At 39.6% G+C, this 121,896-nt stretch overlaps 1 protein-coding gene and 1 long non-coding RNA gene across 2 annotated transcripts; both read left to right on the top strand.

Moving 5' to 3' along the window:
• The first annotated feature begins 791 nt into the window (after nt 1-791).
• N4BP2 (NEDD4 binding protein 2) lies at nt 792-74,429 on the top strand. Its single transcript, XM_054729399.1, has 20 exons — nt 792-847; nt 6,143-6,172; nt 10,536-10,630; nt 19,884-20,223; nt 24,251-25,385; nt 27,273-27,397; nt 32,832-32,920; nt 34,119-34,195; nt 38,910-39,065; nt 42,103-44,456; nt 45,280-45,365; nt 47,105-47,150; nt 48,444-48,640; nt 52,179-52,297; nt 54,985-55,123; nt 61,627-61,815; nt 63,312-63,480; nt 70,986-71,109; nt 73,057-73,132; nt 73,703-74,429. The coding sequence occupies exons 4-19, from the start codon at nt 19,998-20,000 to the stop codon at nt 73,100-73,102; spliced, it is 5,277 nt and encodes a 1,758-aa protein (XP_054585374.1). The 5' UTR covers nt 792-847; nt 6,143-6,172; nt 10,536-10,630; nt 19,884-19,997; the 3' UTR covers nt 73,103-73,132; nt 73,703-74,429.
• A 25,739-nt stretch (nt 74,430-100,168) lies between these two features.
• Nucleotides 100,169-103,999, top strand: LOC129150869 (uncharacterized). The gene is made up of 3 exons (XR_008557639.1): nt 100,169-100,244; nt 100,573-100,627; nt 103,693-103,999. It is a non-coding gene; the product is annotated as an uncharacterized LOC129150869 (long non-coding RNA).
• Nucleotides 104,000-121,896: the final 17,897 nt, after the last annotated feature.

Below are 121,896 nucleotides of genomic sequence, written 5' to 3'. Positions count from 1 at the left end.
CACGCCGGGGCCGCGACGTTCGGCCCGTGGTCCCTCCCAGCTTGTGGCCCGGGAGTCCGCCCCGGCGCCCGTGTCCTCCCCGCCTCCCCCCAGCGGGTACGACCTTGTGCCTCCGTGGTGCCTGTGGGGCTTGGGGGGGAGAGAGGGAAGGGCTGGAAACGGCGGTGGCTCACGGCGCCGCTGACTTGGACACACATTTCGGGCTCCTTTATTGTCTCAAACCCGACACATTGCAAAGGGCTTGCTCCTCCATGTGACCCCCCGCCCCTCCCCAACCCTGGCCCCCAAGGGAAGAGGGAAACTAGTCAGGCTTTTCGGGCGAGGTTTTTAGGAAGAAGGAGGAACGGGTCCCACGAGGCAGGGGCTGCCAGGCCGGACTCGCTGTCCAGCGCAGGCGGAGGGGGCGGGAGCGCCCGGGGGCCCGGGTCCCCGAGGCCTGCCCCGGGGGCGGGCCCACGCGCTTGGCGGAGCCCGGGACGAACCAGAGGTCGCGGCCGGGAACGGGCGGCCGACAGGGAGGGAGGGGGGAGGGCGGCGATCCACCTGGGCGACGTGGCAGCCATTCCCCGCTCCCGGAGACCCCTCCCCATTCGGACGCCCACCCGCCCTCTCGCGGCGCGCTGCGGCGCGGCTGCTCTTCCCCGGCCGGGCGGAGAGCGGCAGTGTCTCCCCGCCGGGCGTCCGTCGCTCAGCTCCCCATCCGCGCCTGCCGCTCGGCAGCCCCGCGCCGCGCCAGAGAGCGCAGTGGCGGCGGCGGCGGGAAAGGGCTGCGGACCCGCGTCCGCCGTGTTGCGCACCCGACGACGCGGCCCCCGGTCTCGACGCCCTTCGCGGGCTCCAGGAGCAGGTAACGTGGCGGGTGGGAGGTGGGGCGGCGGGTCCCCGGCGAGGGTCCCGCCGGGAAGGCGTCCGCGGGCGCCGAGCCGTAGCGGAGGACCGGCGGGCAGGGGCGTGCGGCGCTGCGACCGGAACCCAAGAGTTGCCAATGCGGGAGTCCGGTGCCGGCCGCCTCCAGCCCGGCCCGCGGGCCCGGGCGGGCGCCCGGACGGAAGGGAAGTGCGGCGTCGGCGGGAGGCGGGCCCTGGCGCGCCGCCCGAGGCCGGGCGCGGGCGGGGGCCGCGGTGTGTCCCCGGCCTCCGGGTTCCTGGCGGGCCTCCAGGCCCCAGCGCAGCCCTCCCCCCGCCCGGGCTCTCTGGGTTCCCGCCTGGGCTGGACCTGGCGCGCCTCCCCGGGTGTCTTCGCCGCTCCAGGCAGAGCCTTCTTGGAACTTGGGGACCACCCGAGTACCTAGTCGTTAGCAAAGCTGTGTCTGGACTCACTTCTTCACACGTTTTGATTCTGAATACCGCGGGGGGGGGGGGGGGACCTTCGCCACCCGGGTCCCCACTCCCCACCGCAAGCTTGATCCTCACCGGGACCCTGCTTGAACCCCCTCCTGTCCTCCGGACCCTCTCTCCGAGGTGTCCGTTTGCAAATCGGTTTTCAACTTATTCTCTTTAGGTTAACACACTTCCTTCCCCACAGAAATAACGCTAAAGTAAGGGAAAAAAAGAAAAGAAAAAGTGTTGGTGCCAGATCACGATCGGTATTGCCTGTAAAGAACCTTCTTTTAGGCAACAGTGTGGGGAACGGGGAGCGGGTGTTGGCGGCGCGGACGGGTTTGTGTACATTCTCGCCATGCAGTGGTTGTAGCGCCGCCCTAGCGCAGTTCCGGCCGGAAGGCAGGATTGGCTGGTTTTTCTACTCGACGCGGCTCAGCCAATCAGGAGGCGCTTCTTGCCCGGAGACTGGTTCACTCCGAGGAGGTGCGGATTGGTTGAGCTCCGAGGAGAAAATCCTGGCGCTCTACCTGGCCTGGCACAAAACAGCGATCCGCAGCTGTCTGCTCCCGCTCCTTAAAAAACAAAAAAAAAATGCCGTCTTTTCATCCCAACACCAGCCTTTTCGTTCTGCTTCTATTCACTGTTTTTCCAAACCTCTCTTTTTGTAACTCGTTTTAACCCTCCTCCTTCACTGGTCAATGAAAGAAGTCTTACTCACTTGAAATGTAAACATCATGTGTTTTGTGTTTTGGTCATCAGTGTGGCTCGATTTTTTTTTTTTCCTTACGTTTTTAAAGATCAGAAATGACGACAGTTTTTATTCTTATGCCAGAACCTTTTTATTGTTTAAGTGGTTGTGCTAGGATGGGGCCTGCAGTGGTGGAGATGGTGCGAATTAGGAAAGGAATGGCTGCTTTTTTTTTTTTTTCTACAAGGAGGCTACAAATGATTTCATGAAAAATATTAACATATAAAAACAAACAAAAAAAACCCAACCTCCAGTACAAGTCAGCATACAGTTTGCGTACCTGTTGTTGCCTTTAGTTGCTTTGAGAACAGTAAAGAGGATGGGAGGATTGTACTTCATAGAAAAAGTTGATTTAAGTTACAGTACAGAATACTTTTTCTTTTAAGTAGGCGTAGTATCTTGTACACGATAGAGGCTAAGTAAATATTTTCAGTGTAGGTGCATTTTTTAATACTGAGGATTTTTCTTTTAAAAATCTCATGATTATTTGTAGTTATGTATGTCTTTTGATAAGCAAACAGTAAACACATGAGTTAGATAATACCTCTACCATCTTTGTTTTTCTTGCTTTCAGCCTTTTATATGCAAATTCACATTGTAAGTCTTAGGGTAGAATCTCAATTTGTGAGGTTATGCATTAATCTTAGATCATTGTTAAATGCCTTTAGAAGTAGTGTGTTTGAATTAAAGAAGAGATTGAACTTTTTTTTATAATTACCATGCCAAGGCAATGCGTAAGCCAGGTGTCATTACATACTCATCACTTTGATCCTCATAATAATAAAAATGGCTACCATTTAATATATATATAGTATTTCCTCCTCCCCCCCCCCCCCCCCGCCCTTATCCCAAGCTTTGCTTTTGTGGTTCAGTTACTCATGGTCAACCATGGTCCAAAAACATTAATTGGAAAATTCCAGAAATAAACAATTCATGTTTTAAATTGTGTGTGGTTCTGAGTACCTCATTTCATCTCATCACATAGGCATTGTCATCTTATATCACTAGAGATATGACTACAGTACAGTAAGATATTTTGAGAGACCATATTCACATGACTTAATACAATACTAGAGGCCCGGTGCACGAGATTGGTGCTCTGGGGTGGGAGGGGGGGAGGGGTGTCCCACAGCCTGGCCTGCGGCCTCTCAAAGTCCGGGACCCCTAGGGGGGTGTCTGCCTTGTCTGATTGGGCCTAAGCTGGCAGTCAGTCAGACATCCCTCTTACAGTCTGGGGCTCTCACTCCTTACCGCCTGCCACTGCCACTTTGCTCGCCAGCCGTGCGCCCGGCTTCTGGCTTAGCTTGCTCCCCCTGTGGGAGCGCACTGATCACCAGGGGGCAGCTCCTGCGTTGACTGTCTGCTCCCTGGTGGTCAGTGCGTGTCATAGTGACCAGTCGTTCTGCTGTTTGGTTGATTTGCATATTAGGCTTTTATTATATAGAATATTGTTATAATTGTTCTATGTTGTTATTGTTAATATCTTACTGTGTCTAATTTATAAATTACTGTGTCTAATTTATAATTTATCATAGGCATGTATGTGTAGAAAAAAACATAGCATATATAGGGTTCGGTACTATTTGCAATTTGAGGTATCCACTGGAATCTTGGAATGAATCCCCCCTCAGCTAAGAGGGGACTGCTGTATTCTTTTGTGGCCTGAACATTTCTCCCTCTACTTTATAATGAGTAATTCAATTTGCTTATATAAAACCATATGTAGATTTTAACATTACTCTGAATTTTGGCATATTGAATTTACTTTTAAGCACCTTTCTATCCACTGTACTAATGTCTTTATTTATTTATTTATTTATTTTTATTTTTGGTTTTGAACCTTTAATAGGTGTACTAATGTCTTTAAAATATGGTTAGATGGAAGGTTGGCAGGCTGTTGGAAGAATCTCAGCATTGTCCTCCAGAAATTATTTTATTAGTATTTCTAGATTTAGGTTAATCAGTTTGTGCTACCCAGACTCACATAATTTCAAAAATGAATAGAGCATTTCATTAATTTCCATGGGGGAATAAACTGGCCAAGTAAGCTAGAATTTTATGGCTTTTAGTCACTGGAATTACTGGGTTAAAGAACCCACATGTTGCACTTGCCTGAGCAGTGGGTGTACCAATTTCACTAAACCTTACTGACTGATGGTGGACACTATTTTTCTAAATATGTATTGTCTGTTCAGATCCTTTGATCATCTATTGGGTCTGTATCTCTTAAAGCTTCGAGCAACACCCAAACCTATGGTTATAGTTTTTTCTTGAAAATATATTTCTCTAGTTTGCTCTTTTACTTTTTGGTTACTTTTAATTGTCAGAAATTTAAAATGTTCATACATGAATCTATTTTGCTTTGTCAATGCTACATACTTCCAAATTAAGAAATTCCATTGTTCCACAGATGTGGTAATCAATTTTTCCTAATATTTAAAAAATTTACTCTATAATCGGAATTTATTTTAGTATAAAGTGTCACATTACTTTAACTGTCTTACAAATTGCTGTTAAGTCATTTTGACACTATTAAATATTTTCTCTTACCCTCCTGTTTTAGAAAGCCTATCTTATTACACATAAATTTTGAGATGTAATTAGGACTATTTCTGGACTCATAATAGTTTTTGATCTTTCATTTGATTTTTGTAGTTGTACCACTTTTACTATGTTTTATAGTATGCTCTGGTATTTATTAAGATGAATTTCCTGTCTTTTCTTTGTAAACATTTTTATATATCCTTTCTAGTCATTAAATTTAAGAATTAGTTTTGCCCTATTCGGTTTGGCTCTGTGGATAGAGTGTTGCCTTGTGGACTGAAAGGTCCAGGGTTCAATTTCGGTTAAGGGCACATGTCTGGGTTGTGGGCTCAGACCTCAGTAAGGGGTATGCAGGAGGCAGCCGATCAACGATTCTCTCTCATCATTGATGTTTCTCTCTCTCTTTCTCTCTCTCTCTCTCCCTTCCTCTCTGAAATAAATAAAAACATATTTTAAAAAAGAATTAGTTTGGGATAATATTTAATTTTTCTGTTCTGAAGCAGGGCATCTATTTTTCTTTTTAAAATTCATTTCTGCCCCTGAATTTATTGTTTCTCCTGTCTGGAGTATATTTTTATGGTTCTCCTTGTCTTCCTCCCCTTAAACTCTATGCTAACCTACTTCAAGAATTAAGTGGTTAGTCTTCCTTTCTTTCCCCAGCAAAGATAATCACTTATGATGTATTTCCATTATGCACTTATTGCTATTATGGGGAAAGGGAAAAATTCCCCCTTTCCTCCTCTGGGTCTTTTGGCTGATTGAATAATCAAATTGACATGAGACAGATTGATGAGAAACTAAATTTCATTTGCATGGGAACTCCACATACATGAGAGGTTCAAAGACAGAAAGGGAAAATGAGGTATATTTGATATTTTGAGCTAAGGATGCGGTAAGGCACCTTGTAGTTTCTTCAGTGTCATTTGCAGGATGATAAGAACAAATGTTGGATAATTAGTAGTTTGCCCAGCCATATAGATAGGTCAGAAGAGGTTATTTCTGATCTATTATCATGGGCAGGGACCCTAATTAAAATTCTTTTAGGTAGTTAAGGGGGCTGGGGCTGAAGTTTCTCTTGAGCCAAAGGGACTTGGTTGCCTTTAGCTCAAAATAATCTGCATACCACAGAAGCACGTCTTGGGGTGACTTGTTCTGAACTCTTTACACTACATTTTGAGTTACCTCCTCTCTCTAGTAATTGTGAGCTTCACTGAATCTTACCCACTGTTTTTTTTTCTTCACTCATCCCAACACTGTAGGTATGTAGATATTAAATAAATATTGGCATAAAGGAGATGTTTTACTTTTAAAAATATTTCTCTCTATGCTGTTAATTCTCTAATCTCCAGCCCAAAGCTCTTTCCTGATAACTGCCTTATATATCATCTATGTTCATGATCTGTCCATTTGTATGCTCCTACACATACCTCAAACTTGGCGTGTCCAAAACTGTAATCATCAACCTTTCCTCTCCCATCCTCAAATCAAAAATAGGAAACAAACTGACTGTTTTCTGTCTTTTTTCTAGGGGAAGATTAAATGAGATACTGCATGAGTGGTAAGAATTCAGTAAATAGTAGACTCAGCTAATAATAACTTGGCAGAAATATGGGCTATTTATTGTCTTTTTCCCCCCTTTTATATTCTGATTGATCACTAAGCACAGTTGGATTATTTTTTCTTAATGTCTCTTGAATCTTTGCCTTTTTTTTTATCCCCAAGGCTACCATCTTAGTCCATGGTTAGCATCATCTCTTATCTGGATTGCTGCAATAGCCTCCTGAATGTTTACCCTCTTCCAGTCTTACTGTCCAACCTGGTTTTCCCACAGTAATTTGTCTAATACATTTGAGCATGTAATTCCTCTGCTAAAAACCCTTATTTGTGATTTTTTTTTATTGCCTTCAAGAAAAGTCTGAACTTCACTTGGCTTTCAGGATTTTCATGATCTGGCTTATTTATCTTTTCATCCTTTTTCACTTTGCCCCCAATGCTTAGTTGTATTCAGTTACTTGCATTTCTCCCTTAAGATTCAAAGTTACTTAAATTTGGCCTGAGTACTGAAGCTACCCCTGTCTGGAATGCCTTCCCTAGTCCCTGTTTTTCTCCCTTTGGTTTTGTTAACTCGTACTCGTCTTTCAGGTCTCAGTCAGATGGTATCTCTATGGGATATCTTTGATACCCACGACTTTGAGTTGTTTCTCTACAAATCTGTGTTCTGTTATTATACTGTAATTGCTTGCTTATTTGTCATCTTACCAGGTACTTGTTAGGGTGAAATGAAAGAAAGGTAGAGTGATTATCTTAAAAAAATGATGTGATTTGCACAGAATATAAGGGAATTAAATAGTAACTTGGGGGTTTACCTAGTAGGAAAAGGAATGACACATATCTGATGGATGAAAATTTTCTAAGTTAGGAAAGGCATATTAGGTAGGCCCTTTTACAGCTTCAGTGAAATATATCTTTTGACATATAATTTTCATCTAATTAGTTTCTCTGTTTATTAGTTAGGACTTGTTGGATGCAAGTAACAGATACAGTTTGAAATAATCTATGGAGAAAAAAGTTACTGGTTCAGTAACCATACAGGGTGGGGTAAAAGTAGGTTTACAGTTGTGAGTATACAAACAGTTTATTATTGTATTATTATTTATCAATTGTATTATCTTTCATATGAACAAATGTAAACCTACTTTTGCCCCACCCTGTATAACAGAAATTGTATGGGTAGAGATGGCCAATAACTGATAAGGTGGGAACTTGCCCATAATGAAATTTTCTATACTTACAGTATGTGCATACTGGCGTCATTTCTACTGCTAATACGCTTCTTTACATGGTGGGACCGTGTTTCTGGCAGCACAGGCTTATTTACTTAGAGTCATATGTCAGTGGCTCTAGATAGATTTGGTCACATGCCCATCCCTTGACCAATTACTACAACTGAAGGCAGGACGTATTATGCTTAGTTCAGCCTAGGTCATGTGATGTGCCCACGTATGTGACCTAGGGTCTGTTAGCAGAAAATAGACGTCTAGGGGAGGGAAAGAGAAGGAGTTCTGGGAAGATAAAAAATTTCCATTATAACTCCCCACCCCCGTTATAATTCGTAACCCAGTGAACTGTGCCCAGCACGGTCAGTGGTGAACCTGAGGGGGTGGGGGGCAGTGAAGGTTTAAAGAAAACAGACAATAGAATATAGCTGGGGCTAGGTGGGACACTGTTCTTGGATGGAGAGACAGTGACACAGCCTGTAAGCCGACTCTTTATTTTACTAGTATGGTCAAATCCCACGAGGCAAAGCAAAGGCGTGGTCAAGATGTGTACAATATTCTCTTGAGTTTCAAATCTACTTAATTACGTGCACCTGAGAACTCTATCAAGCTTTGTTTTGGCAGCACTTGCTGCACCTCCCACAGCCTACATCACTCAGCCACCTGTCACCACAGGTTTGGACCATAAGGTCAAGCTTACAAACATAGCCTTTGGCTATGATTGTGCTGGGAGGGCTTTGCCCTCCAAGCTGGGGCCTGCACGTGGCTTTGCCACGACAGGACCGTGCCCTCTCATTAGTCCGAGGCTTGAACCTGTCCAAATGCTGTAGCCACTCTCCACAAACCAGCCTTCTGATTATAAATTTACTAGTGGCCCGGTGCACGAAATTCATGCACACTAAAAGGGAATTAATTAGAGGAAATATTTTAATATTGCTATTTGCCCTTTCTCTATAATAGAGAAGTGTCAGAGATGAAAGAAAATTAGTAAAATGTATATGAAAATCTTCTTGTCAGAGTCTGGGGCGCGTCGTGGGACCTGGAGTCAAGTCCCTGCCCACCACACGCATGTGCTTAAAAAATGCAGGAGACTCAGACCCGGCCGGCCCCACCCCCATTGGGTGAGACCCAGACCTGGCCGGCCCCACCCCCATTGGGTGAGACCCAGACCTGGCCGGCCCCACCCCCATTGGGTGAGACCCAGACCTGGCCGGCCCCATCCCCGTCAAGCCCCTCTGAGCAGGAGGCGCAGCCTCAGGTCCCCCGGCCCAGTGCTGGGTGGGGAGTGCAGTCTCAGGTCCCCCGTCAAGCCCTGCTGGGTGGGGAGCGCAGCCTCAGGTCCCCCGTCAAGCCCCGCGGGGCGGGGGGTGCAGCCTGAGGTCCCTCGCGCCCCCCCCCCCCCCAGGTGCCATGCAGCCTCAGGTCCCAGCTAATTTGCATATTCCTCTATTATATAGATAGATTTTCCTAGGTACTTTATTTGTGGGAAAGAGATGCCCTGTACTCTGGATCTGAGTATTCCAGGTACTGTAATGATAAGTCCAATATTTTAAAGAACTAAATTGGTTTGTGCTGGATTATAACAAATACTTGAGCTGTTTGCTAAACAAGACATCTATGAGATGCTAATGCTTATAAGCTAGTAGTCTAAACAAATATATGCAAAGGTGCTAAGGTAGAGGTGTATCTAGGGTGTAGTGGGAGCTGTGTCTAAATCAGACTTGGGGATAATGGAAAACTTTCCTGAAGGGAAGTTAATAGAGCGAAGAAATATGGGTTGGGTGGGATGGGGTAGAAGGACTTAGGGCAGAACCTGTGTAAGGCACAGAGATGTAAAATAAGTAATGTCTGTGGCATGGTACTTTGGCAATGGCTATATCACTTATCAACCTTTCACCTGATGACTGACATTCTCACTTAACTTTAGATTTCATTGCTAACTGTTGATTCTTTTTTTTTGTTGTTTGTTAATCCTCACCCGAGGATATTTTTCCATTTGTTTTTAAGGAGAGTAGAATATAGAGGGGAAGACGAGAGAAACCTCGATGTGAGAGAAACACATTGATTGGTTGCCTCCTGTGATTGGTTGCCTCCTGCGTGAGCCCCACTAGGGCCCTGGGCTGGGGAGGAGCCTGCAACCAAAGTATGTGCCCTTGGCTGGAATCAAACCTAGGACCCTTTGGTCCACAGGCTGACACTCTATCCACTGAGCCAAACAGGCTAGGGCAGTAACTGTTGATTCTTGATCAGCTCTTTAGTTATGGGTTATAAAATGGTAATCAGTTTTGGATTTCATTGTTCCTTTTAATTAGTCTTTTTAAAAAAAATGTTTTTATTGATTTTTAGAGAGAGAGTAAGGGAGAGGGGTAGAGAGATAGAAACATCGATGAGACAGAAACATTATCCATAGGCTGCCTCCTGCGTATCCTCTACTGGGGATTGAGCCAAGCCACCAACTGGGGCATATGCGCTGACCAGGAATTGGACCTGCAATTTCTTGGGTCCATGCAACAACTGCTAAGCCACACCAGCCAGGCCATAGTCTTCTTTTATAGAGAGATTTCCTTCATTAAATAGGACTGTTTTATTACCTTGAAGTAACATTTTACTTAAAAGCAGAATAAATGCTTAGTTTTTCCCCCTTATATAATCATTTCCAAACTGTAATAGTCGCCTCCACTGATGGCAAATGAGGTTGGTCTTTTTTCTTTTTCTTTACTTTTGTGGCTTTCGCTTTGGAATATCATATATATTTATATTATAAATACTAGAGGCCTGGTGCATGAAATTCGTGTATGGGGGGTGGGATCCCTCAGCCTGGCATGCACCCTCTCCATTTGGACATCCCTCTCATAATCTGGGACCGCTGGCTCCTAACCACTCGCCTGCCTGCCGGCCTGGCCGCCCCCTAACTGTTCCCCTGCCAGCCTGATCGCCCCTAACTGCCTCTGCCTTGGCCTCGGCAGCTTTGTCCAGAAGGAAGTCGGACATCTGAAAGATGTCTGGTTGACCCGGTCTAGTTAGCATCTTACCTTTTTATTAGTATAGATTATATACTTTTGGACCTCTTTTCATTTAAGATTATAGTTTGACATAAACTTTCCTTTATTTATATATTATAATTTTTATGTATGTTTTTTATAGTAAGAAGACATTATTTTGGATAATAGGAAGAGCTGTAGAGTTTACAGATATCAACTGTGGCCTTAATGAGCACATTGATAGCATCCAGACAGACAGTAAGTATTATTAAAGTCATAGAGTATGACTTTATGCATAGGTTTTCAAGCTTTTAACAGATTTTGTTACTAGACTTTCTCAAAGAGCTTGTGGTTTATGCAATTTCTCATTGCATAAAACATGTTGACCCAAAAAGCCTTTAGAACTACATTGTGGTCCTGGTTTTAATATGTGTTTTAGTTTCTCTGCTACTAAAATGCCCCTTCTTCCTCCTTCATATTTTATATGTTGTTAGCCATTCACAAATATTATTATGCACCTGTATTTGTGCCTAAGTCCCAGGAGTCTATGTCATAATCCATGTCCTCAGGGAACATGGCCAATTTGGGAAATATGCTCATACAGATGAAAATTTGTCAGTAAAACCAACACTGTGAGGCTTTAAAATAACTAAGCAAAACTAATACTGGCAGTAAGTAATGAAGGATTATAGAAAATGTTGAAGAATAATAGAGAAATACACCTTCCTACCATTCTTTGGCCAAAAGCTGTATATTGTTCAGCAACTGACTTTTTCCCCTTAAGAATGTGTTTCACATCTTTCTGGTTTTTATATACATCTGTATTTGCATTCCACCTTAAACTTTTTAATAGCTGCATAGTATTCCAGAAGGTATTTTTCCATAATTTATTTAATCATGCTCTTATCCATCAGTATTTAGGATGTTTTTAATGGTCTATAATAATAGTTCTTATGATAGATAAATTCTCTTTTTCAGTGACGTACTATTTATGCCTTGATGAGATTTAGTATCTACCTTACCCTTTTCACAGCACACTTAAAATCATGTAGTAGGTAAATTAATTTCCAGGAAAGATTGTTTTGGTTCTTGGTAGCATTTGTTTCTGAGGGAGTTGCTTTTGATCTTGTCTGGGATCATGTCATGTTTGGGTCCCGTAACTTCCCTATGTATTCCTTATAGAGTGATTTTTTTTTTAATTCTTTATTGTTAATGTTCTTTTTCTTATGGTTTTAAATAGCGAAAGTATTATTATATTTTATTGATGATAGTATCATTCTTCATAGGCCCATTCTTCCTAGATGGTTGATATTGAATATTAAATAGAATCTTTCTTGGTCATTATAGAAATTTATTATTTTTTAAATTTTTCCCCATAAAAGAGAGTTATTTAAAATTACTATTCCTTATATACATATAACAGACTTATTCATAAAATGATAAGCTAAATCCTTTTAGTGTTGTGTTGATATGAAAAGTTCTTTTTTTTAGTGGAAAGTTGTTATTTTTTAAAGTGGTATTTATTGGTATATCTACTTTAATGACAGTACTGACCATTGCTGGACCACTGTTAGAGTTTGTGTTCACTCTACTGCTAATTATAGATTTTTTTTGTTCACCATGAATTTCTCTTTTTATGGTTAAAAGAACATGTCCTTATCTGTTAAAAAACCCCAACAAACTAGGGATGATAAAATCTCTGTTCACTGTGCTATAACATTTTTTTTTTAAAATTTCTTTATTGATTAAGGTATTACATATGTGTCCTTATTCCCCCGGAACCCCCCACCTTCCATTCATGCCCCCACCCCCTTGTTGTCTGTGTCCATTGATTAGGCTTATATGCATGCCTAATAAGCTCTCCCTGTGCTATAACATTTTGATGATGATCAGTAAGCAAGTATGTATTGGTTAGGTTCTCTGTCAGGTTAAAATTTAATTATAGAGGTGGAAGAGCTTGAGAACTGTGTACATGAAATGTCTATGTTCATTGTATCATTGTTAATAAAAATATATATTGTAGGTTTTTCATTTGAGCTAGTCCTTTTGTATTTCTCTATAATATATCACACTTTACTTAACCATCCTTTTTTTCCCATATCCTTTTAGAATACACTCTCAATTTAGGTCAGGTATAATATATCTGAAGAAGCTACACAAGCTTGTTTAAACTATTGTATTAATAAGGCTCTCTTTTTGGAAAAAGAAAGATACATAAGGTCAGGTAATAAAAGAATTAAACATTACTTAAGTGAATAAATGGGTTTGAAATAAACTAGATTTATAAAGTAAAATTGGTAATTGGAAGGTAATGTCAGCTATGTATGTTTTTATACATATGAGTTTCTTCAGCATACTAAATATTGGTTGGAACTCAGACTACCTCACATATAGTAGATACAAAGAAAAAAGGGGGTGGGAGGGATATATAGTTTATGAGCTGCAGGTAGGGAAGGGAAGGGAAGTCCAAGATTCAGCTTTAATTGATAATAGTAATTGTTTTTTTCCTGATTATTAAAGAATATATACATAATAGATTATTTAAAAAATATAAAAGTAGTACATAAAAATATAGTGTGTTAAAAATAGTTACTTTTAATCACATTTTTCACATATTTTCTTTCTAGTCTAATTAATCCAGTTCCATTTGTTTTTTGTTTTTTTTATATATTTTATTGATTTATTACAGTGAGGAAGAGAGAGGGATAGAGAGTCAGAAACATCGATGAGAGAGAAACATCGACCAGCTGCCTCTTGCACACCCCCTACTGGGGATGTGCCCGCAACCAAGGTACATGCCCTTGACCGGAATCGAACCCGGGACCTTTCAGTCCGAAGGCCGACGCTCTATCCACTGAGCCAAACCGGTTTCGGCATCCAGTTCCATTTGGGTGTCTGTATAAATTACATAAGTTTTGTGTCTTGCTTTGTTTTATAGCACTTTATAAAACTCCAATTAGATAATATCTAAAATGTATTTTTTAATTATTTATTTTTTTTAATTAAATCATTGTTGTTGAAAGTATTACATATGTCCCCTTTTTCTCCCATTTACCCCTTTTTAGCCTGCCCCACCCCCTGCCTCAGACCTTCACCACCCTATTGTCTGTGTCCATGGGTTATACATGTATATCTATATAGATATACATAGATATAGATATACTAGAGACCCGATGCATGAAATTCGTGCAAGGGGCTCGGCCCTTGCAGCCGCTGCTTCGTCCAGAAGGTCATCTGGACGGTCATTCTACTATTCGGCTGTCTGGTCTAATTAGCATATTCTTTTATTATTATAGATTATAGATATGCATACAAGTTCTTTGGTTGATTACTTCCCACCCAACCTCCCCTGCCTTCCCTGGTGTTAGGCAAAATTTTTTTTTCTTAAATTTTATTTTTACTGATTTCAGAGAAGAAGGGAGAGGGAGAGAGATAGATAGAAACATCAATGATGAGAGAGAATCATTGATCGGCTGGCTACCTCCTGCATACCCCACACTGGGGATTGAGCCTGCAACCTGGGCATGTGCCCTGACCCGGAATCAAACCATGAACTTCTGGTTCTTAGGTCGATGATCAACCATTGAGCCATGCCAGCCGGGTGGGATAGGCAAAGGTTTCTTAGGACAGTAAAAGTATAAGTGACAATAGAAAACAAATAGGTAAATTCATCAAGATAAAAATTATTTGTGCTTCAAAGAACACTATCAAGAAAGTGTAAAGACAACTGACAGATGGAAGAAATTATTTGATAAGGGAGTTGTATCCAGAATGTATACTAGTAAATAACTATTGCAGCTCAGTTATATAGGTGTCAACCTTAAATTTGAAAATGGACAAAGGGTCTAAATAGGCATTTCTTCAAATGTCAATAAGCACATGTAATGATCGTCAACAACAGTTATTAGGGAAATACAAGTCAAAACCACAAGGATAGCATTAGGGGGGCCATAATAAAAAAAGATAGACAATAACATGTTTGGTGAGGATATAGAGAAATGGGAGCCTGCATGCGTTGTTGGAACTTGAAAATGGTGCAGCCTCTTTGGAAAACAGTTCCTCAGAAGGTTCAACATAGAGTTACCATATGACCTGAATATATTTTGAATTTAGAACTTGCAAGATTTGCTGAATGATAAGTGTGAGGGAAAGAGGAGGCAAAAAAGACTCTTAGCTGCATGGAAGAACATATTTGCCAATGATACATCTGATAATACTTGCAGCAATAAAGATTAAAAAAAAAAAAGACTTAGTTTTTTAATCTTAGCAACCGAACATTGCTGTTAGCTGAAATTGAAAGGACTCTAGTTAGGGCAGGTCTGCAGTGGAGTATCGTAACACTTTTAGACATACCTGGTGTGAGATGTCTATTACACAAAGTGGAGGTATTCAGTGGGTAGTTTACTGTGGTTGTGGGGTTAGGGAAAAGAGGTGCAGTTAGAGATTTAAATTTGTTAGCATTTTGTTTTAGTATCAAAGCCCGCCATGAGACTGGGTGAGTTCACTAAAGGAGTGGTTTAAGGAGGGAAAAGAAGAGATCCTAGAACTAAGCCTTTTTTAAAATATGATTTTATTTCAGAGAGGAAGGGAGGGAGAGAGAGAGAGAGAGAGAGAGAGAAACATCAATGATTAGAATCATTGATCGGCTGCCTTCTGCATGCCTACACTGGGCTTCGAGCCTGCAATCCCGCCCGTATTCCCTGACAGGGAATCGAACCGTGACCTTCTGGTTCACTGCAAACTAAACTTTTGATCACTTACTTCACTGTTTCCAAGTTGAATGATGTGAAAATTCTGAGAGTGGCACTGTCCTCAGAAGATAAATGTACTTTGGATTTATCAGCTGTATAAATGTTGCTGATAACTGTAAGTCTGGCTGTTAGATTTACTTTTATTTTTCTATTAGAGGCCCAGTGCATGAAAATTCATGCACTGGAGTGGGGGGTCCCTCAGCCCTGCCTGCCCCCTCTCACAGTCCGGGAGCCCTCAGGGGCGGGAGGCGACCCTGGCAGTCAGGGGAAGGCAACGCCCCATCACACCTCTGAGCCTGGGACTTCTATTTTGGGAGTTTTAACCTTTTGCACTCGGATGTCGAGTGTGACTCAACATGGTTAGCATCGGTAGCAGCTCTTTTTATACTCTTTGAATGTATCAATAATTTGAAATATAAAAAAATCCAAATAAATAAGTTTGTATGAAAAGAAACTCCAGTTTTTTATTCTACTGCTGCGCTTTGTAAAATCTGGGGTATTTAAAAAATTAAATCCCGAGTAGAATAAAGGAATCGAGAAAAAAGCAAGCGAGTGCAAAGGGTTAAAATTGTGAATTAAATCTCATTAAAAGTCATAGGGCTTTTATTTATTTACTAGAGGCCCGGTGCACGGATTCGCGCACTGGTGGGGTACCTTGGCCTGACCTGCACCCTCTCGCAATCCGGGACCCTTTGGGGGATGTCGGAGAGCTGGTTTTGGCCTGATCCCCGCAGGCCAGGCCGAGGGACTCCACCGGTGCACAAATCCATGTACTGGGCCTCTAGTATGCATATAAGATCCTTGGTTAATCTCTTTCCACCCTCCCTGCCCCTCCCTTCCCTCTGAGATTCATCAGTCTGTTCCATGTTTCCTGTGGTTTCTGCTCCTGCATTGAGCATCTGCCCCCTGTTGGTCAGTGCACGTCATAGCTACCGACAGGTCAGGCGGTTGCTTGGGCTTTTATATATATAAAAATCTGTGCGCCAGTAGCTCTCTGCGGGGCCTGGCCGCTCCACGCCCGCTGCCCAGAGGCTCTCATCAGCCCAGAGGCCCATCCGTGGCTGGGCATGGAACGCTTGCCTTGTCGCTGGGTCAACGCAAGTGTTCCGCACCCCAGCCTGGCCAGAGGCCCATCAGCGGCCAGAGGCCCATCAGCAGCCAGATGCGGAACACTTGCCTCGTTGCTGTGGCGACAAAACAAGCATTCCGCCAGGTTGCTCATGCTGCCCGCTTTCAGTGGCTGCCTCTCCCACCCCGGGACTGGGGGACTTCAGCGTGGCTGAGAAGACTGGGCACTGCCATCTTGTGGCTATGGGCGCCGCCATCTTTGTGACAGTGGCGGTTAATTTGCATATTACCCTTTTATTAGAGAGGATTGTTGGGTAAGTTGTGGTAGTTTGTGTAGATTTTGAGAAATGAGTCCATTCATACCTGTTGTCAAACTTTTGTATATACAGTTGTTTATAGGATTCCCTTGTTAGTTTTTTTTTATTTTTTTAGTTTTAATGATTTAGTGTCTGTAAAAAGGATTCCTTAGGTGCCTGTAGGGTCTGTAGTAATATCTCTTGTTTTATTCCTGATATTGGTAATTTGTGTGTTACTCTTTTTTTTTTTTCTTTCTCAGTTTTGCCTAGAGATTTGTCAATTTTACTGATGTTTTCAAAGAACCATCAATTTATTTCATTGGTCTTTTTTCTTTACTTTTGTTTTCAACTTCATTTATTTCTGGTCTTATCTTTATTCCCTTCCTTCTACTGGCTTTGGGTTTATTTTGCTCTTCTTTTTCTAGGTTCTTGAGGGGGGGGGGTGTTGATTATTGATTTGAGACTTTTCCTCTTTTCTAATGTATGCATTTAGTGCTGTAAATTTCTGTCATTGCTGTTTTAGCTGTGTCTACAAATTTTGATATGATGTATTTCCATTTCCATTTACTTCAATGCATTTTAAAATTTTCCTTGCGACTTTCTATTTGACATGGATTATTTAGTATATTGCTTAGGTCCCAGGTGTTTAGAGATTTTCTTGTTATCTTCTGTTATTAATTTCTAATTTGATTTTGTTGTGGTCAGAGAACATACTTTGTATAATTTCAGTTCTCTTAAATTTTTTGAGGAGTTTTTTTAGTCTAACATACGGTCTATATATTATATTCTGTGGGCACTTGAAAAGAATGTATATTCTCCTGTTACTGGGTGGTGTGTTCTGCAAATGTTGATTAGATCATTGTAATGGTATTATTGAATTCTATATCCTTGCAGATCTTCTGTCTAGTTGTTCTGTAAATTGTTGAGAGAGGTTATTGGAGTCTCTTAACTATAATTGTGAACTTGTCTATTTCTTTAAATTCTGTCAGTGTTTGCTTCACTTCTTTAGTGGCTTGGTTGTTTGGTGCATACACATTGAGGGTTGCTATATCTTTTTGGTGGACAGATTTTTTTATGTACGTCTTTTATATAATGTACTCCTGTGGTAATTTTATTTGCTTTAAATTCTACTTTACCTGATATTAATATGTAAAAAATGTCATTTTAATTTAAATAGGCAAATGTTGTTGGTGACTGCCATAATAACAGTGCAGTTCTGGAAGATGGAGAGAGCTATGACACAATACATTTAATTAAAAGCTAAAATTTGTTGTATGTTAGAAAGTGTTAAGGGAAGAGGGAATGTGAGGTATTATTTTATTTTTATTATTATTTTTTAATCTTCACTTTAGATCATGCTGTGAGAGAGAGAGAGAGAGAGAGAGAGAGAGAGAGAGAGAGTGAGTTAGAGGTTGAGAAAGAGAGAAACATTAATGTGAGAGAAGCATTGATTAGTTACCTTCCTTACGTACCTCAAATGGGGTTTGAAGCTGCAACCCAAGTATGTGCCCTGACCAGGAATCGAACTGGCAACCATTTGGTGCACAGGACAACACTCAAGCAACTGAGCCACTCTAGCTGGGCTATGATTTAATTAAATTAATTAATTAATTAATTATTATTTTTAAAAAAATACTTTTTTATTGATATCACAGAGAGGAAGGGAGAGGGAGAAAGGGATAGAAGCAGCAGTGATGAGAAAGAATTGATGGGCTGCCTTCTGCATGCCCCCTACTGGGGATCGAGCTTGCAACCCGGGCATGTGCTCTGACTGGGAATTGAACCATGACCACCTGGTTCATAGGTAGGTTGATACTCAACCATTGAGTCACACTGGCCAGGCTGGACTATGATTTTAAATTGTGTAATCAAGAAGAAATTATTGAATGTGACACTTGACCAAAGATTTGAAGGAGTGAGAAAGCAATGCAAATACCTTGGGGAAGAGTACGTCTGAAAGGCCAGCAGGGAGGTAGGCCATTGCAAAAATGTTAGGTTTTACTCTGGGTGACATGGGGAACCAATTGAAGATTTAGAGCAGATCCTGATTCATTCTGACTCATGTTGTATGAAGATCATTCTGGCTGGTAAGTTGAAAATAAACTATAGGGGTCAAGGGTTAGAAGCAGGGAGACCATTTAAGAGACAAGAGTACAGGTGATGGCAGCCAACTAAATGGTTAGAGCAGATTTTCGGGATAATATCAGACATTTAGTTTTAGATATGTTAAGTTTGAAATGTTTATTAGACAGGCAGAGAAAGCAAGTAGACTGCCTGGAGTTCTCCAGATATATGAGTCCCTGTCCTTACAGAGCTTACACTTGACTGGAATATGGGTAGTAAATACAATAAATAAGTAAAACAAATAAAATAATATACTATGTTAGAAGATAATTAAGTCTTATAGGGAAGAAGGATTAAGTAGTGTTCGGGGACTGACTTCCTGAGAAGGTAACATTTAAGTAATGATAGGAAGGCAGTGAGGAAATACTACATGTGAGAATAGTAATTCAGATAGACTAGAGGAATCAAGATATAAAGAGGCTCCCAGGTGGGCGCATGGCTAGTGTGTTTGAAGAAGAGCAATGAGGGGAAGTGTGGCTGGAGTGACATGAGTGATGAAAAAGGATTAGGGATGACATCGTTGAAGTAACAAGTGCCTGGGATATAGGCCATTGTAAGGGCTCTGGCTTTTACCCTGACTGAGGTAGGAAGCTAGTGGATAGTTCAGCAGAAGAGAGGCATGATCCTACCCTACAGTTTAATCAAGTCACTCTTGATTGCTGTGCTAAGTAGACGGAAGGGGCAAGGGTGGAAGCAGAAAGATTGATGGGACTGTTGCAGTAATCTAGGCAAGAGGCTGTGGTAGCAGTGGAGAAGGTGAGGAATGTTCATATTCTGGATACATTTTAAGGGTTGTACTGACAAAATTGGCTTACTGATTGGATGTGGGCTGAACGGAGTCAAGAGCTATTCCAGGATTTTGACCTGAGCAGTTGGAAGAAGAGAGTTGCATTGAGATGGGAAGGTCTGGGAAGAGCAGGTTTGGAGGAGATGATCAGTAGCTCAGTTTTGGATATGTTAAGTTTGTGATTCTGTAGACCTCCAAATGTGGGTGTTCAGTCTTGTTTTATGGTTTTTCTTAATAGAAATAATGATATTAAAACAGTGTATTCACTGTTCTGAAAATGTTACATTTGTTAAGATCCTAATTTTTAACATGTTCAATCCTGGGAAAACTTGAATATTTTGGAGAGGGAGAAATGTTTGACTGCTTTTTGGCTTTGCTCCCAGAGATGATAGTATTTTCTTAGAGTTAAATAAGATATTATTCCAATATTAGAAATGGAAATATAACTATATAGTCTGAGTGTTTCTACTTGCTTTTTATTTTAGGTCCTATTACTGCTGGATTGTGCAAGATAAGTTAACCCTGTTTTCTTTGAGGTATGACTTAAATATTAAACATCTTACATAATAAAGGGAAATATTTTAGTTTTGGAAGTCAGAATGCCAAGGAGAAGGAAAAATCTTGGGGGAAATCCTTTTCGGAAGACTGCAAACTTTAAGGAAGTTGTCGTATCCAGTGTTGCTAGTCATGAGGAGCCAACTACTCTTCCTTCCATGTGTGAAACAAAAGTTGATCAGGAAGAACTCTTCACCAATATCTCAGAGATGTTTTCTGATCTGGATCCTGATGTAGTGTATTTGATGCTTTCTGAATGTGATTTCAAAGGTGAGAAAAAGTTTAGTTTGAACCCTTTGTATCTTATAAGAAGACTTCATGTACTATGCAATGACCGTAGTAATATAGAAAAATGACTGCCTTATTTCTATTTTGTTTATCACTTATTGAGCATCTACTGGGGGAAAGATTCTAAGTTTGGTATACTGAGGGATGTGAAGAATAAAGCATAGTTTCTGCTTTCAAGAAATGTACAGTTCTTGATGTAAAATGTATGTCTATGTTTATTTACTTTTTTTTAAAAATATATTTTATTGATTTTTACAGAGAGGGAAGGAGAGGGATAGAGAGATAGAAACATCGATGAGAGAGAAACATCGACCAGCTGCCTCCTGCACACCCCCTACTGGGGATGTGCCTGCAACCAATGTACATGCCCTGGACCGGAATCGAACCTGGGACCTTTCAGTCCGCAGACCGACGCTCTATCCACTGAGCCAAACCGGTTTCGGCTATTTACTTTTTTACCTCCCTGCTAGACCAGGTTGGCACTATTGACATTTTGGACTGGATAATTCTTTCCTGTGAGTGGCTTTCTTTGCATTGTAGGATATTCAGCAGCATCCCTGGCCTGTACCCCCTAGATGCCAGTAACACCTCCTCCCCCATCCCCAGTTGTGACAATTAAAAATGCCTCCACATATTGTCATTGTTCCCTAGGTGTTAGAATCATCCCAATTGAGAATCACTGTCCTAGACTGTAAGCTCCATAAAGACAGATTTTAAAAACTGTTTTGTTTACTGCTGTATCCCCAACCCTTAAAATAGCAAATGACTCATGGTAGGACCTCAGTAAATATTTATTGAGGGAAAAGGTAACTATAATTGTGAAAATGAGAGCTGATAAGGGTTGAGCTATTTTCAAAACATTGGATTTGGAGTCAAGAAACCTGGGTTGTATTTCCAGCTCTGCCACTAAACCTCTGTGGGTCTCAGTTTTCTTATCTGTTAATGAGAAAAATAATAGTATGCACCCCAAATTAGTTATTTGGTCAGGATCAAGGGATGTGTGTGTGTGTATGTGTGTGTGTTGGTAAAACCTTCAGTATAGTAAGTTATTAATGACTTGTAATAAATTATTTAGAAGTATTTGCTTCAGAGGGGAAAGTCTTAAAGTTGACTGGATGAATAAATTACATGTTGATTCTTAGTATTGCAATTGACCATGATAAGTAGAAGAAAATTATTCTATATTTGGGAAGTTTTGGTAATGCGTGATAAACTTCCATTTTTATTCATTACATGGTCTGTGATGTGAGTGTATCTATCCTGTTATGATATATATGCAGAAAACCAGTTTTTAGCAGTCCACATGATGCCCAGAAATGATGGTGTGTAGAATTTTTAAGTGTGACTTTAGTATTTATCTCCTGATTTTGATGTCTTTAAAATTTATTTGTTGCACATAAACTAACATAGCAATGAGGAATTAGAAGAAAAATATATTACCATCAATCCTAACAAAAACATATTTATCTTTTCTAGGATCTTTTCTACACTTTGTTCATAAATACTGATATTTTGAGTATGAATAGTAGCATTGATGAAATTGTATATTATGCTTTTTAAATTTAAACTAACATAAGCATTTTTTTTCAGTGTTGCTGGAATCTAAATTTATTTTGATCAGCTTTCTAATAGCCCAATGAGTTGTTGTGCTTTGTTACTTAATTATATCTTAAGTTTTTCATGAATAATTAATATTTCAGAGACCATCGTGGTACAAATTGCTTTTTCTTTCTTTTGGCTTTTTTTCTTAGACCCAGAGTTTTATTTCTTACGTTATGGGTAAGAACAGTTTTCAACTCTTGGAAACACTGTTACATTGCCTACTAAGGAGGTGTGCCAGTTTGTAATATCACAAGCACTGTATAATTATAGTGATTTCACCACAGGCTTTTCAGAATTGTGTAGTATTATTTTAATAGGAATAAAATTACTTTTCTCAATTTGTGTTTTTTCTGTTTTTATTTACTTTTTTAAGTAAAGAGGAATGTTGGACATTTTGTATATAAATTGTTCATCAATTCTTGTGTGAATTGCTTATGTGTTTTTGTTGTGTGTTTTTTTTTTACCATTGTTTTAATTTTTTTTAACAATTTGTGTGAGGACTTTTCATTTATTTGTGTGATCTATATCTTGACCTTTTATTTATTTTAATATTGCTTTTCCTTTTATACACATTACTTTTTTTTGGTTCATCTTTTCCTTTGTTGTTTTTCTATCACATATATTTTCTTTCATAGAAATACCGCTTGTATTTTCTTTCATTTTCTTAAACTTCTTTGTTCTTGTTTAGGGCTTCTAGCTTTGGTAGTAGTATTTTTGTAATCTCCTAACTGGTCTCTGTCAGGCTTGTCCCCTCCAATCCATCTTTGTTTTTCTTCTTAAGGGAACATTAATTGGGTGCTTACTAGGTGCCAGTCCTTGTGCACAGCAATTTTTCATGGATTATCTCATTTAATCCTCACAGCAACCCTATGAGGTAGGTACTTTTATTATCCCCATGTCGCAAACGAGAAAACCAGGCTTAGGGAAGTTAAGCAACATATTCAAAGTGTCATAGCCGGCAAGTAGGATTTAAATGCTGGTGTTCTGACTCCAGACGAGAGGTGTTACCGTGCTGTGTTGTTTCCATGTTTATCTTCCTTAAAAGAACAAAAGATAAAAATCTCACATTTCAAATGCTTAATTCTAATGGCTCCCTGTTTGTGTTATAACAGAAAGAGCTCACCATTGGAGTCAGATTTACCGATCATGAGTCTGTCACTTATTATCTGTGTGACTTGGGCCAAGTTAATGTACTTTTTGAACTTCATTTTCTTTATCTATTTGCTAAGAATACTATACTTAATAGTTTTATTTGAGGATTCAGTGAGGTGATACATATAAAACTTCTAGCCCAAATGCTATGATAGGTCATTTCCCTTCCAGTTCCCTTAGAAATAAAATTGATATTTCTTACCATGACATACAGGACACCTGAGCTCCCTTTCCAGTTTTATCTCCTCTTATCCTCTATGCTATTGTGTGCCCACCAACTTCTCTTAATATCTTAAACATGCTTTATGTTTTCAGGACTGGCTTTGCCTTTCCCTTTTGTATCTGACAAGTTTCTTTTTATTCTTCAAGTCCTAGTTCACATATCACCTTATGTGATGTCTTTTCTTATCCTCCTATAAGGCTGCTATGGCATTTATATATTATTCAAAGTGTGCATTATTTAATCTGTAATGTAATTGTCCTCTAATATAATTATCTTTAATTGCCTCCATTAGACTGTAAAAAGTCCTTAAATTTTTTGTTAAATTATTTTTCAATTCCAGTTGATATACAATATTATATTAGTTTCAGATGTACAACATAGCGATTAGACATTTACATATGTTACAAAGTGATCACCCCCACAAGTCTAGTACCCATCTGGCATCATACATAATTATTATAGTGTTATTGACTGTATTCCCTATGCTGTACTTTATATCCCAGTGACTGTCTTTATAACTTGGCAATTCGTTTTTCTTAATTTGCAAAGTTCCTTTAAGTGTAGTAAAACAATGTCTTACTCATCTTTGTACAAAGTATGTCTGATATGTAGATAGTGCCTGCTCTTACATATTTTTTTATTAAGTGAAATTCATGGCATGGATCACATATTCAAATTAGATTTACTAGAAGAGTACCTTAAATACTTACTATTTAAAAGGCCATGCAGTAGGTAAGTATTTTTGAATAGATCAACTGGTTTTAGGATTTTTAGAAATAACCCTGGTACATACAATTATAGATCTTTTTACATTTACTCAGTAAATTCATCAGAGAATATCTACTTGATGGCAGTTTATTAACCTAATTATTACTGTTTGTAAGTAACAACATTGCATATCTCCACCATTCTTTATATTCCATAATGCAAAATCCAGTATAATTATTTGTAAGTTTTAATCATTATATTTTAATATTTTCAGTACATGTATGTATATATTTTATTGCTGTTATTGTTCTTATTGTTGTGCAGTTGATAATGCCATGGATTGTCTATTAGAATTATCTGCCACTGATACCAAGATAGAAGAATCGTCTTCAAAAAGCATCATTGCTTCTGAGAACCAAGTAAGTGCAGCAGTAAATGAAATAATGGAAAAGTGTCCGCCGGAAGAAGAAAGTGAAGATTCAAAAATGGATTCATTCTTCGACATGCAGTTAACAGAAGACTTGGATTCCTTGATACAGAATGCTTTTGAGAAATTAAACTCTTCTCCTGAAGACCAAGTATGCTCATTTTTGCCTTTGGAAGATGTTAATAGTTTTAGTGACCCACGTGCATTCATAAATTCAGATTCAAGTAGTGTGACTCCCATTCTTTCTACACAAAATATGGATTTGAACAGTGAAAATGTAGAGACTTCTGCCTCTACTTTAAGTTCAAACACCTTAACTTCACAGTCAGTTTCAAATGAGCCCGGAAGTTTTATAAAGCATGACACATTGGAAGATTCTCTTCTCAGTAGTTCTTTAAATGTAGCAGATGACACTGCGGTGGGTTGTAGCAGCAGCAATCAAAGAGAGAATGATCTTTTAGAATCTGAGTGTGTTGAGACTCAGTTCTCTCAAGCCCATGTAGATTTGGATGCCAATGAACCTCAGGCTCCTTTAAACTCTACTGTGCAAAATCCAGGGCTTGGTTTACTGGGTCCCGGTGGGAATCAGAAATCTACTTCTATCCCGGATGTGTTTGTACCTTCTGAAGAATTCAATTTCAAGCCGCACAAGCATAATGAATTGCCACCAAAGGGGAAGGATGTAAATTACTGTCCAATGCTTGCCCCTCTTCCTCTGTTGCTGCCTCCTCCACCTCCACCAATGTGGAATCCAATGATTCCTGCTTTTGACCTCTTTCAAGCAAACCATGGCTTTGTAGCTCCTGTTGTTACCACAGCTGCACACTGGAGACCTGTCAACTATACGTTTCCATCCCCAATTATTTCTCACCCTTCTCCAACAAAGATATGGAGAAATAAAGAGGGAACAAGTGCTTATCAAGTGCAAGAAACTCCAGTTTCTCAGGTTGTAAGAAAGAAGACATCTTATGTTGGACTGGTTCTTGTTCTTCTCAGAGGGCTTCCGGGATCAGGAAAATCTTTTTTGGCAAGGTATGAGGCTTAATTGAATTTTAAGAACTCTAGTGCATGAACCTGAAGATTTGTTAATTGAGTATGAACATGTGCTTTTGCTTAATAGAGATGTTTTGTAACTCCTAAAATGTTTCTTTTTTTACTGATTTTTTTCTGACTTTTTAGCTGATTCTACTGTTTTCACCAGAATAGAAAAAAAAAGTGATTCCAAGATTGTGAGTTTGTGAAATCAATAGAAATAACTTTATGTGAAAGAAAACTAATTTGAGTGGGAGAAGGATGAGTTCATCTTCGATTAGAGAATTAAAGAGCCATAATTTATTTGAATTCAAGGAAGTATTGAGTACAAGAATTCTACTGGTAATTGGAAATTTGGAATTGTAGCATTTTTCTAAATAATGCTTTTAGAAATGTGTGATTTGAAGGAAGAGAGCATAGGATGAGTCACTGATTTAATGACAACAATAAAACATTTTAAGCTAACATTAAGGATATTGAAATTAATTTTGATATTACATTTTATGAAAGAGATTGGAATGAAAGATGGTAACTTAAAAGGTAATAGAACTACCCTGGCCGGGTGGCTCAGTTGGAGTGTCGTCCCTATACACCAAAAAGGTTCGATTCCTGCTCAGGGCACATACCCAGGTTATGGGTTCGATTCCTTGTCAGGGCGTGTGCAGGAGGCACCCTATCTATGTTTCTCGCTCACATCTATTTTTCTCACTTTCTCTTTCCTCTCTCTGAAATCAATAAAAACATATCCTTCTGTGAATATTTAAAAACAATGGTAATAGAACTATGACACAGGTTAGATTTCAGGGGCCTTGGAGCAAGAGGCAGCTGCAGTTAGGAAATGGAGAGAGAAAGAAGCACTTTTCACAAAGTAGGAACTTACTGATATTCTTTTGCCTTTTAAAAAAGTTTTTATTTATTGATTTTTAGAGAGAGAGAGAGAGAAAGAGAAATGTTGATTTGTTGTTCCATTTATTTATGCATTCATTGGTTGAATCTTGTATGTTCCCTAAACTGGGGATCGAACTGCAACCGTGGTACATTGGGATGATGCCCTAACCAAATAAGCTATGTGGCCAGGGCCTCAGATTTTTTTGAATGAGGAGAGAGTAATAACGGGGAAGTGCAGAGACATAGAGCGGAGTTTTCTCAGAGAAAATGGTCTACAGTATTAAATTAGTGTGTAAGCCCAAGGAAATAAGGGATAAAAAAGGCTTTTGGATTTATTGGAAAGAAGCTCATGAATTGCTCTCTTAAAAACAATTTTGTTTCACTGTGAAGGTAGAGGACAAAAGGGTTAAGGAAGCATTGATGATAAAGCAGTTAAGGAAAGGAAAGAAGTTGGGTAATAGTTGAATGGGGTCCTTAAAGTGTGGTGAAAAATTTTAAAGATAGCTGAAATTTATGCATGTATAAAGGGAAAGAAGTATTAGAGAAGGGGAAGACTTAAGAGATAAAAGAAGAGGATAAATGTCTCAGAAGGTGGTGAGATCAAGTGAGCATTCACTATCATGAAAGTTCCATATGTTTTTATCTTTTTTTTCACTTATGTATGCTTAGCACTTAGTAGATGCTAATTAAAATTAAATTCAAAAGACATTTTGGCTTTACATATACTGTACTTACACATATTTTAGAGGAGAGAATAGTGATATTTTCAGTGGATTTTATTTGTTTAGTTTTTGCATGTATTTAAATTATGTAGAAGATAAATTCCAAAATCTGGGAATAGAGATGTCAGAAACCCCTCCCAAATTTTTTTAGCTTTCTACAATTGAACAGATTAAATTAGTTACCTATTAATGTTATATTTTTGGATGTTTTTGGCACACTGAATTTATAGAGATAATTTAGAAGAAAAATTAATGAAAATCCATTTATCATTTACAGGACTATGCAAGAAGATAATCCGAGTGGAGTCATTCTTAGTACTGATGATTATTTTTACATAAATGGACAGTACCAGTTTGATGTAAAGTACTTAGGAGAAGCACATGAATGGAACCAGAATCGTGGTAAGAATAGACATCAGAATCCAGATAATATTTAGAGTAGAAAAAATTCTCTTAGTATTTATATTTTGAGAGACATCCCACTTTTAAAAAGTTGTTTAACTTTAATTTATAACTAGATATATAACAAATATTCCTAGTTATAACTGTCACTATTTTTGTGTTCCATAAGAGGTAAAAGAGGTAGTCTTATCTCAAAACTTATGAAGATTAAATGAGTTAATTTTTATAAAATGCATAGAACATTGCATGGTATGTTTGTTTAATTTATTCAATGGGAATCTTGTCAGAAGTCAGATTTTCTGCTTGGGTCTCAGAATAGCTCAAGATGGTTACAGTTGTCTGCTATGCTCTGGTTCCTGTTTCCTAAAATGGAATTTGCATTGTAAACCACCAGTCTTTCCTAGGTTGGTTTAATTTTTATGGAGGATAGTGTAAGAGAAAAATGTCTATCCTCAAAAAAGATTCAAAATCTGTAGGGAGATTATAGGTAAAACTTTCATTTCTTTCTTAGTGCAGTGCAACTATCTATTCACTGAATATGGTTTATCATGAAATGGTTAGTTACATGATAGTTTAAATTTCATGTAGGAAATTCATATTAAATAATATAAACAACCCTGTTGGGTGACTTGGTTGATTAGAGCATTGTCCAATACACCAGAAAAGTGGGTTTGATTCCTGATTGGGGCACACACCTAGGTTGTGGCTTCGATCCCTGGTTGGGGTGCGTATGGGAGGCAACCGATGGATGTTTGTCTCTCACATTGATGTTTCTCTTTCTCCCTTCCTTTCTCTCTAAAATCAAATATATCCTTGAGTGAGGATAAAAAAAAAAAGACAGACAATATTTTACTTAGATTTTCTTTTATGATAAATGCACTATGAAGGAGATACTTGAGTTTACTATCTTCAGATGTTGTTAAATTTTTCTGTGCTTCTTGAACTAAATACAGGGATGGGCAAAAATAGTTTTACAGTTGTGAGTACACAGAACACAGTTTATTTTTGTATTATTATTAATATTGTATTATTTTCCATACAAACAACCGTAACCCTCATTTTGCTCCACCCTTTATTAAAGTGAGAATTTAGGAATATGAAAATGCCAACATAACTAGAAGTAAAGGAAACAGTATGATGTGGTGAAGAGCAGCCTTGGATTTGGCAGTTACTAGTGCGATATTGTGGAAGTTATTTATGCTAAGTCCCACCTGTGTCTTCACTGGTAAATACCCAGGATTGTTGTAAAGGTTAGATGAGAATGAAAAATGCTTAATTTAATAGGCAGGACTCCTTTTTAAACAACTTTATTGAGATATAATTCACATGGTTTTTAGTGTAGTCAGAGTTATACAGCCCTCACCACAATCAATTTTAGAACATTTTATCACTTTAAGAAGATCCTGTACCCATTGGCAGCCACTGCTCTTTTCTTTCTTTTTTAAAAAAAATATATTTTATTGATTTTTTACAGAGAGGAAGGGAGAGAGATAGAGAGCTTGAAACAGTGATGAGAGAGAAACATCAATCAGCTGCCTCCTACACCCCCCCCACCCACTGGGGATGTGCCCGCAACCAAGGTACATGCCCTTGACCGGAATAGAATCTGGGACCCTTGAGTCTGCAGACCAATGCTCTATCCACTGAGCCAAACCGGTTAGGGCATGCTCTTTTCTTTCCAACCTCTCACAGCTGTTTCTATAGGTTTGCTTATTCAGGACATTTCATATAAATGAAATCATATGACATGTGGTCTTTTGGGTCTGGCTTCTTTCAGTTAGCACAATTTGTTGTTGTTGTTAATCCTAACTGGAGGATATTTTATCCATTTTAGAGAGAGTAGAAGGGAGGGGAGATAAGAGAAAGGGAGAGGAAGAGAGAAAATGAGAGAAATATTCATGTGAGAGAGACACATTGATTGTTTGCCTCCTGCACAAGTCCCATCTGGACTGGGGATCCAATCTATCATCCAGGTAGGTATCCTTGTCTGGGAATGGAACCCACAACCCTTCAGTGTGCAGGCTGACATTCTAACCACTGAGCACACTATGAGGTCCAGTATAATGTTTTCAAGGTTCATTCCTTCTTATGGCTGAATAATATTCCATTGTATAATAGATATGGTACATTTTATTTATTTATTCGTCAGTTGTTGAACATTTGGGTTGTTTCCACCTTTTGGCTATTATGAGTAATGTTACTGTAAACTTACATGTGTATACCTAACATTTTTAGGAACTGCCAAGCTGTTTTCCAAAGCAACTGCACAATTTTACATTCCCACTGTAGTAGTTTGTGAGGGTTCCAAATTTCCGCATCAACACCAACACATTATTATCTTCTTTTTGATTATAGCTATCCTGGTGGCTATGAAGTGTTTTGTCATTGTGGTTTTGATTTGCATTTCCCCAGTGGCTGATGATGTGCTTATTGGCCATTTGTTTATCTGCTTTGAAGAGCTGTCTGTTCAAGTCTTTTGCATTTTTAAATTGGATTATCTGTCTTTTCATTATTGAGTTGTAAGAAAGTATACAGAACTTTTTAACTTTGCAAATAATTTCCTTAAAAGGCTTATTTATTATGGTTCATTATTAATTTCCTGAGTCATGTAATTTCTTGGGGAAAAAAGTTGTTTTATAAGAAAATCATTTATACAACAGTGTATGATAATGTTTATTTCAAAGCTTTACATCTTAGATTGTGTTTGTTTATATTTTTTGTTTTAAAACTTTGTTTTGGAATAATTTTAGATTTATGGAAAGATTGCAAAGGCAGTATATAGTTCCTATATGCATACCATTCACCCATTTTCTCCTAACGTTAACATCTTCTATAACCATGGTACCTTTCTCAAGACTAAGAAATTAACAGTAGTACTAAAAAGGGTTCCTGAACTCACTTGCAACGTGTGCGTGTGTGTGTGTATGTATGTATGTGTATGTGTGTAGGCTTCCCTATACCAATAAGCAATTGTTGGATTCATCAGGATGTCCAAGAATTCATCTCAATTCTGACACTATTTACCCAGAGATAGACTCACATTCCATACGTACAAGACTGCCCTTCATTTTAAATGCCAGTTGAAAGCTTGGGTTGTTACCTGTGCGTCTGACCCATGGGCTACAAATTGGAAGTTCCAGTGATCCCATCCTTAGGTTTGATTAATTTGCAAGAGTGTCTCACAGAACTCAGGAAAACCTGTTTGCTCACAGGTATATCAATTTATTAAAAAAGGATATAACTCAGGAATAGCCAGGTGAAGAGATCCACTGAGCAAGGTATGGGGAAAAGGCATGGAGTGTCTGTGCCGTGGAGTCCAGGCTCACCACTCTCCCAGTACCATTAGGTGCTCACCAAGCTGGAAGTTCTACGAACAGCCCTTTTGGATTTTTATGGAGGCTTCGTTACATAGGCATGATTGATTAAATCATTGGCCACAGGTGGTTGAACTCAGTCTTCATCTTCTCTCTCCAACCCCAAGGCTGTAAGTTCCAACCTTCTAAACACCTATTAGCTCCACTGAAAACCAGCCCCCATCCTTAGGTGTTTTTCAAAGTCACTGTATTAACATAACGTAAGAAACATCTTTAAGCTTTCATCACTTAGGAAATTCCAACAGTTTTGGGAGGTCTGTGCCAGAAACAGGATGAAGACCAAATATCTATTATATCATAATATCACAGGTACATTACTATTAAATAAAATCCATACTTTATTTGTACAAAAGTCTTTTTGTTTGAGAATCTTATCCAGGATACATTGTTGCTTTTAGTGTATTTTTTTTTTTTTAGTTTCATTTAAAAAAAATAAATCTTTATTGTTCAGATTATTACAATTGTTCCTCTTTTTTTCCCCCATAGCTCCCCTCCACCAGGTTCCTACCCCACCCTCTGCCCTTACCCCCCCCCCACTGTCCTCATCCATAGGTGTACGCTTTTTGTTCAGTCTATTCCCGCACCCCTACTCCCCTTTTCCCCTGAGAATTGTCAGTCCACTCCCTTTCCATGCCCCTGATTCTATTATATTCACCAGTTAATACTGTTCATCAGATTTTTTATTCCCTTGGTTTTTAGATTCACTTATTGATAGATACGTATTTGTTGTTCATACTTTTTATCTTTATCTTTTTCTTCTTCCTCTTCTTAAAGAATACCTCTCAGCATTTCATATAATTCTGGTTTGGCGGTGATGAACTCCTTTAGCTTTTTCTTATCTGTGAAGCTCTTTATCTGACCTTCAATTCTGAATGATAGCTTTGCTGGATAGAGTAATCTTGGTTGTAGATTCTTGCTGTTCATCACTTTGAATATTTCTTGCCACTCCCTTCTGGCCTGCATAGTTTCTGTTGAGAAATCAGCTGACAATCGTATGGGTGCTCCCTTGTAGGTAACTAACTGTTTTTCTCTTGCTGCTTTTAATATTCTCTCTTTGTCTTTTGCTCTTGGCATTTTAATTATGATGTGTCTTGGTGTGGTCCTCTTTGGATTCCTTTTGTTTGGGGTTCTGTGTGCTTCCTGGACTTGTAAGTCTATTTCTTTCACCAGGTGGGGGAAGTTTTCTGTCACTATTTCTTCAAATAGGTTTTCAGTATCTTGCTCTCTCTCTTCTTCTGGGACCCCCATAATTCTGCTGTTGGTACGCTTGAAGTTGTCCCAGAGGCTTCTTACACTATCTTCAACTTTTTGGATTCTTTTTTCTTTTTTCTTTTCCGGAGGAGTGTTTTTTGCTTCTTGGTATTCCAAATCTTTGACTTGATTCTTGCGATCCTCTAGTCTGCTTTTAGGTCTCTGTATAATATATATATATATATATATATATATTTTTTTTTTTTAAATACATTTTATTGATTTTTTTACAGAGAGGAAGGGATAGAGAGAGAGAGATAGAAACATCGATGAGAGAGAAACATTGATCAGCTGCCTCCTGCACAACCCTACTGGGGATGTGCCTCCAACCAAGGTACATGCTCTTGACTGGAATCGAACCCGGGACCCTTCAGTCCACAGGCTGACGCTCTGTCCACTGAGCCAAACCGGTTTTGGCTGTATAATATTTTTTATTTCAGTCAGTGTATGCTTAATTTCTAGTTGATCCTTTTTCATATCCTCGAGGGTCTTGTTAAATGCTTTTAGTGTATTTTTAATGATAGCTTTTTAATTATGCTGCTAATACATGTGACACATGTAAAACTTAGATCATATAGTTTTTATTTAATAATTTTCTCTGATTATAACATTAGTGTTTATTATTCGATGTTTACCTGTATTTTAATTTTTTGTACATTCAAAAGTGATATTTAGAAGAAGAGTTATGAGTAAAATTAGCACATATCTGTGACTTTCAAATTATGAAAGCAAGATCAGATTTTTAAAATACCAAGTTCATACTTGATATTGTTATTAAAAATGATTTTCTGTTTATTTGTGTTTTTCAGCAAAAGAAGCATTTGAAAAGAAGGTGTCTCCTATAATAATAGATAATACAAACCTACAGGCATGGGAAATGAAGCCATATGTTACTTTGGTTTGTACCTTATATTGTCATAAGTTTATAATAGTGGGTTTGAAATTATTGGGGATGTCACTTACATAAGTGAATCTTAAATAAAGCAGTCCATGGACTGTCTGTAACTAAGGTTTCTCTGGTCTTTAGCAAAATGAGGAAAACAGGAATTGTTTTTTTCATAAAGCTAAATTTTTTCCATTTTCAACTTCTGAGATTCAATTTTTATTAAATATATTTTTATTGATTTCAGAGAGGAAGGAAGAGAGTGAGAGAGATAGAAACATCAATGATGAGAGAATCATTGATTGGCTGGGCTAAAAATTCTGTATCTTAACATTTATATTAAGGACCTTTCTCATTAATACATATGGAATTTAAAAAATTGTAAATTTTCATTGTATGGTTATACACTCAGTTATTTAGCTAGTTCCATAAGCTACTGATATATATATATATATATATGAATTTAATTTCATATATGTTTTTTATTTTTACTTTTTGCTATTACAAATAATGGTGAACGGGATACCCTGTTGTATACATATCTTTACACTCTTATATAACTATCAATAGCATAAATTTCTGGAAGTTAATTGCTGGGTCAAAGAGATTGTGCATTTTACAATTTAACATGCTCATCAAGTGGGTTTGGCTCAGAGCGTTGGCCCCAGGACTGAAGAGTCCCAGGTTTGATTCTGGTCAAGGGCACATTCTTTGGTTGTAGGCTTGTTCCCTGGTCCTGGAGGCAACCAATTGACGTGTCTTTCTAACAGTGATGTTTTTCTCTCTGTCTCTTCCCCCTCCCTTCCACTCTCTAAAATTAATGGAGCCCTGTCCGGTTTGGATCAGTGGATAGAGTGTCGGCCTGTGGACTGAAAGGTCCCCAGTTGATTCTGGTCAGGGGCACATGCCCGGGTTGTGGACTCAATCCCTAGTAGGGGGGTGTGCAGGAGGCAGCCAATCAATGATTCTCTCTCATCATTGATATTTCTATCTCTCTTTCCTCTCCCTTTCTCTCTGAAATCAATACAAATATATTTTTAAAAAACCAATGAAAAACTATCCTCAGGTGAGGATTAACAAGCCCCCCCCCCCCCCGCAAGATTAGATAAGCTTTTGGGTTCTTTCAGTTTTAACATGCTATGAATTGGATACAATGAATTTAATTTCATAAATGTAATTATTTATAAAAGCTTTTTATCTTTTTTGTTTTCAGTCTCAAAAGCATAAATATAAAGTCCTTTTCCGGGAACCAGACACATGGTGGAAGTTTAGACCAAAGGAACTTGCAAGGTAAAACTTGGAGACTACTTAATATACTTTTTATTTCATGACATTGATAGAAAATCTATTGAGATTTTTCTCCCTTATGAATAATGAATGAAACAAAATGGATTAGATTGCAGCTTAGCCATTTAAAAATTGATAACAAATTTTGTATAACAAAAAGCATATAGGCTTTTTATTCAGTTTATGAAGAGTTTGCATCTTTTTGTTCCTACAATTGAGTTAATTAATAGAAAAATTCCAGTTGTCCGTATATAGGCAATACTTTAATACTTACTAATAATATGATGTCATTATCTGAAACTAGAACAGATGCTAAGGTTTGGCATATTGAACCTTGTGCTACTGGGGGGAACAAATTATTGTAGCTGCCTAGTGACTTAGAATACTGCAAGGAAGTGAGGAGACATAGATGAAAAGGTAGCAAATGCCCAGCTGTTCAGTTGTGCAGGTATTTCACCTCCTCCCTTCTTTGTTTGGTTGTTTGACTTGAATAAAAATGTTACTCAGGACAAGGACAGACAATGTATTTTTCTTTGTGCTCTATACTTCCTCAGATAGCCCTAACTTAATTTGGTCAGGCTCTCTTGGCAATTTTAACTAATTCCGATACTAACTAAAGGACAACCTAATTTTAGTGTATTCACAATGTTGAGCAACTATTCAAAAAGAAACCCTGAACCTGCTATCAGTCACTTCCAATTCCCTCCTCCCTTTGGTAGCCACTAATCGGTTTTTCTTTCTCTGTGGATTTGTCTATTCTGGGTTTTGCATATAAATGGAATCCTACAATATGTGGCCTTTTGTATCTGGCATCTTTCACTTAGTTTAATGGTTCAAGGTTCATCCATGTAGAATGGACCAGTACTTTATTTCTTTTTATTCTTTTGATACATTATCTGTATAAGTGAGCGAGATTAACCTACAGATTTTTCTTCCTTGCCCTTCCTTGCCTGGCTTTGGTATCATAATTTTAGGTTCATAAAATTAGTTGGGAAGTATTTCTTCTTTTTCTCTTTTATGAGTTTATGTAAGTTTGAATATTTGATAGAATTTACTTACGAAACTATCTGGATCTGGTGTTTTCTTTCTGAGAAGGTTCAGTTGAAATTTTTCCATTACACCAAAGTTTTCAAATTTATTAAGACTTTATTAAAATAATTACCTTACCATTTAATCTCTGCTGTATCTATACTTAAGTTCCCCTTTTCATCATAATATGTTTATGTGTATCTTCCTTCATTTTTCTTGATTATTCTCACCAGAGATCAGACTTTATTAGCCTTTTCAAATAACTCTGCTTGATTGATCTATTATGAGTTGTTTTATATTTAATTTTTTATATTTCTGCTTCTCTTTTATTCTGTCTTTGCTTTTTAAAAAATTTATTTTGCTTTGTGTATTCTTTTATTTTAAAAAATCTTTACTTTAAAGTTTAGGTCACTTTGTAATATAATTTGGTGCTATAAATTTCACTGGGTACTATGTTAGCTGCTCCCAGAATTTTAATATATAATACATTCTTTTTATCATTTGTTTTGTAATTTGCATTATGACTAATTTTATTCTTTAGCCCCTGGGTTATTTAGAACTATGCTTTTAAATTTCTGAACAGATGGTTTTTAAATTTATCTTTAAAAAAAATTGGTTTTTAACTTCAGTAGGTAAGATTATGCAGTTTGTGTGATACCAATTACCTGATATTTTAAAAAATGTATTTATGGTCTAGTTCATTGTCAGTTTTTAAATAAATGTTTCATATTTGCTTGATAAGAATGTATACTGGTTATGGTGTGTTAATATCTTATTATTCTGTTGTTCACATCTCCCATAGCTTTATTTTTATTTTTAAAAATTTTGCTTGATGGATTAATGTGAGGAAATCTCTGTGAGAGAGGTGTGTTGAAATCTCTCTGTATTGTGTTGAATATGTTAGTTTCTCCTTATAACTTTGCCTATTTTCACTCTATATATTCTGAGGATGTATTTTGAAGTGTATAGAAGCTTAAGATTTTTATATACCTCTGATTCATTGAATATTTTATCTTTGTCTAGCGATTTTCTCTTTTTCTTAATATTAATTTTTGTTACAAAATCTAATTTGTCTTAAGAATTTCACCAGCTTCCTTTTTGTTATATTTGAGTGTTATTTCTTTTTCTATACTTTCATTTTCAACCTTTCAGTATCTTTGTGTTTAGGTGTATTTCTTGGAACCAGTATGGTTGGGTTTTTAATAAATTCACTCTGTTTAGCTTTGGCTTTTAATTGATTAAGCTTAGTTCTTTTATGGTTATTTTGGTTTTTCATATAATTGGTCTTGCTTCTTACTGTCTCTGCTTTCTACTTACCTCACCTTTTCTGTGATTGTTTTATCTTCTATCACAGAAAATTATATATTTGAAAAAATTTTCCTATCATGCTTATTTTTTTATTGAATGCAAATTTTCTTATGCAGTTTTTTCTTGTATGCTAATTTGGAAATTTCATATACTTTTTTATTTTTCTAGTGTTACATTAAAAATTTTATCATGCAAATTTTGAAGTTGAAGCATTTCCTTAGCTTTACTCCTCTAAATATTTTAACTCTAATACACTTACATGCTGTGAATACCTCTCTTCCAACTTACATGCTGAGATTATCCAGAATGTACAGATACTGTTTGTTTTTACTCATGGAGTTATCACTTTGTGCTTAATTTTTCTTTCACTATAGATCTTTCATCTGGGAATTTCCTTTTGCCTGACATTGATCTTTTAGGATTTTCTTTACACTATAGGCCTGCTTTATGTCACACTTTTTTTTTTTTAATAATCTGAAAATTCTATTATTGTCTTCATTCTTTTAAAGTACTTTTGCTAAGTATAAATTCTAGATGGACAGTTTCTGTTATTGAAGATAACATTTAACTCTCTGACTTCTATTTTTGTTGTAAAGTTAGTTGTAATTTTAATTTCTTTGTAGGTGACTTTTTTGTTTTTAATTTCTGGTTGCTTTCGATATCATCTCTTTATCTTTGAATGACCATTTCGGTACTCTGTTTCTAGTTGTGGATTTCTTATTATTTATCTTTTATGGGATTTGTTGGGCTTCTGAGATCACAGGCTTGATTTTTTTCATCAGTTCTGGAAAATTCGAAGCCATTTTTCTTTAAATCGCTTCTGTCCCATGTATTCTCATTTCTCTTTCTGGGACATGGATTAAACATATACTATAGACCTTTTTGCTCTGTCCTTAATATCTATGTCTCTTAACTTTCCTTTCATATTTTCTCTGTGCTTCTCTGTGATCTGAAACCAGACAAGATCGAGGTAGGTAAATACGAAAGCCAGATTTGCCAGGTGGCAAATGCTAATATTAGCCCGGGATCCAGACCCTCAGCCTTGGACCCAGCCTTAGACAGGAGAGATGGAAGTAAGATGCTTCCTTTAAGTAAGACTAAAGCATACTGTCCTGGAAGATGCAAATTCAGATGCTGTATGAATGAAAGCACTCCCAGTTTAAGCCCTAAAGATCCCAATATGTTAGGTTCCATTTAAATACAAGCTCATAAACAAAAACACACAAAGAAATAAACCATCATGAGTGAAGTCACATCTATAACAAACTTCATATTTGGACATCTGAGATTTTAAGTATTAGGAATTTTTTTTCTTTGTTTGAACTTAAAATGTATTAAAATGTATGTTTGCTTTAATTTTGTTAGGTTTCAGTTTTTTGCAGCAGGAGGGTCCTTTAGAACATCCAGTCTGGAATTTTTTTTACTCACTATTTAATAGTAATTAAAACCTTGAAATGATGGTCATATTCTTATGAGATTTTTTTTAAGAGCTTGAGAATAACTTGTTTTAAAGTTATTAGGATCTGTGCATTTTTTTCCAAGTTGATAAAGGATATTTGGAAAAAGATTAAATGGAATGATTAAGAAAATGATAATTTAAGACATCCTGAATAAAATTAAAATTAGATTAAAATAGTATATATTATTTTCATAATCAGCTTTGTTATTTTTATGCATTATAAATATACTAGAGGCCCATTGCACGATATTTGTGCAAGAATAGGCCCCTTCCTTCACTCCCAGCCGACTGGGAGCCGGCATGTCCCTGCTCCCCAGCTCCTGGGAGCCGGCACGTCCCCACTCCCCTGCCGCCTGGGAGCTGGCAAGTCACTGCTCCCTGGCCTCCTGGGAGCCGGCATGTCCCCGCTCCCCAGCCGCCCAGGAGCCGGCATGTCCCCACTCCCCAGCCGCCTGGGAGCCGGCACATCCCCGCTTCCCGGCCGCCCAGGAGCTGGAACGTCCCCGCTCCCCGGCCGCCCCGGAGTCGGCAAGTCCCTGCTCCCCGGCTGCCTGGGAGCCAGCATGTCCCCATTCCCCGGCCGCCCAGAGCCAGCAAGTCCCTGCTCCCCGCTCCGGGCTGCCCGGAGCCGGCACGTCCTCACTTGTCTCAAGTACCACTTGAGTAGCTCCCTCTGCCGCCCCCCTTCCCCTCATAGCAGGCTTCACTCCGCTCTGCACCTGTGTATGCAAATTAACCGCCATCTTTGTTGGGTTAATTTGCATACTCACTCTGATTGGCTGTGGGCGTAGTGAAGGTACGGTCAATTAGCATTTTTCTCTTTTATTAGGTAAGATTTTATTTTTATGACATTATTTGTTCTGATTGTTTTAAAAGCTTAATTTCCCATGTCCTTATCTTTTTCTCCTCTGGATTTTTTAGGCGTAATATTCATGGGGTAAGCAAAGAAAAAATAACAAGAATGTTGGAACACTATCAACGTTTTGTTTCAGTGCCAATAATCATGAGTTCTTCAGTGCCAGAAAAAATTGAACGTGTTGAGTTATGTGCATATTCTTTTGAGGACCGAAGTTCTAGGTAGGTTCAAGTCCCTATGTACAAATTTTCAATTTAAAACATAATTAAAAAAAAATTATATTGTGAAATCACTGGCTTGTGAAATAACTGCCAGATAACTTGTATAGCTTATATATATTTTTACCTGAAGCAAAATCTATATGATTAGCAGGGAAAGTAAAAGTTTGAGTGATGATGTGAGAATTTTTTCATTGGGGGTTTTGTGGGGCCATGTTTATACTCTGAATATTCCTGTCTTCATTATGTAACTTCCTGCTATCCTAATCTTTATCTGTTACCTTATCTCCTCATTGTTATTATTTGTATACTAGAGGCCCAGTGCACGAAATTCATGCATGGGTAGGGTCCCTAGGCCTGGTGGGCGATAAGGGCTGATCGAGGCCTTTTGGCTGTTGGCCGGGGCCTTCCTTCCAACTGCTGTCTGGGGCCTCCCTTCCCTGGCTGCTGGCTGGGGCCTTCCTTCGTTCCACGCTGCACCCTTGTGGTCAGCGTACGTCATAGCCATCCCGGTCTCCTGGTTGAACTCCCGAGGGGACACTTTGCGTATTAGCCTTTTATATTCTATATAATAAAAGGGTAATATGCAAATAGACTGAGCGGCAGAACAACTGAACAACCAATCAAAGCGTAATATGGTAATGATATGCTAAGGATGCTCAACCGCTTGCTATGACGTGCAGTGACCACCACGGGGCAGACAGTTGACAGGTGGACCAGTTGCTATGACGTGCACTGACCACCAGGGGGCAGATGCTCCAACAGGTAGGTTAGTTTGCTGCTGGGGTCTGGCTGATCGGGACTTAGTGACATGGGCCAGACATGCCCTGGAGCTCTCCCACGGTTCCTCCCCAGCCCAATTTTGGGTTCCTCAGCCTGGCCTACACCCTCTCGCAATCCAGGACCCCTCGGGGGAATGTCAGAGAGCCGGTTTCAGCCCAATCCCTCAGGCCACTCCCCTTGGGAGGGTGCCAGACTCAGCCCTCTCGATTGGGACTGATTGGGCGAGAGCCTGCAACAGGTACAGTGGGGCCAGGATGAGCTGGAGCGGCAGGTAGGAGTTGCAGGAGGTGTTGGACTGCGGGTTTTGGCCAATCCCTGCAGGCCACCCAGAGGGACCCACCACTGCATGAATTAGTGCACCAGGCCTTGGTGTATAGATAATTGCATATAGTTTTCTTAGATATTAGTAAAATAATGCTGTCATGCTAGTATAGTAAAAATTAAATTAAAAAAAATACATATATTTATTGATTTCAGAGAGAAAGGGAGAGAGAGATAGAAACATGATGAAAGAGAATCATGAGAATCATTGATTGGCTGCCTAATGCACGCCCCTTATTGGGGATTGAGCCCACAACCCAGGCTTGTGCCCTTGACTGGAATCGAACCTGGGTCCCTTCAGTCCCCAGGCTGATGCTCTATCCACTGAGCGAAACTGGCTAGGGCGTAAAAATTAATTATTAATGGTATAATTTTACTAAGTAATGCAAATCATAAACTTTTAATTATTTATTTTATTTTTATTTATTTTATATTTTATTGATTTTTTACAGAGAGGAAGGGAGAGGGATAGAGAGTCAGAAACATCGATCAGCTGCCTCCTACACGCCCCTTACTGGGGATGTGCCCGAAATCAAGGTACATGCCCTTGACCGGAATCGAACCTGGGACCTTTCAGTTCCCAGGCCGATGCTCTGTCCACTGAGTCAAACCGGTTAGGGCTTAATTATTGATTTTAGAGATTAAAGAAGGGGGAGAGAGAGAGAGAGACAGACAGATAGACAGACATTGATGTAAGATACATCTATCACTTGCCTCTCATATGGACTCTGACTGGATATCAAACCCACAACCTAGGTGTGTGTTCTGACTGGGAATCAATCCTATGACCTGGTGCATGAGACGATGCTCCAACCAGCTGAGCCTGGGCCAAGTCATAGCCTTTGGAAGTTTGTAATCCAGGATAGTACTGATTCTGTGAAAAATTTAAGACACATAAACAATTGATTAAATGAGTAAAGAAGAACTTTAAATATATATAGAGGTCTGAATTGTCCATATTTTATGATGGTAATGGATGGAGAGGTTCTATTAAAAAGAAGTTGGTAGTTGGGAAGGGAAAATTCATAAATTCCTTTTCATTGAGGTGTTGCAAAATGGTGAAGAACATGGATTCTTGAGCCTTATTTCCTGGCTTCCACCCCAAGTTTTATAATAAGTAACTATACAGTCTCTCCATTCTTCAGTTCTTCATTTCTAAAATGGTAAAACAGCACTTTCCTCATAGGATTTCATAAGGATTATTAACGCTTGTAAAGGACTTAGATTAGAATAGCATCTGGCCTATAGAAACTCAATCTAGATGTGATTTTAGTAGGAGGGCTTTATGGGAGAGGTGAGAATTTGAGAGCTCCTGGAGTAAAGAAAGTAAGGAAGGTTGACAAATTGATAAGGAAAGATTAGGCAAAAGTGCTCTTTGGGTCTGAAGTTAACATTAAGGATGGTTTAAAAAAATCTCCAGAGAGCTCTCTTCCCTATTTCTCATTTCTTTTAACTGTGCAAATCATGTTGGTTGACTCTCTGTGATTTGTATTTGTAAATGAAACTTAAACATTTTCCTCTGTAGCAAATGACAGGTAGGTGATATGGAGGCAGACCTAGTTTCACATTGTTAAGCTTAGGTAGGAAAAAAAACAGGGAGGTCTGCCCTTTTCTGGGAACACATTTAGAAACACAACTTTAATATTTATGCATAATAAGCAACTTAAAATCTCATATTATTCTATTCAAAAAAAGTTTTAGTGCTTCCTAGATGCCAAGCATTTTGCTATGTTGGGGTTACAACAAAGGGATTTATTCATAGTGTATTACGGAAAGACCAATATTAGCTTTTATAATTTTAATGTATTATATTTCTAGAACTTTTAGACTAAATGTTACGTGTCTTTTCAGTTGAATGCTTTTTAAATTTAAGTCACAATGTTAATAGTAACATTAAGAGGCTTCTTTATAACACCTTAAAAAAAAAATCTTACAGCCCAAGAGACAATGAAGACATTACCTCTGAAAAAGAAGAAAATGTCTTATCCTCATCTCTGAAGCACATAGAGTTAATTGAAGAGGAGCAACTTGAAGTGACCAAAGAAGCTGTGTTACCTGAGAATGTCACATGTCTCCCTAGTGCAGATGTAAACAAAGGAAGTGATGTGAATCCTAACATTCAGAGTGCTTTGATTCAGGAAGTTCCAGACACGTATTTTTTTGATTCTGAAAGCAAAGTAGGAGTAACAGACAAAAGTGAAAAAGAAGAGCAAGTAGAAATGGCTTCTGAAAAAGAATATAGTAAAACCGATACACATAGTTTTGTAGAGAGATTGTCACAAAGTATTAGCTATGGTGAAGATAATCAAGAAGACTGTGATCTTTCAAATACTGTATCACTTCAGAATGAAAATTCTTCACCTGGTGAAATATTGGGAGAAAGAACAGAGGTAAAGAAAAAAGCCTTTGGAAAACAAAAAAGCAAATCAACTTCAGAAAAGTTTCCGAGACATGAGCTATCAAATTTTGTTGGTGATTGGCCAGTTGATAAAACGATTGGTCAGAGAACAAAAAGGAACCGAAAAATGGAAAAGGCTTCATCTGTACAAAATGACAAAAAGGATAATTGTCCTCCATCATTCATAGTATTAGATAATGGTCTGTCTGTGAATATGGGTAACACCCAGCAACCAGGATGTCCACATGAAAGTGTAGAGGATGACAAGAAGTCACAATGTGATGATGCTTCAGAAGCTTTTAGTAGCTGTCACTATGATGCTTACAAAAATACTGAAAAAAACTCATTCAACATTGTGGGCGACTGGCCTTCATCTGATTCTTTAGCTCAGAGAGAGCACAGATCAAGAACGCCAAAGGCAGCTTTAAATGAACCCAGCCTAGAATTTGCAACTAATGACATTATGAGTGAAATATCCTCATACACAGCACATGAGGCCTGTTGGGGCACAAGCCCTGAAGAACTAAAAACGTTGGGTAGTGCTATTCTAGGAAGTTCTGAAATGCTATCTAGTGAAATGACCTGTGAGAATAAGATTTGTCCAAATAAAATGATTCCTGGGCAACACACATTGTCTCTTACTTTTACCAATAGTGTTCCAACTATTCCTGGTGTAGTAGGAGCACAGACTTTAGCTGAATTTCCAGAGGGAAAGCCTAAAGAAGTAGGCGTGTGTACCCAGACCGAACCACAGGATTTTGCTCTCTTATGGAAAATAGAAAAGAATAAAATTAGTGTTTCAGATTCTGTGAGAGTATTAACAGGAAGATTAGATGGATTTAAACCAAAAGCTTTCAATATTAACACAAACTTAGATGTTCAAGAAACAATTCCCTATCGGGTAATGCATGATAAAAGCACGTTTGTTGAAGAAAGTGAGCTTACCAGTGCCGATGAATCTGAAAATCTTAATATTCTTTGTAAACTATTTGGATCTTTTTCATTAGAAGCCCTAAAAGACTTATATGAGAGGTGTAACAAAGATATTATTTGGGCCACAAGCCTTTTGTTGGACTCTGAAACTAAATTATGTGAGGATACTGAATTTGAGAATATCCAAAAATCATATGAAGAAACACAAATTGGGCCATTTTCTCTAGGATTTAATTTGAAGGAAATTATTAGCCAAAGAGGAACCTTGGAAGATTATAATTCTGTGCCAGAATTTAGCCCTGAGATTGATATCACTGACCTGAATGCACAGTCTACCTGTGATTCAGAAAAGGGAAACTCAGTGCAGGCAGAAATAAGAGCTACAACTACTGAAAAACCTGGATTAGTAAGTCTATTTCCTAATGTCACCATGGATCTAAAGAACACTAATGAAGTGCTTCCTAATAGTCAGGCAGAACTTCCAGTCGAACATAATATTAACCAGTCTTTTTCAGGTGCTGTAAAAGCTACTCCTGCTCAAGATTGGAGTGAAATGGAGAAGACTCTAGAAGTGACAGATATTGGAGGCAGTATGCATTCTTCTTTGGATTTGTCTGATATTTTAAACTCTGTATCGAGCACTTCAAATCTTGAGTTAAATGAAGAAATTTATTTTCCTGATTCTTGTGAAATAAAAAAACATGAAAATCTTCCAAAGGACTATATGAAATTTCCAAACACAGAAGAATGTATGAATGAAGAGGAACAGGAAATGGAAAAAATTCTAATGACAGGGAGTACTTTGCCAGCTGGAGTTAGTGAGGAAGATAAAACTGAGATGTTGAATCCCACACCAGTGATGACCAAATCTCTTACCATAGACTGTCTGGAATTGGCATTACCCCCTGAACTGGCTTTTCAGCTCAATGAATTATTCGGCCCTGTTGGTATTGATTCAGGTAAGGAAAAAGTAAATGAGCTGTATGTGTGTCTTTATGTGAATAGAATATAGAGAGTTCTATTTCAATTTAAAAACTATCTCATATGTTAATTGAAATATGAAAGTAATTTGTGTTGTCTACCTTATTTTCTTTTATTTGTGAGAGGAAGGGAGAGAGAGAGAGAGACAGACAGATAGACAGACATCGATGTGAGAGAAATATTGCTAGGTTGCCTCCTGTATGTGCCCTGACTGGGGATTGAACCCGCAACCTGGGTATGTGCCCTGACCAGGAATCGAACCTGCTACCCTTTGGTGCACAGGACGATGCTCAAACAACTGAGCCACACCGGCCAGGGCAGTCTACCTTCTTTTTAACACTGTATTTGTAGAGGATTTTAAAAAATGTAATTTGAAGAAATAGTATTTATACAGAGTTTGTATTTATCCCATGCATATATTTGAAAGTTTTCTCTGATACTTACTGCATACTTATTTACACAAATGAACCTTTATTAACCCTTAGATGGTACTCCAGATACATATAAGGCAAGATTAATTTCTTAGAACACGCTTATTGAAAAGTCTCAACTAATGGAAATGAATAAATAAATTTTAGACTAATGGACATGAATAACTTAAATATATGAAGTATTGTATAATTGCAGCAGCCAAGAAATGTGAGAACAATGACATTAAATAAACAAAAATATTCCAAGAGAACAAGAAACATAGGTTAATAATTAATGACACAGATTAGTATTATGATACATAAAGTGGTTGAGTATGTGTTCTGCAAATATATGAGTCATGATTATAATTTTCTTTTTTCTCTTTATAAGGGTCTCTAACAGTTGAGGATTGTGTGGTTCACATAGATCTTAATCTGGCTAAAGTGATTCATGAGAAATGGAAAGAATCTGTAATGGTTGGTAGGCTTCTTCTTCTTTTTTTTTTTTTTAAATCCTCACCTGTGGATATATATAAATATATATTGATTTTATAGAGGATGGGAGAGTGAGAGGAATAGTCATATGAGAGAGAAACATTGATCCGTTACCTTTCCCCTCCGTCTTACCCCTTATGTACCCCAAGCTGGGATCAAGCCCACAACCTAGTTATGTGCCCTGACCAGGATTTGAGCCTGCAACCTTTTGGTGTATGGGATGACACTCCAACCAACTGAGCCACCTGACCAGGGATGTAGGCTTACTTTATTCTTATTTTTTAAAATATATTTTTATTGATTTCAGAGAGGAAGGGAGAGGGAGAAAGAGACAGAAACATAAATGATGAGAGAGAATCATTGATTGTCTGCCTGTTGCATGCCCCCCACTGGGGATCAAGCCCGTAACCCAGCCATGTGCCCTTGACCGGAATCAAACCCGGGACCCTTCAGTCTGTAGGCCAATGCTCTATCCACTGAGCCAAAGTGGCTAGGGCTGTAGGCTTATTTTTATAGAGCGCTCCTTTTGTATTCATTTGGTCACATTTGCTTTTCTTTTGTTTTTTCTCTCTTTAAAAAAAAAAATGTTTTATTGATTTTTATACAGAGAGGAAGGGAGAGGGATAGAAAGTTAGAAACATCGATGAGAGAGAAACATCGATCAGCTGCCTCCTGTACACCCCCCACTGGGGATGTGCCCACAACCAAGGTACATGCCCTTGACCGGAATCGAACCCGGGACCCTTTCAGTCCGCAGGCTGACGCTCTATCCACTGAGCCAAACCGGTTTCGGCCACATTTGCTTTTCAATATAATCTGTTATATGGAAGAGTTCTATTGAACTTTGACTTTGAGAGAGAATAAACTTTTATAATTGAAAAGATTACTGATTCCTCCTGCCCCCCAGTATTTTAGATTATTTGTAGACTAGCTAAATTATGTAATTAATGATGAAGCTCAATATATTGATTTTTTTCCTTTTAAGGGAAAAAGTCATAATTTTTACTTCTTAAAGACTTGCAGTACTGACTGAGTAAATACAGCATAAGAGCTCTATAAGTGGAAAAAATATATAGATGTAGTCATACTTTATAATTTTATTTACCTAATTTTATTGTATATTAGAGGCCTGGTGCATGAAAATTTGTGCACTTGGGGGGTCCCTTAGCCTGGCCTGCACTCTCTCATAGTCCAGGACCCCTTGGGGGTGTTCACCTGCTGGCTTAGGTTCGCTCCCTGGGGGAATCGGGCCTAAGCTGGCAGTCAGACATCCCTCTGGCAGCCTGGGAGCCCTCGGGGGATGTCTGACTGCGGCTTAGGCCCACTCCCCACGGGAAGCGGGTCTAAGCCATTAGTCGGACATCCTTAGCACTACCATGAGGCGAGAGAGGCTCCTGCCACTGCCGCTGCACTGGCCAGCCATGAGCCAGCTTCTGGCTGAGCAGCACTCCTCCTGTGGAAGTGCACTGACCACCAGGGGGCAGCTCCTGCATTGAGCGTCTGCCTCCTGGTGGTCAGTACACATCATAGCGACTGGTTGTTCCTGGTCGTTCTGCCATTAGGGTCAATTTGCATATTTCCCTTTTATTATATATGATTTAGATTTTAGAAGAACAATTAACAATTTTATAAGGAGAGATTATTTCTAGAGAAAAATGATATAATTTTTTTTTCCTAGTGCACCTTCCTTTGCCAATCCCCTGTTCTGTATTTGTGTTTAGGAGCGACAAAGACAAGAAGAGGTATCCTGTGGCAAGCTAATGGGAGGTAAAAGCACTTAAATTTTACTTCTAATGATCTTGTCTTGATATTGAAACTTGGTGTGTGTGTGTGTGTGTGTGTGTGTATGAATTTTAACTCATTTTAAGCATACTTTCATAAAATATGTTACCCAAGAATTTGGATTTGCAAATAAAAGTTCTTTAAAAATTGTTTTATTTTGTTTTCATAATGAAGAAAACACACACCCTATAATACAATTTAGCTTTCATGAGTGCTGTGAAATATGTAAGATTTTCTCTAATATATATATAGTCAAAGTGTTTCCTGTTAAGATTTGCTCTGAATGAAAGAAAACTGTTCTGGTTTGAGAGCAATAAAAGTGTTCATGTGTTTGATTGAGAGCATCGTTGAAATATTACTTGCCTATTAAAATTTTTTCTTGATGTTACTATTATTTGAGCACAAAAGTCAGCCTGCTCTTTTAGGTACATCTGCCAAATTGAAAATATTTGATTCTATACTTCTCTTTGATAGCATTGTCCTCAGTGATTAGTGCAGGTTGGCAGACCTGTTAATAAGGGTCTTCCTTTTGTGTATGAGTTCCTCCATATACTTGTTTTGTTCACTCCACACTGGGACTGCAGGTTAAAGATTCTTAGGATATGCTTGTGTTGTAGCTTTAAGAGCTAAAGCTGTTTGAGAACTAGAGGTGCCCAAAGGGTATCAAGAGTTGTATGAATGACAGTATTGACTGTTTTTTTTTTTTCACTCTCCAGGAAAGCAAAGAAAGGTATCAGAACGTGTTGCTATCCCTTAGAAATGCTGACATTACACATTTTTGTGAACTTCTTAGGATGTTCAGTTCCTTTCTTTTGTTGAATGTTGAATATCATTTGCTCAATATTTATTGGGTGCCTCCAGTGGATTGGTTACAGATTTGCCCAAATATTGATGTTTCAGTCCTTGGAGTGACTGGACAGAACTGACCAGAGCTGCTCTCGGTGGTCACTTTGAGTTGGCTGCAACTTCCTGTGTTTACTGTTGTATATGTCACTATTTTCTGTGTGTCGATGTGGCATGGAAAAGAGTGGAAAGTGTTGAGTTGATTTTTAGTGATACCTAGTCATGGCTCATTTGAAATATTCCTACATTTACACATGTCATTTCTTGCTTGCAGTAATATGAAGATGTATTTTGAAACTTCAGAGTTGCTTTATATTTAAAAGCTAAAAGTAAAAAAAAAAATGTTTCCCTCTCTGAGGTAAATGTAATAGTGTATAATGTTTAATTTGTATGTTTTTTGTTGAGGGTCTGACACTATTTATACTGCTTTTGTAGATCCTTCCCTGGTTGGGCATATTGGTCTTGATAATACTGAACAAAAATCATCTCAAAGAACAGGCAAAAAATTACTGAAGACTTTAGCAGCATCTGAAATGGCAGCCTTACAGGATCATTGGAATACTCAAACTAAAAAAGTATCACTCAGAGAAATAATGTCAGAAGAAATTGCCTTACAGGAAAAACATGATTTGGTATGAGTTAGTATAAATATTAAGCTTTTGTCTCTGACTCTATGTTGATCATGTATGTTTACTTTGTAATTTTCATTTGATTATATATTTCCTAGTCTGGAATCTGTATTTAAATTGACTGCCCTTAATGTTTAAATTGAAAAATGTTTTAAACATAGTTGAAAATAGGAGTTTTTTACTTCTGGGAAATTAGCTGATATTCTACATCAATAAACCAATCTGTATTAAATTATGTTGCTTTAGATTTAATTTTTCAGGCGATTGAGCTGCATATTTCTTAGCTTTTTAACATTTATGCAATTTTTAAATTCTAGAAACATGAACGAGATCTTTCATCTATATATATAAAAGCCTTTTCGACCATTTGACCGGTAGCTATGGTGCGCACTGACCACCAGGGGGCAGATGCTCAACTCAGGAGCTGCTGAGCTGCGGTGACTTGGCAGCTGCGGTTCTCGGGAGACGCACCCAGAACCAGAGAGGAGGGAGCCCGATTCTGGGGTGTGTCACCCGAGAACCACCCTCTCGCAATCCGGGACCCCTCGGGAAATGTTGGAGAGCCGTTTTCGGCCCGATCCCTGCAGGCCAGGCCAAAGGACCCTCCCGTGCACTAGTCCTCTAGTTTAAAGATAATTTCATTCATAAATTAGTAATAAGAAACGTCTGTCTGGCTTTTAAAGAAATATCCACCTTTGGAACAAAATTTTTTAGAGAATGTTTTAGAAATTTAACAATTTGAATTAAAAATTTAAGTACCCTTATCTAACTTTTCAATTAAACAAATTCCAACAGAAACTTCATTTCATTTTGAACTTTGTTTTTGTTCCTTATTCAGTATATCTAATTATATGAAACTATAAGTGAATTTTGTTTCCTTTGTATTGTTCTTAGCCGTTTTTGGAATTCTGAAAATTAGTATTAGACAATTTCAAAATCAGAAGAGGAAAGACCCTAAAAGTCATTTAGTCCCATTTTCTTTCTTTCTTTTTTTTTTTAAAAAAAATATATTTTATTGATTTTTTTTTTTTTTTTTTTATAGAGAGGAAGGGAGAGGGATAGAGAGTTAGAAACATCGATGAGAGAGAAACATTGATCAGCTGCCTCCTGCACACTCCCTACTGGGGATGTGCGGGCAACCAAGGTACATGCCCTTGACCGAAATCGAACCTGGGACCCTTCAGTCCACAGGCCGATGCTCTATCCACTGAGCCAAACCGGTCAGGGCATTTAGTCCCATTTTCAAGGAAAAAAATAACTCTTAGCTGGTGATCTTAACACTTTTATTTTCTTTCTTATTCATTTGACTGTTCAAAGAACACCTTTATATTTGGTTGAAATACATAGAATTGGGGCATAAGAAGAATGATGGGGTTCCTTTACCTTTATGTTTATTTTCTCTAATTAGGTTGTTAATTAAATTGGAAATGTGCTAGCATTCCCATCTTTGCATGTTTATATAATCCAAGAAACAGTCTCTTCAGTAGGATCTTATAATTTATTGTTTTTTCATATATCATAGTTTATTTATGTAATAAATTAGACTTTTTTAAAAAATAGGGAAGCCTAGAACTTACGCCCAAATGGTGTGATACTTTTTGTTGAAATACAATTTTCCACTGCTAAAACTTGTTTTTACGGTTTTAACCTGCCTTTTAATCTCTCAATATAATAGTGACCAATTGAACATCTTTGACTTCCCAACTTAATGCACTGTTTTTCCTATCAGTAATTTTTGCTTGTCTTGTCTGGGTTGTGTAATAGAAACTATGTTTTGGTCCCAAGGTAAAACATCCAGTAAGAGAATTTTGTGGTGCTTTCTCCTCATTTTTTTATCCCCAAAGGAGAAATACACTTTTTTTTTTTAAAGCAAAGACTATAAAATAAACTTCAGATGTAATGTATAGATAGAATAATTAATTGTAAGATGATTAATATTACAAGTTTTAATTTCTTTGAATTTGAAGTTTCGAAACTCTATGGCCTGGTAGATTGCCAATAAATCTGATCACTGAATATTTTAGTAAGTTCAGATTATAATGTATATTTTAAATAAAACATGAAATACTTTTAATTCTTGAGGTGTCTCTTTCTCAGGAGAAGTACTTCTCCTGAGCAAACTCTGGGATATATGATGCCGTCAGCTTTACCTATCCGTTCTTTTACTGGTCAGATGGTCACCTCTTGTAGTTCCTCTTTTATTATTATTTGGTGTCATAAAAGGCCTAAATATGGTTAGGCTTCAAAACCAGTAACTATTCTAGGATTGTCCTAGATTTATGTAATTCTTATATTTAGGAATTTTCAGAATCACCTTTGAAATTTGATAGGAGCTTGTTTTTCAGACATTAGGATCTTTATAGCAAACAAAAAATATTTAGTTATATCATAATGTCAACAAATTGTCCTAAATTTAGAAATCACTTTAAGAATGTTTACTGTAATCCTAGGTTAGGATTAAAGTAGCACAATTTATAAAAATTCTTTTGGTTTAGCAATTTGAACAGGTCCAAATATGGCTGGTGAAAAAGCAATTAGTAACAATTTTCATACAGTTATTTTGAAGTAATAAATATGCTTGTAAAACTTTGAAAAATTGTGAATTTTAAGATTTCCTGTCAACCTGAATTTGCAACTTATTTGTACATTGTAGTTTCTGCCCATTGAGAATATGTTTTTGAGGACATTGTTGACAGCATCACACAGTGTCCCTTTTATGAGGACCCATGGGAGAAATTTCTCTCAGGTCTCAGTACCAGAAAAAGCTGTACTTCTCCTGAGCAACTGGTTTGCTTTTATTTAATGGACACTGAGAATCTTTATTTCCCCCTTTGCTTTGGCCACGAAGAAGCTCAGAACTGAATTTGTGGCCCACCATTAGCAATTGAACAGGATTTTGTGGCATGCATTTATATACTGATTTTACTTGCTAGCTTTATCTGTATTCCTACCTTTATTTTCTCTACTCTCTGATTTATTTATATCCTATTTATTTATATAGAAGATACCTTCATCCTGTTTTATATAATATGTTTGAATGTGTTGAGTGTGTATATGTGAGAGCATGTATGTATATATTTATATATGCATGCACACATATGTATATGTGTGATTGTGTGTATATATATTTATGAGCAGCTTCAAATACTTTGTAAAAATGGGATGTAGACCTAACCGGTTTGGCTCAGTGGATAGAGCGTCGGCCTGTAGACTGAAAGGTCCCAGGTTCGATTCCGGTCAAGGGCATGTTCCTTGGTTGCGAGCACATCCCCAGGTAGTAGGTGTGCAGGAGGCAGCTGATTGATGTTTCTCTCTCTCATCAATGCTTCTAACTCTCTATCCCTCTATGTAAAAAATCAATAAAATATATTTTAAAAAAGGGGATATAAATAGTGCAAGAATATTTTAGCCTTTAATCAGTGAAGAAAGTCTGTGATTGCTTTTAAATTATTAGTCTTTTTGCAATAAAATAACCATGCTTTTGGATCAGCATAATTAGTATTATAAATTCCATTTTAAGGATTTTTTTTTTTTTTTTTAGAAAAGGGAGTCATTTATGTTTGAAAAAGATTGTGCCACTAAACTAAAGGAGAAGCAGCTCTTTAAGATATTTCCAGCCATTAACCAAAATTTTCTGGTGGACATTTTCAAAGACCACAAGTAAGTGCTAAAAGGATTATCTGTAGTTTCTACTGTGATGTCATTGAAAGCATATATTATACATTTTAATCTGATATTTTTCTGATAATGAATGTAATATAGGCATATTATAAACCATTTAATGCAATGTACCTAATGTAGCAAGTGAGCAGTTTCTGGCAATTGGTTTATATGCCTCCTCAATTTTTTTCACATGTAGCAATTATACGTATATGTGTACCTCTTTGCTTTTGTGTCTACATACAAATATGTGCTTCACCAAAGAAGAGGTTGTTTTTTATGTACTATTTTGTAGTAGTTTTGCTGGTATTTATTTTTCCTGTCTGTACTTAGTGATCTGCTCTTTTCTTTTTAAAGTCTACAGAATATTCCATAGTATTCATAAAGTGATTTCTTAAATTATTATAATTTATATATGCTCCTATTATGGACTTTTTGACTATGAGAAAATTGGAAACCATGTTGCTGCACTGAGCATCCTTGAGCAACATATATTTTTGTGTACATTGGTGAATGCTATTGTAGGCTAGTTCCTAAAAGTGAAATTGCTGGTTGAGAGTGTGTGCATTTAAAATTTTTATAGTTAATGCCAAATTTTCTTTGATACAGGCTTTCTGCGTTAGTTATATGTACTGATAGTGTAACCCTCCTTGATAATAATAATCTTTAACATTTTTGCCAATCTGATGGGAAAAATATTGTTTAAATATTTGTTTTCCTAATTATTAGTAAGTTTGAGTAATTTCGTTTTCTATTCTAATTGCTTGCTTTCTTTTTGTCTGTTTTTCTTTTAGTTGTTTGTGTTTCTAAAAATTTTTAAATTTTTTATTTATTGATTTGAGAGAGAGAAACATTGGTTTGTTGTTTTGCTTCTTTATGCCTTCATTGATTCTTATATGTGCCCTGACCAACGATTGAACCCGCAACTTTAGCATATTGGAACAACACTCTAACCAACTGAGTTACCTGGCCAGGGCCTGTAATTTTTTCTAGATTTGCGAGAGCTCTTTATATATTATTTATAGCAATTTTTGTCTGTTAACGTAGATTATAATGATTTTTCCTGCTGTATTACTTGCTAACCCAGTAAAATCACTTTGGTCATATACATGTTTTAATTCTAATGTTTTATCAGAAAATATTTTTTTATTGTTTCTGAGTTTTATGTCTTTTTTAGGAAGTCTGTTCTACACCCATTTTATAAAAAATATTTTCTTGCTCTGGCCAGGTGGCTCGGTTGGCTGGAATGTCATCCCATACACCAGAAGGTTGTGGGTTTGATTCCTGGTCAGGGTACATACTTAGGTTGCAGATTCGATTCCTAGTCAGATTGTGGTTCCATCCCTGGTTGGGGCTGGTACGGGAGGCAACCAATCAATGTTTCTCATATTGATGTTTCTCTCCTTGTCTTCCTCTTTCTCTGAAGTCAATAAAAAGGGTCGGTTGGTTCAGTTACTGCAGTATATGCCTGAGGTGTAATTTTCTAGTGTTGTACCCTTCAAGCAACATCAGTAGTGGACACTGGCTTCCAGCCCCATGAATGGGTAAGCTGGGTGATTTTAAGGACTAGTTAGGATGTAGGTAATTGCTGGTAGCTTCCAGGCCCTAAAAGCTCCTGTGTGTTGAGCATGTCTGAGACAGCAAGATGAGAGCAATCTAAAGTGGAATTGGTGGTTCCAAATGATGCTCCTTCATGGGTTGTCTTTAATAAATTGAAGAATAGGAAAATAATCACATTATTTTAGATAACTAGTTACCACATTTCAAAAATACTTCTTAGTGCTTCAGTTCTTGATTATCTGGCCATTGGAAAAATCAGAGGTATAAATAATCTGAAATAATGAGCAGTATAAAATCATTTATAATTTGCTTTGGAATGAGTTTCTTCAGATATTAGAACATGAGAATTTCAGATGTTTGTCAATTTCTAGAATTTCTTACTACAGATAATGTAATACCACCATGAAAACATGCCTGAATAATGTAGGGGTGAGAAATAGGATAGTGTTTCACTTCTTCCTTTCTGTATCCTTGCTTAGATTTCTTTGACTAAAACCCTATTGTGTAAGTAAAAAGTGAAATTCAACACAATAAAAATATCAGTTTAAAGATCTATTCTCTGTATCTGATATTTGAAGGATACTGAAACCATGTGTAAATCTAATAAGGGATTTAAGAAGTATTAAGTGATAAGATGAAAGATTTGTTATCTACAGTCTAACTAGAATAAAAGATCAGAAAATGAACTACCAATATGTTCTTTTAGTATTCATTTAAAAAAAATATATTTTTATTGATTTCAGAGAGAAAGAGAGAGCTAGAGTTAGACACATCAACAATGAGAGAGAATCATTGATTGGTTGCCTCCTTCATGGCCCCCACTGGGAATTGAGCCGACAACCTGGGCATGTGCCTCAACCAGGAATCGAACCATGAACCATGACCTCCTGATTCATAGGTTGATGCTCAACCACTGAGCCACGTTGGGCGGGCTAGTGTTCATTTTCTAAACCAGTTTTTGAGAGCCTATACTTGGTAGTTTCCCTCTGTCATTCTTGAGTCTTTGAGTTGCATGATGGGCATTTGCTATCTTTTTCTGAAATGTTTAAAGGATTGTTATGTTAATGTTTTCACATAACTTTTATTTTTATCTATTGACATTATATTTGTACTTAAACTCTCTACAGCTACTCATTAGAACACACAGTGCAATTTTTAAACTGTGTTCTTGAAGGAGACCCTGTAAAAACAGTTGTAGCACAAGAGTTTGTTCACCAAAATGAGAATGCCACTTCTTACACTGCACAGAAGTCTAAGGAGAAAAAGGTATAGAATTGCTTATTTTTTACTATAATGTTAAATGTATTTGAAAATATTTTTGTTTTATTGAGATAATTTTGATAGATCCTCCCTTCCCCCAACTGGTGGGTGGATTATGATGTAACCTGAACCTGCGGCCTGGACATACCTGAGTACCTAACCAGGCACCTTATATGGACTATACATTGAACCACCAATTAGCACCTGCCAAATACCCTAAGCCCTTGACCCTAAGTACCTGAGTGACTAACTATATACCTTATATGGACCATACATTAAGCCACCAATCAGCGCGTGCCGAGTACACTAAGCCCCCATTCCTTCCCATTCCTCCCCTCAAAAGGCGTGTTCACCTCTGCACGTGTTGCAGTTCTCTCCTTGGGAGACAGCCCGGCAGATCCTTCTCCTCAAATAAAGCCTGTAGTCCTGGTTTTTCGGCCTGTCTGATCTTTCATTTGGTGCACCGTTTTGACTAGATTGGAAATTTAACCACCGATACCGTCTTTGGTTTAGAATGTCTGTTTACTCAAAGTAATGAATTTATAGCTGATTATGATTTTTCCTTCAATGTCATTGTCATTGTGTACCACTAGCACTTGAATTTCTGTAACTTTTTCTGTGTGGACTACACAATAGAGTATGAGGCTTAGTTGAATAGCAGTGGGATTGTAATATAGATGGGTCTTAGGCTGTAAGTATGTGGGCAGAGATATTGAACCATTTGAGAAACTGCCAAACTTTTCCCCAAAGTGGCTATTTTACATTCCCACCGGCTGTGTATAAGGGTTACAATTTCTCCACATTCTCTCTGATAACTTACTATTGTCACTCTTTTTGGTTATAGTCATATAGTGGGTGTGAAGTTATTTTAAGGGTACCTGGTAAGACACTAACACATGGAGATGGCATAAAGGAAGAAGTTTATTACATGCACAGATCTCTAGCAATAGGAGGTATGGCCCACCATCCAGGGCCATATGGGAAGCACCAGGTTGGTCAGGAGCCAGAGGAAGTGGGGGAGGAATACGGGCAAGAGGCTTTTTTGTAGTTTCTGTGGGAAGGAATGGGTGAGGCAAGGTAAGCAGGCTTAGGATTGGCTAGTTTGAATAATTTCTGTAGGCTTTGGGGCATAGGAACCATCCCTAGTTTTCTGGTACTTGGCCTGGGTGACTAGGGTATGTTGATGGTGATCCAGAGGGTGAGAACTCCAAAACCCAAAAGGGAGTGGTTGCAATATTAGCTCTAGATTGGTTGGTTTGCATATGTAAGTTGCACCAGCAGGTGATTTATTTGTTAACCCCAGGGTTGGGGGTTGGGGGGCTGTTTCTCCAAGGGTTAGCAGGGCCCTAGATGCCAAAGAATCAGAATTCAGGAAATAAAAGATAGGGTTAACACAGAAGTGATTTCTCATGGTTTTGATTTTGATTTCCCTGATGACTGGTGATGTTGAACATCTCTTCATGTGCTATTGGCCATTAAGTGTATCTTCTTTGAAAAAATGTCTTGTTCTTATCCTTTGTCCATTAGAAAAAAATTTTTTTTGAGTTCTTCATATTAGATTCAAGTTCCTTATCAGCCATGTAATTTGCAGAATTTTCTCCCATTCTGAGGTTGTCTTTTCACTTTTTTGATAGTGTTCTTTAAATTTTGATGATGCATAATCATCTTTTTTCTTTTGTTGCTTGTACTTTTGGTGTTATGAAGATTTGCACCTATTTTTTTCTAAGAGTCTAATAGTTTTAGTGTGCATTACGTTTAGGTCTTTGGTCTATTTAGAGTTAATTTTTGTACGTGGCGTGAAGTAGGGGTCCACGTTCATTGTTTTGCATGTTCATATCCATTTGTCATAGCATCACTTGTTGCAAAGACTGTTTTTTCCCAAAGAATTTTCTCATCACTCTTGTTGAAAATCTGCAAGTTTTTTCCTAGACTCTCAATTTGATTCCGTTGATCTGTATATCATTGTGTCAGTAACAGACTGTCTTGATTTTGAAAATTGGAAAGTTAAGTTTCCAACTATATTATTTTTTCAAGATTGTTTAGGCTATTTTGTTCCACTTGCATTTCCATGTGAATTTTAGGATCAGCTTGCCAGTTTCTACAAAGAAGCTAGCTGGAATTTTTATGGGGATTGTGTTGAGTCTGTAGATCAATTTGAGATGTATTGCCATCCTAACAATATTGTGTTCCAATCTTTGAACATGGAATATCTTTCCATTTATTTAGGCCTTCTTCATTCATTCAACAGAATATTGTAGTTTTGAGTATTAAATTTTGCATATCTTTTGTTAAATTTATATTAAAATATTGTTTTTACCTTCAAATATGAAAACGATTTTTTCTAATTTCTTTTTTATTTTATTCTCTTTGATGCTATTATAAATGGGATTGTTTTCTTAATTTTATTTTTGGATTGTGTAAATGCGTAGAAAATAGAATTGATTTTGTATATTAATCTTGTATGTATTAGATTTAGGGTTTTTTTTTTTCTTTTTTCTTTTACAGACCTTTAGTATCCCACTATTCTGACTTACTCATAAGACCACTCAGGGATAACTTGTGTGCTCCATTTTTTCTTTTAATATTTCACCATCACTTAGTTGCTATATAGGACGTAGCTAATTTTGGTGCTCATGTGATCGTTAATGCTGTACATGGGCAGGAACCAAGTGGTACCCCTGGTGCCTGTGTTCACCATGGATAGACAGGTGCAGGTATTGTAAGGTGCGAAGAGTGTATAAGATGACGATGAGGCCTTCCAGGCCAAACTGGGAATGAAGGTAACCTTTCCTGACAAGAGAGCAAGGCAACGTGGATCATTATGGCACCATGGGTCATTATGGTGAGGGGAAGAAGGTGTATTGCTCAAAGTTGGAGATGATTGGGAAATGTTGGAATCAGAAAAGGAGATTTTGTGTTATGTAAATGTTGGCTAAAATGTAAACTTTAAGTTACTTGGGAGATTATTCTTAGTCTTTCTCACAAAATGTAGTCAGGTGTCACAACACTGATAAAAACCTTCTTATATTTGTCAGAATAGTCTGCCTTTGATATCCCAGGAGCCTAAGGGACCACATATACTAAAGGGAAGTATCATGGTACCAGTAATGGTTTGGTTTATCTGTTTTCAAGAAACTAAAAATTTACAGCTGTGTTTTATTAATTCTACTGCTTTCCCCTTTAGCCTTTAATAAAATTTATGGGCTTGTTACCATAGGAAATGGTTTTGGTATTATAGTATATCATGTTTTCAACAGAAAAAGTGACACTAATTAGATGAATTCCTAGGAAGCATATATTTCAATTTCACTTGGCTCCTGTTAATGAAGTTATAGTAAACCACAGTACTATCAAATGGGTACAAAAATAAATCTTAGTTTTATTTTAAAAGAGAGTGGCTATTTGAGAAAGCCTCTCTCATTATAGCAGTTTTTTTTCCTTTAAAAAATAAGAAATGAAGGGTCTCTTCCCAGAGAAGCAAATGTGATTTGCATTTTTTAGTATGAACACCAACTAATGCTATGAAATATTTGTGTTCATAGTGTTTGTCACTCTGGGCTTTCAAAAGTCATAGAAAGCGTTTTTATTATCTCCTCCCTGCAAAGTTTTTGATTTTATCAGAGATGCCAGCCATACACTCATAGAATATTTAAACATTAATCTGTAACCAGCTGTGATTAAGTTTTGGCACGAGTGACATAGGATGTAGGTCCTATGAATATTCTATGCCAGAGAGAGCCTTGTGCTCTTTTGTAAAATAAACTGAACATTTGTTACAAAAATAAATTGACTGCATATTTATAGATTTTTGACCCTGGTAATGAATTAGAAATATGATGATGCCTTTATTTTATTCTTCTCTCTTTTTTTAAACTTATTTTCTATAACTCTTTCAAGCCTCTAGAATTCTAGGGGCCAAGTAAGCAAAATGTAATAAGTGAAAAATTATACAACCAACTATCAAAGGTTTTTTCTCAACCTTTCTTGGCTTCTGAACTCCATTCACAGGCAGAAAGTTTGAAAAATTATTCTTATCAATTAGTGATATATATTGCATAATACATATAATGTTTTATAATATTAATATATATTAAATTTTATTACATAAAATTCTTAAATGGCATTTATTAAAGATCGTCTTATAGAGTACATTATCATTATAATCCTTCATAATATTTCTAATTTAATGACAGTTTTTAGCTTTTGGAAATTTAACAAGTAAACTAACTGATTTCTTCTCAATTATTATATCAGAAAAACATGATTTGTTTTTAAAAAAAGAAATTGAAATTTATATTTTTTTGGGGTGGATTTTGCTTTTCAGTGTTCATAAAATGTATGGCACCCGATACTTGGGATTCTTTTAAGCTTTTAAGAAAATGAACTCAATCATAGTGATTAAACCCCTCCCCCAACCCCCACTCCAATTACATGCTAAGCTAAGGAACATCAGATTTCTGCTTGCAAATAATATTTTGGAGAGTGAGTAAATAAATGAAAGCCAAATTGGATATAGAAGTCACAATATTGTGCTGTTTTTAAACATTGACTTAGATATTTTAGAGACATCTGGATGTGTACTGTATAAGAATTTTCTTCAGGAAAAATGGAATTTTCTATTTGGTGGCAAGCATTAAGGCAAATTTGCATAATTATTATTTCCATTACCTTGTGTTTTAACTTAGAGTTACTTTTGCTTCTTTAAATATAAGGTCTATTCTGGATAGCAATTACTTGAAAGATCATTTTCCAAAAGCTCAGAAAGTCAACACTACCATAGCAGCTAGTTGGGGGTCAGCTGATTAAAAATTGCTCCTATAAATCCACTTAGGATTTTTACTACCTACCAGGCATGGTCACTCCACATGTCCTTCTGTTTTAAAAAGAATATAATTAAATTATTTTATTAGTTTAAAAAAATTTATTGGGGTGATGCTGGTTACTAAAATTAGGTAGGTTCCAAGTTACAATTCTATACTACATCACCTGTATATTGCATTGTTGGTTTACCAGCCAAAGTCAAATCTCCTGTCATCATGTATTTGAGACCCCCTTTACCCTTTACTACTCCCCACCCCTTTCCCTCTGATAACCACCACCCTATTGTCTGTGTATGAGTTTTTGTTTGTTCATTTGTTGTTTTTAGTTTTATATCCCATATGAGTGAAATCATATGGTTCTTGATTTTTTTTATCTGACTTATCTCGCTTAGCACGATATTCTCAACTAGAGGCCCAGTGCATGATTAAATCATGCACGTGTAGGGTCCCCTAGTCCTAACCTGCCATCCAGGCCATATCCACTGCCCCGCAAAGCCTAGCACGCTCCACGGACACTGCTAGCAGCCTGCTCCCTGCTTTTGATGGCAGGGGGTCCGCTGGTGCCGGAGTGGACACACAGCTCCCCGCTTTCGAAAGCCTCTGGCGTGGCGGAGGCTTTCGAAAGGCCTGGTGCCGGAGCGGACAGATAGCCAGCTCCCCTGCTTTCGCTCCCCGCTTTTGATGGTCCGCAGCAAGACGTGGGCTCGCTGCCCCAGAGGCCCCTTCTGTGCCGCAGCACAGCCATGGCGCAGACGCTGAGCTTGTGCCGCCACTGGCGACGTGAGCTCAGTGTCCCGCCGGCCCAATTGGCCACCCTGGCCACCCCGAGTCCCGCCCCCTGCGCCTCCCGCTGGCCCAATCGTGGGCGTAGCGGAGTGATGGTAATTTACATATTACCCTTTTATTATGTAGGATATCCAACCATGTTGTCCCAAATTGGCCGTATTTCATCTTTTATGTACTACATCTCCAATCATCTGTCAAGAGACACTTTGGTTGTTTCCATGTCTTGGCTACTGTGAATAATACTGCAGTAAACATAGGAATACATATATTTTTACAAATAAATGTTTTCAAATTTTGGGGGGTAGATACCCAGAAGAGGGATTTCTGGGTCGTATTCTTAATTTGGGGGGGGCGGGGCGCGGAAATCCTCCATAGTGTTTTCCATAGTGGTTGTACCCATTTACATTCCCTTGTAAATTCCTTTTTCTCCACAACCTCTGCAATACTTGTTGTTACTTATCTTGTTGATAATAGCCATCTAACAGGTGTGAGGTGATACCTCATTGTAGTTTTGAGTTGCATTTTCCTAATAGCTAGTAAAGTTGAGCATCTTTTCATATAGTATTGGCTGTTTGTATGGACAAGTATCGTTTCAGGTCCTATGCTCATTTTTGAAAGTGGATTATTTTGTTGAATTGAAATATGCCATTACAAAAAGTATGAGTTACCTGTCACTCCTACTTTCAGTGACTGGACCCTTTGAATGGGTTCACAAACTAAAATTTGAAAAATTTTGCATTAGTCGATAAGTATATGACTAACTAGGTAGACACTGGGGAGACTTTTTTGTGTCAGAAGAAAGATGAAAAATAGTAGAGCCTAGTTTTCATATATATTTTTATGAAGGTAAAGCCTGTATTTTCTACTTTGTTTGTATTGTACTTATTGGATAACATCTTATAGGCAAAGAAATCGAAGGAGACTGAAGATACACAGAGTGAATCACCCTTCCAGGATTTTGAGTACCCTAAGTACGACGACTACAGGGCAGAGGCTTTCCTGCACCAGCAGAAGAGGATGGAGTGCTACAGCAAGGCCAAAGAGGCTTATCGGATGGGGAAGAAAAACGTTGCCACATTTTATGCCCAGCAGGTAGAGAGGAAAACTGGTCATTGTTTTTTTCTTTGTCACTTATGCTGTCTGAATAATATGGAAGCAGATAATACTTGTATTGTGATGAGATTAAGCTATTCTGGGGAATGTAGATTATATAAGTGACATAAAGGTTTCTTGATATATGAGAAATGTATGGTTCTGAGACTTTTGATCTCCTTTGAAATGCTCAGTTTCTGTGGTTGCTATTGCATTCACAGCTTACACAAACTGCAGTTTATTCTGACAGTCCTTATTTTCTTTTAGGTTAATTCCCCCATTCAGTACCGCTTCTAAACAGATACAAGTGTTCTGGGGCAATGACAGCAGAATGTTAACATTGGCCATCTCAGCGTGGGATCACAGGGGCCTGTGCTTTAAATCATGTTTGAATTTTTAGTAATGTATCACTTTTATAATCAGAAAAAGAAAGATACATTACTATCTTTCAGAGAAGTAAAATTTCATTTGGCATAGCATTATAAAAAATCTGCCTGATTTACCTTTTTTTTTTTTTTTTAAATTCTTTATTGATTTCAGAGAGGAATGGAGAGGGAGAGATAGAAACATCCTGTATAATAAAAGGGTAATATGCAAATCAACCCAACGGCGGAATGACCAGTCGCTATGACATGCACTGACCACCATGGGGCAGATGCTCAATGCAGAAGCTGCCCTCTGGTGGTCAGTGTGCTCAGCCAGAAGCTGGGCTTACGGCTGGCAAGCACAACAGCGGTAGCAGGAGCCTCTCCCACCTCTGTGGCAGTTGGACATTCCCTGAGTGCCCCCGGACTGCGAAAGGGCACAGGCTGGGGCTGAGGGACTGACCCCCACCCCCATAAGCCTCCGAGTGCACGAATTTCGTATACCGGGCCTCTAGTCAATGATAAGAGAGAATCATTGATTGGCTGCCTCCTGCACACCCCCTACTGGGGATCGAGCCTGCAACCCGGGCATGTGCCCTTGGCCAGAATCTCACCTGGGACCCTTCAGTCCACAGGCCAATGCTCTATCCACTGAGCCAAACCAGCTCTGATTTACCTTTTATTTTTGTGGTTCCATATGGCTTACTTTTTTGTGATTGAGCAGAGAAATGCATCAAGCTGGTATAACCCTGTGAGCCCTAATAGCAAACCTTGAGAGATGGCTCCAGGGGTAATTACAAGGTGTTGAAAGGGACGAGACTTGGGATTATCAAAGGATAAACCAATGGATTCCTTCTTGAGATGGCTGGTGTTTAAGTTTCTGTTTTCTATGATTTTGGGATCAGAAAATATGTTAGAAATGATTTAGTTTGAGACCTCTCTTGTTAATACACGGAAATTTACCTAAATTTTGGTGCATTCTTACATATTAGCTCATAGCATTAAAAACAATTTTCAGTGAGCTGTTCGCTTTTTTGTTCTACCTTTTATATGGTCCACTATTTGTTTCCTCATTGCCTACCAAGTAACAAGGATTACAAGTGTTTACTGGTGCTGTGTTTATAATTAAAGGGTAGTCTCCATGAGCAGAAGATGAAGGAAGCTAATCACCTTGCTGCTATAGAGATCTTTGAGAAAGTCAACGCCTCCCTGCTGCCACAGAATGTTTTAGACCTCCATGGACTGCATGTGGATGAAGCTATAGAACATTTGATGGCAGTTTTACAGCAGAAAACTGAAGGTAGGACTCTGAAAATGACAAATCTTCAATTCAAAATATGTCTTCGCTCATATTGGTATAAATTACAAACTCAGGACCTGAGTCTGAATGTGCAAGCTGAGGATATATGTGCCACATTTATAGGCTCTTTCCTCAAGAGAACCTTCTTGAGAAAGAATTGTCATGGGCATGGCCACTAACAGTTTCTTTTTGATTTCCCTGTTTCACTTACATTTGTATTTCTTTGATGTGTTTGTTAAAGGAAGGGCACAGTGTAATCTGGGAATCCTGAGACTTATAAGTGGGACCTTTCAGAAATATTATACATCTTTGTTCAATAGACATTTATTAAAGCTAATAGGTATTTCTTACATGTCAGTTGTTCAATAGATGTTTAATAAAATACAGAAGTAAATGAGGTGATAGAATTTTTACAGAATTCTCACAAAAGCCAGGATTTCTGAGTGTTTGCCTTATGGTGGTTTTCCCTTTCTGCTTGCACTTTGTCTCTGCAGGTCAATACCTGCCTCTTATCTAAATTCTGCCTCTTCCCAGGGCTTCGGATGAGGATCTTTTTCATGTTTCCATTTAACATCATGCAGTTCACATACATTAAAGTATCTTGTTGGTTTAGATTCTTGTTTCTTTTTCATGATCAGATGGTAGCACTTAAAAAAATTCCATCTGTTTTAGTTACCCCAGACTTCAATAGTAGATGCCATCTCCTTTCATCAATAGAATCGTATTTTTGAATTTTTAACTTGGCGTTTTCTTTATCTTCCTTTTTATTGTGAAGTCTCAGCTCTTACTTTGTGGCTCCATAGCCCTGCCTTGTCACTTATAGCTGCATTGTTCTGCTTAATTGATTTATATATATTTTAGAAAGCTTTACACTATACTTTATACAGGTTTATCAATTCAACACATATCACTGGTAAATAAATACTTGATTAAATATGACTGATACAAAAGGTTGATACTTTGTGAACTGTTCTACAATATTTCGCCTAATTTTAATATCTATTGATAATCCTTGGCTAAATCAGTTATATTGGTGGTTGTTTATGGTGGGGAGGGAGAGAGGGAGGGAAGGAGGGAGAGAGAAACATCAATATGCCCTTGACCAGGAATTGAGCCAAGCTGGCCAGGGCTGCTTATGGTGTTTTATAATTGGTGTCCATTCTGTGTTTAATAGAGGCCCGGTGCACAAAATTCATGCACGGGGGTGGGGGTGGGTTCCCTCATCCCAGGCTGCACCCTCTTCAATCGGGGACCCCTTGGGAGATGTCCGACTGCCAGCAGTTGGACATCTCTCTTGCAGTCTGGGACCGCTGGCTCCTAACTGCTCGCCTGCCTGCCCAATCACTCCTAACTGCTTCTGCCTGCCAGCCTGATCACCTCTAACTGCCCTCCCATGCCGGCCTGATTGCCCCTAACTGCCCTCCCCTACTGGCCAGATCTCATCCCCAATGCCCCCCCCCCCATGCTGGCCTGATCTTGCCCCCAACGGCCCTCCCCTGCAGGCTGATCTCGTCCCCCCCAACTGCCCTCCTCTCCTGGCCAATTTGGTTCTGATTGGTCGGTTTCTACACCAGTCAGCATCAAAAGCTCCGCCTCCTATGCAGCCATTGGCTCTCCACAGCACCCTGATTTGGTTCTGATTGCTCGGTTTCAATGCCAGTCAGCATCAAAAGCTCTGCCTGCTAGGCAGCCATTGGCTCCCCATAGCACCCAGATTTGGTTCTGATTGATTGATTTCTATGCCAGTCAGTGTCAGAAGCTCCGCCTCCTAGGCAGCCATTGGCTCCCCACAGCACCCACATTTGGTTCTGATTGGTCGGTTTTTATGCCAGTCAGCGTCTCTGGGCCTATCTCTGGGCCTGATCAGCAGCCCCCACGGAGGCCCGGAGAGAAAGAGAGAGGCAAGGGCTGATCAACAGCTGCCATTGAGGCTATGGATCAGACCCTACTTCTCTCTCTGGGCCTGATCCGCAGCCCCCTCAGCAGTCAGTGCTGGATCGCCACAGCAACCCAGCACTGACTGTAGAACTGACTTCTGGTGTTTGATTGAGCCTTCACTCATTACGGTCACTGCCTTTTTACATATATAGATATTCTGTCTAGAGCCGTGGTCGGCAAACTGCGGCTCGTGAGCCACATGCGGCTCTTTGGCCCCTTGAGTGTGGCTCTTCCACAAAATACCACGGCCTGGGCAAGTCTATTTTGAAGAAATGGCGTTAGAAGAATTTTAAGTTTAAAAAATTTGGCTCTCAAAAGAAATTTCAATCATTGTATTGTTGATATTTGGCTCTCTTGACGAATGAGTTTGCCGACCACTGGTCTAGAAGATGAATAAATCATTTACTCAATAAATTTGATTATTACCTATATTTTACGCATCAAGGATAAAGCAGTGAAAAGGATACACAGTTTCTGTCTATAGAGTTTGCCATCTATTAGGGCAGATGATAATGGACGTATAGTTACATAAATAGTTAGGATTGTGATAAGAAAGTACAGGTTGCCATGTTTCATTTAGCATAGCTTCCCAAAACCCTATATAATCTTTCCCTTGCCTGCCTCTTCTTTTCTGTATGTTTATCTACACCAGTGATGGGCAACCTTTTGAGCTTGGTGTGTCAAACTTCGCCAAAAAAACAGCATAACTCGGGTAGTGTGTCACTTTGAGGAAAAAACATTATTTCACAAATGTTTCATCCTCAGGAGCAGCAAATGTTTCATCCTCGGCATGCGGCCGCCTTAGCGGCCGCGTGTCATCAGAAATGGCTATGCGTGTCAGTGCTGACACGTGTGTCATAGGTTCGCCATCACTGATCTACACTTTCATTTCTTGGCCTACGTTAGGCTCTCCATTAATACCCTCTCATAGTATTCCTGTGTATCACAATATTTGTAAAAAAGCTTATTGTATAAATTATTAAATGTCTTTATGGCCTGGAATTGAGACAATGATTATTATTGACTTAATATTTGTATATAGAGCCTTTTCAATATTCAAAAAAAACTTTTGAATAAATGACTGAATAAAGGGTAGGCAGTCCTCATTTTGTAGATGAGGACACTGATTTTAAAAGTTCATAATAAGTGTTGGTAAGAATGTGGAGAATTGCAACCCTCATATATTGCTAGTGGGAATGTTAAATGGTGCAACCACTATGGAAAGGTTGGCATTCCTCCAAAGGTTAAACATAGAATTACCATATGTCCCAGCAGTTCTGCTCTTAGAGAATTGAAAGCAATCCAGTCACACAAAAATTTGTACATGGATGTTCATAATAGCCAAAAAGTGAAAACAACCCAAATGCCCACCAACTAATGATTGGGCAAACAAATGTGTAATATCCATGCAGTGGAATATTATTCAGTCATAAAAAGGAATGAAGAACTGATACATGCTACAAAATGGATGAACCTTGTAGACATTGTGCTATATGAAAGAAGCTAGATACAAAAGGCCACATATTTATTTATTTATTTATTTATTTTAAAAAAAATGTTTTTATTGATTAAGGTGTCACATATTTGTCCTCATCCCCCCATTCCCATCCCACACCCCTCCCCACGGATGCCCCCACCCCCCTGTTGTCCTTAACCATTGATTAGGCTCGTATGCATGCACACAAGTCCTTTGGTTGATCTCTCCCCCCTACCCCCACCTTCCCCTACCCTCTCTCTGAGGCCTGACAGTCCGATCGATGCCTCCTTGTTTCTGGGTCTGTTCTTGTTCATCAGTCTATGTTGTTCATCATTTCCCCTAGATGAGTGAGATCATGTGTTACTAGAAATATACTTATAAGAACCGAATGTGAGACGAGCAATAATAGTTATGCTGACAGGAAATGAATCAGTCTGTAGTGAGTTTCTTTCTGGACCAACAGTTCTTTTGAGACCCAGTTTCAGTGTCCACCAGCTCTTATTTGTATATGTCAACACTGACTTTTCAGTTCTGGATGGTGGACAAATGGTGGTAATGCAGGTCCGACTCCCTCTGGTTTGGTCTCGCCCGGACCCAGGGGCGCGGCCTCACCTGGACTCAGGGGCGCGCAGCCTCACCCGAACCCGGGATCCAGCCTCACCCGGACCCAGGGGTGCGTGGCCTCACCCGAACCCAGGGGCACGCGGCCTCACCCGGTCCCAGGGGCACGCGGCCTCACCCGGACCCAGGGGCGCACGGCCTCACCCGGGCCCGGGACCCAGCCTCACCCGGACCCGGGGGTGCGTGGCCTCTCCCGGACCCAGGGGCGCGGCCTCACCCGGACCCGGGATCCAGCTTCACCCGGATCTGGGGGCGTGCGGCCTCACGTGGTCCCAGGGGCGCGCGGCCTCACCCGGACCCAGGGGCGCGCGGCCTCACCCAGACCCAGGGGAGGCCACATATTTATATGATTTCCATTTAGATGAAATTCCCAGAACAGGCAAATCCACAGAAGCAGAAAGTACATTAGTGATTGCTAGAAAGGAGGAAAAGGGTGGAATAGGGAGTGACTGCTAACAGCTCTAGAATTTCTTTTTGAGAAGATGGAATATTCTGGAATTAGATGGTGTTGATGGTTGCACATCATTAGAATATTCTAAAAATCACTGATTTGTACATTTTAAAATTGAAATTTTTATATTATGTGAATTTTATAGCAATACAGAAATTACAAGAAAAAAGGAGTTAAATAACTTGTATAAATACTTGATAGATACTTGGTCAGACCCAAGATACAAACTCTGGAAGCCAAGGCCCATTTTGCTGCCACCTGTGGTGACCTGTAGTTACTGCAGTTACCACCAGGTGGTGATATTGTTGAATAGAAACGTTTCCAGGGGAAAATCTGTGGCTCTGCCCTGAATCGCTTTGTCATAAAAGATGATTGTCAAAATTAGGAGTTAAAAAAAAAAAGATATCTGACCCTTCTGTCTTTATGATTGAAATATACACCACCACCACCCATGAAGTATTTTTGTCCCAAAATAAACCAGAAACAAATAAAGCCTTTAGATCTCACAACTACTTCACAGGGATTTACAGGGATCATAGAAACATGTTAAATGGCACCATGGAGATACAGTGAGTAAAATCCAGACTGGAAATCTAGGATAAATGATCCAATTTTTCCAACAAATTTCAAAGAAAAATACAAGGGGAGGGAGAATCTTTTTTTTTTTTTTATTTCAGAGAGGAAGGGAGAGGGAGAGAGAGATAGAAACATCAATGATGAAATTCCCAGAACATCATTGATCCGCTGCTTCTTGCACGCAATCCGGGCATGTGCCCTGACAGGGAGTGAACCGTGACCTCCTGGTTCATAAGTCTACACTCAACCACTGAGCCAAGCCAGTCGGGTAAGGGAGGCGGGGAGAAGAACCTTTAGATTAAAAGTTCCTTAAGAAATATATCAACCAAATACAATGTATGGACTTGTTTTAACCCTGATTCAAACAAATCCCTGTTAAAATAGTTTTTGTGACTGGGGATATTTTTAGAAACATGATATTAAGGAACTATTTTTAATTTTGCAAGATATTGGTGACATAGTGATTATGTTTTTTTTAAGGGTTCTTTTTGAAATAATACTGAAATATTTACAATTGAAGTGATAAGTAATTTAGCATATGCTTAAAAATGAGTTAGTTTTTTAAAAGGTGGTAAACAGCAGGAATAACCTGAAATATGTGAACATATACCAGTACATTCATTCGTTCAACAAACATCTTTGAACACTTACTTTATTTGAGGCATGTGATGCAACTAGACAATGTTTGCAGAGCAGTAAGTGAACTATTGAAAGGGGGGATTGGTATAAATGACCGCCCTAACTGATGAGGGGAGCAGTAGTGAAGGAGTGGCGATTGAGTTATAGCTAGTTAAGTAGTGAAGGAGTGGTGAGAGTGAATTATACTTAGTTAAGCAGTGAAGGAGTGGTGAGAGCGAACCTTAGTTAAGAAGTGAAGGAATGGTGAGAGTGAAATTATACTTAGTTAAGTAGTAAAGGAGAAGGAATGGTGAGAGTGAATTATACTTAGTTAAGCAGTGAAGGAGTGAATTAGTTAAGAGATTTAAGTTTTGTTTTTTTAAATCCTCACTCGAGGATATTTTTCCCTTGATTTTTAGACAAAGTGGAAGGGAGAAATGGGGTTGGGGGGAGAGAGAGAGAGTTGAGAGAGACATGTCGATTGGTTGCCTCCCTCACGTGACCTAAAGGGGGCCAGGGATTGATCCTGCAATTGAGGTTTGTGTCCTTGACCAGGAATTGAACCCGTGATCCTTTGGCCAAAGCTCTAACCACTGAGAAAACCAGCCAGGGTGAGACTCAAGTTTTTTTAAAGCAAACTTTTATTTGTAATATCACGCCCATAAATAAAAATGCACAAATAACAATTGTATGGTATATAAACTTTTTACAAAGTAAATACCTTTGTGTAGCCAGAACGCAGCTCAGTTGAATTTTGAATAAAATATTGCTTGAAGTATTGGATATAGCTTAAAGTAGAAATGGAGATCTTAAGCAAAGAAAGAATTAAAAATGCAAGAGAAACATGTCCTCTTAAAATTCCAGGCCAAATATTGCCCTGGAGACATGTAACTTGAAAAACCATCTGCTGTGGATCTGCTGGAGTCTTAGGGCAACTTGATGAGCAGAATATGGAATGTTTTTATTGTATGTATATGTATTTTATGCTAAAAGTAAAAACTTGTGCTATTTATAACTGAGGAACTAGTGTTTATTAAATTAATTAAGTCAACTCTTATTATTAACAGGTTTTTAGAATTTGATTGTCGCTATTATTGACTTTCAGGATTTACATATTTGATTTTCTCAAGGTCATTGCCAGAGTAGGAGCGGCAGTCTTCTGAGAAGCGCAGGTTCACTCAATGTTTAAAAATCACCTATTTGGAAGGAATTCTTAAGTTAATAATTATCTTTTAACAGACTGCAGTCTATGTTATATTTAGTGGATTTGTTGTAGCCATTTCTGAGGGGGATACTTTTTAAAGTACTTGCTTTATATCCTTCTTTACTGATGAGGAAACAAGCACAGATTGGCTAAGGAACTTGTCTGTGGTCATAACACTCAGTCACTTAGTGGCAGAGCAGCTCATTAGGCCAAAGCTGACTGGCTTCAGAGCATTTAACTAATAGGGTTGTTGTGAAGATTCTTAGTAAATGTAAATCACTTAAAGCAATGTCTGATTCCAGGGGTGTAATAATTTTTAGGTATCATATTGTAATTATCGTTATTGCAGAGAGATATTTTGATAGCACAAGGAAATCTCCTTCCCCACAGGGGAAAAAGTTTCACTTTAGTTTTTAGGCACATGAATTGCTATAAGGCTTCCATACTTCAACAGTGTAGATAAAACTTACATTTAAAAATATCAGTTCTGGGCTTTTTAAAGTAATGAATCTCTAAATCCCCATGAAAATAATTTCGCATGTTTTGAGTAGTTCACATTTGTTTTCTGTTGAGAGTGTAATTTAAATTAATTTGAACTATTCCAATTCCTTTTATAACAGAATTTAAGCAGCATGGTGGCAAGCCCTATCTGTCCGTGATTACGGGGAGAGGCAATCACAGCCAGGGAGGAGTAGCTCGAATCAAGCCAGCTGTCATTAAATACCTCACAAGCCATAGCTTCAGGTGAGTATAAATTGCTGTTACTGATAATTGACAATTGCCCATATCTATAGATAGTAAACACTAAGAGTGTGCTCAGAACAGTATGTTAAAGTAGTTAACTAAACTTGACCATCTGGTTTTAGCTACAGTCATGCTTAAATTATGATTCCCTGCTGATTTATGATGTCCAGTAAACCAGAAATGAAAGAAAAATGTGTTTGTTATCGAAGTAATCAGTCATCTGACAAAACTATTTTTATCCTGAATTTAAAATCTAAAAGAAAGTAATAATATTTGTATTTCTTTGATAATGTATTATCCAAGATAATCAGGTTATCATAGTTTAAGGTTGCTGTTTAATTATCCCTTTGAAAGTAGATGTATATCTGTGGATTTTGGAAGGAATTAGGAGCTTCTGCTGAAATATGGTTATAATTTGGATGTGTTTAAATATTAGCAGAAACACCGTAGTCACTGTGAATTTATACATCTTTGTAAGTTAAATGCTATTAATGACCTTAGCTGACAAATACGAACTGTTCTTTTTTATCAAGTGATTATTATTCTGCAACAGAAAGCAATAATAAAAAGAAGTCCAAGAATAAAGATCTGTTGATAGATTCCCTGAGGATGTATTTCATTAAGTAGCCTTCTCTCCCTACTACTAATTTCAGTTAGTATAGCATTTTTTTTTTATGCCATGTAATAAATGTTGTTTGGCTACATTTATAGAAAATGGTAGTGTTTTGAACATGAAAACAGATGACATTATAGTTACTTTTACAAAACCAGAACATTATCATGTTGGGATTAATGATCTATTTTAGAGACAAGTTTTTTTTTTTTTTTTTTAATTTTAAATTTCACACTGAGGGAGTTAGAACCATTTAATGACCTGATGAAACAAACTTACCTATTAGATTTCTTCTTGTTACACAAAGCATAGAAATAATATAACGTAGGTATCATCTTATCCTTGATATAGCATGCTCTTCTTCATGAAGGTCAAATTCAGGCTTGAGAGTTTTGATAAATCTTAAATTGTAATAACTGTTAAGTTAGGAGTAAACCCAAACCTTAGGATTGTATTTATTTTGACAACAGATTAAAAGGAACATAAGCATAGATACTGATCCTGGATATTGAGAGTATTTTGATAGTAAATATATTTGGTACTAGAAGCCTAGTGCACAAAATTCGTGAACTGGGGGGCAGGGGGGCAGGGAGGAGTGTCCCTCAGCCGGCCTGCACCCTCGCAGTCCAGGAGCCCTCGAGGGATGTCTCACTGACGGCTTAGGCCTGCTCCCTGTCTCCACCACTGCCGCTCTGCTTGCCAGCCATGAGCCCAGCTTCTGGCTGAGCGGTGCTCCCCGTGTGGAAGTGCACTGACCACCAGGGGGCAGCTCCTGCATTGAGTGTCTGCCCCCTGGTGGTCAGTGCGTGTCATAGGGACTGGTTGTTCTGCCGTTGGGTCAAAATTGGCTCTCTGATGTCCCCTGAGGGGTCCCGGATTGCAAAAGGGTGCAGGCCAGGCCAAGGGACCCCACCGGTGCATGATTGGGATCGGGGAGGGACATGGAAGGTTGGCCAGCCGGGGAGGGACTGCAGGAGGGCTCCAGGGCGTGTCCGGCCCGTCTTGCTCAGTCCCGATCAGCTGGACCCCAACAGCAAGCTAACCTACCAGTCAAGCGTCTGCCCCCTGCTGGTCAGTGCACGTCATAGTGATTGGTTGACCAGTCAACTGTCTTCCCCCTGGTGGTCAGTGCATATCATAGCGAGCAGTTGAGCGGCCTTAGCACATCATTAGCATATACGCTTTGATTGGTTGAATGGCCAACTGGATGACTGGACACTTAGCATATTAGGCTTTTATTACATAGGATAGGCCTTTGGAATTGATTATAATATACATTTCTTACCTAGTTAGAAATTTTTATCTTTAAAATTACTCTTTTCTCATTTCTGCAGGTTCTCTGAAATTAAACCAGGGTGCTTGAAGGTCATGCTAAAGTAAAATAAACATCCTTGACTTAGAAGTATGAAGGTTTGTAGGTTAAAATTAGTTTTATTTGCAGTAATTTAGTCAATTTTACTATCAACATGTGTTTTATTAGAAATAATGTCCAGTTATAAAACAAAAATGTGATGATGTTTTTTAAAATTCAAGAGAAGTTTAATTTTTTATTGAATTATATGCCAAATATGTTAAAATATTAAAGATAATTTTCTTAGATAAAATTATTAGATCCAGTTTTAAAGTTTGAAAGTGCACAGATTCTTTCTAAAAGAGAAATTATCTTTCTATTAATTGTTGTTTGACGTTTAGTGAAGATCTAATGGTATCTGTGAGAGGCAGTTAAGTACTTTGAGACTTGGTTCATGCCTCAAAGTCTGGTGTTAAAAAAAAGAAGCAGTAATAGTAATGAAAGAAAGGAGAGCTAATAAAAACACTTGAATGCTTTTTTATTTCAAAACAAAATTTTAAAAAATCTTTTTATTTTGCTATATCTTATTGGAAGGAAGACATGTTGTGTGCTTCCTTCTGCTTTGTATTTGCATATGATTTTGATCTCTTAACCTTCTGTTTCTTTTTTCTGCTTGTGGGCATTTCCAGGAGGAAAGTTGGGGTCTGAGATTATATTGCAGTTTTATACCTTCCAAAGGCAGAAAAATTTTCAGAGAAGGAGAAGTGGTTAGATATCTACCAAATGTTGCCGTCTTACAGAACTGCTTCTAGAACTGTCTGTGTAAGTGGTATTTAAGATAGTTCTAAAGAGCCGTCTTTCATATTTGAGGGGTGTAATTTCTAGGCTGCAGTAAGGTCAAAATTCTGTTAACTTAAAAACAAATATAGAAAACACTTTTGATATAAGTATAAAAAGAATCACTACAATGTAAAAGTTTTTAACTTTTTAAAAAGAGCCAACTTCCTGGAAGAAAACCTCCACTGGCTTCTGTGTTTTGGTCAGCTAAGAAGTCCTGTTAGTGTGTGAAAGTATGTCAGTACAAGTTTAATGTGATAAAGTTTAATTTTCCAATATGAGACAGTGGTTTAAATAAATCTGACTTTGGATATGGAGAATACTTTCAACATAAAATTTTAACAATTGTGTTGCTCTTTGACAAGCTTAAAAAATCATTTGGATCAGGAATTATAAGATTGAACCGTTACTGAAAGAACCCTGGATTACAGAAGGGTTTCCTAAAATAACACATATTAATGAAACTAGAACTCAAAAACACACTTATATATTATGAAAGCATGCTTTTAAAAGAAGAGCTGTGTTGTTGAATTTATTTCCACAAAAATAATATGTTTATTATTTAGAAATGGTTAGTGACTGATAATTGAAGTATTATTCATATTCTATGTTTGTAATAACTTGTTAAAAAAAGAAAAAATGCCAGCAGTTTAGCATATGTTTTTAGTAATGTCTAGAAGAGTTATATACATTAAAAATAAAACAATTCATTTCAATTGTTAATGATATAAAGTATTTTTATGTATAAATTAATATGATGTAAGAAATGTGATTAACAATACTAAAACCTAGAGTTATTCGAGTGTGCAGATGCATATTTTGTGTTTTTATATTTCTTCACCCAGTTTAAAAATTGCTTTTGAGCACTTCAGCTAAACTTATTTTAATATTATAATTACCATTAATGTGGGAGCAGTCAAAAAGAACAAGAGGTGAGGTGTTTTGTGGCAAAAACCAAATGAAAGAAGCTTTGTTTTATGTTGTATCAACTTTAATGTTGTACTTTATTTTGCTAAAACTAGGGTATTTCTCCTTAATCGTCATTCATAAATATATAGGCATATTTTAAGCATCGTATGTATTTTTGTAAAGCTGTTTAATGTTATACTGCTACCTACCCCACTATCTAGCATAGTTTAAGCAACACATAATTATGAAAAACATTTTTATAATCGCTCCTTGTTTTACCCATTTCTAAATCCTATGTATCAAAAGTAAAGCTAGTGTAGGGATTTTCAAAGTTTTTATTATATTTGTGCTAGTACATTATTCATTAGGGTGGCTCTTTGCAGAAGTACTAATATTTTAAAAGTGCAACATTTCTGTAGTTTGGAAGGTTTTAGTAACAGTTATATCTTTCAGTAGTCTCTTATCCCAGTATCTACCAGGGGGAAAAGAGAACAACGTGGAAACCACAGGGAACGTGCAGTTGGACTGAGGGGACCCTTAACAGTATTTTAATCCATCCACTTCCTTACTTGTACCTGAGAAATGGAAGCATGTTATTTTTTATTTATTAGCTGTTCATATATGCCTATGTTATTTTCAGATTGAGTTATGTTTCCAATTTATTAGTGTTTTCATATTATTTGCAATTCTATGGCCTTTAAATATAGGACATATTATATAGTAGAATTCCTGACATATTTTTAAATGTCTTGTGTATTATAACACATTTTGAGAAGAAAAGCCAAATAATTCTGTTGGATTGTTTCCAGTCCTTTATTTTTGTTCTGTTTCTTTTAAAATTCAAGTGTTTTGTATGCATAGGAAAAGGACACACAAGTTTGGTCTGAACTGGAAATTGGAAAGTTTGAAACTCAGGAAATTGCTCTGACAATGTCTTAACTGCTCTCAATTTAAGAAAATGACAAAATGTGTAAAAAAGATACAAAAATAATGTTTGCTGTTTTTTTCCAAGTGCTTTTCTTTTCCTAAGTGCTTTTCCATTGTGCAGTGAGATGAAGTTTGATCATTTTTCCGTGCAGTGGTTAAATAGTGTTTATTTTTAATTACATGTAAAAGAAACAAATTTAAATGTTTGTGTGGCCAAAAAAAAAAAAGTAAAGTTTATGTAGAATGTTTGTTAATGGTGCTTATTTTTGAAATGTAATTCAAGTTTACAGTGTTACTTAATGCTTCTTTAGGGAATTTAATAGAAAAACAAGGCTAGACTACATGTACATCCCGAAGAGCCTTTTAGAACTTAACATTGTATGATGAGAAATTTTATGATTTTCCATAAAGTTGAGCAATTGACTTTTATGGTCCAAGTAATGAACCTGTTATTAACACATGACTGAATTAACCGTGAGACTTCTCATTAAAGTACATCATTGCAGCTATCTGTTGGAGAATGTATAATAAAAATTTCAGACAGTATATCAGAAATTAAATGTTTTTATTTGTACTATAAAGAAAATGTAATTTTGCTGTTAACTCTACTTTTTTATTGAAAATGTTTTGTAACTTTGCTTTAAAAATTTCTTATGAAGCCATTTGCAAATTACATATTTAATTTAATAAAATACTTTAGACACAGTCTGGTGTGAGGAAATCTTTTATTTGATATGGTAAGGTTAGTAGTTTAAGTATTAAAAATTATGTATTTATTTAAAGAAACATTTGGCCTTAGCCGGTTTGGTTCAGTGCGGACTGAAGGGTTCCAGGTTTAATTCCGGTCAAGGGCACATGCCAGAGTTCTGGGTTCGATCCCCAGTGTGGGGCATGCAGGAGGCAGCCAAGCAATGATTTTCTCTTATCATTGATGTTTCTATCTCCCTCTCCCTTCTGCTCTGATATCAATAAAGATATATTTTAAAAATTTTACTTTATTATTTTTTTTTATTCTTGACACTATTACAGATGTTTCCCACTCCTTCCTCACCCCTTATCCACTTCTGGCCAACCCCTCTCCCCCTGCCATCATGCATACCTGTGTAATCTCAAGGAAAAAGTGTCATAAAATTTTATTACTATACCACAACTTTTATTCCAGTTTATGGTGTCACTGGGAGGAATTGTCCTCCAGGCCAATTGGTCGTGAGGGCCCTCTTTGTCTATATAGGAAGAGTTGCTGTGCAGGAGACATGTTTATGGGCCGGGTCTTGATGCAGCAATGCTTTGGCATTCACTGAGTCTGCCTCCTGAATGTGACCCTTGTGCTGGTGGTTGAAATCTGGTGTCATCTCAACACCCACCACTAGATGCCCTCGTTTCTGGGTCTCCAATGTAGTGTAGGTCAGCTACTGCCTGAGGCACTCAGCAGGGAAAAGCCTCTGTGCTCAGCTTGGATGGGGCGGAGCTACAGGGTGGAGCCTACAACCTTGGCTTCCTGTCAGCCCCGCCCTATGAGGTTCCTGTGTCTGTGTCCCTCTGTACTCCTTGCAAACACCTCTGAGAGAAACGCACCCTGGAGTTTCGCCCGCTGCCAAACAGTCTAGTCTCTCCCCTAATGAATCTGGAATCCCAGATTCTCGCCTGGAACTGGGTTTCAGTGTAGTTGGAACTGGGTTTCAGTGTAGTTGGAACTGGGTCTCAGCGCAGTCTGGCGCTTCAGTGGCACAGGCAGCCTTCCCTCTTCTGCGCGCCTTCCCGTGCGCACCTCTGGAGTTCTGCCTTCCGCCGCTCCTCTGTGCCTGCGCCCCACAGCCCAGATTCATTCCCCCAGCGTGCGCCTGGCTTCCCAGGGTTTCGCCCGAAACTGGGGTTCAGTGCAGTCGGAGCTGGTGTTCAGCGCAATCTGGAGCTTTTATCTCCTTCCTGCTAGTGAACGCCGGCCAGGCCGTCAGCCGCCCCTTCCTCTCCGGCTCCGTCCTCCCCGCACGCGCGCGTGCTCGTGTCTCCGCCCGTGTCTCCATACCTCAGGCTTTTACGGCTCCTCTGATTATCCTTGTGGTTTTCTCTGTCCTTCTAGTTGTGGGCATTTTAGTCTGCCAGCTTTCCTGTGGTTCTGGATGATGTCCGTTTTGACTTTTAGTTGTATTTTTGAAATTGTTGTGCCCGGCTGTAGGTTAGGTGTTTAACCTATGCCGCCATCTTGGTTTTCCTCAGCTTCCCTCTTATTCCAGTTTAAATTATTTTGACATAGCAAATAAGGGATCCACTTTTGAACCAGATAAATGGATTAACTCTTCACACCTTTGACAGATGTCAAAATTAAGATTTGTTTTTTTAAAGGAATCAAGTAATAACTAGTTAATATTAAAGACCTTTGAATTTTCATTCCTAAATAGAATAACTCACTCATTTAGCAACTTAAAAATATTTATTTTTTTGAGTGTTTATTGAATACTTGTTACTGGGGATATAATGTGAGACAAGACAGAAAATCTGTCCACCAGTATCTCATAATTATTTAATTATTTCATCAACTCTTGTGTTGTGGAACACTTTTTTTTTTTTTGATTTTTTACAGAGAGGAAGAGAGAGGGATAGAGAGTTAGAAACATCGATGAGAGAGAAACATCGATCAGCTGCCTCCTGCACACCCCCCACTGGGGATGTGCCCACAACCAAGGTACATGCCCTTGACCGGAATCGAACCTGGGACCTTTCAGTCCGCAGGCAGATGCTCTATCCACTGAGCCAAACCGGTCTTGGCGGAACACTTTTCATACATTATATTTTAAGACTCAAAAGAATTTTTTAATATAGATGTCTTACAAAGGCTTAGAGAGGTTGATGGATTTGCTAGTTAGTGGCAGGGGTAAGACTTGAACCTAGTATTGAGTAACTTCCATCATAAGAGTAAGAATTTATATATTTAGAGACTAGAGGCCCGGTGCATGAAATTCGTGCATGGGGGGTAGGGGGTAGGGGTGGGGGGGGGTGGGGAGTGTCCCTCAGCCCAGCCTGCACCCTCTCCAGTCTGGGACCCCTCTCACAACCCAGGACTGTTGGCCCCAACCGCTCTCCTGCCTGCCTGCCTGATTGTCCCTAACTGCTTCTGCCTGCCAGCCTGATCACCCCCTAACCACTCCCCTGCCAGCCTGATTGACGCCTAACTGCTTCCCTGCCGGCCCAATCGCCCCTAACTGCCCTCCCCTGCTGGCCTGGTCACCCCTAACTGCCCTTGCCTGCTGGCCTGGTCGCCCCTAACTGTCCTCCCCTGCCAGCCCAATTGCCCTTAACTGCCCTCCCCTGCCAGTCCAGTCACCCCTAACTGCCCTCCCCTGCCGGCCTGGTCCCTCCCAACTGCCCTCCCCTGTAGGCCTGGCCCTCCCCCCCCCAACTGCCTTCCCCTGCAGGCCTGGTCCCCCCCAACTGCCCTCCCCTGCAGGCCTGGTCCCCCCCAACTGCCCTCCCCTGCAGGCCTGATCGCCCCCAACTGCCTTCCCCTGCTGGCACGGTCATCCCCAACTGCCCTCCCCTGCTGGCCTGATCTCCCACAACTGCCCTCCCCTGCTGGCCATCTTGTGGTGGCCATCTTGTGTCCACATGGGGGCAGCCATCTTGTGTGTTGGAGTGATGGTCAATTTGCATATTCTGTCTTTATTATATAGGATTATATAGGATAACAGCCTATTATCCTCAACTAAAGGAGATGTGGCTTCACAGTATATGTCTCTGAAAATCTGCCATTTATACATCTGCCTTCTTCCTTTATACCGGGAAGCTGGTATTACAGTTTTTTCCAATACAAAGATAAAAGTTTATTTCTCAATATAAAATTTGAGAGGTGTAGAGTCTAGGACTGATTGGTGTGCTCTTGTACATAAAGTTTTTTTGGGGGATCTAAGGTCGTTTTAGCTCACCACTCTACCATACTCAAGATGTGGCCCTCATTTTTCTGAATCAGGGTAGGTGACTAGAGCTGTAACCATTACAGGCCTACATTTTTTTGGAAGAAGGACAAAGAAGAAGGGAACATGGGCAAGTGTCAGCAATCTTTTATAGAATATTTTTGGAAGCTGCCATAGTTACATAGTTCACACCTAGCTGCAAGAGAGGCTGAGAAATTGTCTTTATTTCATACTGCCATATGTTCAACTAAAATTTGGAATTCTCTTGGAGGAAAGAGAATGGATATTAGGGGGATGAATAGCAGTCTCTGCCACATATAAAAATATATATATTTTTATTGATTTCAGAGAGGAAGTGAGAGGGGGAGAAAGAGAAACATCAATGATGAAAGATAATCATTGATTGGCTTCCTTCTGTATGCCAAATTCTGCTTGTTAGAAGCAAGTCACTAAGTTCAGTCCACATTCAAGAATAGGGAAATTAGCTCTACCTTTTAAAGGAAATAGGGTCAAAGGATTTGTAGACATATTTTAAAACCTTAATTTCTATCATGTGCCAGGCTCCATTAGATACTTTGCAAAATATACCTAATATGATCTCTATAACTGCATGAGATAGGTTGTTGGCTATCCAATAGGTATTCTTTCTTATTATCACAACTTTTTGTTCAGTATCTGGTTGCATTTTGCTCAGGAAAGATTAACCCTCTCTAGCCCAGAGGGTGAATTTGTGATTGGTTAAAAAGGCATTCTGGCAGTTCCATTTCCCTTTGCCAGTGATTGGTTAAAGGGTAGACGTATGATCAAGCCAAAGGGACTTCAGTAGAATTCTACTAGGAAGGTTCTAGGAAAGGTTTTTCTCCCTAATATAGAGAGGCCCTGGGAGGAAGTGCACTCTTCCCCGCTAAGACTTTGTGTGGGTCTGTAATGCCTGAAAATGCATTTCCAACATTATAACTATGAAAAGATAAACCTAAGTCCCAAGCCATGTGCTAAGGATGATGGAGCATAAAAAGAAAAGAACCTTTGCTCGGCTGGTGTGGGTCAGTGGTTGAGTGTTGACCTATGAACCAGGGGGTCACAGTTTGATTTCTGGTCAGGGCACATGCCCAGCTTGCTGGCTCAATCCCCAGTAGGGGGCGTGCAGGAGGCAGCAGATCAATGATCTCATCGATGTTTATCTCTCCCTCTCTGAATCAATAAAAATTTTTTTTAAATTTTTTTTAAAGAAAAGAACCTTTGTTCTTGATGACATCATTGAGCCCCTGAATTAACCTTGGGACCAATCTTCAGCTACCTTGTTATAGGAGACAATCAACTACTTTTGGTTGAGTTTTCTGTTCTAACGGAAAGCATGCTAGTGGATATGCCCCATTTTACAAAATTGGGGAACAGACGTTCAGAGAAATTATGTTACTTGTCCAAATTTTCCCGGTTAAAAATAGCAGAACCACATTTCAGACTGAGATCCGTATATCCTAAACACCTGGTATTTGTTTATTGTATCAAGTGACTTTTCTCCAGCAAGTCTCAGGAGTCAGAAAAGAGAAACAGAGACATCAGTTGTGTGAAGCAAGGGTGAGTGATTGGCAAATAGGCATGGCAGAGGGTCACTGTGGAAAGTGAAAAGGAATTTAGGGTGCTTTGTGTATAAAATTGAAATAATTAGCTGTGAGATACAGCCTGGATAAGAAGTCAAGTAGGATCCAGAGGGGCCTGATAGAAATGGAGGTGAATAGTGAAGTTGTCATGCAGGTAAAGACTAGATTTACACAGTGTGAGGGACAGGGAAAGTGGAAGGAGGCTGTAGGAGGCGAGGGAACTTCAGAGTTGAAGATGTTAGGGATGCAACTATGTGTTCCCAACAGAGTTTGATTTGTGGCTGAGTTTGGAAATGATGGTTATCAGAGTGGAGGTGGTCACAGAACTGATACCAAATTTCTGGATCATCCATTTATGTATATACTAGGGGCCCGGTGCACGAAATTCGTGCACTGGGGGTGTCTCCTCAGCCCAGCCTGTCCCCTCTCACATACTGGGAGCCCTCAGGGGATGTCCTACTGACGGCTTAGGCCCACTCCCCATAAGGAGCGGGCCTAAGCCGCAGTCTGGCCTCCCTTTGTGAGAGACAACGGAGCTGATCAGGGAAAGGCACCAGCCCCATCACCCTGCTGCTGGAGCCACTGCCAGTCACCGCAGCCACCAAGGTGTTTTCATCAACACGGACTCCAGTCCCTTCACCAAGAAAAAATTACAACTTTCTTTAGTCATTTTCAAGATGTGTCTCTCATAGAATATGACATTTCTTTCTTTTTTATCCTCACCTGAGTATATGTTTCCATTGACTTTTAGAGAATGTGAAAGAGAAAGGGAAAGACAGAGAGAGACATCAAAGTGAGAGGAATACTTTGATTGGTTGCCTCCTGCATGAGCCCTGACCTGGGCCCCAGCCAGGGAGGAGCCTGCAACTTAGGTACATGCCCTTGATCAGAATCTAACCTGGACTCTGCGGTTGGCAAACCTAGGCATTATCTACTGAGCCAAACCGTGTAGGGCTGGTTATGACATTTCTTAGCCCTCCAGCAGCGGACCTTCATTTTTTTCTCCAGAAGTGTGGTGGAAAAGCCCTAGATCACCTTTTTGGATTCTTATACCCAAGTTACTAAGAATATTACCAGTGGCATACAGGGAGCTTAGCCAATGAGCGGTCAGAAAAGGTATTTCCTCTGTAGTTCACACCTATCTCCTGTGATCTCCAGCTCTGCCCCTGCCAAGGCCTAAAGCCTCCAGCCCTTGGCAGGGGACCCCCAGCTGGCTGGATTGCCAGGCTCTGCCCCTGGCCAAGGCCTCAAGCCTCTGTTTGAGGCTCGGGCCCTGGACAGGGACCCCCAGCTGGCTCCGATCGCCCTGCTCCGCCCCCAGCCAATGCCGCAAGCCTCTGTTTGAGGCTCGGGCCCTGGGCAGGGGACCCCCAGCTGGCTCTGATCGCCTGCAGGGGACCCCAGCTGGCTCTGATCGCCTGTGGGGGACCCCAGCTGGCTCCGATCTTCCCCTCTGATCTTTGGCTCCAATTGCCCAGTTCCAACCATGGCCGCTCTCCGAGGCTGCAGCCATCTTGGTTGGGTGTATTTGCATATTCGCTTTCTGATTGGCTTGTGGGCGTGGCTTGTGGGCATGGCTTGTGAGTATAACAGAGTGATGGTTTGCATATTACTGTTTTATTAGATAGGATTGTCCAGGATTGGTGACAGGCAACAGAGTGGGGAGGGAGATTGAAAGACAGTCTGCTGAAAGTATTGATGGGTTAAAAAATGTTTGTTTTTTTAAATTTGCATGGTCCCCACCCTTTACACGGATAGGATCTGACTCACACAGCCCCACTTTGAGGAAATAATTATTCTGCTTTAATCAACTGTTTTGCACCCAGTGGAGGGATGAGAATGGGATGGATGGAGGAGGACTGTGGGAAAAGGAAGGTTTCTAAGCGCGTTCTGAGCAAATTCCTTGCAGTGGTCCTTCACTGTTTTGTGTGAAGTCTCTTTTCTGTTCATTTATCCATCTGAATATATGAGAACCTATGAAATATACCGTATTTCCCTGCGTATAAGATGACTGGGCGTATAAGACGACCCCCAACTTTTCCAGTTAAAATATAGAGTTTGGGATATACCCGCCCTATAAGATGACACCCTGCGTATAAGACGACCCCCGACTTTTGAGAAGATTTTCCTGGGTTAAAAAGTCGTCTTATATGCCAGAAAATACGGTACTTAAAAAATCACCCACTATTTTGGATTACCTCTGTTTACCTGTTTACATCAACAATTGAGAATTGATGGCACTTTCCTGAATCTTTTTGGAAACTGACATGGATAGAGCTATATAGTAAGAAGTACTCACTGTCTTTTTTTATTTTTATTTAAAAAATATATTTTATTGAATTTTTACAGCGAGGAAGGGAGAGGGATAGAGAGTTAGAAACATCGATGAGAGGGAAACATCCATCAGCTGCCTCCTGCACACCCCCCACTAGGGATATGCCCACAACCAAGGTACATGCCCTTGACCAGAACTGAAGCTGGGACCCCTCAGTCCGCAGGCCGACGCTCTATCCACTGAGCCAAACCGGCTAGGCTCACTGTCTTTTTTTTAAAAGCGCTGGGCTTTTTCTTTTCATTTTCTGTCTTTTCTTAGGTAAAATTAGTTTCTTCCCCCCCCCCCCCAAATTTGGTTATGTAGGAATCTATTTTGAAAGCACCTTATTTTTTTTATTACACATGAAATTTTTTACTAGAATTTCTGAATATAGTATCACATTGACTGTTTTTATTTTTTATTCCTGTCCTTGGAGTCAGGTTAATAATTTTAGGTTTTGTGTCTGTGATTTCATTGTAAACCAATTCAAACCTTCTTAGTAAGTAGGCAGTATGTAAATCAATCAATCTATATGTTTAAAGGGAAAAGAAGCCAGATACATAAGTATGATCCCATTTGTGTTTTTTAAAAAGGACATATGTAGATAAATGTACCTATATACTATACACCTCTGTACACACACACACACACACGAATGCAAACCCACACATAGAGTGAAAAGAATAGATCCTGTGCCCTGATGACTCAGCCTCAGAGGGTATCATGTTCAGAATACAGTAAAAGTAATTCTAATCTTTATTTATAATCCTCAAATTACTTATATGAAACACTTGTATCTTAGGTAGCACAAGCTATATATAACATAATTTGTATGAGCACCTCTTTAAGTCTGCATTCCCACACAGTCTTTCTGTCTTCCACTCTCTCATAAGCTGGAAGCACCCCAAAGCCTGTATCCATGTTTCTTACTCTCTTCCATCCCCTGAAACCCACCCTGCTATCAGCAGGTGCTTAGCCTCACCTACCACTCCTCCCTCCTTTTCTCTCTCTCTGTCTGTAGTGAACAGGCCTGGGCCTTTTGGTTATAAAGCTCCTATCTCACTTTTTTATTTTTATAACTTATAAGTCCTCCCCCCCCCCCCAATTTGTCCTATCTGCATAATAAGGCAGCGGGAGGTGGGAATGTAGGAGGTGGGAAGGGGTCCGGGTATAAATGTCAGAATTTTTCGTTTGTAGGTAGGAGGATGTAAAGAAGCTATGAATATTCCCATAGTAATGCATTTTGTGTGTGTTACACATGAAGAATTTCTGAACGGTTCTATAAGAAACTGAAGAGCAAGTCTCCTTAGGGGTGGGCCTGGGGAATCAGAGGTGGGAGAGGGAAATTTTACTTTCATTGAGCAGTTCTGTTTTTTTTTTTTAAACTATGTATATATATTGCTTTTAGAATATTACTTTTAAAAAATAGACAATATAATGGATGCATAATTTAAAATAAATGGTGTTGGGATAATTGGACAGGTACATGGCAAAAAAATGAAACTAGACCACCAACTTATACCATACACAAGAATAGAATCAAAATGGGTAAAACACTTAAATATAAGTCATGAAGCCATAAAAATTCCAGAAGAAAACTTTGGCAGCAAAATATCAGACATTTCCCGTAGCAGAGTTTTTACTGATATAATGCCTAGGGTAAGAGAAACAAAGGAAAAAGTAAACCAATGGGACTACATCAAAATAAAAAGCTTATGCACAGCAAAAGAAATCATTAAAATGAAAAGGGAACCCACTGTATGGGAGAACATATTTGCTAATGATACATCTGATAAGGGATTAATTTCCAAAATATATAAAGTACTCATACAACTCAATACAAAGAAGACAAACAATCCAATTAAAAAATGAGTAGACACTTCTCCAAAGAGAACATACAAATGGCCAAGAGACATGAAAAAGTGCTTAACATCACTAATCATGAGAAAGATGAAAATTAAAACAACAATGAGGTACCACCTCACACCTGCCTGAATAGCTGCCTTTAATAAATCAACAAATAAGTGCTGTTGAGGATGTGGAGAAAAAAGGAACCCTAGTATACTGCTGGTGGGAATGCAGACTAGTACACCCACTATGGAAAACAATGTGGAGTTTCCTCAAAAAAATTAAAAAGGGAATGCCATTTGACCCAGTGATCCCACTTCTAGGAATATATCCTAACAACCCCAAAACACCAATCAGAAAGAATATATGCACCCCTATGTTAATAGCAATGTTATTTACAATAGCTAAGATCTGGAAATAGGCCATGTGCCCATCAGTAGATAAGTGGATAAAAAAGCTATGGTGCATGGGATACTATGCAGCAGTAAAAAAGAAGGATCTTTTACCCTTTGAGACAGCATGGAGGGACCTGGAGTGTAGTATTGTGCTAAGTGAAATAAGCCAGTCAGAGAAAGACAAGTATCACATGGTCTCACTCATATGTGGAATCTAATGAACAAAATGAACAAAAAAGATCCAGAGACATTGAAGCATGCAGGAAGAGATTAGCCAATGAACTTATATGCATATATGCATAGCCCATGGACAGACAATAGTGCGGTGAAGGCCTGGGGAGGGGGCAGGAGTGGGATGGAGGGAGTTAACCATGGGTGGGGGTGGGGGAGAGGGGATATCTGTAATACTTTCAACAATAAAGAGAAATTAAGAAAAACTGTATATTGCTTTTAGAATATTGTTTTTAAAATATATGTAATTTAATGGGTACATATTTTTTTAAAAAAATATATTTTATTGATTTTTTACAGAGAGGATGAGAGAGAAACATCGATCAGCTGCCTCTTGCACACCCCCTACTGGGGATGTGCCGCAACCAAGGTACATGCCCTTGACCGGAATCGAACCTGGGACCCTTGAGTCCACAGGCCGATGCTCTATCCACTGAGCCAAACCGGTTTCGGCTGGGTACATATTTTAAAATAGTGAAAAATATACTTGATAGAGTGAATTAAAAAGTGTGTAAATTATATGTATACTAGTGGCCCGGTGCACAAATTCGTGCACATTAAAAGGGAATTAATTAGAGGAAATATTTTAATATTGCTATTTGCCCTTTCTCTATGATAGAAGTGTCAGAGATGAAAGAAAATTAGTAAAATGTATAAGAAAATTTCCCTCCTGTCAGAGTCTGGGTTGCACCGCGGGACCCAGAGTCAAGTCCCTGCCCACCCACGTGCACCTAGAAATTGCGTGAGACCCACACCCAGCTGGTCCCACCCCCATCAAGCCCCGAAGGTTGGGGGGGCACAGCCCCAGGTCCCCAATCAAACCCCACCAGGTGGGGAGCACAGCCTCAGGTCCCCCATCAAGTCCCATCAGGTGGGGTCGAGGCCTTGGGCCCCCTGGCCCAGCCTCAGGTCCCCAGGCCCTGGCACTGGGGTGGGGGTGTGTGGCCGCAGGTCCCCTGGCCCCAGCGCCAGGGTTGGGGGTGCAGCCTCAGGTCTCCTGGCCTGGCCTCAGTCCCTGACCCTGGTGCGAGGGCACGAGGGCATGCTGACCATTTGCATATTAGCTCTTTATTATATAGATTTATTTATTTATTTATTTATTTATTTATTTATTTAAATATATTTTATTGATTTTTTACAGAGAGGAAGGGAGAGGGATAGAGAGTTAGAAACATCGATGAGAGAGAAACATCAATCAACTGCCTCCTGCATACCTCCCACTGGGGATGTGCCCGCAATCACGGTACATGCCCTTGACCAGAATTGAACCTGGGACCCTTCAGTCTGCAGGCCGACGCTCCATCCACTAAGCCAAACCAATTAGGGCTATTATATAGAATTATTATATTTCACTTTAGGCTGCTTTCTAGTACCAAATGTTATAATCAGATAATTTAGCTGATATGTGATGAGCCAATATTATCAGGAAAAGAACCAATACAACCTTTTCACATTAAATGAGTGCATTATTTGCTGGAAGAGAGGACAGAGCCAGGACATCTAATATATGAGTAGTAGGAATTCCAGAGGAAAATTTAATAGATGTACATTTTCCTGAGCTAAATAAAGGCTTATATTTGCAGGTAAAAGTGTCCTAAAGTTCTTGGCAGGATTGATGAGAATAAACACATAACTTAAACCTTTTTTGACAATTCCTGAATCCCAAGCTTGAAAAGAAAAATCTTATGTTTCTAGATAGAAAGAAATTATTTGCAAAGGGAAAAAAATCAGACTGGCATCAGACATTGGAATAATATCTGTACCTAGTGAGGGAAAAGGAATGTAACCCACAAGGTCCCTTTCTAGCTGAGCATCATTTACCTGCCAGGGTGGAAAGGATGCGGAAATGTAAAGATTCCAAGACTACAGCATTGATATACCTCATCTGAGAAAACTCTGAAAAAAGGATTCTAACTAAACAAGTTAATGAGAACAGCAATTTCAAGAAAGGAGAAGGTAAAGTAGGAAAAAGTGGTTGAGTGAACAATGAACCTTGCAATATACATGGAGTGACTGGGACTATGTATGTGCAAAAATAAAGACTCTTAAGATCAATGAGATCTACCTAGTGAAAGCCTGGAAATAAAAGTTGCAAATTTCTCAGCAAAACCCAAGAGGTGGAGTTGAGAGAAGGGCAGTGGGAAATAAAGGATTCTAAGATTAGTATCCAAGGATTATCTGGATCAAATTAGAAATTTAAAATTGTATACTCTCTAAAGCAGAAAAGGAAAAACTAACATAACCAAACTTACAAGACCCAACTAAGTTTAGAAATACAAACTTTAGAAATATAAGAACTCGGTGCTCATCTTAAAAAATTAGAAAAAAACTATAAAAGAAAGTATAAGAGGAAATTAATTTTGAAAGGCTTATATTAATGCAGTGTAGAAAATAGTAGAAAAGATCAATATATCAAAGTCCCCAAGGTAAACTCATTATGAATCAGAAAGTTAAAAAAAAAAAAATCTAGTAAAAATTAAAATACACCTTAAAATGCAATTTTGTAATCTGTAATTTATAATTCTCATGGAAATAAAAGCATAAATCTCAAGATATACATGTATTCAAGGGTATTGATCCTTGAATATATGTTTGCAGTGGCAAAAACTGGAAGCAGAGTGAAAGGAAATGATTGAACAAGGTGTGTTGTAGCCATACTGTGAAACACTGTATAGCCGTTAGAAAAGACGAATTAATCCTTTTCCAGTTATCTGTTGCTGTGTATTAAAGCTCCCCACAACTTACTAACGTAGAACAACAATTTCATTATGCTCATGAATTCTGTAGGTGAGGAATTTGGGCAAAGCGCAGCAGAGACTGCAAGCACAGTGGAGATGGTTTGTGTGTTTTCCATGGTGTTTGGGGCCTCATTTGGAAGCCATGAAAGCTGAGAATCTATGGGAGGACTGAGATTATTTGAAAGCTCATTCACTCACCTCTGGCAGTTTGGCTGTTAACTGAGACCTTTGCTGGAGCTGTCTGCTAGAACTTTTACACTAGGGCTTCCATTGTAGCCTGGGCTCTCTCATGGCAAGGTGGCTGGTGTGGAAAGTGGGGGTGGGGGAGAGAGATCAGGAAACAGACTCCACGTTTTATAGCGGAGTGGCAAGGTCTTGGAAGGCAGCAGGTAGTTAACTTTGGTTAAGGGGCCAGTTGGAGTGTAGAGTTAAATTAAGATAAAAATCCATGCAGCCTTCTCTACATACATACAGATATAAGAAAGTGCTAGTAGTGGAGATAAAAACATGGAGCGTGGGTGTGGCCGTGTTGCAGGTGTAGGTGGGTTTCCAAGGGCAACATTTAGAACAATGGGAAGGGCTGTCACGGACCAGATGTGGCTTTGTAGAGGACCGCCTGGGAAGGCACATGGGCATTTTCCTTAATTATCGTCAGCTGAACTCAGGGCGATAGGCAGAGCCACGCCCTGGGAACATGCTTCCCCAATAAGGCTGGACATGTTATCAGTTCTGACTTCATATCAGCCCAGGTGTCAGCAGGGGCAGGACTAGATATGTACATCCAGGCATGCTAGGGCCTACTTAAGAATGCAAACAAGTTGGTGATACTTCCTGGTATTGGGGGGTATAAAATAAATGCGCTGGGAGGGGTCGTCGTCATTGCAGCCTCTCCATCAGAGAGGAAGGATGGCGTCCCACCCAGCTCCCAGCTTTAAATCTATTTCTGCGTCTTCTTCCTTCCTTCCTTCCTTCCTTCCTTCCTTCCTTCCTTCCTTCCTTCCTTCCTTCCTTTTCTTTCTTTCTTTCTTTCTTTCTTTCTTTCTTTCTTTCTTTCTTTCTCTCTTTCTCTCTTTCTCTCTTTCTCTCTTTCTCTCTTTCTCTCTTTCTCTCTCTCTCCCTTCCTTCCTTCCTTCCTTCCTTCCTTCCTTCCTTCCTTCCTTCCTTCCTTTCTTTCTTCCTTTCTTTCTTTCTCTCTTTCTCTCTTTCTTTCTCTCTTTCTTTCTCTCTCCCTTTCTTTCTTTCTTTCTTCCTTCCTTCCTTTCTTTCTCTTTCTTTCTTTCTTTCTTTCTCTCTTTCTCTCTTTCTTTCTCTCTTTCTCTTTCTTTCTCTCTTTCTTTCTCTCTCCCTTTCTTTCTTTCTTTCTTTCTTTCTTTCTTTCTTTCTTTCTCTCTTTCTTTCTCTCTTTCTCTTTCTTTCTCTCTTTCTTTCTCTCTCCCTTCCTTCCTTCCTTCCTTCCTTTCTTTCTTTCTTTCTTTCTTTCTTTCTTTCTTTCTTTCTTTCTTTCTCTCTTTCTCTCTTTCTCTCTCCCTTCCTTCCTTCCTTCCTTCCTTCCTTCCTTCCTTCCTTCCTTCCTTCCTTTCTTTCTTCCTTCCTTTCTTTCTTTCTTTCTTTCTTTCTTTCTTTCTTTCTTTCTCTCTTTCTCTCTCCCTTCCTTCCTTCCTTCCTTCCTTCCTTCCTTCCTTCCTTCCTTCCTTTCTTTCTTTCTTTCTTTCTTTCTTTCTTTCTTTCTTTCTCTCTCTCTCTCTTTCTTTCTCTCTCCCTTTCTTCCTCCCTCCCTCCTTCCCTCCCTCCCTCCCTCCCTCCCTCTCTTTCTTTCTTTCTTTCTTTCTTTCTTTCTTTCTTTCTTTCTTTCTATTATTTCTCAATCCCTGGCCGCCTCCACTTAGAACCGGTTCATTCATCTCTCTTTCCGTGCTGGATGCGGAAAAGGGAGACCCCCGCCATGTTTGGCCCCCACTGCATCAGGCCCCCCCCCCCCGCCCCCCATGGCTTCACCAGCAGCGTCCTCTCCCAGGAGCGCGTGTGATGAATGAAGATTGGGGAATTTCCAGTTTCACTGCCTCTGTTAACAGAAATGGATTTGAGTCAAAACGATGACCCTGCTGTCATTAGGGAAGATAGTCTTGTTTTTCTTGAAAAGGACGTTTCTGCTATTATTTTAAAAAGAATATTGTGTCGGCATCTTTCTCTTTAGCGGTGTATTCTCTGACCTGCGGGACCAATGTCTGACTGGTTACATCTACTTTCTAGTTTCAAAAATTTAAGTTCAACCAATTATAAATGGTAGTGGAAGGGTTACTTTCAGAAAGCTAAATGTCACATTGCTTTCGGTGTATCAGTATTGCTTTTTGTTTCTGGAAATGCTTTATTATGTGTGATTAAGTGATACAGCTGTCCTTGCTGGTATTTTTATGGGGTCCAGATATCCACACCTTTCTTTCCTCTCTTTGTTTGCTTGTTTTGGGGTTTTCTCCTAAGCACCAGGACTCTGAAGAGGCTGGGGAGAGGAAGAGAAAAGAGTCTGAATGCAAACCCAGGGTCTATTGCTTTGTCTGGAGTTCTTGGATGAGAATTGATTGCATGAGTGTTCAAATCAGATTTAAGTGGAAATCAGCCAAAGAATTCACTAATATTCCAGAACTTTACAGGGTCAAAGAGACCAATGCCCTTTGGAATTGTGGGTGACTATCTTCCTTTTAGAACTTTAGAGATTTGAAGGCCCCGTTACAGCTTTACCACTAGAGGTCAGAAATTAGCTCATGAACCCTGTACAACGTCAAGAGAGTAGATAGTTTTCATTTGGTTCACACTTCTCATGAGGTTCAGAATACTAAGCAGATACTTTTGAGATTTAAAGGTACCCGTGTATCTTTTTTATATCAAATTTTAGCAGTTGGATTACTTGGAGTCTTCACTCTAATCCACTCTCTATCATTAACCTCACAAAACTTATTGGCCGCTTTCTCACTATACACACTCACCATCCCAACATTTGTGGTAATAGATATAAAGTTTACAAAGAAAACAGAAAATGAACTAGGTAGACTTCCAATAAGGACACATGCAATGAGCTCAGCAGGCCTCATCCATTTCTGTGCCCTGATTAAAAATGGTCGACTACATATATTTTGTTTCAGCTGTATCTTTCAGGCCAGATGCTACCAAATGAGGTCATTTCCTGTTCAATAGCTATATCAGTTATGCATTAACTTAAATATTGAGTTAATGTGTCATGGGCCATTTAAGACAGTGCAACTGTATTTCGAATGTGCTCATTTTCTTAAATATTGTCTTTTCTACTTTAGTTCCTCTTTGGTGTGTTGGAAAGGGATTGAAATAAGTGATACGATATGTATTTTTTTTTTTTTTTACAACGGATAGATTTAATTACTTTTTGGAACTTGTTTGAGAATTCAGTTTTAGTGTTTCAGGGAAAGCCGATTGGCATATATTTTTTAGTGGTGTCCAGTTTAATGACTTCATCAGTTATGTTGGGGGTTAGCAGAAGCATTGAGTAGCCTGTTTTGCTGGGTTGCATGTTTTCTCGGTTTCCACTTTTCTCAGGCTGTCTTCTGCCCTCGGCATGCCCCTGCAAAGTGCAAGGCCAAAGCATGCTATCCCATCATTGTTTGCTGTGGGCCTATCCCTGATGCCAGGGGTGAGACAGAAAAGCAGGAGCTGAATCCAGGCAAAGCTGCCCCCCGCGAAGGCATGCTTGCCCCCAACTGCCCTCCTGCCAGCCTGCTCACTCCCAATTGCTATCTTGTACGTCGTTGCCCTGTGATTGGTGTCCCTGCTCCCTTTGCTCCCAGGGAGAATGCTGGGTGGCAGGACTCATGCAACATGGCCAGAGGAGCAGTTCCAGACTGCCTGGTGACGTTTAGGGTTAGCTTTAGATTATCCCCTGAAATGTGGGTGGGCATTATGGATTGGATTGTGTCCTCCCAAAATTCATAACCCCAAGCACCTCAGAATGTGCTCTTATTTGGAGAAGAAGGGTCTTTATGGGGATAATCAAGTTAAAATGAATTATTTGAGTGGGTCCTAATACAAAGACACTTGTGTCCTTATGAGAAAGAGAACTTTGCACACAGAGATATGCAGAGAAGGAAGACGATGTGAAGAGACACAGAGAGAAGATGACCATCCACAAACCAAGGAGAATGGCCCAGACCAGATCCTCTCCTCACAGCTCTCAGAAGGAACCAACGCTGCCCATGCTTTTATCTTGGACTTCTAGCCTCCGGAACTGTGGATGATAAATTTCTGTTAAGTCACCCAGTCTGTAGTACTTTGTTATGGCAGCCCTAGCAAACGAATACATTGGGTTTGGATTCATTCATGCTGATGGAAGTTTTCATCACCGGTCGTGTGGTAAACTTCTGTCCCATTTCTAATCACTTCTAAAACTAGATTTCTAGGTTCTTTTTCACCTTTTGTTATGTCTCCTCTTCTTTGATTAATGGAGAGTGTATCAAAAAGTGGAGAGTATATCATTTCAACAGCAACAAAAACACACCCCCCAGCTCCAGTTAAAAACTGCAGGATTAAGGCAATGAAATCACTCTGTGGCAGCTGGGAGAAAAATATGAGAATAGGAACCATAATAAAGGCCCAAATAATTGTGACGTATCTTTTTTTCTTGGAGTTCACTTTAATTACTCAAGCTCCCTGTGCCTGCATCTAGAATTCACAGTCAAAGCAGATGTCACCAGCAGCTGGCTGTGTTCTTTTGCCTTCCAGAATTTCCCTCCAATTTCCACCCTGCAGGGGAGGAGGAGGCCTGGGGCAGTGACTAGCTGACGCTCAACTTTGAAAACAGAATTCACACACTATTTAGAATTTGGGTTGATGATGAAAGGTTCTCTGTGGATATTGGGTGATCTGGTATGCAAAGGGAAGGGAGGGAGGGAATGGAGTGAAGGAAGTAGTCCTTTGCTGCTTTGTTTGCTAAGACTTCTTACTTGACTAGAGCGTGGGCTCAGTAGAGAGGACATCAAAATTTTTTTTTAAAACCTCACCCGAGGATATATTTTTATTGATTTGAGAGAGAGAGAGAGGTGGGGAGAAAGAGACAAAAAGAGAGAAAGAGAGAGAGACAGAAGAGAGACAAAGACAGAGAGAAAAACATTGATGTGAGAGAAAAACATCAGTTACCTCCTTTACACGCTCCAACCAGGATCGAACCTGCAACCTAGGCATGTGCCCTGACAGGGAATCCAACTATTTTTTGGTGTATGGATTGTGCTCCAACCAACCCAGCCACCTGATGAGGGCCATCAGACCTTGTAATATCAGACAAATTATCTCATTTATCTGTTATCAGATCCCTCATTTGTAGAGTGTAGGATTTTGGTTCTTCCATGTTCTCCGCAGTCATCTGACACACAGATCTTCCTCTGAGAGAGCAACTCTACTTTTATGAATCATATGGAGACTAGTTGTCTGCTGGGGTCACCCTGTCCTTTGAAATTCAACTAAAATTGCCACCACTAAATGCTTTTATTATGAAACTAGTGGCCCGGAGCATGAAATTTGTGCATGGGCGGGGGGGGGGGGGGGGTGTCCCTCAGCCCAGCCTGCATCCTCTCCAATCTGGGACCCCTCGGGGGATGTCTGATTGCCGGTTTAGGACCAATCGGCAGTCAGACATCCCTCTCACAATCCGGGACCACTGGCTCCTTACTGCTCACCTGCCTACCTGCCTGACCAGTCCTAACCACTCTGCCTGATGGCCTGATCACCCCCAACTGCCTCCCCCCCCTTCTGGTCTGATCGTCCCCAACTGCCCCCTTGCCAGCATGCTCGCCCCCAACTGCCCCCACCTGCTGGCCTGATCACCCCCAACTGCCCCCCCTTCCAGCCTGCTCATCCCCAACTGCCCCCCGCTGCCAACCTCCTCGCCCCTAACCGCCTTTGCCTTGGCTCCGCCACCATGGCTTTGTCCAGAAGGTTTCCGGAAGGTCGCCTGGTCTAATTAGCATATTACTTTTTAAAGATATATTTTATTGATTTTTTACAGAGAGGAAGAGAGAGGGATAGAGAGCTAGAAACATCGATGATAGAGAAACATCAATCAGCTGCCTCCTACACAACCCCCACTGGGGATGTGCCCGCAACCAAGGTGCATGCCCCTGACCGGAATCAAACCTGGGACCCCTCAGTCCGCAGGCCGACGCTCTATCCACTGAGCCAAACCGGTTTTGGCGCACATTACCTTTTTGATTCCATTGTATGTTCATGCCTCCTTTGTCAAATATTAATTGAGCATAGTGGTTTGGGTCAATATCTAGATTCTCTATTCTATTCCATTGATCTATATGTCTGTTCTTGTGCCAGTACCAGGCTGTTTTGAGAATAGTGGCTTTGTAATACAGCTTGAAATCTGGTATTGAGATCCCTCCTACTTTATTCTTCTTTCTCAGAATTGCTGTGGCTATTTGGGGTCTTTTTTTATTCCAGATGAATTTTTGTCAATTTTGCCTCTCCCTAAATTTCTCCCATGAAATGGAGTTAGATGTTGCTTTCTCTCGAGTTCGAAGAGAGTGTGACGTTAAAGTTGTAAATACTTCATCCCAAGGGAAATTTAGTCAAGCACCCTGAAAGTGTTTTTACTCTTAATATGGTATACAGGGAGATATTAGAATAAGTTTAATCAATATATCAGTCATTGTTTTTAACAAGTTGTTATATCACCTTTTTGTTGTTTTTATATCATCTTTTTGTTGTTCTCATGTCTTTGTTGTTGTATCATGTTATTGTTTATTAATCAATTTATATATTATTTTCATGTACATTTTACTAATTTTCTTTTTTCTATATAATTTTATTGATCATTGTTAAAATATTACTTTCATTTGCTTAAAAAAAAGGAATGAATGAATTAGAAAAATAAAACTGTAACAAGAATTGGTAAGTAAAATCAAAAGCTGCTCTTCAAGATATATAAATGTTATAGAGAGAACGCTGGCAAGACTCACCAAGAAAAGGAAAGAAAAACACATTCAGCTGTAGGCACAAAAAACATACCCACAGATATGGAAGGAGATGAAAGAACTCTAAGAAGATCTAGCAGAGCTCAGGGCTGCATGTGCCTTTTGGGTAGATTCCAGTGATTATTAACAAAACACGGGCACACTTTGTCACTGTGAAAACAGTCCATAATCTTGGTCTTCCAGCTGCAGTGCTTCATAAGGACAATGATCAAGCTCTAGACAACAACACGAAGTTGCCCAGGACTAACAGAGTTTTTGGAAGGTTTGAACACGAGGTTGTCCAGTGAGCCTTGCTAAATGTATTGGCTAAATGTATGGGAACTGAGCTGCCTTTGAGTAGAATGGCACGTTTGCCTTGGGTGGGATAAGACAGGTTTGTGCAGCTGCTGCTTGAGAGCCCTATCAGCACAAGACTCACAGCTGCAACACATCGTCATCTCTTAGGCGCTTTGATTTGCTTATAACTTGTTGAGTATTTGTAGCTGGTACTTCTATTCGACTTGCTGTGTGGCAGCCTGCCCTTCTCATTTGCAGTCTTCAGTTTTCTGTCTGTCTTCAGTTGCAGAGTTTCATTTTTATTGGTATGGGCAGGTGGCAGAAAGGTTAAGACCATTTTTAAGGATGAGATGCATTTCTGGAGTGTTTATTTATGGGTCATATCAGATATGAAAACACTTTGGAAAACTGCTGTCATAATAATAACTGATGTTTACTGAAACTCTGTGTTGCAAGGAGGGTTGCAAGCACCTGGTATGTACCAACTCATTTAATCCTCACAATAGCTCTCTGAGGTATAGATGCTATTATTATCCCCATTTAACAGTTGAGAAAATCAACGCACATAGAAGCTAAATAACTTTCCTGAGGTTACACAGCATAGTCACGATTTGAACTCAGGCAGGTTGGTGCTAGAAGATTGTACCCTTAACTATTAGCAATTTTGAAAGAATGATAGATCACAAAATTTAGGAAAATATTTCCTACAATTTGGATGGTAAAGTCTTTCTAAGGAATTTCTAAAATTAAAAATGTGGGCATATCAATAGTCACCATAAACAAAGACAAATGACAGATCTAGAGATATTTTTGTAAAATATATATAGACAAAGTATTGATAACTTTAATATAGGAATAATTTTAAAAAGTAAGTATGAAAATAATAAATGATTCAATAGAAAAATGAACACAGGTATAAATATGCATTTCAGAGAAAAAATATGTGAAAAGATGTAGAATCTCACTAATAACTAATTAGCATGATACCACTTTTCAGCTGACAAAAACTAAAAAGATTTATAATGTTTAGTGTGTTGGGAGTAGAAGCCAAAAGACACTCTCATGCATCATTGATGGGCTTCTCTGGGAAGTAATTTGGTAATATCTGCTATAATAAATATATTCCTACTCTGACCCCACAGACGCAGACATTCTTCCTATCATTTATTCCACAGAAATACGTAATAGCTCATGCACAATTGCATTTGAGTGTTACATTGTTTTGTACAAGTATAGCACCATTAGCAATAGCAAAAGAGTGAATTTCCATCACTATGGACTGGTTTCATAATGGTACTTGTGTATGATGGGATACTATGCTGTTATTAAAGGACTAGAGGCCCGGTGCATGGATTTGTGCACCGGTGGGGGTCCCTCAGTGTGGCCTGCAGGGATCCGGGGAGGAGCTGCTCCTGCTCATCCCGGCCCCGCTCATCCTGGTCAGCTAAGTGGAAGAGCACTGACTACCAGGGGGGCAGCTCCTGCGTTGAGCACCTGCCCCCTGGTGATCAGTGCGTATCATAGTGACCAGTCAATCGGTCGTTCGGTCATTTTGTAATCCGGTCGCTTAGGCTTTTATATATATAGATGAGTTTAATCTATTTGGAAAGATATCCATGGCATATTGATTGGTTAAAAGAAAAGAGAAATACGTTGCAAAACAATGTCTAGAATGACTCTATTTCTGTCAATGTCTAGAATGACTCTATAAAGAAAAAAAAAAGTTATGCAAATATATGTAAATATAGCACTAAACATGCTAATATATGCATAGTTTTGGCTCTAAAAATCATTCCAAATTGAGTGAGAAATACAGCTTTTCTATCCATTTTCCTGAGGATTTGGGGAAACTGATGCTTATTTATAAGCTCTGATTTCCAGCTTTCACTGAATGTACAACCTTTTGGTGTTTCACTTTTACTGTTGTTTTACTCTGCTTGACCCTTTTTCCTTGATTTTTCCAAAAAATCTGCTCTCTCCAGGCTATTGTGTATATTAGATTTTTACTGAGAATTTGGTGGTAACATTAGTAATTATATTGCAGCAGAGTACAATAGATGACTTAATAGTTGATATCAGTCATCTTTATTCCTAAATCTTCTCTGGCCAAATCTTTACCCCAACTGTCTCCCAGATGGTCATTGGTGGCCCTGGCTTCTCACTATATTGCGAACCCCCCCCCTCTGTTCTTCAAGCCTTTGTTTTCATTTGCGTGCCAGCCCCAGACTTACAACTTTCTGTTCATTTCTTCTGATTAGCAATTCAGATATATTGTTGTCATCTCTCTTCTACAAGCATTTTTGTGACTAATTCATCTTGTGAGTTAATATCTCACTTAGGATTAGGTTAGATTGTGTGTGACAGAAAACCCAAAAACAATAGGCGGGGTATGCAAGATAGGAGTCTATTTCTGTCTTCTACGCAGATGAGATGCAGAGGGAGGTGCTCTGGGGCTGGTGTGGCAGCAACTGATCAGGGACCCAGCCCCTTCTGCCACCTTGTTCCTCCAAACTCATGGCTTTTATTTCATGGTCCAAGTTGGCTGCTCAAACATAAGCATCTAAGAAGGAAAAGACAAAGAAAAGAGCATCTCTTCCTATTAAGAACATTCCTGGAGGTTATCCACACCTTGGTAGCCAGAACAAAGTCACAAGACTACATCAGCTGAAAGGAAGACTGGACATATAGCCTCTAATATGGGCTGCAGTGTACTCAGTTGGAAATTATTTTCTATTACCGAGGAAAGAGATTTTGGGGAATAACCAGCAGTCTTTGTCACAACCGGCAATGTTTACCTCACACACAAGGAAAAGCATGAGCACACACAGAGGCACAAAAGAGTGTTAACTGTGGCTGGGACAGGATGTGTGGCGGGTACCAGGGTAGGCAGGAGCCATGTTGATGTTCAAGAGTTTTGAAAGTCAAGCGAAGGAGTATGATTTTAGTAATAAGAAAGCCAAACATATTCTTATATTTGATATAAATTCTTCCAGGGATTTATATTGCCTGTTTATATGCTACTTTATTTTATATTTTTAATGTAAAAATTGTAACCCATGAGGCCCAATATTTAGAAAAGAGAAGAAAGGATAAAAATAGTCTACTGTGAATACTATCTCCCTAAGACAACTTACGTTAGTGGTTTGAATTTGTTTCCTCATAGTCTGTGAAAAAATTGCTATGATCAACAGTGCATATACAATCCCAAGTCCTTTTATTCTTTTTCTTTTTCACATAATCTTACATCATGAGCATTTCCTCATTTGGCCACATGGTCTTCCTAAATTATATAAATATATTTGATTTCAGAGAGGAAGGGAGAGAGAGAGAGAGAGAGAGAGAAACATCAATGATGAGAGGGAATCATTGATTGGCTGCCTCCTGTACGCCCCCTCCTGGGGATTGAGCCTGCACCCAGGTATGTGCCCTGACCAGGAATCAAACCATGACTACCTGGTTCATAGGTTGACATTCAACCACTGAGCCATACTGGCTGGGCCTAAATAATATTTTTACACGACTGCGTAATATCCCAGTAAAATAATCTATCTAACCATTTCTTTATTTTTTTCCATCTTTGTTGAGCTATATTTGACATACAATATTGTGTATACTTTACCAATTCTATATGACCTTCTATATTATTGGCTACTTAGGTTGGGTATTGGATACGTTTTTTTTTTAATTACATTTTGTAGGATGTTGATACCTTCATCATCAGATTTTTTGTTATTTTTTACTACACTGTTAGAAGATATTCAGTTTCAAGTATTAGTTGAATAACTAACTGTGGCTTAGATAATATAGGTATTTAATTATCTCACATAATAAAAATTAAGAGGCGGTGAGTGGGTCAACAATGTCAGGCTTCTGTCCCTTCATCCCTGTGGTTTTCTTGGCTTCCCACTTGTCCTAAGGTGGCTGCTGAGGCTCTCAGGGCATCACTTTCTCCTATGATAACACCCAAAGCATGAAATGAAGGCAGGTGCTTCATGACCGTGTCTCTCTGATCTAACTGGTGAGGAACACCTTTCCTAGGAACACCCAAAAGACATTCTTGAACATTTCATTGAATAGAAATGGGTCACATGGGTACCCATAGCTGCAAGGGATGCTGGGAAGCCAGGAACCAGAAGATTCTTTTTCACTGTCTTAGACTGGATATCATGGTTCATCCCCTCATTTAGGACACTGCACCCATTTCAAAAGAAAGGTTCTTTTAGCAAGGAAAAAAGAAATGACTATTGGGCAGGTAGTCAACCAAGTTAACAGTTAAACATTGGGGCTTATTGTGGAGATGAAGAAAACCATAGAAATGGTTTTTTAAGTTAAGGTCTCAAACCTGCTCCGTATAGCTACCTGGGCTAGAATAGAGAACCAAACCCTCAAAATACAGTGCTGTGATTTCACATTACTTTTTTTTACATTGAAACCACATTTGCCTTTTTTAAAATAAAAAATTCCTAGCAAACCAAAAAACTGAAGCGAAACAGAATGCATTAGAGAATCACTGAAGAGAATAAAACTGTTTTGTTTATAGCACTTTATTAAAAATAACTTGTTTATTTTTTCGATTTTAGAGTTAATACCTACTGATGGTTGAAAAATTTCAGAGTGCAAAAATATTAAAGAGAAGTAAGTGAAAAAATGATTTCTAATTTTACCCTTCAGAGATGATCATTTTTATTATTTGGTATAATTATTTTTAGTCTTTCAGATATGTGAATATTTTTTTCATATGAAATTAGAATTTTATTGTACAGATACTTTAGTTTTATATCTTACTCTTTATATTAATAAATCAATGGACCTTTTAAAGTAACAGGTTTTCTCAAATTTTTACATGTCTTTCTTCAATTCAATGTGTACCTTTTATTGTGTCTTAAGGAATCATTTGGGAAAAGTAGTTTGTTTTCTGGTAGGGAAAATGCTGTAGAAGTAAATTGAGCTAGAGAGCTCTCTCATTCACTGGCTGGGTGGCCTTATATAACTTCCTTAGCCTTTTTTGAGTTTCTGTTTTCTCATTTATAAAAGAGATTTCTGAGAATGATAATACTGGTTTTTTTTGCTATTTTATGTGATCTTGTGAGGATCAAATATGATAACATACATAAAAGTACTTTTTAAGTTGTAAATTGATTTAAAAAAAGTTTGACGTTAAAAGAAAACTTAGTAATTTAATATTTTACTTCCAAAGCATTAAAAAAATCTCATTATTTTAATTTAAAAGACAGGAATTATGAAGAGCAAAAACAATATTATTTTATATTTTGAATAATAAACATCATAGAGATAGGTTTGTTCAAAATTATAAAAACCACTTTGTTTATGATAAAAATTTGAAAATTTAAAAATTTTATTTGGAAAAAAGCTTTAATAGAAATTTTGCTTTTTAAAGGTTTGAGAGGCTAAAAAGGTAAAAAGAATAGATATTTGTTTATGACTAATCTTGAAATTTTATGTATAATTTTCAATGTCATTTAAACAGCAAGCACTCATAAAGGAGAATTTACAAAAACACTCCAATTTCTCCTAAATGATTAAAAGATACACAGGGCCATAATACTTTATGTAATAATATCAAGAAAATAGCAGGTTTAGTTTGAAACCAAGTCTTGCAATCGTTGACTGCACTTGGCACAAACATGTTTTCCTCTAATAAGCATTAAGCATTTCCCACTACCTCTTTCTTTTTGAGTTCAGACACTGAATAAGTTTCCCGGAAACCTCACTTTTATTTCTGAGTACCCCTTACCTTTCCCATGAGAAGACAAAGCTACTAGATAGACTAGGAGATATTCCTCCAGCTGTGATTTTCATCTCAAGGGAAATTTAAGAGAGGACTTTAGGAGGCTTAATGCAAAAACCTCTGGAATCCCTTGTTTTGGAGTCCACATGGAAGCGGAATTTGCATCTGGTTGGAATCATCTGAATGTGAGCCTGTAGCAGGAAGCTGACTTTGCAAGGTTCAGCTACGGTTCAGTGATTCTCCTCAGAATCAACTGCTATAAAATCATTGGTTATTACGTAAAACGTACAGTGACAAGGTTTGTGGAGAAAACTTAGGTAAACTTGCTCAATGCAGTTAAAAAATCAGCGGAAAATTTTCCATCTCACTTAAAAAAAATAGGTGCTTATTATAGAAAACTTGGTTTTCAGTTGGATGTAGTCCCATTGGTTTATTTTTGCTATTGTTTCCCTTGCCTTTGGAGTCAAATTGACAAAAACACCTCTGAGACCAAGTCCAGAAGCTTAGTGCCTATGTTTTCTTCTATGCATTTTATTATTTCAGGTTTTACAATCAAGTCTTCAATCCATTTTGAGTTAATTTTTGTGCCTGGTGTCAGATAGGAGTCTAGTTTCATTCTTTTGTGTGTGGCTGCCCAGTTTTCCCAGCACCATTTATTGAAGAGATTTTCCTTTCTTCATTGTATGTTTTTCGCTCCTTTGTTGTAAATTAGTTGCCCAGATATGTGTGGGTTTAATTGTAGACTCTCAGTTGTGTTCCATTGGTCTGTGTGTCTGTTCTTCTGACAATACCATCCTGTTTTGATTATTATATTTTTGTAGTTTGAAATCAAGGAGTTGTATATTGCCAACTTTGTTCTTTCTTCTCAGAATTGCTTTGGCTATTTAAGTTTTTTTTGTGGTGCCATAGAAATTTGAGGATCTTTTGTTTAATTTCTATGAAAAATGCCATTAGGATTTTGATAGGGATTGCATTGAATCTGTAGATTGCTTTAGGTTATATGAACATTTTAGCAATGTAAATTTTTCTAACACATGAACATGGAATATTTTTCCATTTTTTTGTATCTCTTTCAATTTTTTCAATGTCATAATTTTTAGTGTATAGGTCCTCTAGCTCTTTTGTTAGGTTGATTACTAGGTATTTTATTCTGTTTGACAACATGAATAGATCTTGAGGATATTATGTTAGGTGAAATAAGTCAGAAGGAAAAGGACAAAGACCGAGTGATTTTACTCATGTGGAATATGAAACAAAAAAGTAACTAGCAAACTAACAAAACAAACTCAGAGATACAGACAACAGAATGGTGCTTACCAGAAGGGAATGTGGGTAGAAGGAGGGAGAATTGGGTAAAAGGCGGGGATTGGGGGGGGAATACATTATAACAGAAGGAAACTGGACTTTGGGTGGTGAGCATGCAATAGAATATACAGCATGAATGATAATTTATACAGCTGAAATTTTTAAAAAATATATTTTATTGATTTTTTACAGAGAGGAAGAGAGAGGGATAGAGAGCTAGAAACATCGACGAGAGAGAAACATCGATCAGCTGCCTCTTGCACACCCCCTACTGGGGATGTGCCCGCAACCAAGGTACATGCCCTTGACCGGAATCGAACCTGGGACCCTTCAGTCCGCAGGCCGATACGCTCTATCCACTGAGCCAAACCGGTTTCGGCTATACAGCTGAAATTTATATAATGTTATTAACCAATGTTACCTAAATAAATTTAATTTAAAAAAAAAAGGAAATTTGGGAAGTACAGAACAAGAAAAAGGAAAACATAAAAATCACTAGTATCCTGTCAACCAGAGGTTAACATATGTATATTTATATGATAAGTCGAATTCAAATTCAAGTTTTGAATCCTGCTTTTTTTTCACTTAACAGTAGTATATTGTAAGCATGTTTTCATGTCATTAAATATTTTTTATTTATATTTAGCTGAAATTGTCAGCTTCTGAGGACTGAGCCACCAGCAACAAAGAAGTGAAATTAGTACCTTCTAGAAGAAAGTGATTTCCTCTACTGTAGAACCTGTCTCTCTTTCATTGAGCCCACAACTATTTTTCCTGATATGCAATGCCAGCTGGTGTCAAGTCTCATCAAGCTGGATGACATGATGTGGTTCTTTTTTCTAACCTGTGGGCCTAATTGCAATTTATAAGTAAGTGCAAACGTTCACACAGATGTTTCAAGCTGGTTCTTTCCATGAAGGCTGCCTCAGTATTAAAGTGAATGGAATTCACAATGTTACTTAGTTGACTCAACATTTTATCATTTGAGCGAGTGGGTATTTCCAAGACACAAAGATACTGGAAAGGAAGAAGGGATCTGGTCATCTGAATCTGGCTTCCCGAAGCTGAGGCCAAATTATTTCAGATTTACCAACAAGCCAAATATACGTTTTCTACTGAGGTAAACAGAGCACATGGAGTATGCTATTTTCTAGTAAGCTTAAAAAGGTCCCCATTTTTCATAACCATTTTTAATATTGTGAATGGAATCTTAAACCAACCAACAAACAAACAAACAAACAAAAAAACACAACTAAATTCAGCCAAAGCAAAAAATCTACACATATTCTGGGCATTTGTGCAAAAGTAGTTAAAACTGCTCTATGTAATAAAAACACCCCTGGTCATCTTATTTTCTTGTGTTAGTTATATGTTCCTATAAAAAGATTGTCTTTTATTTATAAAAGGCCTACCTGTTTAGATTATGAACTGACAAGCCCTCTCACTTCTAGTTTTGTGTGATTTTCAGAAGACGGTGCCACATCTTTTCTATACATCAGCACATGTCTGTAATAGCTTCCAGAACTTTCCTCAGGAGTGCCCATGAAAGCCATTTTTACACGTGCTTCACACTCATGCCCAGCACAACTATTCAGCAGCGGGTGAAATTCCTCTTGCTTATTCATATAGTGGCAATAGCTAATAAAAACAGAATCCAAAAACGAATGTGTCTAAAATTCATATCTATATATGAAAGCAGGAAATGGGAGGCATCTTAGGAAAAAAAGAAGAAGAAAAGGAACAAAGAACTATTCTTTATTTTTTATTTTATTTATCTTTATCGTTGAGAGAACTATTCTTTAGAAGTGCAAAGGAAAATATTTCTGTTGTTGTTTTTTTGATTGAGAATAATGGCAGCTATTGAAGTTTAAAATGAATCTTTGTCAATGAACCATGTGGAATTCAGGATCAGGCCAACAGGGTTGGGATGTTGGGGTGCCCACCTGGTGTGAGAGACCTAACAAATAATATTTAAATGATATAGTTGTATTCTGTAGTCAAGGATAGCAAAGATACTGGCAAAATTCAACTGCGCTCCATCATAAAGAAATGTAAAGATGGACCGTGGAATCAAGCTGTACCATTTATTGCCTATGTGATCTGGAGCAAGATCTAAGCTCTTAGATCTACGTGATCTAAGCTCTCTGTGCCTCAATTTCCTCCTCTGCAAAAAGAGATAACAGTGGTATCTCCCTCGTAATTGTTGGGGTGGTTAAGTAAGGAAATGCATATAAAGTGCTTAACTGGCACATGTGAAGTGCTCACTAAATGGCAGGCCAGTGTGACTATTATTGAGTTACTAGAGGCCTGTGCACAAAATTTGTGCAAGAGTAGGCCCTCGCAGCTGCTGTGGCCCTCAGCCCTCACAGCCCCAGCTTTGTCTGGAAGGTCGTCCGGAAGGACGTCTGGGACAGTCATTCCGCTGTTCGGCCGTTCGGTCAATTTGCATGTTACGCTTTTATTATTATAGATTATTATGACTTGGTAAGATGAAGGCAACCGAGACCAGCTGAAGGACAGAACAGCATTGTGGACACTGTGTCTTAAAAAGCTCCAACTGCCCTGGAATTTTCCGCCAGGTCCTCAGCTCTGGTCATATATTTTTCTCTAGACGTCAGCAGTCCATCATGAAAATGACTTCCAGGGACTCAGAGAAGCGGCTCACGAAGGGTCAGAAAGGTGGAGAAGTGAGCAGCTGGCGGAGGGGTGGGGCTGGGGAGTGAGCATCACAGAGCGGGCTGGTCAGCTCCCCTCTCTCCCAGGTACGGGCAGAAGAGAAAACAGCTCTCAGCGTGGAGAAGTCAAGTGACCGTTAGGGATATATTGCTGATGTTAAGGACCATCAAACATTGAAATGTCTATTGGATGTTTTTATGAAGACCTACCACTCTCATCTCACTGAGGACCTCCCTGACCACCCTGCTTAAATAGGCACCCTTCTAAGCTTCCTATCCCTCTTCCTTGCTTTAGTTCCCTTTTAGCAATTAGCACACTAGAACATTCTATATTACTCAATTATCATGTTCTCTGCTTATCTCTCCAATGGATGTGAACTCACGAGAGCAGATTACTTTAGTTTTGTGGTTATTGTTCACTGCGGTCTCCCTAGAGCCTAGCACAGTGCTCAATAAATATCATAGCATCCAACAGATATTTGTTGAATGAGAAAAGAAAGAATAAATTCTCATCTTAAGGCATTGGTAGTGTGGTAAGCAGATGACTTCAGAAGGCATTTCTGAAGTGTCTGTGATTGTTCAGTTTATGCATAAGGAATAAAGTACCATTAACCATTTGATGTGAGAATTCTGAAATTCAACAGCTGTTATGCAAAGCGGAGGTAGGGTTGAAGGGAAAAAAACTCCAAAAGGCAAAAGTCCAAATAGCCACGTTGTATTGAGCATCTACTATATTCCAAGGACTATACAGCTTTTTTATAAAACCTAAGATAGGTATTATTTATATCCATTTTCCAGATGGGAAGATCAGAGCCTCATCCTTGCTCATAAGTGGAGCTTGGATGTGAATCTTGCTTTGCCTGAATCCAAACGTATGCTTTCTCTAAAATTTCAGATTGTCTTTGGGGACAAGGTTCCCTGCTCCCTCTGTGCGGGGGATCTGTTATTTTGAAAGATGACAAGTGAACACTCACTGGGCTTTCCCTTATAACTGAAACCTTTGCAACCCCCACTAGGAGCAGGTGTGCTGAATTGCAGTTACCCTGTGATGTTTGTGCCCAAACCGAAGATCCCTATCAAGGCAACGGGTAAAACATGAATGCGAGACGCAGCAGTGATGGCCTTCTCCCTCTTCTTTTTTAAACAAACCGGAATTTCTGCCTCCGAGCTCCTGTGGGGTGCTTTGCAGGCGTCCCCTGAGAGTTTGTGCGCTTGACCCCAAGATGCTGCTCTTACATCGTGTTTCAAACTCCTCTTCTGGATTTGCTCTCAGAGCCCGAGGCACATTCTTCTGAATCTCTTCAATGAGAACAAACCTTCACCCTTTCCGGCTGGATTTGATTTGGGGAGACAGCTCCTGGGAGCGACATCCAGTGACTAAGGTGGGTGACCGAGCGCGATTAAATTTGGAGCCAAGGCCAAGCTGTGAATAGAATGCAGTGGCACTGGTTTTCTTTTGTAGCTTGTTAAATTGCGCCCGAAGGATCTTGTCCGAAAGTTCTAGAAATGCTTTGACTAGAGTCTGTAACGTTGGAAGAGTGCACCAACTACCAAGGTCATTGGGCTCCGTGAGCTGTGCTTTGACAGAGGAAAAGAAAAAGCCAGGCCTTCGCTTTAGAGCCGCAGCCTGAACGATGCCTCTGGGCGGGCGCTGCCATCTTCTGCCATAAGAGCTGCCTTGTTAGGAATTACAGCTCTGTAATCAAATGAGCCAGGATGTACATGTTTGCCAGGTAAACACAGTGACACAGGCAAACAAAATGGCAGTCGAGAGTCCTGAGAACCTAACGTTCACTGACACAAAAGGCGATATATGTGATGTTACGTTAAAACAGTTAAAGGGAAAATAGCTGATGAGAATGGCAGGGAGGGAAATGATGTTTTTATGGTTACGGCTAGAAGAGGAAGCTAGAAGATGTTTGAAACGATATTCTCATCTGGTTGGGGGAGGCTACTGTTCACAATGAATTACAACGAAAGGTATCAGGAGGACATCAGTCATGCGATTTCTAGCCTGTGGCATGTCTAAGATATCTGAACATTTAGAATTTTAAAGGCTACTTTATGTGAACGTATTTTTTTTTTTACACCGATGTATTGTATATCAGGATTAAGCGCTTTCTTTTGTGAAGAGCTAACGTTTTACGATGCCTGTCACGCAATCCCTCAGCCCGAAGGCATGCACATTGGGTTCAGTACAGCCGCTCATCACTTAGTGGGTTTGAAGCTCAAAGCCTTCGGACAAGGCTCTAGTACGCATTTTCCATCTTCAGAACCCACCGACGTACTTTATTTCATTAGTGAGCATGTCACAAATGAGGGTCTGTGTAAACATTAAGAGCTACCCACTAACTCTAAACCAGTCCAGTTAATGAGCTGTTAGTCAGAAGGGGGGCACCTGACTAACCCAGGGCAGAAGTAGCTTAGCAAATGACTGCTATGGCAAGGTTTGCAAGAGTCACTATCCGTTACAGCTCCCGTTGTCATTAAGAGTTCCCTCCGGTGTAAAGGGCAGAGCATCTGTGTAATGAGCAAGAGTACCACTTACGCAAAAGTTCAGGTACACCGACAGTTGTCATAGTATTTAAAAACCCTCAGTAAAGAAGGTCCTTGTTTTTAGGAGGCTGTTAAAGGGAAAATGAGCTGTTCTGCTGCCCTATCAGAGGACATTTCAAACAAAGGTGTTTTGAGAAAGCAAGTCTCTACCTTTAGGGGATTGTGTTTGCCGGGGAATCTCAGAGGAGGGGCACTGGGCAGGGAGAAACAGACCCAGGGCCTCGGGGCTCAGGCCGCCTCTCCCTCCCCACAGGGAGCTCTCTCCCCCGGGAGGCAGTGGTGGGAAGAGCCAGGACAGATGGACAGGGTGAGTGTTTGTTTTGCTTTTCATAGGCTATAGAGTTTTATTTAACCGGTTGAGGTCTCTTTGGTTGTAAAATAGACTTAAAGATGTTGACGTTCTGGACAGGTGGCTCCAGTTGGTTGGAGCGTCATCCCATACACCAAAAGGTGGTGGGTTCGATTTCTGGTCAGGGCACATGCCCAGGTTGTGGGTTTGATTCCTGATCGGTGCTCATGGGAGACAACCGATGGATGTTTCTCTCACATAGACGTTTCTCTCTCTCTCAAAATCAATAAAAAACAACAACACATCCTCGGGTAAGGAGGAAGGAAAAACAATGTTTACCACATAGGGCTATTGTGAAGATCAGCTGAGAGAGTCCATCTATCATTTAGCAAATGGATGATGAGTGACTATTTAGTGTCTGAGACGCACCAGTGAGCAAGGCCAGGCCCTGGGCCTTGAGCGCCTCCCGGTTGGACGGTTGGGGGAGCGCTCACAGGGGCCGTGGGAGCCGTGGGGGAGGGTGGTGGCCAAGGAAGCCTTCCGGGAATATGGCTCACAACCAGGTCTGGTTCCTGCTGGGAACCCCATACCTGACGTTTCCTTCCTCCCTTCCCGGCACCCCGAATTCCTCAGGCTTCTCCCCACCGTTGTCCCAGGCTGGACTGTGCAGCATCAGAATGGGCACAATGAGACGTTTGGGTTTGTGTGCGTGTGTGTGTGTGCGTGTGTGTGCGTGTGTGTGTGTGCGTGTGTGCGTGTGTGCGTGTGTGTGTGTGTGCGCGCAAGCCTGTAGTGTGTGCACTTACTTAAAGTCATTGGCTTCTTCCCCTCGCCATTACTCCTGTCTGTTAAATGAGCGAGGGGGAGGGAGCGAGGGAGAGAGAGAGAGAGAGGGATTGCCATGAAAGGGAGAAAGGTGGATAGCTAGCTGTCTCTAACCCTCTCCCACCTCCACCAAGAAAAGACTCCCTGAGCTCAAATTACATGTGAAGGAAACTTTCTCGCCGTTAGGAGCAGGAGGAGGCACAAAGCCTGACTATATGAGAACATCTAAAAGTACAGTTAGGTGCACAGAGAGAGCAAGTCCATCGGAAGAGGGCGGGTGGTCCTCGGGGAGCCAAGCGGGGACTTGCAGGCAGACGGGGCACAGCCCTTCCCAGTACCATCCGGATGGGTGAGAGTGCTTGGGCCTGCGATCACACTCTACCTGCCCTGACCCCCCCCCGCACCCCTCTCCCCGCACACGCAGGACCTTCTGTGGGGGAAACGTATGAGGCCCCAGGCCCTGAACTACGAGCAGAGCTGGTGGGGCCTCTCCCTTTGATTCTGCTGGAGGTGTGTGTGTGTGGGGGGGCTGTGCACGCAGGCAAGGTCCTGGCCCCACTCCCCTGTGTCCTCACGGGACGGGGGGCACGAGAAAGCCCTGGATCTCCTGCTGGAAGTACAATCAACTTGGAACTCTTAGCCGCCCCACATCTTTCAGAAGCTGCGATGAGAAAACTCTTTTATCCTGGAATTTCTGGACAGGTGACTCAGTTGGTGTGAAGTCACTCTTCATCTCTGTATTAAAGGGAGAGGGATGGGACACCGTGCTAATCCCCAGGCACACCCTCCCCTGCGCGCTCCCAGGAATTCCTCTAAGTCGACTCCTTCGTGAGAGGACATCTGCCTACACTGAGGGAGAATATAAGGAACCGCCTCCCAAGACTGGGCACCGGCTGTGTTCAGTCTAAGGACGGGTGTCCCATCAGCGGTGACGTCCTCTCTATGAGAATTCCGGTGCCAAGTTTCCCTCTAGTCTCAGCACCGGGAAGCCAGGAAGAGCCCACCGTCCTGAGCATTACGCTCATCCTGTGCCGTGGGCACTCAGTTGTTGGTGTGGCAGTGTTTGCCGCTTCGTGCCCGTTGCTTAAAAGCCCAGGAACCGCACGGCATGTGTTTTCTGTATCGACCTCGCCCTTGGTTTTAGCTTAATTTTTTTGGTCTTTATTTCTTTGGGCTTTATCTTTTCATTTCTTTTTAAAAAAATTTGTTTTATTTTACCAAGGTGTTTGTATTTGTAGTAGCTGCCTTCAATCTCTTGATGATCAAAGCTGGAGGTAAATCAAGCATCCGCCAGCACTGTGTTCTGCTTACCTTAAATATCATGATGGTGAGCTGGCTTTTCAAGGAGAATTTTCTAGAAGAAGATAAAGTGCTCGTGAGAGGGCTCCAAGGTTTCACCTGGCAGATTTGAGTTCTTCCTGCACATGAACAAGTTGAGACAGGCTCATGTAAGAGTCTCTTATGGTCTTAGTGATTGTATGTCCATCTCTGAGAATGTTCAGCGTGGGCTGTTTATTCCTGCCACCGCTACATGCCAGACGCATTCATCCCCTTCACTCATTTGAACAATCCTAGCTCTTTCCTACCTCAGGGCCTTTGCACATGCTGTTGGCTCTGCTTGGACTGTCTTTCCTTCTCCTCTCCCTAGGCTCCTCTTCCTCATCATCAGAGGGTAGCAACATATTAGAATGATTGGGGGGAGTTTGTATTGATGTCTAGGCGCCAACCCAGACAAACTAAAATCTCAAGGGTTAGGGTTGGTTGGGGGGGGGGTGTTAGGTATTGGTATTTTTAAAGCTCCTCAGATGATTTTAATTTTTAGCTGGGGCTGAGAGTCGTAGCTTTAGGTCTCAGCTTAATTGTCAGTTGCTCAAAGAGGCCCTCCTTGGCCGTCTCTAGGATGTAGATTTAGTCTTGCTCTCTAGATCAGCTTTCTCCGATTCCTTTGTACTAGTTACTACAATGTATAATTACTGTGTTTATTTGAATGCTTTTGTTTGTCTTCCCCGCTCTAGGACATAGGTACTGTGAGGCCAGGGACAATGTCTGTCTTGGTCTTGGTGCTTTTCTTCAGTGCACAGTGGCAGGCACAGAAAAGGGTGAATGCATGGAAGGGCTGCTTAAGCTCCTGCTATGGCTGAGTCTGTCCACTCTGCCCCAAATTATTATTTGGTAGTTATTAATAAAGCAGAGCAAACCATCCGCCTACTGCTTACCCTCCATAGCATGTTCACCAAGCTGACTGTGAGTTCTAAGGTGCTTTTTGCTAAGCTTAAATTAACCACGACCCGTCAGAGGAGTGGACTTTTTTTATTTCTTTTTTCTGCCTTATTTCACTTCCTTAAGGAATCATCTTGGTTTTTCACTCTTCCTTTCCTGCTTTATGTGGGTGATTTGCTGGTGGGAAATGGGGGGACCGGGCAGAAAAAATGGTCCCGGGAGGGTTGATATATGAAACACAAATCCAGCCATGCAGTACGGTCTTATTCTGCCTCTTTCTTATCTGGGGAAGTTTTCAAATTGTCATGGAGAGAAACGCACGTGCACACACCCTGAAACCCACACGAATGAAACCCCTTCTTCGGAGAAGCCGGTTACAGGAAACTGACTTCGGCACAGGAACTTGCTAACCTCTTTTGTCACACTCAGACGGTTCCTGCTGCCCCAGTCACCACGCACGCTCCACCCGACCGTCTTGGGTTGGAATTTTTACCAGCCCAGCGCTTACATTTTTAGTTCTTCCAGTGTGAATCAGTCGAGGTCTTGGGGAGGAAGGAAAAGGTTGATCTCAGGAGGAAATCCTAACAGTGAGAGGGCCTGGCTGCTTTTGTTTTCCTTACCTGCACCGAACAACGTTGACTTCCGGAGTCAGTCATTTTGGTATCAAGAAATTCTACAACAGGTAAGACTTTTGCTTCTTTAAAAATATTCCTTCAGTGTCAAAAGAAATCTTTCTAATTTCATTTAGCCTTTACTCTAAGCTAAACACAGTGATTATCCTGTTCTACCTGATGTAAAATATGGAATGACCTGGGAGAAAGGCACATTACTTTGATATCCAACTTCCCCCCCCACCCGCCCTGAAGTCCTAACAAGACGCATATAGCTTTTGAAACATTAAATATCATAATAGTTGGCTTTTGGTGACTGGGTAGTTTAGTATAGTGTCAGATGGGGACTAGCCTTATTGAGATGATGACTTCATTAGTTATATAATGTCTATATTGTATCCCTGAAACGAATATAATATTGTATGTCAACTGTATTTGAAAAATGAAAAAGGGTAGTTTAAATACCAACCTACGTTTGATGAAATAAATCTGAAGATTTCCTAAATTGTTCAAATATGAGTTTTAAATTTTTCTAATTCAGAAAAGAAACAGAACCAAAATCCCAGTGATGTAGATTTGGATCTTGAATTCCAGGCTTTTTCATGTACCGCCAATGCTGAAGTCCTCTTTCTAAAAATCGTATATGATGTATAAATATACATTTTTAAATTACATTAATTTTTGTGAGGTGGTTTGATTTGGAGACATGCTGAGAAGTGCCCATCAGTAGCCTGGGTTATAAGTAAATGAAGTTTGGAAAATCACTAGTTTTAGATGCTTTATTAAATTAAAACTGCCATCAAAGTAAACAACAAGTAGTCGATAATCCATTATAAATTCTAAGCTGGTGTTGTGGAGGATGTACGAGAAATATAAAGAATATAGAAATTCTTGAAGGACTTTATTACTGTATTCACTAGCAGTGTAAGAAGTAAAATTTAGAAAGAGTATGAGGTGGGAATTAAGTGATGAATGGGATGGCATAGGCTGTAAGAGTGATAGGAGTTCTGAGAAGGGGATTTGAACTGGACTAGTCTGGAAGATATGGGCCTTGGGAAGACATAAGATTTGAGTGGAAGGAGCAGAAGGTTAGTGCACACTGGGAGGACTGTAGGCAAAGGCTCAAAAATGAGGCTGACGAGCAGATGACCAGACCAGCTGAGGAGACTGGCCCGAGAAAGGCAGAGAGCCTGTTTTACACCTTGGCAGGAAGTAAGCTTGGGAAATTAATGTGTAGGCAGGTTATGGAGAACCTTAAGAGGCTGTTGAGAAGAATATGCTCCATTCAGTCGTTGTCTTCTCATGTCCTTAGGCTTCTCGTTCTGGGCTTTCTCAGCTCTAACAACTCCGAGCAAGAGGAAGCCTGGAGATGCTTGCCGCTTCACCCTTGGGACTAATTTATGCACCGCTGGTCCCCCACTGGTCCTCTGCTGTCTTCCTTTAGTACGCCATTTATGAGGAGAAAGGGTTGTGTGGCTTGGGGTACTTGTAAGACCTCCATTTCTGGTTACTACTTCTTAAGAGACCCTTCAATCAGCTGGTAATTAAAGTAGCCTTCCTCTTGGGAGGACAAGCTGGCTGGCTGATTACAAGCAAATCTCTATTCTTCAAAAGCCAGTTCAAAAATTCCATGAGATGTGTTATTTCCTTTGCATGTCTGAATGGGAGTTCCTGATGCTCTTTTCCTAATGATTTGGAGCGCTTTCCCCCGCTGGACTATGAAATACCTGTGAACACATAGCAACAAAAATACAGTATGGTGAATAAGAACTCAGACTTTGGAGCCAGATTGCGTTGTGTTGAAGCCTGGTGCTGTTGCTTCTGAGCGATGGGAAACTCGGACTCATTACTTAACTTCTTCAGCCCTCAGATGAAAAACATCTGTAAAGTGGTTGAAATAATAACTGAAAATACCTACTTCAGAGGGTTGTTTTAGGGATAAAATAAAAATATGTAAAGCATTTAGCCTAGCGCCTGGCATAAAATTAACTCTCAATAAATGTAGCTATTATGATTCTTATTAAGGCCTTGAATGGGGACACTAGAATGATGTGGTCCCTAGCCTGGGAATAAGATATCTGTAAAGCACATGGGCCGGATGGGCAGAGGCTGGGAATTAACATTTTTTTGAGCACCAGGTCTGGAATAGGCACAGCCACAGGGGTGGGGAACCTTTTTTCTGCCAAAGGGCCATTTGGGTATTTATAACATCACTCGTGGGCCATACAAAAGTCTCAACTTAACAAGTAGCCTGCTATATTTGGTCAAACATTTGATTAACCCACGCCTAATGCTCTGGCAGGGCCAGACCACATGATTTTGAGGGCCTTCTTTAGCCCTCGGGCCGGACCGTCCCCTCCCCTGGTTGGTAGGGGTATGAAAAAGAGAAAGGATTAGGAACTGATATTTCAAGCCTTTCCCTATCAGATCCTCAGACTGTAAGACGACTCTCTGAGTGACTGCGTGTTATTTCGGGCATCTGTGGCTGCTACGTCTCTCTGAATACATTGGGTGGAATCGCACAGGTGCTTGGAATAGAGGCACAGAGGACTCTTCCACCGTGGCCAGCTTAGGTTAAGTTATTTAATTTTGTTATGTTTTAATTTTAATGCCAGTAAGGCATAGCTAAAGATCCATTTCTATTCAAGAGTTGGGACCACTTTGCAGTAAGTGCCCAGGATGCTCATTTAGGTCCTAGATGCTTGGGGTCTGGGTGAAAGCCACGATGAAGAAGCACCCTGCTTTCCCGTTCCACTCTCCAGATTAGAGATTGTTTTGGGATAGTAAGGCCCCCTTTAAAAATGCAAATACGGCCTGTCTGTTCATTATGTAATGTAATATCGTTTTCCTCCCAGAGCCCCACTGGTAACCTAAGAGCGGGAAGTTTGGGGCTTTGTGTATGGGAAGAGGTGGACCCAAGTCAGGATGGTGCCAAAGTGGAGCATGCTGCCAGGCAGTACGGCAGTGCTAGGTGCTGGCGTGGGCAGTGAGAGACGAACGGTGAATAGATGGGGGTGGGGGGTGGGGGAGGAATGCCAGAAAAAAGGCTCCTCCAGGTTCTTTAATAATTTGACTCTCGAAGCTGCTTGAATACCCTGAACAACTTCTTGATGCTTTTGTATAAGAAGATGTCATTCTGTGCCCCGATGTGGACAGCTGTTCAGAGACGATTTGATTTGTCTGGTTCTGGCCCAGAAAAGTCATTCCTAAAACCACTTGGGGGAGGGGGGGGCTTTTAAAAAATAGCAATTCTCATGTATCACAACCGGCCCTGGAGTGGGGTCCAGGAATCCGAGTGATAACAAATACAAACCCTCTCTCCCAGGTGACGAGGAGGCGGCTGTGCCACACACAGAGGAGCAGTTGGCAGCCATTAACCCGGAACTCTCCTACCCGGGCCCCAAGCTCCAAGATGGTAAGTCGAGTAAGTGCTGAGACGCGGCAAAATGATCTTCCCTCTAGGGTGATTAATACAAAAGTATTTTCCTTTGTTTTGAATTGGTTTCTTAGGGAAGTCCCTGGGAGTGGGATGACTGAGCCAAGGGTATGAGCACGTGTAGAGGTTTTGTCAGCCATGTTTACATTTTAGCACACATAGGTAGGGAGCACTTAGGAAATTCTCAAGTGTTCACTAGTTTCACATATAAATGAAATCATACGGGACTTGTCTTTCCCTGACTGGCTTATTTCACTTAGCATATATACTCTCCAGGTCCATCCATGCTGTCCCAAAAGGTAAGATGTCCTTCTTTTTTATGGCCACTTCAGTAGTGCTCCATTGTGTAAATGTCCCAGCAGGTTTTTTATCCATTCATCTACTGATGGGCACTGAGGCTGCTTCCAGTGCCCCTGAAATCGACATAATTTTATTAGCCAATGTCACCCCAACAGATTTAATGAAAAGATTCTAAGGTGTCTTATGCATAGAGAGGCTCTTTATTATTACCCAGAGAGGGCCCAAGGAAAGGAATTCGCTTTCAATGGTGAAAGTGTCAAATCACCCTCCCAGTTTCTCTTTTCCAGTGAAACAGAATACTAATGAATCACTTTTGGGAGAGAACTGCAGAGCATTACGGAGTACTCAATCAAAGCGTTACGAAGTGCTCAGTTGTTTCTTAGAGCATTAGCGGCAGGCTTCTTATCTCTACACTTAGTTTCTGGTAAACCTGAAGTCAGCAGTGACCTCTTCCCCATTTCATAGAAAAGAATACCCAGGAAGAGGGTGGTTAAGAAACATGTAATACAGCTCTCATCACATTTGCCACGAGAACTACGTATAGTCATCCATTCAGCCATTGTTCGAGTAAATACATGACTGAGTCATTTTTATAGGTGATCCCATGGAAAAATGCTAGTAAGATGAATGCATGATGAGAGTATTGTCCAAACTGGGGGAGGGTGACCCAGATAGGCCTTCTTCTCTATCTTTTATTTGCATTATGTTTTATTCATCTTGTATTTACATAATCTGCTAACCTAAAAGCATGGTTATTGTTTGCGACACAGATGGGAATAAGGTGACTATTCAGTGGCTTCAATAAAAAAAGAGAAAGGAAAGACATGCTCTTGCGAAATATCCAGTGAGATATCGGCAGTGATGTACAGGAGCCTGCTGTACTTGTTTGCAAGAGCTGATTGTAAAATTTCCAGAAAATTTGCAAGCTGGTTGTTCAATACATCCACCATTTAAGTTAAATTACATAACTTCGTTAAATAAGTTATGTTAAAAATAAATGTGGTAGCCCTGGTTGGTGTGGCTCAGTTGATTGGAGAGTCAACGCGTATACCGAAAGAACGGTCATGGGTTCGGTTCCTAGTTGGGGTGTATACCTAGGTTGCAGGTTTGATCCCTGGTTGGGGAAAGTATGGGAAGGCAACCAATTGATGTATCTCTCTCTCTCTCTCTCTCTCTCTCTCTCTCTCTCTCTCTCTCTCCTTTCCCCTCTTTCTAAAATCAATAAGCACGCCCTTGAATGAGGATTGAAAAAAAAAAAAAAGACAAAGGTAATAAGGACTCAAAACTCACTACTCGCTAATTATTTACTACCGCTTGCTATTATCTATGCTCTTAATTTGCTCCAATTTAGTTGTAGGGTAGAAATATTATATAATGGTGCTAAGAGCATCTCTTTCCAATTTTGCATTCAGTGATGTAATGTTAGTAGCTTGAAACTGGTCGTGGTAGAAGTGTCTACACCATGGAAATTGGCAAACACTATAAATCAGGCACACTTTTTTTTTTTTTGGAGTGCCTATTAAACATTTATCAGCATACCACCAAGGAATCTGATAAAATGCAAATACAGTATGGCAACTTGGCAATATGTGTCAAGACCCATTAAAATACTCATATGCTTTGATCCATTAATTCTATCTCTGGGAATTTACTCTAAAGAAATAATTCAAAGCAGGAGAAAATAACATGTGTGAACACATTCAGTGTATTATCATTTATAACAGAATATGAGAGTAACCTAAATAAGTGTTGAGATTCTGGGAGCATCAATTTCGTGAATACTTTGTAGTAAGGAAAGGTCGTACTTACAGTAGTCAGGAAAATATATTTGATATGGTGTTGCATTAGAAAATCAGGGTTAAAATTTCACTTACATTCTGGTTTCACTATGAATGAGGATTAAATGCGAGGATAAAAAATGAAAGCATTTGGTGTGTTAGAATGGTAAAATAGTAGAATTTTGTTTTTACTTCATTTATTGCTTGTGGAGAATATCTGTGTGTAAGTGATCTGAAGTAGTTTTAATAATTAAGAGGAAAGCTACGAGTTTTGTGGACCAGATGGGGGCCTGCCTTGGACAAGCGAATATGTTCTGTGTGTGAATCCCTGGGCAGGGTGTAGTGGAGGGAGTATGGGTCCAGGCAGCCTGGGGTGATAGATGCTAAGGGGGTTTCTTGAGGGTAGCTCAGGAAGGAGGAGGAAGTGACTAGTTGGATGCTGAGGATTTGCCATGGTGGACTGCAGAGGCTGAGAAGAGCTACTAGTAAGGTCAGAGAGAGAGGGAGAGGGAGAGAGAGAGAGAGAGAGAGAGAGAGAGAGAGAGAGAGAGAGAGAGAGAGAGAGAGAGAGAGAGAGAGGAAGGAAGGGAGAAAGGGAGAGGGAGAGGGAGAGGAAAAGGGAGAGAAACCTTTCTTAGGAAAAGACAGGGAGATGCTGATCTTAGAGATGAGCAAGATGGATGTGAAAATAGTTTCACGTAGATCCGAAAACAATAGGGCTCAGACCAGAGAGGAAATGGTTGCTTTAAATCATGAGTTCTCAAATTGTAGTGTGTTTTAAACTCCTCTGGATGGAGGGGCGGGGGTGAGGGGTGGGCATGCTAACAAATGCAGCTCCCTAGGGTCCACCTCCACAGATTCTGACCCAATTGGTCTGGGGGTTGTCAGGAATTAACATTTTTAACAAGCCCTCCCACCCCGTAAGGGTTCTGATACAGGTGGTCAGCAGGTCACACTTTGAGAGGCACCGAAGGTAGTAGTTTCACATCATTCATGCCACAAAATCCCCTTACACAGTTAAACAGGCATTTGGACCAACCGAACAGGGTACTGCAAGCAGGTAGCTCAGAGAGATAGGGGAGAATCTAGGACCCACTAACATTCTAGTGCAAACCGCGGGGAGGTGGTAATTAAGGATGAGGAACTTGAGAGGAATACGCAGTGCTTTGTCCGGAGAACGTTTTGGAGAGGAAAGGAAGTCTAATTGCTGAGGAAATATAGTTTATATAGAGAACTTTAGCACTGAAGACAGTCAGAGCGATTAGACGTCTTGCCATGACAACAATGCATCACAAAATAAACATAACGAAAGTAAAGGACAGGGCCGTGGCAGAGGCCATGGTGCTGAGACACGGGCTTCAGGAGAACCTTAGATAGTAACGAGCTCTCCAGCAGCCTTCTATATTTGGAATTGTTCAACTATACACGGAAGGTGATTCTTTCACTTTAAAAAGGTTTCCACATTCCCTATCACCAGGGTCACTAGTCCCTTGGGCCGTGGCATGACGAATCAAGGAGAAATAAACCGTTCCTGAGCCCTGGAGGCGCCGCGCAGGGTCTGTTAGGTGGGCAAGGGTCTGACGCCTTCCACAAGCACCTGCTGACTGTCCTGTTCCCCACTTGACAGGGTTGTTCATGAGCCGATTGATTCACACTTAGTTTCCTAATCTCTTTTGTGGTCACAAACTCCTTTGAGAATCCGATGAGAACCAAAGACCTTCTCCTGGAGGAAAAGCACAGATACTGGAACATGCACATTTATAATTTTTAGGGGATTTAGGGATCCTCTAAAGCCCATCCACGGGCTCCCAGCAGCCCAGAGGCCTCCGATTAATAACTCCTGCCAGGAGGCGGTCAGTACACCCCGAGAGGCCGTGCAGAGGTTGGGAAAGTTCTGGTTGTTGCTGGTGTCGGATTTAGCTGCTCAAGAGAAAGGCTGACTCTTCAGTTGATGGCCAGGATGAGAACAAGGTGGCTGATGTTTTACAGTGTCGGGTCATCACGTTGGGTAAACACGGGGGCTGTGTGAAGGCCTGGGTTCTGAATTCTCTGATGTTAAGCCAGGGTCAGGTCCTCTTTGGAGAAGCCGTCTCTCAAGATTCTACTCGAATGGCTCGTGTCCTGTCCCGTGGTACCTGGATGACACAGGACACGCACACAGGTTGTCAATACCAACCTGGCCACCTCCCGGGCGCAGCGTGGCCTGGGGCTGGCTGACCCCCTCATCGAGTCCTGGGGCCCCAGCCAGGCTGCTTGTAGAGGCGAAAGGCTTTGGACGGTGTGGAAAGCGCTTGCTTCTGAGTGTAAACTGTAGGTTTTCCTATCTGAAGCTGAACATCTGCTTGGGCCCTGATGGCTTTGAAGATAGTCCTTTTCCTGTGTAGCCTTTAGACCACGGAAGCCCAGCTGGCCATCTTCTGTGAGTGGGTACCTGACGTGCAAGTTGGGAAACGGGGTGTTTTCAGCTGAAAGCTCACGCCTTGTTAATCTCCTGTCCACTTGGACTGATAGGGGCTCACGGAGGTATGATTTACCCCAAACCCATCTGTTGAAATTAGCCAACGCTGTTGGAATCGATAAGAGCCTGTTCTTGTGTCATAGTCCTAGACTGGGGAGATGAAAAGATGAAACGGTACCCCACCTTCAACCCTCCAGAGGAAAAGCATGTGCAATTGGCTAAATAAATTGCGAAATATGATTCCGGCTTCTCTTGGTCTGGCGTAAGACAAGAATTATACATCTTTCTTTGAGGCAGAAAAGGAAAAAGCTATAACAAATGTACTCAAGTAATTAGAGCACCTCAACTTCTACAGCCATTTTGATTATTGTATGCCATGACTAGGTCTCTTGCCAACTTCAAGTAAAAAAATACATAAAATACAATGTATTTTTCAATGCATTTTATTTGCTTTTTAATCCTTACCCGAGGACATGCTTTTTTATTGACTTTAGAGAGAGGGAGGAAGGGAGAGGGAGAGGGGGAGGGAGAGAGAGAAGCATAGAAATGAGAGTGAAACATTGATCGGTTGCTTCCCATATGCGCCCCAGCTGGGGATCGAAGCCACAACCTGGGTATGTGCCGTGACTGGGAATCAAACCTGTGGCCGTTTGGTGTACAGAATGATGCTCCAACCAACTGAGCCACACCGACAAGGGCTTTTTCAATGCATTTTAGGATTTACAGAACCCTCAGGTACAGTCCACAAAACGGAAGTATTCCATGTACACCAAAGGCCAGTAGCAAACTCTCCACCCCTCCTGTCTCCTGGAGACAGCGTCTCCTGCTTTGTCATTCCACAGAGTAACCCAGTTACTGGGCAGGGAACTGACTGGCCTGCATCTCTCCCTTGGTGCGTTTCCTTTCTTTCAGAGGATCCTTTCTTTGGGGCAAGATTTCTACTTTTCCTTTGCTTTCACCACTGTTGTTCCAGCTGCTGCCTTCCCGAGCACTTCTAAATAAGTACACATCTCTTCGTGAGCCTTTTCCTCAGTTGCCAGAAAAGATTCTGCTTGTCCTTGTCCCCACGTGAGCTAAAAAATGATCTCAGCCATGTCTGAGAAGTGTAAGAATGCCTGCGATTATTCTAGCAAGTAAAATGAAAGCCACATATTTTGACTCAAATTTAAGTAACGTAAAACTACAGCCATCAACTACAAAAGCCCTTTTAGGGTCTAGAAATCCTGCTCAATTTTTCTCAAGTCTTAGTATCTTTGGGTAGTAACTTGCTGAAATTTTTGTTGTAGTCTCTCTCTTTCTTCCTCTGGTTGCGATGAGGGACTAGAAGGGGGTGTTGGACATTTATACAGGAAATAGGAGGGGAAAAGGTAGAGAAACCTCACATATTGACAGTACCACAATTTCCTACATCTGCTAAAGTAATATTGTCACTATATTCCTACACACAGAACACCTGGTAAGATCAGAGGAATTTCTGTAATAATCTTTAATTTAAAAATGTAATAGCAATACATGTACATTGTAGCAAATGTGGCATATGCCTTTTAATTTAGATATACATGTACATACTTTATTTATAAATAATTAAATTTTTAAAAAAGATTTTTATTGATATTTAGAGAGAGAGGAAAGGAAGGGAGAGAGAGAGAGAGAGAGAGAGAGAGAGAGAGAGAGAGAGAGAAACATTGATGTGGCCCTAACC

The sequence above is a fragment of the Eptesicus fuscus genome, chromosome 2, assembly GCF_027574615.1.
Source record: "Eptesicus fuscus isolate TK198812 chromosome 2, DD_ASM_mEF_20220401, whole genome shotgun sequence".
Taxonomy (NCBI): Eukaryota; Metazoa; Chordata; class Mammalia; order Chiroptera; family Vespertilionidae; genus Eptesicus; species Eptesicus fuscus.
The sequence above is the reverse complement of the archived record's forward strand: the minus strand, read 5'-3'. Positions and strand labels throughout refer to the sequence as shown.

Coding starts and splice junctions, on each gene's coding strand:
- N4BP2 (XM_054729399.1), top strand. CDS start 19,998: ATGCCAAGGAGAAGGAAAAATCTTGGGGGAAATCCTTTTCGGAAGACT. Junction 32,921..34,118: donor TGAAGCCATATGTTACTTTG/GTTTGTACCTTA, acceptor TTTTGTTTTCAG/TCTCAAAAGCATAAATATAA. Junction 47,151..48,443: donor CTGTGGCAAGCTAATGGGAG/GTAAAAGCACTT, acceptor CTGCTTTTGTAG/ATCCTTCCCTGGTTGGGCAT.